At 43.8% G+C, this 144,179-nt stretch overlaps 1 protein-coding gene across 1 annotated transcript; it reads right to left on the minus strand.

Annotated features, from left to right (window-relative positions):
* Window positions 1–57,750: 57,750 nt before the first annotated feature.
* On the minus strand, window positions 57,751–119,234 carry FOXO1 (forkhead box O1). The gene is made up of 2 exons (XM_086481913.1): window positions 118,608–119,234; window positions 57,751–59,094 (listed from the first exon to the last, which is right to left on the minus strand). The coding sequence occupies exons 1-2, from the start codon at window positions 119,217–119,219 to the stop codon at window positions 57,751–57,753; spliced, it is 1,956 nt and encodes a 651-aa protein (XP_086338039.1). The 5' UTR covers window positions 119,220–119,234.
* Between the last annotated feature and the right edge of the window lie 24,945 nt (window positions 119,235–144,179).

A 144,179-nucleotide genomic window follows, 5' to 3' on the forward strand; every position in this document is an offset into this window, starting at 1 on the left:
GAATACATCATCCTTGAAAGATACAGAAATGCTTTTGAGTCACTCCCAAGACAACTGATAGCAACAGATTCAGATTCAATTAGCTATTGGCTCCTTAGAGGCAATAAATATCTCAGTGGCTGCTCCTGGGTATCTTCCACACAGAGTAGGAATTAACTGGGATCAACACTTCTCCAAAATACTTAATTCTTAAATAATAACAATTAAGGGGGGATGGAGGAGTGCCTGGATCAAATACTGCAAATATCCAGCCCCTGATGAGATCCAGATGGCATTGTGAAACAGATCAGATTAGACTGGATTAGGCCAAATATATATTCCAAGTTCTTTTGCCAATGAGCAAAAAAAAAGAAGCTTCCAAGAAGGCCTACCGAGTCTGCAGTTTAAACTGGCACTCCCTGCAACATAATCAAATCACTTTAGTGACAGGCAGCCTTGTGAATGCATGCTTATTTTGTGCACGGATGTTCTAATGCAAAAAAAATAGAGCAGTTTTTAATGGCACAAGAGAAGAGGCATTTCCAATGGTGTTCTGACCAGTAGCTCTTATTTGGTGTGCACATTTTAAGAAGGAAAATAGAGGCCAGGAGAAACCTATCACTCAATCCATTTTTGCTAATTCAATTTTCCATGCCTGAGATTCCTGACTTTAAAAGAGATAGAGATGCATCTTATTTCTTCATTAACTTTTGTAAGAAAAATATTGAAGCTGTTCTCTTACTCTATTGAAAAAGCTTTCCATGGAAACCAGATGATGAAATTCAAAAGAAAAAAAAAAAAAAAAAAACCAAAAAACCAAACAAACAGAAACTCTAAGTCTCAATCACAAGCCCTCCATTAAAATTTTATTCTATTCAGATCCTAGCACTCAGTTGGTCCTCATCCAAATGATGGCTGAGAGATACCACTGAGCCACCTACTTTTTTGCTTCTATTATCTAGCAAGAAAATCAGTGTCTCTGTGCTTGTGTGAAGGCTCGAACACGTGCAGGGAGGTTACGATGCGCAGCAAAATCCTACAACCCCAAGAATGAACCAGATGGCACACAAAAGAAGCCAGATATGAGAGTAGATTAACACTGTAGTGGTTTTCAGTGGTCCCACACTGGACTTCCTGGGGACTTGTGTCTGAATTCACACCCTCTAACTCAGCTACATAACTGAAGTGCCTGTTCACCCTTGATGATCTCCTTAGTCAGCAGAGGAAGACACATTTCCAGCCCACCTAGGACCTGCATTGCTCTCAGAGGTCTCACTCTTCCACCACTGTTGACAGAAGTTTGGAGTATCCAGGCTTATTAGGAAATTAGATGTTTCCTTTAAGTGTCCAAAATTAGATAGAATGCAATCAGGGCTTACTGCACAGTGGAATGCAAACAGGGCCTCTTAGCAAGAGTGGGGAGGCCTGTAAGCTGTTCTAAGAAAGTTCAGAGCTTGAGTCGAGAGTGCAGAAAAGGATTTTCACCCCTTTGAGATTCTTCAGGACTTGGACTATATGGCAATCCTGTCTCCTCAAGACACAGGGGGAGAAAGGCAATGGAAGAGCCCCCTGACCACATACTACTCCCTGTGGGTATAAGAACCCCTGGGCAAGCCCTCCTCCTGCCTGAGGGTATTTCAGACCACTTCTCCTACAAGACAGCTCTAACCACAAAGCCATGGAGCATTCAGAGGTTTTGTCCATATAGTCCCCCTCTTGGCAGGCCAGGTTCATTTCTGTAGCTGTGATCAGAATATGTCAATAGGGTAGGTCCTAGAGCAAAACTGGACTAATACCTAGCTAAGGGTCTGCTTTCTGGCTCCCTGTGTGTTTGCGCACATAAGCGCGCCCGCATGTGACTTTCCCCATGGATTCCTCACAAAGGACCTAAAAAACTGAAGTCAAGCCTGTCCCCAAATAATGCATCCCAGGTTTTAGATCAAACCTCTTGTTTTCTGGCAGTAGGAACTTTGTCAGCATTTTAGTAGTGTTCACACATTGCAGACATGATCATTAAAAAAGGTTTACAGTTGGCTGCAGCCAAGACTCCCTGTTAGACCCCTTCATTTTGCAGCCCTGAGGCTGTGTCCTGGAGAGGCTGTGGCAGCATCCCCTAATCCTTTAAAGTCAACCTTTCCAGGCTACTGAGGACAAGCAGTCACAGGATCAGTATGGTTCAGCCTGTGGTTTTTCAGTTGCATGTTAGACTACCTCTTTTTTGCTGTCCCCAGCACGAGGCTGATATTTCAGGCTGCAGCAGCTCTGGTGGTTACCTCGCAGAAGGCTGCCAAGAGGGCGGCTGCCAGAGTGCCCCAGGGCAGTGTGGCCTGGGAGGATGCACAGCCCAGGGTGCAGGAGAGCCGCTCTCTGGGTGCTTGGGCTCTGCTGCCTCCTTCAAGCAGCCTGGCATTGAAGTGGCCCCTGCCCGGCTAGCAAGTGAGCACATAGCTGAGCCAAAGGGCTTTCCCCCTCAGGCACCGGGGCAGCCCTGGCCCTGTAGGTCTGGAGCACCTTATCCATCATCTTCATCCTTCATCCCAGCCCAGCCACCACTTTTAAGCACAAAAAGGAATAGCAACTAGATGTGAATGTATGGAAAGCAGGGGGTCCTCACCTCTCCACAGATGTTGTTTTGCCCAAACCATTGAGCCTGTAAGAAGGAAAAAAACTAGAAAGAATTATTTCATCTTATCTTGGGCATAACTAGTAATTAAGAAAAGCTTTGCATTACCAATCCATATATTGTCATGACACCTTATTTCTCAGTGATAAACAGACCTAAAAATTATGGTTAGCCAGGGATATTTAATTTTATTGGTTGAAAATATAACTAAAGATTTTAAGCCTAGATCTGTTAACTGGTCAGTCTTTCATGTACTGAACAGCAAAAATTGCCCTGGCACTAACAGCTGGGAAAAGAAGAAAAAGAAATAACTGAAGTTGTCTCTCTTTTTCCTTCTCACCATGAAGTCATCCAGACCCAGCTCCTTATCCTAATAAGGGCTAGTTAATAACTCATTTTAGAAATAATAAGTATGCACATTTTCATCTTGCACCCTGATTACTTGCTAACGATAAAAATATATCTGTTGAGGCAGGAACTTAGGAGGGATATGGTGGCCAGAAAAGTCATGATTTCCCGAAAGGATATGCTGAACAACTGACATCACAGAATCACAGCATGTTAGGGGTTGGAAGGGACCTCAAAAGATCATCTAGTCCAACCCCCCTGCCAGAGCAGGACCACCTGGAGCAGGTCACACAGGAACGCGTCCAGATGGGTTTTGAATGTCTCCAGAGAAGGAGACTCCACCACCTCTCTGGGCAGCCTGTTCCAGGGCTCTGTCACCCTCATAGTGAAAAAGTTTTTCCTTATGTTAATGTGGAACCGCCTGTGCTCCAGCTTGCTCCCGTTGCCCCTTGTCCTGTCATTGGACATCACCGAGAATAGCCCGGCTCCATCCTCCTGACAGTTGCCTTTTATGTATTTAAAAACATTGATGAGGTCACCCCTCAGTCTTCTCTTCTCCAAGCTAAAGAGACCCAGCTCACTCAGCCTTTAATCATAAGGGAGATGTTCCACCCCCTTAATCACCTTTGTGGCTCTGCGCTGGACTCTTTCCAGCAGTTCCATGTCCTTCTTGTGCTGAGGGGCCCAGAACTGGACACAATATTCCAGATGATGAGGTCTCAGCAGGGCAGAGTAGAGGGGGAGGAGAACCTCTCGACCTACTGACCACACCCCTTCTAATACACCCCAGGATGCCATTGGCCTTCTTGGCCACGAGGGCACGTTGCTGGCTCATGGTCATCCTGCCGTCCACCAGGACCCCCAGATCCCTTTCCCCTGTGCTACTCTCTAACAGGTCAGTCCCCAACCTATACTGGTACATGGGGTTGTTCCTTCCCATATGCAAGACTCTACACTTGCCCTTGTTGTATTTCATTAAATTTCTCCCTGCCCAGCTCTCCAGCCTGTCTAGGTCTTGCTAAATTATTTTCCTAAAATCTTGGTGAAAACCAGTCCAACTGTCCATACAACACTTCAAGGTGGGTCAGAGCTCTGTGGTCCCCTGCGGGAGCTGCGTGAGGACACTGGCACGATCAATGTGATCTAACAAGTGAACCTTTATTTCTGTGTTTTTCAGTGCAATATATAACCCTCGACCACACCCAATAAATAGTGATTGGCTTCATCGCAAATAATCGGCCCATAGTCCAACCCGATTGGCCATATTGCGAGTCATGTTCAAGTCACGTTCACAGATGTTCACACCCATCTTCTTCAGGAATTAAAACTGCGTCATTAATGGCGGCTGTCTCTTCTTCTCCACCTGCAAGATGTTGATGCCCTCTGCACCAGAAGTTTTTTATGCTTTCCGCAGTTCCGGTACGTCCCAGCCCAGGCTCTCTGAAAAGGCTGGATTGTTCACATGTCCCTTATTTTGTAAATATCCTTCCACAGTCCCCTATGAGTTTAGCCACATCAAAATTATAAAAGGTACATCCAAAGGGAAGCCAGTCAAGTGGGAACTCAAAGTCTCAGCCTCCAGATTCCTCTCCTGCAGATGCCAAACCTGTGCAGAGCAAAAATCCACTTCAGTATTCCATTCTCCCTTTGCTCCTCACTGAAGGCAGGTCAGATAAGCTTGTTCCATGTGAGGCTGCTTTCCCTGTTTGATGTAAGGTGCTTATTTCAGTACCGCTGAAACGGTAATTAATATTAATCATTCATTGCCACCACAATCTTACCTTATCCACAACTGCAGGGGTAGGTTTTCTTTACAGCTCCAATTAAAAGTAGAGGTGGCTTTATCCTTCTAAAAAGGAACTGTCAGCAGTGAAATCCAAATGACAGAAACTTTGATGCCTTGGGATCTTCCACCATTCTCTGCTGTGATGTTCAAAAGGCCAGCAGGTTCCTGACAAAAATGTATTCAAACAGATACCCGCTAAGATTGGCTTTCAGCTACTATAAGAAGTTTATATATTTCTCGGTAATTAAACTGTTATGATTGGCTGGAATTTGCTTGTTTCCAAAATAAATTACTGGCTACAGGGGATGATCTAGTGGGCAGGGGCTGGTAACCAGCCGTAAAGGAGTATCCCTTTTGAAAGAAAATTTTATACTTGTAATTACATTTTATCTCTCATTTGCAACGGATCAAACCACAATAATTTCTCAACAAGAAGTTCAACTATGAACTACTGAGCCCTAAACAAGCTTGGACCGCCAAATGAATTTGTCCTGGAGGACTGAAGTCAGGAGATTACTTCTGCTAAAACATGATGCTGCGGAGTATTTCAGAATACCAGTGCTGGGACATAAGGGCTTCAGGGCAACCTGTCAAGCAGGCTTTGCTTTCAAAGCCTCACTTCCCACTCGCCAAGGCAGGGAAGATCTGATTTGGTGTAGAAGTCACAGTTTATGCAATATCAGTCAGCGGAAAACTAAAATGCGTGTGTCCCACACTGACTCAGCAGAACGGGTTAAGGGATGTGGTCTGGTTAGGAGGGATCACGCACAAGCTCAGGTCACTAGTTCCCCCTTCGTGTCATTCCTCCTCCTAGGCAAACATCCCACAAGCTGGTAGCTCCTCGGGGTGCCACATAGCCTACACCCAGGGCAGCACAGCAGATGTGCAGGCACCCAGCCACTACTGCCCCACAAATGCACTCATGGGTACGGGACCAACAGTTCAGACACTGTGGACCCTCTTTGTGAGCTCAGGGATGCTGACGCATGTGAATAGTTCTCCTTCTCTCTTTCTGGGTTATTCCTTCCCTCCCCCGAAACCACTGTCCCTCTGCCTTCCCCCTGCACCCTGCTCCCACCAGACCCATGTTATGAGTGGTTCTTCTTAATCCTTTCTAGGGTCCCCTGATTCCGAACCATGAGCTGTTACACATGAGAGCAAACTTCGGCGTTTCTTGTGCCTAATGAATTAATGCTCCTCTTCCTGAACTTGAGCTCAAAACTCAGCTGGTGGGGTCAGCTATCATCTTTCTTATTTCTTTTCCGTTGCTTGCCAAGGGACCACCCTTCACATCTGACTCACCAGCTCACAGGCAGGCCCAGAAGGAGTTAACTTCCTTCTCACCCTGCTTTGAGGTTTCCTGCTTTGATAGTGCAGAGACTCTTCATATAGCTACACAAAGGAAAAGGAGGGGGGAAGCCCTTCTGGTTGTAACACCTGGTCATGATCTACTTGCGCAAATAAAAATTACACTCCCTTTTCTCTCCAGTTGAAGACAACCAGGACTAGTTCCCTGCAACAAGGATTAAACAAGCATACAGCCAGTCTGAGTGGGGAATGGGGAACTTCACATCAGTCAGTGTCTGAGAAACAAGCCCCCTCAGCTGCTATTGGCTTCAGCAGCTCTGTCTACGCTGCTGCAGTGGAGGGATGTACACATCAGCCCACACTCATGTTGCTTTGGGACCAGCCCTTTGATGGCAGACAGGCTATGTCTGTACTACACAGCACATGACTCTGTATCTCTGTCACTGTGGTCCCTTATAACAGTATCATAGAATCACAGAATAACTCAAGTTGGAAGGGACCCATAAGAATCATCGAGTCCAACTCCCTGCTCCTCACAGGACTGCCTAAAACTAAACCATATGACTAAGAGCGTAATCCAGATGCTCCTTGGACTCTAACAAGCTTGGTGACGTGATCTTTTCCCTGAGGAACCTGTTCCAGTGACCGAGTATTATTTTTCATGCTTTTCTTAATTGAAAATGTCTGAAGCAGTGAGGACTTGGCTCCACCCCAGGGCCATCGTGTTACAGCACCAAGAGTCCATGTTGCATACTCCTGGGGTGACAAGAAGGTATGTGGGCATGTTTGAGGATACTCTCTGAGATAGCACTGGATGACTGTGTAGGGTGAAGGCACCCACTCCTGGTGTCCTTACAGTGGGCACTATGAGCTGTTACTAGGACTCTGCCAGGTGCCATGCTGTATCTTGGACACAGATGGTTGAAGAAGCTCAAATGAGAGCCAGGGAACGAGTTACGCCATAAAGTTAATCATGGCTTCAGTGCTCAAGCTTCTTTCCTGGCATTTTCTATTTAATGCTATGGACAAACCCTGTGAGGTTGAGGGTGAGGACTGTCAGGTGGACACACACCCTCTCCGGGAATGTCCACAGTGACATGCCTGCAAGGCTTTTGTCACTGGGAAAGAGGAGCTAGCAAGGATGTAGGATCCACTTAACCCAAATGAGCTGATCCATGGTGGTTATGTACGAGTCTGCTTTCTGTCTGTAGTAAATGCAAAGAGGGCCTGGCTAAACCACAGTGATAGGGGGTTAAGCTGGGTCAGATTTCCTCCCATGTGCCATAGGGTAGGAGCATGCACTCAATTACTATGCCCCATCTGATGCTCACTGTATTTATTGTGCTACAATATGCTGATCATATGTCTGCGCCTCAAGAAATGATTAACATTTCTGGTTTGATTAAGTAAAGGTCCCTTTTGAAGCTGCAAATGATGCCGCTACAATCTACCAAGCAAATATGTATTTATGAATATTTAAAAATGCTAGTTATGCAAATGTGCACTTAGGGAATTTAAAAATACACATAATTAATCTCTTTGGGGTTGCTGTGATCTGTTGAGTGAATACATATCCAAGGAGAATAATCAAGCCAATAAACCAACAGTGCCTATTGCAGATGGATACTCAGTTGTATCTCCCTTCTCCCCAGGTGATGGTAACACACAGTGGTTCTGGAGTAAACAGTTATCTTATATCTTCAGTCATTCCTCTGCTAGGCTGCAATAGCTCAGGCTGGCTAATGAAGCATTCCCTGCCACAGCCACACCTAATCAGGGCGTTAAGACTCATTACAAAATCATTGCTGCAAAAAAAAAAGAGTATGCCGCTTCTTTTCTAGATTAAATGTTTGTGTTAACATCCTTCATCCCACCATTCACTTCAGACTATGACCTTGAAGGTACTCAATGCTTATTTTTCTAATGTCTGACCCCACAGCACCCCACTCTCTGGTAGAATCCTCATCCCCAAGCACATGTTATGACCAAGGAGCATAGATTGTCTGAAGAAAGAGGTCCTGGAAACCAGCCAATTCACTTAAGTTAGCAAAGACACAGAGGAAAGAGGTGGTGCTCAAGGTATATAAGGGTTGTTTCCATTATCTGATAGCTTTGATCCCCTTGCCACCCATACTGCATATATATTACTTCACACCCAGGATCTTCTTTGTAGAAGTCAACAAGATAAAACATGAACATGGTAGTTGCAGGACAGACATAGCCTAAGAGGCTAAATGGATGAGCAGTGTATGTCTGCTGGACTGTTTGCATTCACGCACCCACTAGCTGTCCACCTGCTCTCTCATGACTTCCACCTAAAGCATATTAGTCTGTTCTTGTGCAGCAAACAAATGGTGTCCAGGCTACACAGTGTAAAGGTGCATTGAAGACATCTGATATCTTTGAGATTTCTTTCCATTTGCTGAATTTGATTGAAATTAGATGATGGATTTAAAACTTACTGGAAGCTGGCAGGGGAGAACTAGCAAAAACATACACACAGAATATATTTCCAGAAGACTTTTATATAATTTTCTCAGAAGACAGTATTTTAAAAACTGTCTTTGTATATAAATCTCCTTACTTACTTACCTGGTCATCCATAGGAGATTCTTCTACCAGAGCTAGAGCAGACCAAACACATCTCCTCTTAAGCTTTCAGACATTCTGGGGTGGACTTCTAGCTAGAGCCATTTCACTTCTACCCTTATTCCATGTCAACTGGTGACTGGCTCTACAATCTGCTCAACAGAGCTTTCATCCGAGATAGAAGAGATCAAGGATCAGATCCTCCTCATAACCCATTTGTACAGTGTTCAACAGGAAAAAATAAGAAAGCACCACCCCATAATTCTCTACAGACAATGTTCCCTTTTTACTTAGATTGAAGAGGATGCTTTTGTCTAGCAGGGTTCCATTCTTCCTGCCTGCTGGTCAAGCCTTCACCAAGACATGCTCTGAGCACACACTTAAGGTTTGACCAGAGACCATCTACCCCATGACTGGAGCCAGCTCATCACCCATCCTATATACTTGTTTTTCTGGGTTCAGTAGCCATGATTTTCAGGACAGCAAGAAAACTCTGTTGAAATATCTTTAGATTCAAGGCTCATGCATAATTGTGGCAATGGTGGGAAAGGCATCATGGCAAGTACTGTTCTCCTATCTCCATGGCTTTCATGTCATGCCTTGCCTGCTTGTTTGGTGACAGACCATTGGTCCATATAGGCCTCTTCCTTGGAATAATCTCCCATGAAAATACTGGGTTCATGTTCACAGGCTTTCTCACTCATTCTGGCATTAGGAGCACACCTTTGCCAAAAGGTTTGCAGAAGATTCAGCCTGCAGCAGGCCAGCATCGCCAGGGGTCACTGGCATCCAGTGTTGACCCATCCATGGAGCCCATCAGCCTGTACTGCCCATATGCTCCAACAGTTAAACTGCAGCACAGGAACCCAAGAAAATGAACAACTGTTTAGTCAACATTGATTTACACCCAGAAGATAATTCTAAGCCCCAAATATTACAGCTCTGTATAAGCAGCATAGCTGATTTTTTCTTTATTTCACGTATCAACTAAGACAAGAGTCAATCTTCAACTCCAGACTTGCGGGAATAAGACAGAAAGCAGAAAAGAACCAGCTACATTTTCAGTGACAAAATCGAGAATGCCAAACAGGCAATTAAAAACAATTGCTTTGAAAACATGGGAGCTGGGTCCTTTCTTTCTGGAAGTGAGAAGTATATCAGGATCCTCAAAACAGCATTTTAACAGGCTACAGACATGGGACACAGAGAGTAAGTGCAAAACTCATCCTCCTGCAGATGTCCACAGCAAGTTTGGGCTGCACTGACGCCCACAGTCTACGTAGTCCTTAGCAATCTCCATCACACATGTTGTCATGCTAGCACTCTGCAGCTGTGGTAGCCACGCCACGCAGGATCAGTGCTGGTCCCACAGCAGATTCAGGAAATGTAGGAGCAGCTGGGTACGAACATAATGCAGCAGACAATACTATGAATGGTTACATTCACTTAGCAATTCCTTTCCAAAAGCAAGTAAAGGCAGCACAGCCTTTCACAAAACAGCTGCTGAAATCTCGATGTAGGGCCACGCTTGTGCAGTGAGGTGAAGTTCAGCCTTTAGGGAACAGGCACTAACTTCATAGGTGCTTTTATTAGTCACATCTGAATCCATTATTACCACACTTGTGACCACAGGAGCAGCAAATTCACCTCTACACCATGCCTGGAAGTCCAATCTGTATGAAGGGACCAATGAACTCCAATGTATTTCAGCAGAACTGACTAAAGTTTAGGAAACAGCAGCCTGCTGCTGATTTCAGACGTCTGTGAGAAAAGGCAAAATCAGGACCATTGTTTGGCAGTGCACTGACTGACATTTCATATGTTAAGTTTCAGTCACAAAACTACTTATCTCTAGTGGAAATATTGACACAGATGTGAACAGCAACACTAAATACTTTTAGAAAAGCATTTTGTTCCTGAGCTTGAGACCTACTGTTTCAAGCGGCCACAACTAGTAGTTCTCTTAAGCAAATTAAGTCCAATTATCTGATGTCTAAGTTATAATCCTCTCCCTCCTCAGCTCCATTTGCAGCAATTTTTAGCACAAGAGCAATAACAGTTACACACACTTACCTAATTATAGATAATGATCTCTATAAAAAGCTGCTAGAATATGCTAAGCATCTTAGCATAAACATACCCATTCATTCCTACAGCAAGAGTATGGTAAAGCCTAGTGATCATGGCAAATATTACCCCCGTGGAAGCAATCTGCTCAGTACAAGACACGATATTAGCCAAAAGGCCTACCTCCTTCCTTTTCTTCAGTCCCATCAGCTGCAGGAGTTTGTTCCTAGCTCGGAGAGAAGATCTCAGTCTGTCCCTCATGTCAAGAGTTTTTAGGAAAGCATCCTTTATTGCCTCTGATGTTGATGCTTTCTCCCTTTGCTGACACGAGGCAGGCCAGTTTGAAGACACATTTTGTCCCAGACCCCACACTGCACACACTGTCAGATAAAAATAGTAATCAGATTCTTCTTCCAGGGCAGATTAAAGGCACCACTTGTTACAAAAGTGCCAGATTTCGTCAGTATGATTGGGACAGGCAATGTAACAATCTCCAGTCCTGTCCACTAATCTTCCTTCCTTTCCTTCATCTTTGTAGTCTGATTCTGGACACCGATGTCACTTAAAAATTAAATAATAGCTGAACAAATCCTTTTGGTACTCAACGATTTTGGGTGAAACTGTGCCTGCACCATATCCCATATACTGAAATTTACCCTGTGCATTATAGATTTTTCGTCACAGGAGGCTTCATTCTGCTAGGGACAGGTAAAAGGAAGAGCTCCACCTGTAAAACCAGGGGCCTGAGCCCAGATGTGGTGCTTGTGGACCTGTGGGAGGCCATGGTCACATGAAGAAAAGTCTTATGTCTGAACAGCCCTATGTCCTGACAAGGTAGAACCCAATATGCCTGTGATGTTCACGACCCCTCATCTACTGCTGCTCCGCAACCCATAGCAACTCCACACAGGCCTATATGCTTGTGATTTCCATGATGCCTCATCTACTGCTGTTCTCCAATCCGTAGCAACCCCATAGGTAAAGCAAAAGGCTCCCCAGCAGCAGTGAGCTTTCCAGGTAAATGCAGGGAGCTGGAAAGGGAGAGGATAAATGCATTGTAAATACAGATTTCCCCAGCACCTGGGCAGTGGAGCAGGAGACATCCTCACATTAAGAACACACCTTTGCTTCTCCTGACACTGCATGCTCGGAGTTCAGGAGCAAACGCTGCCAGTTGCCAGGATGGTCTGTGCCACACTTTCCAGACCTCCCTGCATGACAAAACCAGCCTCATCTCACAAAGGGCAACTACTGGAAAGACAAGCTCTCCTCTTGCTACCATGAACTCCCCTTAGCATGTCTCTGAAAACAGTTATGCTGCTAATAGGCAGCTAAAAAGAGCTGAAATACAGTCCCTGAGTGAGCAGGAGCAGCCACCAAGAGCCTGGGGAGGTCCTTTGGCAAGTTTTGAAGAACCCAACCCCTAACGTACTGTCCGGAGCACACATGGTTTTTCATGTTTGAGGACTAGGTCTGCAAGCTCCAGGGAGGCAGGATGAGCAGCAAGAGCATTTCCTCCCCTTGCTGCCAGCAGACCTGAAAAACCACAAACCACGGGGCTGGGAGGGGCTGTGGGAGCAACCTCTTCACAACAGAGTGGTCCAGCATCTGCACCTGACACAAGAGTCTCCTGAGAGAGATTGTACTGGCCAAAAAGTTTCTGCCAGAGCGGTCTGTGCTTTTGCAGCTTTGACAGCACTGGGCTCACCCTCCTGAGAGATTACTCCTGCTTTGTATCCCTGTGAAATAACAAAAGAGAGGAAGCCTAGTGCAGATCCCAGTTCCCAGTTCTGTGCTCTAGCCCATCGAATTGCTAGCGGCTGTCTCAGGATTTTAAGCAATGTGGGCATGACAGCAGCCTGCGGTAGCAAATTCTGCTACCCTGATCATCTGGTAGAAACAGAAATTCCTGCACAGGGCATTGTGAGAAACACCATGTGGGGCACTTAAAAGATGTATTTGCGTGAGTTGTTGAGGGTCTGTATCTCTTCAGCACACAAACAGGCCACTTTTGTCAGGGGAAACACACGAGGGAAGCACCTTTGCTGCTGTCACAAGCAAAAAGAGATGCAGCACTAAAAGAAAATTAGAAAACAGTCCCATTAAGGCCTCAGCTGTTTGATCATGTCAAATTAACAGATATGGTCAGAGAAAGGCATGATGCTGAAACAAAACTGTTTTGAGAGGCCAGTCCCATGCTTGCGAAAAGCCGTTGAGATGAGTCTGTTACAAAAGAATTATGCCTGGTGGAGGACCTGCTTCTACGGATGGTACACTATCTGTGTGAGCATCAGCTCGGATGAAAACTCATATGACAAGTTACTGTACAAAACCTTTCGTAATTTAGAGGTGAGGTTGCAAGACTGCTAACCTTACTGGCGTAAACCTCAACACTGAGGACAAACCCATTTCACTGCTGCTGCGTGCAGACCCTCCCCACCGTCTCCGTACAAAACAACTGTACAGTGTGGTTTTAGGAAGGTCACACTATCAGTGTGCAGAACAGATGAGTGTGTAGCTGCTGTGCTGGGTTATGAAGACTTCCTGCCTCTTACCCAGGAAGGGCATGGTCTGCAGGTGTCATCTGGGGTGAAAAATAAAGTACAGTTCCCAGTGTCTTATTCCTAGTTACCACTTTGACTTTCAAGGTTTGTCTCAGTGTATTTATATGTAAATATATATGTCTAAAGAACACAAGTGTTAGTAGGAAAAAGAAATATGGCATTATTTGGAGTAAGCAGAGTGGAATTGAAGCTACACACACACAAAACCCCACACCTTGCAGTGACAGAGGAAAGGACAGGCTGGAAACTGTTGCTGGAAACAACCCTTGAAGATGTATCTGCACTGCCTTTGCATGACGGACCTTTGCATGCCTCAGGTGAGCGGAAAGCAGAGACCCTGGGGTTGAGGGAGTTTTTCCATCTCAGCCAGCTGCTCACCATCGCAGCGCTGTGAGAATCACCCCAGAATGGCCTCAGCTGGGTGGATTTAACTGTCAAGAAAAAAAGTCATTTCCTGCTGATATAAGCAAAAACACTAACTCTCTCCTGCACAGAAATTTATTTGTCCCATTTTACAGATTAAGAAACAAAGAAACAGAAAAGGGCTCTGGTCCACCTGACCTCAGGTCAGGCCTAGCACCACCCATATGAATTCTCCAAGAACTCGCACTACCCACTCCTGTGATTCAGGACTTTCTCTTCAAGGGAATATATCAGCAGAATCAATTTTGACAGTGTCATCCAGGAGATATTCTCTGGTGAATGCGTACAGACATGCATTTTTCAGTACCTGAAACTATGCAGATTTGCTACCAGATAGGCTCTGCTAAATGATCTGAAATAAAATGTTGATTAAATGAAGGTTTCCACAAAATACTTCCTTTGCATAACTAGGAAATGTGAAGGGCATGTTCTCTTCTGCATACACAGGCCTCTTGCTGCACAGGTCCCATAGGCATTAATGATCCTATGTTGACAACTATATGCCGTAGACCTAAATTGGAACAATAACTCTTACAATGCCCCTGAATAGTTTCAGCTGATTCACCACAGAACTCATTCTTTACTTTCAATCACTAATCTTTTTTTCCCCAGTTAATATTATGCTTTGCAGAAAAGATGGGCTGTGTGATTTGTGTTATTATTAAGAATTTATGAAAATGGTGTTTTAATGAGATCAAGGCATACTGCGTATGGTCTCCATCTCTAAGGTCAGGGCTGCAAAGCACAGTAATGTCTGTTTTACTAAGCAAAATCTGAGGTAATAAGATGAGTTGGCAGCGTTGTGAATGGGCATTTTCTTCCTTTTATCCTGTCTTTTTCAAAAGAAAAGCAAACCCAGCATGCTCTTCTAACTAGCTGAAAGAATTAAGGAAGTTACTTTATACAGGGACACATCAACAGGCACTATATTTCACCCAGGGATAGCAAGGAACTCGGCTTCATTATATCATGATCAGTGGAGGAATTAAATCTTTTTCTCTACTTCCAAGCACAGTTTTCATCTGTCTTAGCCAATGGAAAGCAAAGGAGCAGCACCCAGAGTGATTTACAATCTGCTGATTATATCAAACGTGATTGCTCAGAGCAAGGAGGTATTCCTGGCTGTGCCGCACTTTCCTGGTACGAGCCCCCAGGCAGCACCCTCCGGTCCTCATTCCCTGGCCACCACCTACGTACCCAGTCTCTGGAGACTCCTCAGCCTACTAAGTGAGCATGTCCCTTGATACACCAAGTGGGAAAGTTTGCAAGAACCATTCTCTTATTTTGTGCTTTCTGGTCATCTATCCTCACACAGGCATCTCCAACAGAGAGGTAGAGCCAACAGAGACCTCGCAAAGCAGCACAGCATAGCACAGACAGTTGCATGAACATCTTGTAGCCCAGCATCCCCATGTCTTCAGGCCTGTGCAAAATATCTTTAGCACAGGCAAGACATGACCATTGTGTAGCTACATGTTGAATATTGCAGCATATTTTGGACCTTCCTTCTCAAAAAGTATACAGCAGAATTGGAAAGGGTAGAGTGAAGGACTGATATAAAAGCAAAAACACTTAGTAACTTCTGTATAAGCAATAGCCAAGGAAACAAGAACACTTCAATCCAGAAAAACAGGGACTGAGGGGGAATATGACGTCACATGTAATTAAATACATCAAATCCTGAGTGGTATGGAGAAAGCAAAGATCTTTTCTCAGTTTTTCCCCTCGTATGCAAAGCGCTAGGGAGCATTTTATGAAACTAGCAGATGGCATATTCAAAACAAACAAAGATAAATACTTCACACACACACAGAGTTCAGCTGTGTCCTCACAACTGGCTACTGTGGATGCTAAACAGTTTAAAAAGCAACCGAACAAGTTCACAAAATTTGTGAAAACTTTGAGAGCTTGGGAAAAAGAAATATAACCTATTGACAACTATTAAGTACAATGCAACTCACCTCCCTCCCAACTGAGGAAGTGCCTAGACAGATAACTGTTGGAAGTCAGGAAACCCTTCTCATTAGTGTGCACACTTGCACTGCATATCCCCAGGTAGTCCTCAGGTGCCCACTCTGAGCCTGCTGGGGAGAATTGCCTGCCTTCCTTTAGTCTTAACCCTAAAGATGCTCTTAGGGTGTTTCTCATGACACACAACTCTGGTGTCAGACCCTTAGTGAGCTGTTCAGACCATGTCAAGGCACCTATGGGAGTCACATAGCCCTGCAAGAAATCCCATACTCTTTTCTTCATCTGGAAGAGATATACATAGGATCACAGTTTTGGGAAGGCCACTTACAGCCAACGTGGTGTTGCAGAGAGATTTACCCATGTGTCACAGTGGGGTACAGAGGGAAGAGGGGACTGTGCTAGCCAAAAGGAAATGCTGAAGGACACATATTACAGGGCAAAATCCACACAGCAGACCACCACGAACAAACAGGATTCAAGCCCCTCAGCTGCATCAGCCGGTAAATAAGAGGAATTACCCTTCAAAAGCAGCATGATCCCAGATCTACCCAAGCACTCTGACAGCTCAGTAGATATCTCCAGAGGGGCTGCCGTGGAGACTCAGAAGGTCTTTCTTAGAGCCATCCAGTCCAGGAGGAAAAGGAGAGGCACTGCGGCAGCCCTTGGGAACACCTTAACCAGGGCAGTGCAATTGTGGCCATTGTTTCTCTGTTTACAGCTCAAGCACCATGACAGACTGCATCTATTCCTGAAGTTCCCTATTTATTTCCTAGCTGTCTTGGTGTGTAAACTGTACATATTACCTTACATGTAAGATTCAGTTTTGTGCCTGCTTGCAAAGCTTGTTTCCATTAGATGTTGCTTCACCATAGCTAAGCATAAGGACCTCAGAAGGAAGGTCCTGAGCTCCATCCACTTTAATTCACTTAGAAGGAGCTGACCTGTGATTCATAATAAGCTGGAGGTGATGGCAAGTGCATAAACATCAGGAAGAGTGTGGGTTTTATTCCAGCACAAATCACTTCACTTGACTAGGTCTCTGTCAGCCTCATTTACAGAGGTGAAAATATTTACCCTCTTTGGAAATCTACAAACACAAAAGCATGAGATAAGTGCTAAGTATTAGCTGAGGGATTGTAACACTTCAAAGAGACAATGCCATCACGCTGGAACTTCCTTTAGCAATGAGGAAAAGACATTGCCATGAGTTGAGGAGGAAAACATAATTCCTTCTCATTCACTCACTGAAAGCAGAATTGTGAATCACCCTTGACCAGATGACATGAAAGGAAGAAATGCTGTTTCTAAAGTTGTTTAGAAATCAGTGTCACTAGCACTAAATGCTCCAAACAGTTGTTTTTAAACTGGGGACAGTAAAATTATAGTCCTTGCCATGCACAACAGCAATGACAGATAATGTAACTAAACAGCTTCTATCACACTCCTGCAAATTAAATGGAAGTGTTCTCAAAGGGATGGGTTTGTATTCAATCAATGAACAGCCACAGGGCAATTAATTACTGAGCGTACACAGTAGAAAAATCCCCTTTCTCTGAAGGCAGATGGTTTAAACTACAGACCCTGCGCTGCTACTTGAAGGGGCATGTCCTGAGACCTGTGGTGTTCTGTTAGTTTATGACAATGGGAAGTCTATCCAATTATAATCAATGTGAATATCATCGTTCGAGTCTCCGCAAAATGCGAATGGGTATACCACAGGTTGGAGGAAATTGGAAGTGAGCCATTATAATGATTAAGTAACTGAGAAACCTTTTGATAAGTTCCAGGTAATTTAGTTTTTGATGTTGGGTCCATGCAGCGAGCAGTGCAGGCAAGACAGTGAGGGGCTGGCTGGGAGGGCAGCCATCCTGCAACTATGCTTGTGCATGCAAACCATGTTTCTGGAATATTCACGTCCTTAACCACACTTCCGCTGAGCTCACTTTTTAAAGCTGCAATTATGTTACGCACTGCTGCCAAAAAAGCAGCTGACACACGATGAAGTTTTAAAGAACTCTGGCTACAGCATGTATCCTGCCATGCATTACTTCTTTTGGCAACTCCATCGAAAGTCATTTTTTCTTTGGCCGGTTTCTCTAAAGAAGAATTCAGGGAGTGAGCACCCGGCTGCAGACCCCAGGTCTGCCAAAATTTCTTCCTTTAAAGCACTATTTTTCAAGAAACAGGGGACATCCTGCTGAGACAAAGAGCAACATTGACTGACTTCTTTGTATTAAAACTACTTCTTGGTCCTCTTTGCAGATGAAGAAACTAAGTCTTAAAGTTGGCTTGCAATTTAGCTAGGAGCAACCTTACAGGAGAGGCACATGGAAATAAGGATCCAGAAAAACCTGGATTAGCATCTGGAAGTGCCTACACTGACATGTTCCTCTGACACAGACACATAAAGTGCCAATGCCCGAGTAGCACCACTCCGTGTACACAGAAATAACTGTACAGGACGTATTAGACAATTTCAAATGTCTCTCACAACACAGAGAAGTACCCAAAAGGCTGGAAGGAAGGGAATGGGTATCCAAGCACAGGAGGAGTTCCCTTCCCAGTTGAAATTATGTCCCTGGAACTATCATGTCCAACACCCAAGTGCATGTTCAGATGCTAGATACTTCTGCAACTCTGATCCAAAAACAAGTTCAAGCCCTGGGGGTGACATCTTCACAAGTGCTGTCCACTTCTTCATCTGCAAAATAATCAGGTTCTACTCACCCTTTTTTTAAGGGTCATGTGTTCCCCTTAAAAATGTCTCCTAACTTGCAGGAATAGAGCAGCGTCCCTGTAACTTACCTCACATTACGTGCAACTGTAGCAATGAGATAGCAAAGCCTTCTGGCTTTAACCACAGCCCACCAACTCATGTTCTGTAGGCAAATGTAGTTCAGAAGCAAATGAAGTTTTAAACAAAGGTTATGAGTGCCACTGTGTCATTTTTCTAAACAGGAGAGAAGCAAACACCATAATTTGAATCTAACGTAGTTTTCCACATTTTTCAGGAAAAAACCCAAATATTTGGCTACGAAAGTAGAACTGCTCTTTCAAAAAAGACCTGAGTGGCGTTTTTTGGCCCATCACCACCAGCACTGAAGTCAAAAGCATGAGGAGACTGCAGCTAATTTCAGTAGAGCAGTGTTAACCCAGTGCTACCTGCCTTTGAAGACCCAGCCCAGAAGGTCCTCCACATGCACAGGTTGTGCAAAATCATGGCCCAAATAGCAGAACTTCAAAGTGGGAAGGAAGTAGGTGAAGAAGAGACAGCAGTGAGTTTTGACAAAAGGGGAAGTGTCAGTCCGTAGAGAAGCTACTAATAGAATTACTCGTTTAATATTTTTGCAAGAGACCTTGATATACAAAGTGAGTGTGCTGCTGATACTTGCTCATAGCATAAAGGAGACAGGTCCCATTTTTCTAGGTAATGCTTGCAAAGCCAAGAAGTGGATGAGGAAGGTGACTGGAGACACGAAAATGGTATGAAATTCAAAGCTACTCAACACAAGATCACCTATTTATGGAGTAATAGTGAGAACTGCTACCATAAACTGAGAGCCTATTAGCTGGAGATGACTGAGGAGGAGAAGAAGCAGGGAGCATTAGTTAATTATAGGATGACTTAAGCTACCAAGTGATTCAACTATGAGAAAAGCAAATGTGATCCTAGAATATGTCAGTCAAGGTACCTCCAGAGGAGACAGGTAATTAATCTCACGGCGTAAAGAAGTGGTGTGACATGGAATGGTAATAACATACAAATGGCCATACTAGTTCAGACCAAGGGTTCTCCTAACTCATTACCCTTTCTTCAACACTGGCCAGAGTGAGAACAGGAAGAATAAGAATAGGGCAAGCACGTGTAAGACTTCCCTCTGATACTCTCACAGCCTCAAAACATTTTGAGCTTGGGGGATTTCCTTTGTTAGTTGTGGTTTGACTATTAAGCAACTCACAATGGATTTTTCTTCCAAATGATTCTTAATCTACCCTTGAGCCAGTGTAAATTCCTTGAATCCACTGTGTCCTTCAGCAAGGACTTCCTCGCATTTACTGCTTGTCATATGAAGAATCACTCCCTTTTTTTGTTTTGAACTTACTTCCCCCTAATTTCATCGTGTGGACCCTAAATCTTGTGCAGGATGAAAGAAGAAACAGTCAATCCACATCAACCTTTTCCCAAATTTTGTAAATGTCTGTTATATCTTCTCAAGCAGGCTCTCTTCCAGCTGAACAGGGCCCCTGTATTCAGTCCATCCGTATCTGCAGTCATGCCTGCTGCCCTGCTTTCAGTTTCAATACACCCTTTCTAAGCTGAGGAGGGTAAGACTGCACTAAGCATTCAAGGCATGATCGAGTCACAGGTTTAAACAGTGGCATAAAGATGCTATGTTCTCTATTCCATTCCTAATAGTTCCTACATTTGATGTGAATGGGGATTTTTTTTTGCTTTCTGATGGGTAGAAAAGTGATGTTTGTATGTCTAATTCAGTCATTCATGCTCAAGAAATGTTAGCTTCACCTTGAAGAAGTACTGAAGTACAAAAAGCAGGCTAAGATAATGAGACACATGAAGAGCCCATCATATGAGTTGAGTTTAAAAGAAAAGTTACGATTCCTGTCTGTGCATATCATTGAAAGCACCAGGCAAGAAGCAGAGTTATTGAGGATAAAAGGCAGTGTTAGGACAAAGATGTAAATCGGGTCTGGATGTAAATCAGCCTTGGATATATTCAGACTGGTGATTAGAAGAAAGCCGGTGACTGACTCTAGAACAGCATCTCAGCAGAAAGTGGGTAAAATATGAAATCATTTCCAAGATGGGGCACAGTCAGTTTGTGAAAAGATGGTTGCCTGCAGTACTGGGAGATTCATAACACCAGAAGGCCCCACCTAGGTACGTACTTAATAACATGTGAGGTGCTTCACACCACCTCCCTCTGCGGCTCCATTTAGGCCTTCCCAAGGGCAACGCTGCTTCCCTTCCTTTTAGGACGGAGTATGTTTCTTTGCACATAGACATCCAGAGACCTACCAAAAGCATCCATGAAGTGAAGGCAAAGGAAGCAAGACAGGCTGTAAAGCTTGCTGCTGATTAGTGTTATGAGCCATTACCAGATGAAGAGTTAGCTTGGGCAGGTATATGGGAGTAAGAAAACTACATTAATCCTTCTACCTCAGAGCAAAGTGATGGGAGGAGCTGGTTACATAATCCGTAACCATTTAAATAATTCAATACTTATTAAATACTTAAATAATTTAAGCAATTATTTATGGACTGACTAATGCCCTCGTTTACTGCTCCTTGTGTAGACAGTCTCAGAGTAACCATTACTGCAATACCTGAGCTGGATCAGATAAAAGAAGTCTGGAACTAGGCACTGGATGGACAAAGAAACTCTTGGTTTGGGATAAGTGGCTTTTTGGTAGGGTTTTTTTTTTACTGGCCTCAGCATTTACAAAGCTCAGACTACCACCATATTAAAGAGGGAAAGGAAAGAAAAAAAAAAAAAAAAAAAAGAGAGAGCCTCCAGAAGTCTTCAGGCTCACCGTTTTCCTTATCACTTGATATATGACCAAAACACTAGAGGATAGATGCTGGAAAGCTAACTAGCCAAAGGCAGTATTGTATATACTGGCATAACACAGACACATTCTGTAGAAGTGCAAAGCAATTTTAAGACATCTCTTTTCTCTTGGGAGGTCAGAAAACTGGGAGGAGACATTATGCTCAAAGAGATCCTCTCTCACAGGCAGGAACAGCAAAAGTCTTCCTTATTAAATTGCTAGTAGAGATGGCAACCTTGATTCAAAAGAGTGAGACCGGTCCTGTAAAACTCTACCTTGGCCGTCGAACAGCTGCCAGGCTTTTTAATGTCATTGACAATCTCAGAAGATTCAGCCTAGTGACATTGGTTATAACGTTGTGCTTTAGCGCCAAAGTCATCCAGCCAAAATCCAGTGTCCAGAGGGACAAAGATTTAGAGCCGACTACAGGTAGGTCTTGTTAAATAATCTTAAAACATAAAAATATTAATTATGAAAAAGTAATGTAAGTTTTCTATAAGATGCATGGGAAAAAAAAAGCATGTAAAGATTGTTTAAATTTATTAATTTGATTACTTGCTGTATATGGGCAGTGCACATATATATTATTTTCTCAACAAAAATGTATTTTGCTTGTCACAAAAACACAAACGTGGGTTTGACAACCACTCTGTATTTTTCTTTCTAGAGTAGAGGAGGGATAGATCACAATGGCAGCTACAGAGTTTCAGAGGTCCAGTTTCACAACACCCACCTATAGACACCTCACAAAGAAGCCCCAGCTTCTACATGAACAGAGAGAGATCAGCAGAGAGCAATGTAGCCTCCCTAAAACACAGTCTCAGTAAATTAAAATTCTTGAAATCTTGTTTGGAGGAAAAAAAAAAAAAAAAAGAACAAAAAACCCCTCATGATTTCTGTTCTATTCCCATTGGAGCCATGTCATCTCATCATCAAGAATAACAATAAAATCGATTCATTATGTTCCATTGAAGGCAGCCTCAGGAGAGAGATCAAAGAATGAAAGGAAATGAAGGCTGACCGACTTTATCACCTCTGGAGTCAGTCCCAAAGATCTCAAATTAATTTAGATTGGTGGGGCAGTGCATAAAAGCTAGCAAGTCCTTTACCAGTTCAGAGCCTCTATACAAACCAGTGAAGTGCTGTTGTCTCCAGGGTTTTTCAATAAGCCAAACATTTTTACGAGTGCTAAGTACTTCTTCCTTCGGCCATTTCAAGTTTATTATCAGAGGCAGGGAGAATACTTTCACGTTTTCCTCTTGAATTCTGCAGGGAGCCGTCTTTCTCTCCTGAAAGACCCAGCGGTCACATTTCTGCATGAAAACCCTTCCCCCATGGGAGGCTGACAGCAGTCAGCCCTTTCTGCTCCCAGCACCAGCCCTTAACAGCCAGACGCCGCAGAACAGCATCCCGAGCCAGCAATGTCACCCATAGGAACTGGGGGCTCCCTGCAACAAATCTTTCTCTCTGCTCAAGAGACCAAAGCAATTTCCCGAAGCTGCAAGTCATGGGGAGTTTGCCAGGGTTGCTGCAGTGCAAAAACTCAGCAGGAAGGGGCTGCAAAGTGAGTGGGATGCTCACATGGGGAGCAGAGATCACCCTGCCACTGGCTACAGCGGGCAGCACAAAACCTGACCCCAGCCTCCCTTCCCTCATCCACACCACAGGGCCACAACAGCTCCCAGAGCTCACTCACCCTGCTGTTTATTTTTGTCTCTTTCCTAGGAATTTGATTTCAGACGTTTGAGAATAGCCCTCTGAGCACTAGTTTCCCCTCTGGTTTTTCCTCGCAATACCCTATTGTGTTTCATTTTCAAACCAGATCACCGTTTCCTTTTCAGCCTTTGTTTTAATACCCAGGCCTTGGACTTCCAGACATGAGACTGGCTCTGTGCAACTGCCTTGCCTTATCCCAGGCCAAATTTCACAGCATCCATGGTAGCACATGCCAGAGAGAGAGACAAGATCCTGACAGACACCTTCCCTTTCCTCACCTTCTTGGCAAGTGGTCGCCTCCTGGAAACACCCAGTTAGTCAGTGGATCCCATTAGCCCTGGTGATTCAAATCTGTGTCATCTGCAGCTGCAGACAGGCACTGCCTTTTTCCCCTCCACTGCATGCAACTCTTCAAATGACATGAAGGTATTAAACATCTCTGGCTTAATTTCTTAGCAGCCAGCAACATGGAATCTGAGCCTACAACTGCAGAATCTCCCTCAAAATGAGACATGCTTGATACCTTAACATCTTCTGTGTGAGCCATAGGATTCTCCGAACTGTGTATTTCAAAGAGGAGACGGGCTTTAAAGAGGCTTCCAGGCAGCCAGGTGTTCCTCACCATGTGATCAAGCCCCACCACCAAAACCAGGGCCCTATGAAAGGACTCTCTTTTCAGCTACTCATTGAACATCCAACAAAAATTGAATTCCCTCATTCAGCCCCAGTTCTACATTTAGTAGGAGGTGAAACCTCATGAAAAAATTATGTTTCATGGAACAGTTCCTGATCTTCCAACTTAATTTACCACCTGAGGACTCCCACAAGAAATCCCACACGGACTGTATGAAGTTTGCAGATCCTACTGGATCAGCCAATTTTGAAGGCTCAGCCCTGAAAGAAAGCTGCTCTGAAGAACTAAGAAAAGACACAATTATTGCCATCAAAAATCTCTACTCTTCGCAAGCAGTTTGAAAACTGCCGCTTTCTTTCGCTAGCCCCTCAGCATGTTGCCTCACTGGAGGGCAGTTAATATTTGTGGAGGGTTTTTTTGCCTGCTATTCCCAAAGCATGGTGGAAACACATAGTGAATAAACCTAGGCATGAACTGTGTGTTCCAAAAGAAGAAACTCTATCCCCAGTCCATCTCTCAATCCACAGACATTCAAATTTCTGTGCAAATAAAAAAAATTTTTAAAAGCTGAGATTTTTTGTTAACCATCTGACAGCTGTTCCTGGACTTGAATGCGAGGAGTCGTTTGTCTCAGTGTAGCTGTTGATGGATAGATCCACATGATCAAAACCACTTTCAAAAGTAAATGTAGTTAGGCTGCTGGCAAGCTCAGAGGACAGAAGGGAAGAGAGACAGAAGGACTTTTCAGCTGATTTTCCTGGTGGTCAGTTCAGCTGAGTGTCAAAGTACAGCGATAGTCTAAAGAAGAGATGCTGTCACTGGCGCATGCCAGCCTCGCCTGTAAATAAATAAAAGGCATCATTTTCCTCTGCTATGAATCTGGCACTTTTCACCAACACTAAATTGATTTAAAACCTTCCAAAGGAAAAGCCTCAATGTTTAATTTCTCTGACTAGCCTTAGATTCTTGGCCCTACTTTTATTTTCCATAACATCCAGTTTATTTCATTTAACGCTTGTTATCCTTCAAAAATGCTGTTGTAATTAGATCATGACACTCTACAACTATCTCCACACTTAAATATTCCCTTTCATTTAAGATAGTTTATGTGTAAATTTCACAAGATTTTGAACAATGTTATCTTGAAAGTACACAGTGTTCAGGGCCAGGGTGGAAGGAAAATAAACTCTTAGAAAATAAAAAGCAATTCAAACTTCTGCCCAAAAACTCAAATTCAACTCTTTTGATCCTCCAGAAAAACTTACTTGATTTTATTTATTTTCCCATTCTTCTCTGCTTCCTCTGCTCAGACCGGGAGGGAAATACTGAAATACCGCATGAAAAAAAATATTTTTACTGTATTTTCAGCTCAGCAAGGACTGGGAAATTAAAGAGAAATTAAAGAGAGTGTGACCTGAAAGTAATCTCAGTTCATTCACCTCAGGAAAGTTGTCTGATTAAGGGCCGTTATACAATATATTATCTGAAATATGGATCTGTCCATTTCAAACGGGTGCAATGCCACAGACTCACCAAGGATCACTTGCTGCTATGGCCAAATTTGTTGCTCCCCAAATTCCTTTGATTTCAGCCTTACATAGTTCACCATCAAATATTTCTTTCGCTCCTATTTTTTCCAGAGTGGCTGTAGCCTGAAACCAGAAGACTTTGATTTCTTTTCCCAATTCATTTCATCCACTGAGGAAACTTCTCCAAAAGCCAGCAAACTACATAGCAGCTGGCTTTTAAAGAGGAAAGGTTCATGCTCAACCTCTGTTCATCCCCAAGTACACATGACTGCTTGGGATTTTTGTTCGTGCCCCTAACTGCTAGCTGTCAGCCTTGAGAGCCCCTTTCCACACCGGCATCCAAAGGTGCATCCATACATTTCCCCACAAGTTTCTGTACAAGCCAGAGACAGGCCCTGGTCTTGGCTTGGCAAAGCTGTATGATCAGTCACATAAATACACCTTCAAGATGCTGAATACTGGAGCAAACGAATGCATGGGAAGGAACCTCCAAGCTGCTCTCAAGTAAGGTCACAAGAAGATGTGCCAGAAAAAAAAAAAAGAAAAAAAAAAAAAAAAAATATTGGAACCAGCCCAATAATGTTCCCACTGCCTTTGCATACTACTGGCACCAAATTTCTGCAAATCAGTGCCCCCTGCAAACTAGACAATGATGTTATGGATAGGGTTATACAGAGGTCCCAAGGCAGCAAAGCAAGCAACTGAGTCCCAGAGGTGGTTTATTTTACCACAGACTTGTGATGGGGTCCAACCACAATCACCCACAGACTATCTGATCTACCTGATCCTGCTGCTCAGCCCACTGTGCTGGACAGGACTCAGATTTTGTGTTCATGTTCTGGGTATATAATCTCTACCTGCTCAAACTGCCATCTAAATCACAGATGTGCAGTGTAGTCTTGTTTTCCTGAAGTTTCAGACTTTACACTCAGGCTCCCAACTCTCCCATCATCCCCACATGTCAACAACTCCACCCCATAACCATCCAGAGGGACCTGCAGTCATCCAGAGGGATCTGGACAAGCTTGAGAAGTGGGCCCATGTGAGACTCATGAGGTTCAACAAGGCCAAGTGCAAGGTCCTGCACCTGGGTCAGGGCAATTCCCAGTATCAATACAGGCTGGGGGATGAAGGTATTGAGAGCAGCCCTGCTGAGAAGGACTTCGGGGTACTGGTGGACAAAAAGCTGGATATGAGCCAGCAATGTGTGCTTGCAGCCCAGAAAGCCAACCATATCCTGGCCAGCAGGTCGAGGAAGGTGATTCTCTGCCTCTACTCTGCTCTGGTGAGACCCCACCTAGAGTACTGTGTCTAGCTCTGGAGTCCTCAGCACAAGAAAGATATGGGCCTGTTGGAGCGAGTCCAGAGGAGGGCCACAAAAATTATCAGAGGGCTGGAGCACCTCCCCTGTGAGGACAGGCTGAGAGAGTTGAGATTGTTCAGCCTGGAGAAAAGAAGGCTCTGGGTAGACCTTATAGCAGCCTTCCAGTACTTAAAGGGGGCCTATGTGAACAATGGAGGCAATCTTTTTAGCAGGGCCTGTTGCTATAGGACAAGAAGTAATGGTTTTAAACTAAAAGTGCATAGATTTAGACTAGATAGATATAAGGAAGACAGTTTTTACAATGAGAGTGGTGAAACACTGGCACAGGCTGCCCAGAGAGGTGGTAGAAGCCCCATCCCTGAAAACATTCAGGGCCAGGTTGGACAGGGCTCTGAGCAACATGATCTAGCTAAAGATGTCCCTGCTTACTGCAGGAGTATTGGACTAGATGACCTCTAAAGGTCCCTTCCAAGCCAAACTATTCTATGATTCATACAAGGCATCTGGAAGTGAACATTGCTAGAATATAAAACAAATCCAAGGACGTTTCTTAATGTCTCAAGGACAGAAGAGCTCTTTCTTTACCATTGGTGCACTTAACTTGTAGGAGCCCAAACCAAGCTGCTGAGACTTTTAAAACTGCAGAGTTTAAGGCACTTGGCTTTAGAGCAATCACCACAAAAATCTGTTGATTTGGTAACTTGTTTCATGTTGATTGGTAGGTTTCAAAGCAGATAAAGATAACTCTCCTTTTTGGCATATTTTGTAAGTGAAAAGCAGCATTCTTGGGCCTGCCTGTTAAATTGTCCTTCCCCCTTCAAAGCAGACTGCCTTTAACAGCCAGTCTTTGGGGTTTGTTGCCCAAACTATGAGCTGTTCCTCTGAAATCGTTGCTTCTCCCCAGGTCTCTATATTCCCTCAGTCCAACAGGCATGTTCTAGAGAGCAGCCCTGCAACGAAGAGGTAATTAAAGCCCAGGACTCCTCACAGGATCAACTTGAACTCATTTAATATCCCCACAAAAAAACTACAGTGTCCCAGTGCTGCATACAGTAATCAGCATGAAGAGCAACCAAGTCCATGCCTCATTATCAGACATACTACCTAGTGCTCATGTACTATATTTCTTAAACCCACGGGAAATGTTGATTCAGCCTGGACCTAATGGAAAACTTCTTCGAGTATAAAAAAAAAAAAGAAGTTACATCCTTAAGCATGTTATCTAAACATTAAGAAAAACAAGCAGTCCTCTTTCAGGCGATTTTGGAGTCCTTTTCTGTGAGATTTGTGTTGCCTCAGGGCCAGATGGCTTCAGAAATGAAGGATTGATTCAGGATGCTTAGGATAAAGCTGTCTCTGAAATCCACAGGTGTTTTACCTCAACGGTCAAAACCAGTGACCTTTACAAGGCTCTTCTGAAGGTCTTCCCCTTTAAGCCCTCTTTGTCTTAGTCCAGTCTAGTCTCTGTGAGCAAACACATGGTAATAGCATCAGTCCTGTTCTCTGTTGAACAGGTTTGTTTCCTTTCTCCACTGATACTCAGTACAACTCCCAACATCAGTGCACCACTACTAGAAAAGGTTGTGAATGGGCAGTAGTGCCAGTTTTCATCTCTTCTCACCTTCTAGGGCACTGGCATACTCCTTCAAACCATGGTCCCACGCCTCCCAAATTGAGTACCCATCAGAGGGAATCCTAGCTCCTCTCTTATTGTTCCTCTTCTGGGAAACCAGTTCAAACTGGGAGGAAACTTATCCAGGCTTAACTTTCCCAGTTGGCGACACTTTTGGGTGTTCTACGACCAGGTCAGAGGGACTAAATCGGTATCTTGTACAAATCAACTAGGTGCAATTCAAATTAAAAAATGCGTGAAAACAATAGAAGTGCAAAGTTCCTGGGAATGAAATTGGCCTCTTTCTTCTCCTGTTAGAGGAGTTAAAGGAGACACTCTTTTCAATTAATGATGGTAATACACCCAGTATGTCCCTGGGCCAAAATGCTCCTTTAGTTCCTGAAGTACAAGTACAAGATGGAAAGAATTCCGTGAGACATTATCAGAAAGAATTCACTGTGAGATAAACACTTACTTCTTCCATTTGTTTTCATTCAGACTTGACTTGTCACTAATAATTATGACAGAGGATGTGATAAATGTCCGCTCAACACTTGTGAGAACAATATGCTTTACCCAAACATGAGAACACCCAGAAAAAAAAGGCTAATCATAAAATAATTATTTCTTTCACTAATCATTAGTGCTCTGAGTCACCGTTTCTATGAATTGCCTCACCTTTTTTTCCTTCAGGAGTGAAGCAAAGGAGTATTTCAATCTTGTTTTGTCCCTTACCTTGCATCTTTTTCTTTTCATGTTCTTATGTATTTTATTTCTCCTTGTCGAGAGTATGTTGATGTTCCAAAACCTACATTTGAATTTTCCAGCCTTCATAAATCTATTTAATGGCTAAGAGCAGCTAAAATACCAGAATGTTAAACCTAACTATGTTTTCATTTGCGTAAAATGCAGCTCCTGTAAATTTACATTCTTTTCATGGCGTTGGATGGAGCTTGAATGACAATTTAGACCCGTGATTTCCTCCTCTTTCACCTGCCATCTTTCCAGTGGGTGGAAAAGCTCTTCTGCCACAGAGACAATACCTGTTCTTATTTTGGGCCTCTGCTTTGCTTTCATACCTCAGCAATGTATGAAACATCTTGAGCAGACCACCTTCTTACCATTTCTGAATGAAAAGTGAATACAATAGTTTCAAAGTCTTGACAGTCCTTCCAGCCAGGAGAATGAATGTCACACCAACACCCCTGGAGAGTAGGCACCACAGGTAGGAGACAAAGGTGGTGAGGAAAACAACACAGACTCTGTTGGAAGATTACAATTATTGAAACAATTTCATTTAGAAAAGTCAACATTTCACTGAGTTGAACAATTCCTTCGTAAACTATTGAGGTTCATTTGTCAACCAGACTTTGTAAAACAGCAAAACTGAAAAACACTTGGAGGCCTTGTAATTACTAAGACAGTTTCACAGAATATCTACGCTTCGTCTGAGTACATTCCGTAAAGCTACGTGGACTTTCAAACCCACCTCCAGAAATAGGACCACGTATAATGCTGGACACCTTCAGGTTTTTGTGCTGGCAAGTAGGGTTTCTGCATATCTTAGGATTTTATCTTAAAAGACAAATTCTAGATACTGCAACTAAATGTGTAACTCCTATGATATTGAGTGTCCTCGCCTTTTCTTGACTTCCTAAAAAGTGCAGGATTCTCAGTGCTTTACGGTAAGACCTCAGCAACCTGCTGGATTTAGCCCTTGATAGACATATACTGTTTCTTAGGCAGGTAACTCAGGTCTGTCATTTACTCAGCATTCAAGAGATGTGAGAAGTTCTGAATATTGCATGATCTCTGGGGAAAGGAAAAAAAAACACCAACCAGCAACAAATGAGCAGGGGCAGAATTAACAAATTGCTCTTTAGAAGCTGCACAATCTGACAGTTACATAGCAATTTGGAGTTATTGTCAACAACCCTATCTCCTTGGAGACTGGCTGACGCTGCAGAGAAATATTAGATGGGAAATTAAGGTTAACAAAGGGTTTCCTACTGTTGTTCCTAGTAATATAAGCACTTTACACATCAGTTCTAATTCTGTTGACCTGAGAAAAAGGAAATGGGAGAAGAAAATTTAAACAGGGACCCTCATTCTACAGCAGAACTAGCTAGCAGAAACCTCTGTTAAGATTAGAGGTACCCCATCCTCCATAGACTCACCTTCCCGCTGGCAAATCACTGGTGCAGCCTTACCTTACCTTGGCTGGTTTGTTCAGAGGCAATCTTTTTATTCTAATTGCTTTAAAGTTCCATGATTTTGCCATTAACCCCAGTTCCATAGCTGTTTTTCAGCAAGGTCTTCTTTTTGTTCAGGTAGAAAGACGACATGGTAATGCCCTCAAAGACAGGACAAATTGTTTATCCAAAAGCTGTCTCAGGCCCGATGCTCAGAGGCAATGGCCAAGCCCAACAAGTGGTGCCACAGATGCAATGCTTGCTCAGCCACTGCTCACCACCATGTACATCAAATGTTTCAACTTAATATGAACTCAAGTCTCGTGATAACAGCTGCTCCTCATAAGACTTGTTCTCTGGACACTTCACCAGGGTCGTCACCCTTCTCTGGACACGGAGAGAAGTGTGTGACGAACTTGCACCTCAATGTCTTTCTTGTAGTGAGGGGCCCAACACTGCACACAGTATTCAAGGTGCAGCCTCACCAGTGCCAAGTACAGGGGCACGATCACCTCCCTACTCCTGCTGGCCACACTGTTTCTGATACAAGCCAGGATGCTGCTGGTCTTCTTGGTCACCTGGGCACACTGCTGGCTCATGTTCAGCCGGCTGCTGACCAACACCCCTAGGTCCTTTTCCACCAGGCAGCTTTCCAGCCACTCATCCCCCAGCCTGTAGCGTTTCATGGGGTTGTTTTGACCCAAATGCAGGACCCAGCACTTGGTCTTAATCCTCATACAATTGGTCTCACATGCATACAACTGTTCTCACACGCTTGGAAAAAAATGTGGTTATTTTGAAGTAGAAGCAGCACAGCATGTCTGCTTAGTGGATCTTTCATCAAGACCCTCGTAAGGAGCTAACATTTCCCAGGTCAGGCTCCTGTCTGAAAAGAAAAGGCTGTCACCCCTCTTCTCATTCACACGGTGAAGAATGCATCCAACCTTGGACACCGAACTTTTATATCACACTGGGGCCAAATGGACCTCAATCATCAAGTTTTAAGTTCTGTTCTGACTCAAAGACTCATGGCCATCCTGTGAGTGCTCTTTGCTGCTTCTGTCTCTGCCTCATAGGGATAAAAAGGTTTGCAGAAACTCAGGAGGGAGAGAAAAAAAAAATGTATTTGCTTGTTTCTTTATGCTTAGAAAACAGGCTTGGCCTGCGCAAGCTCTGCCATCACCGAGTGCGTAGCCGCTGGTGCCATATACTTGCCTGATGCTTTTTACTGCATTAGCCTCTCACTTCATCTTGCTTTTGAACTGAAAGAAATTTGGAGATGGACCCATCTATATATACAGTACAGCATACGCTGGGTAGAGAATTACACACCATGAGCTTTCAGATAACAGCATTATCATTTAGAATTCAGGTCTGAAATTTGTAGAAGTTTTCTTCTTTTTGAACAGTATAAGCCTGGTTTAAAAGAACTGTGACAGAGTGGACATTTGAGCACAGAGATGACCTGCCAATAGCAAGAGAGCTGACAGAATTCAGGATTTCTGGATTTGAAGATGAGTGTGAATATATTGGCCAATACGTCTTCCAAAGCCTTCCAAAGTATCTCTGTCACTGTCTATCTTCCTTACCCCTGGCTCAGGCTCAGGTAGATCATGCTCATCTACCCAGTTCATGCCTCTGCATCCCAATTGTCCTAGTCCATATTCCAGACCATGTCCTTCCCTTCACTGTTTCAAATTTTCCTTGTTCAGTCAGTCCTAGCCTCCCCTTTTCTTCAGCCACATATCTGACCCCAGCTGCCTTCCCATCCACCTCTCTCTTTGCTAAATCCTTCATCCACCTAAACTGAATTTCCCTACATTCAACTTCCCAACACTGTTTCTCTCCACTCTTGTTACGTTTACCTGCTGAGGTCCTTATTTTACCACCACACCACCTCTCCCATTTGGCTAAGATAGCTTTCTCTTTCGTGCTACTGAGGCACCAGGAAAAGATCATGAACAGGAAAGCTGTTCTCCATCCCATTCTCACTTCCAGCAGATGCTCCCAGCTCAGCCCACAGCAGTTCAAGACAGCCACAGGAGATGCTTTCCAGCCAACCATAGGCTCAGATGCTCTGCAGGGATGAAGTGTGCATGTGAGGACATTGCCAGGGCTGGAAGAAGGCTAGTGAGGAAGATATCTTGAGGAGATTTGACTTCTAAAAATGTCTGAAGTTTCTACCTCAAATTTGTGCAAAATGCATATTTCGTGTGGCTTATAACTTGATCAAGCCTGGAGAGATTATTTTCAGAGGGATGGAAAAGAGCCATCTTTGATAGAAAACCAACCCTTTGCCACTGTATTTTGAATCTCTGCTACAAAGCAGAGTAACTGAGTCCACTGAGGAAGCATGGAAAGGAGAGCATTAAAAAAAAAAATAAATCTTAAAAAGAAAAAAAGAAAGTGATTTTTCTTTTTTTAAATTTTGACTTTATCTTCAACTCTCCTTTGGGAAGAGACAAAAAAAAAAAGCCATTCTGGCCCCATTTGCCTCTGCTAGAATCATAGAATAGTTTCGGTTGGAAGTGACTATTAAAGATCATCTAGTTCCACCCTCCCTGCCATGGGCAGGGACACGTTCCACCAGACCAGGTTGCTTAAAGCCACATCCAGCCTGGCCTTAAACACTGCCAGGGAGGGGGCAGCCACAGCTTCTCTGGGCAACCTCTTCCAGTGCCTCACCACCCTCACAATGAAGGACTTCTTCCTTACATCTAATCTAAATCTCCCCTCTTTCAGTTTAAAGCCATTACCCCTTGTCCTACCACTACATCCCTGATCAAGAGTCCATCCCCACCTTTCCTGTAGGCCCCCTTTAAGTACTGGGTGGCAACTCTAAGGTCTCCCTGGAGCCTTCTCTTCTCCAGGCTGAACAACCCCAACTCTCTCAGCCTGTCCTCATGGAGGAGATGCTCCAGCCCTATGATCATCTTTGTGGCCTTCCTCTGGACTCGCCCCAATGAGTCCATGTCCCTCTTGTGCTGAGGGCCCCAGAGCTGAATGCAGCACTCCAGGTAGGCACTCACCTTATTGCATCACACCACATTGAAAATTTCAGCCTGCATAGCTGAGCCTTGAGAACATGAGTGATAATTAAATACAGAATACTGAGCTGCCAGGTGTCACATGACTTTAATGATAATCAAAGATACCAGCCCCACCTATAATCACATCTTTAAAAGAATAGAAATGAACCAGCCATTTCCAACCTTTTCATGTTCATTATTGCTACACCTTTTTTTTCCCCCATCTGCCACTCTTTTCCAGCTTCTCCCATCCCAGGCTGAGTGCGTTGTGGAAAGACCAGCCACAGCTTGGGGGTTATGACTGTTTTCTGGGACATGTACACAGAAGATTTCACTACATCTGGCAGTTTAATGCTACAGCACGTCATTAATAACACAGTAATATTCTCGAGCAACTGTGTAATGTTCTATTCTTTCTGAATCAGTCAAGAGTTTCATTATCTAAATCCGTGTGAGAACACAGGAAGCTGTGTTTCCCCAACTCCTGAAATATCTGCCTCAGGAAGGAAGGTATATTGTCTTTTTGATGCCTCTGTTTTGCTTGTGAGGTGGTTCTGTGTGCCTGTTTTGCAACAGCACTACAAAAGCAAACCAATTCAAATGTCCTATGGAAATGCCATGTTTGCTAGACACAGTTTGCATCCTTTTAACTCAAGGGTGACTGGATCTTGAGCATATCTTTAGCATTATCAAAACCTCTATGATCTGGGGAGCTCCAAGTAAGATCTGTTTGAGCTGCAGTGGGAAATGAACAATATGAAAATGATTCCCTGCATTTCAATCACGCCATGTTTTTGTTTTCAGAAAGGGAAATATACTTAGTCTTTCACTAAGTCCAGGACAAAAAAAAAGAAAACCCACTCTAATCTTTCCTTTTAGTGTGTGAAAAATAATATCCGCAGCAAGGGATGATTTTTATGACCTCTGAAGGCATGAAAGCAGAGCTGAAATAATAATGATTACCCAGACTTCAATCTTCCTTGTTCTTTGCCTACACAAATCCTACTCCAGGCACCAGGAATTTGATCTGACTAATAAAACCTAAAGATATAGAGATTCAGCATAGTTAGGAAACTAGTACTAAGCAAGTGCAAGTCGCTGACATGATAAATCTCAACCCGCAAGTGTAAATTATCAAAATATCTCTGTGAAGTTTAACTTCTTGGACTTCAAAGGAGGCTAGTTTTATAATGCTTCAAACTAGTTTCTGAAAATTATGCCATTTTTTTTCTAGTCTCTTTTTTTCCTCCCCTACAAACAGAAGGCACTGTTCAGAGGTGCATTTACACATGCACGTACAATAAGCACATCGTCAAGTCCCGCTGGCATCAGCTGGGGAGTGAATTTCAGCTTGCACCGATCTACGCTACCCTTTTGACTGCTTCTCTCGCAGAGTCTCAGCCTTACTGACCTGCAGGAACCTCCATCTGATATGTCCGTATCTGGTCCCTAGGCCCTGACTTGTCATGCCCGTGCCTCCGTTTAGCTGCAGGAATAGACCCACTGGGTCACAGGCTTGCTACTGACTAAAGTAAGCTTTGAGTCAGACCTGGGAAGATTGCTACTGTGAATTACCACAAATGCAGGCAGACAAGCAAGCTTTGTGAAAGTTGTCAGAAAAGCCTGGCAAGTCCCCTTCTGGGCATTGCTTCGGTCACTAGGGGAACAGCCAGAGGGACAGACAAGTGCCCAAAGAGCAGGGCAGAGCAGGTAACTGAGTCCACTGAGGAGACATCTCCCATGACTTTTCTAAAGAGGGATTTGATCAGGAAAAAATCCGTAGTCAGAAACAATTTTTATGCAAGGAAAAGGAGCACTGGGAGTCCTGAGCCATGCTGCAGCCTGTCATGTAGACTGGTGTTTACTTCTGTGGTGAGAACACAAGGCAGCTGTAAGCAACAGTTCAACCTTGTGCTCACCAGTAATTCAGGAAATTTTATCCTCACTACATCTACTGTTCTCGCAAGTATTGGTCTGGGAGAGTTGGCATGTTCTAGCAAGGCTAGTGGGAAAGGATAATACTTGAAAAAGGTGACAAAAGGGGTTTTCACCTTGAGGTCGTAAATGAATGTTTTTTAGAATGGTAAGTTGTTCCTTAAGTTTATAGGATACCTTCTCTCCCTGCTACTCATTAGACTGGATAAACATTTCACAGCAACAAAATAAAGCCTAGAAATAGCCCCAGTGGCCTCTGGTAGTCCATACCACTTGTTATTCTCTCTCTCAGCTTACAAAGACAACTCAGTTTTTTAAAAAAATTTCACATATCCATCTTTATACACAGTCAACATTGGCCTACTGGTATAAAATAGAAAAAAATTCTGAAAGGTTTAACATAGTGCTTTCAGGCCATGTATATTATCAGCTCAGAAATCCTCCCCACAACAATCTATGCTAAGAAACAAAGAACAAAAAAATGCTCTTAAAAGGCTGCTGAATAAGGTAGATAGAACACCCATTCAGGACTCCTTAATGTGTTTTTTATATTCTCCCATGGATACATTTGTACTTTATAATTCAGTTTCTCCACTGTCCAATTATCTACAGACAATTTAGTCTTGGGTGGATTATAATAGCTTCTGCTTCAGTTCAGCCAAGACAGAATCATAGATGGTTGGTACAAGGCCAGCAGCAAATGAGTGGCAGATTGCTGAAGTATTTTCAGGGTCACTTCTTATTCTGAGCTTCCTACAGGGTGTCCGAGCATATTGTAATCTCAGCTTTTTGTGTTCAGCATATATCCAGGTCTGAAGTAGAAGTTTTTACTTCCCTGTCTATTTCAAATGTCTTTGAGATATAAACAATTACCAGCTCACCTCTTGTGCAGGGTCCAGAAATAGCCTATCTTCCCACTCTCCATCCTCCTAACATCGCTGTTTCTCTCATTTTTTCAAGAACAGCAGCCAAAGACAATGCTCTTTACTGACCAACTTATCTGATGTACAATCAGGCATAAGAGCTTGGTTTTGATTGTTTTATTTCAACCTTTTCACTTAGGAGGACCAGAACTTGGGGAAAAATTATCTTTAGATGTTTTTTAAATGACAAGTCTACACTCCACAGTTCAACCAGTGTGATACTGCATGAGCCTGGGAATATACTGAAAGAGGGATAAATTGAATGTGTGAGAGCTCAGCTGTTACAGTGCATTAATACCACAGACCTTAACTTCTCTGTAATTGTCACATGCAGCTTCCTGTAATATTATAAAGTCCCTATTGTCTTGTACGTAACAGAGTCTGGTACTTTCCTCCTTTTTAAAATATACTTGACATTTATAATACCATCAAAAGCTTTGAGGTTTTCTGACAAAAGCTCTCAAAGCCTTGCTTCCTGTTCTGATCTACAGGCAGACACAGAATTCACAGCAGAGCAGCATGTGTACCAGCAAGTCTTCAGTTTCCAAAGCATTTGTGTGGTTTAGGGTTTTTTTCCATTTTCCCTCTCCCAACATGAACTATTAGCTGCTACTCTGTCTGAAAATCAGCATCAAGGTGGTCTTAAACCCCTCTTTGAGTGAAGGCAGGCTTTCCAGATATTATCTGCCAGACACCAACAAGCTCTTCAAAACAGGTTCTTGGAACTCCTGAATGCCCCTTCCCATTGTGTGGTTTGCTTTTTCCACCATCTCTCCATCAGAGCTAAAATCTGCTGCTTTGGAATGTCAGTGTGGCAATCAACAGTGTGCGTCGTGAGGTGGAAGTAATCCAGGCAGTGCAAATTCTTATCCCAAACCAGTAGGCTCTCCCTGCTAGACCTCCATCTTTCTTCTGAACCATGGGAATCACAGAATCACAGAATCGCAGAATGCTAGCGGTTGGAAGGGACCTCAAAAGATCATCTAGTCCAACCCCCCTGCCAGAGCAGGACCACCTGGAGCAGGTCACACAGGAACGCGTCCAGATGGGTTTTGAATGTCTCCAGAGAAGGAGACTCCACCACCTCTCTGGGCAGCCTGTTCCAGGGCTCTGTCAACCTCACAGTGAAAAAGTTTTTCCTTATGTTAATATTGAACCTCCTACACTCCAGCTTGCTCCTGTTGCCCCTTGTCCTATCATTGGACATCACCAAGAATAGCCTGGCTCCTTCCTCCTGACACTCGCCCTCTACCTACTTATAAACATTAATGAGGCCACCCCTCAGTCTTCTCTTCTCCAAGCTAAAGAGACCCAGCTCACTCAGCCTTTCATCATAAGGGAGATGTTCCACCCCCTTAATCACCTTTGTGGCTCTGCGCTGGACTCTTTCCAGCAGTTCCCTGTCCTTCTTGAACTGAAGGGCCCAGAACTGGACACAATATTCCAGATGATGAGGTCTCAGCAGGGCAGAGTAGAGGGGGAGGAGAACCTCTCGACCTACTGACCACACCCCTTCTAATATACCCCAGGATGCCACTGGCCTTCTTGGCCACGAGGGCACATTGCTGGCTCAGGGTCATCCTGCTGCCCAGCAGGACCCCCAGGTCCCTTTCCCCTACGCTACTCTAACAGCTCAGGCCCCAGCCCATGCTGGTACATGGGGTTGTTCTTTCCCAGGCGCAAGACTCTACACTTACCCTTGTTGTATTTCATTAAATTTCTCCCTGCCCAGCTCTCCAGCCTGTCCAGGTCTCTCTGAATGGCAGCACAGCCTTCTGATGTGTCAGCCACTCCTCCCAGTTGTGTGTCATTAGCAAACTTGCTGACAGTGCACTCTGTTCCCTCGTCCAGGTCACTGATGAATATATTGAATAACCTGATTCACACACACAACACAGGTCCAACTTCAGTGGTTTCCCTCCAGACTTGGAGTACCCAGCTGGCAAGAGCACCCTGTTGTGTAGGTGTTTGGGGTGACATGAGCTTTGGATCCTGCCAGCAGAGACACGCCTGGAGCCTCCCACGGAGAGCACCCAAGCTGTTCACAAACAACTATCCTGGAGAGCAAATATTCCATTCTCTCTACAGGTTTCTCAACATTTCTGAATTTCCTATTGTTCCTAGAGAAATAACTCCTGGATTATAACCCTGCTTGGTGGAGTACCTCTCCCTAGAGCTAGGAATATGTTGATTCTGTGAATAATGGAAGGACCTTGGCAATAGCTTCCACCGGATAATATCCATTTCCTCCCACTAAACAACTCCATTTCCATCATAAAATATCCTTAGAAGGATATTTTTCATTTAGATAGTTGTGCTGCCTCCAAGATCAATGAGTCAGACAGGTCTAGAGGTTTATTCCTTTGTCTCCAAAATCTTTTTAGCCTGATAAAAACCAAAGGGACAACTAAAAAGCAAATACCCACAACACCATAAAATGCTTTCCAAAAGATTTAACTTCCAGACAATAAACTAATGTAGTCAGTGGGCTAACATAAGCTAGGTTGGCTTTCATTACCTAGCTTCTGGCAGTGATCCTGCCAACTTTATTGGGTCTGTTTACATCGTAGATGGCCCCTTAATTATGTCTCCAAAAATCTAGCAGTATTATCTTGGTCTCCACCCTTTTTTTAGAGCAAACGACAATGCCTTTCAGTGCCTCTAAGTGACCATTCTGATAATTAGGACTGTTTTGCAGAAGTCTCTGGGCTGAAAACAGCTAAGAACACTCAACTCTTCTCAAAAGCTCATCCCTGGCTCTTAGGACACCCACCAAGCAGCTCTTCCACACAAGTAGTTCCCTCAGTGTTTTTTCCCATGGACTGTTTCAGAGCCATGATGAGTGTAACCGCAGAGCTCATCATATCTGGTGGTCTGAGAGGTATGTCAGGGAAGAAAGTAGTGTGCTGTGCTCCTTTGCACGATGGCAGATTGTGCCACAGAGTGAAGGGTCAGTGTTCCAAAGGGCTGAAGAAGGTGGGCTACTCCCAGCATGCACATCAGCATCATAGCATCTTCCCTATATGTGACAAGAAATCATATTGCAGCTGGCAAAACTGGTGTGCCAGTGAAATACGAAGGGTACTTACCATGGCCTCAGGGATCATTCAGATCCACAAACTCCAATTGAGGAGCAACTAACTTAGGCTTTAATAATACTGACAGTCCATACACGGCTTAAATTTTTGTCAAAACTATTCACCTTTATGGATCTGCAGACAAACAACAACTTTTCTTGAAATCATTGCTCCCATTCTAAAACCTAGTTTCCAAGCTTCCTGCCAAACATTTTCATGTTACCAGAGGAAGAAAGCCCTTAACACTACAACTCTTAAGCAACAAGGATTGCGGAGTTTGTGGAGTGAGATAACCAAGACAGTACAAATGCTTACATTTCTGACTCCTTCATACCATAACTTCTTTGTGACTCCATTCAGAATATTAGTGCTGTACTAGGCAAGGTATTAGGCAAGCTGAAGACATAGGTGCGTCAGGACTTCAAAACCCCTCAACACTCAAGGATGGAAGAAAATTGGAAAAAGAGGAAGAGCATGGACAAATTGTAATGTCATATTAGTACCCCAGGCTAAAGGGCAAGTAAATAGGTCAACCCCATTCTTTCAGTCTGATACTGACCCCAGTAAAACAGCAAAGTGATTGACAAAAGGATTGAGAACGCTGTCGAATTATATATAGTTAATGATAATCAACATGGATTTATGGAAAATAAATCCTATCAAGTTAAATTGATGTCCTAACATGACACAATTTTTCATAGCAGTAATACGGGTGGTAGAACTGCTTAACTGTATAGAAAGTATTTTGATGGACACTAATATTTCAATGAGGAAGACAGAAGATGAAAAAATCAATAAAATGCATGATAAGTTTAATCAAAACCGGTATTGTTAAAAATGTCAATAGGAAAAATCATCAAGCAACAGTCTTAAGGGATTCTCCATAGGCAGAGAATCCCCTCAAGCATCCACGACTGTGGCAGATCATGGGTCATGATTTGACAGTAAACTTGCAGTGCTGCACTTTAGCCAAAACACAAATGCAATCTTTGGATATTTGAGCAGACCTGTACTAAATCCATAGTGGCAATCATATGACTACTGCTGGTTCAGTGTACCTAGATCTGATGTCAGGGGGGACACTGGAAATCAGAGAGGAACTCAAAGAATGACTAAAGGGTTTTAAAGATGTGCCTGATGAAGATTCCAGCCAATCACTCCAATTTGTTCCTCAAAGATTAAGAAAGAAACCCACAGCACTTTACCAGGTAACAGAAATTCATCCACTCTATCAGAAAATATGAGGACAAGATTCAAAGAGGTTAGGCAACTTGTGCAGCATCTTCAGCAAGGTTGGTTACTGCAGACTCACTTTGTAGTCAACAGACAAAAATAGGGTCTTACAGGATGCAGCTCACCTACGCCCATTTTAGACGTCTAACTTTGGATGAGATACATCATACCCCAAAAGTGCCTATATCTCTTCACTGACCAGAAAGTATCTGGGGTGGAGGAAAACATGCTTGAATCTAGATATCCCTTTTGCAGAGATCTGAAGTTGGGAGGAAGAGAACTCACCTAGCCTAACTGGGAGTCAGATTCACTTTTGACAGCACTGGGACAACGTACCAAGAGGCTGAGTAGATTTCCCTTCAGCAATGGCATCTAAATCAGAGTCAGAAAGTGCATTGCTGTTGCGAAGAGTCAAGTCCCATGGCCTGCATTACGCAGGTGGTCAGGTAGCACTGTTGCAGTGCTTCCTTCTAGCCTTCCATCAATCTATGCTTAGCTAAATTTCTTGCAAGGCAGCTTGAATTCTTCACATGAGAAATTCTGTTTATTTACACCACCAGTCTTTGTTCACTGCCTCTTGTCATGCAACAATGAGTATGCTATGCAGGCTTAAATAAACATTGTATGTGTGCTTGTGTACACGTGTGTAACTATATGTGTATAACACATGTGTATACACAAACACACACAGTTTTTACATTTATGCCTGGATCTTGATCAGCAATGAGCAAGCTAGAGATACCTGTTCACTCCAGTACAGTTGGATCTAGGCTGTTGGTGTCGCTCTTCACTGTTCTAAAGCAGCCCCTTGCTTTAGAACAGTAGCAGTTTCCACCTAGACACCTGCAGTGTTGAAGAGTTGCCAGTTTCCCAACATACAGTAGAAGATACAATTGATACTGTTTATTGATCCCCTGTGAAGCAGTGAACATCTCCCTCAACCCAGAAGGGCAGGAGCAACAGCAGAAACATGACAAAAAAGACCTTTTAAATTGTCTTGCAAGCACTGTCAGTTTAGGCTCAGTAACTAGATGCAATGTCTCGCCAGCATTTCTTTCTGTTTTGTTCGTGCTCCTGGTAAAAACTGAGATTTTTAAAGAAGATACCTACAAAGGCCAGCCTAGCATCTCTAATAACAACATTCACGCCAGTTTCTTGGTTTTCTGCTCTTCAGGTTCTGCCTTGAAGTGAAGCAGAGGCTGAATGAAAAGCAGCAGTTAGCTAGGCCAGTTCACGTCTTGTGTTGCAACATTGTGGGAGGGAACTCTTCCTCTCTCTATTGTAAATTAGAGAGAATAATTCCCTCATCTCTGGCTGGGGTGGAGCTGCCACAGAATTGCACATCTTTGCTTTCTGAAACCCAGCCAAGGGCTATTATATTTCCATGTGTGACCAAGAAGCAAACAATCAGCTTAACCTGTCCATGCTAGCTTGGGTCTGGGACTCTCACTGTCCTGACAGCCTAAAGAATAAAGATAATAAAGCAATGGGAAAAGGAATCAAAAGTGACATGGCTATTTTCAAACTATCGAGTGAAATCTGTTCTTCAACACAGCACATAGCTCAGATTTGTTGGGTCACTGTCATACCAAATAAGAACAGCTGCCTCACAGGAATCCAGTCCACTGACAAATGGTTGAGCTGCCACAGGGAGAGAGGATAGTGTTACTCAGAAATGTTGCTCAGAACAGAGGATGTCTGATTGCTTTCTGTAGTACCAGGTGACCAAAAAAAATAGTAGTTGATTGCAAGCTGAGTCTTTCAGGCACTTTTTTCCCCCTTGTGTTTTCTCTGAGCCCAAAACTCCAAGTTAGCTCAAACACCTGCTGCATTTATCGGCTCAATTCCTCAGAAATACCAGAGCCAAAGGGCTCCTTCAGTTCTTCTGTGCAAGGCTCTTGTACACACAGACCTCCTCTCTACAGTGTGCACAAAGGTGAGAGGAAAGCTCTAGCCCAAGTAAGCAGCCTCTGTAGGAACAACATATAGGCACACTTATGTACTTTCATCTGAAGGACTCGAAATATTTAGACACTCATTAACTGAGCTCCTAAAATCTCCTGTGAAATAGATAGGTAGCCCCATGGCTTTGGGGACATGGTGTAGAAGCTCTGGAGTAATTTGTTCTTCTCCTTTTTACAGCTTTTACCAGCCCGATTCAGTTGAGAGTGAGATGGCTAGAAGCTAAACAAATGCTGAAGCTGAGACCTTAAAATTGGAACACATTTGTGGATTTAGCAGCTTACCTTTTCCAACAAATGCAGTTTTATAGCATGAAGTCTCCAAAGCTGAACATCTCAGACCTAAAGACATCAGGCTTAACCTATGTTTAAAGGTCCCTCAGCACCTGATAGACTTCACAGCTGCTGAGTTTTATTGCTAGAACCAGACAGTTCAAACTGAGGACATCAGCCAGTTTAATAAAAGCACAGCAAAATATCTCAAGAGTGACCTATTCCAAGTATCATGTGTTATGGGCATGCTCATGTCTTATCACAAAGTCGTGTTTGATCAGGTCATTAGACTGGAAAGAGCAGCTTGCTACACCTGGCTGTGGAGCACTTGAGCATTGCAAGAAGGTGAACTCTGGAAGTGAAATCCACTGCACACCAGCCACATGCTCCAAAAAAAGTAAGAACATTGCACAATCTAAAGACAGGATGGAGAAGGAATAGGAGGAGGAAAAAGCCTTGGTCTTCTCCTCCAAACAGACTACTTTCTCCAAAAGTATTATGAGCAGCTGGGAGTAAATTTGAACATTGGACTACGTACAGATAGTCTTATTTGCACAGATCCATCCATGTCTAAAAGTAAAAAGCCTCCTAGAAATCCTTCTATACTGCAAAGTATGCATATATTGGTTTCTACCTGTTTCTCTAGGGGGTTAAACTGCAGGTCAGAGCCACCAGAGGGTGGGAAAGTGGGTGGAGAGGGCATGTCAATTGTCATGAATTCTCTTAAACAAATGGGAACATGGTGGCTAGCACCATAAATGGGGCTAGACTTCTCAGACCAGTATTGGAAGAACAAGCACTGGATTTCCATGCCAGGAGTAAGTTTAGACCCTAAGTCAGGCAGGGATGGCTGCATTCATTGGAAAATTTAAGCTGCTAAATCCATAACCAATTTCTAGTTTTAAGGTTTCAGCTTCAGCATTTCTTTAGCTTCCAGTCAGCTCACTCTCAACTGAAATAAGTTGGTAAAAGGATAAAAACAAAAAATCACTCCAAAGCTTTTAGATCAGGAGCACTGTTTGGAGTTCTCTTAATCAAACGGATCTGGCTTTGCAGAGTCAAAAAATGTAGTGGGCACGGTTGAAGTAATATTTAAAGTATGGTGCTTCAGGGCTTTCACAAATGTGAAAGCTTCTTTGGCCAATGCTCTCTGTCACTTATGTTCACAAGCACAGTCACTGGTGTAGGTCTCAGCACCTGCCTTTTAGGCTGGATAGTAATGCCTGGGTTTCCCTGTGCCTTGCTCTAGACGAAGTGCTGACCTAGCACAGCTCCATCTCTTATCCACAGCTACTCTTCTCCAATTCTGTAATTGCCAAGACCTCTTTTCTAGCAAGTTATTTTTTTGACTGAATCAGCTCCCTGAGCTGGTTCCCTGAGCAGCTGCCCTGCATGGTCAGCAAAACATCCAGGACAAGTAGCTGGATTCTCTTATGCTCTGCAGTCACTAACGTGTGGAGTCACGGACAGTGTTGGGTTTGGCTGGAGCTGAAAGGTGTGTCTCAGCTGTTTGTTTTTGCAGGTGAGTGCCAGTTTGCACAGACCACTAATAGCCCCATCCCAAAACACTGCACTTGGCTACATGAATCCCATTTCCAGTTTCCCTAAAGATGGACAGAAAACCAGCCCCACACACAGCCTTAACAACAGGTCTCTGAGATGTGAGTGCACCCACCATTTTCTTGAGACTATCTATGTAGACACCACAAATTCTTCTGCTTCACCCTGATCATGTGAGGAAATAGGTGACAGATTAAAGCTGATACAGCAAGCAAAGATGTATTTAGCAAAATCTGAGACCCAATTTAATGTCTTGTAAACAAACCCCAAGATATATCCCTGCTTGCAGCCCTAGGGATTCAGGCAGTGTTTTGTCTTTCAAAGACTGCTTTCAGTTCTGAATAATCTCCATTTCCATTGCCATCTGCCTCCTTTCAATTCCACTGGTACCATGCTTGCCCTGAGAATGGCTCTACCTGGTACCAGACTCTCCCAGTGACTGTCAATGTGTTCACTTTCATGGTTCACACCTGATCAATCACACAAATACCACTAATGTCTCCTCTAGGAGCTGGAAGTCCACGGTTCCCAGCAGCCTGGTGGCCTAACACTCTCCATACATAGTCCAGACTATTCATTTTATACAGGACTGTTAATACACTCCATAATATTATACAGTTATTCATTCAGCTATGAATACCTTCAATAAGCTCATTGTTTTGGGTTACTTTATCAGCTTTGGCATAAAGAGCATACACTGCCACATAGGACATACTGGCTGAGAAGCTGCTTTGCCTGGATGCGTGATCGAGATCACGATCCCGCAGTAATTCTTGCTGGCTCTCTGCACCACAGTAACTCTCAGACCAGGTACATCTTGCCCAGCCACTGGTTTGAGTGCCTGGTAACTCTCCCCAGCTCTCTTCATTCTGCACTGATCGGTGACTGACTCTGCTCCTTCCCATTTCTTTCTCCACCTGGCCCTTACCTCTCCTCCCCAGTCCCATTTCGTTACCTCCGTTCCTTTCTGCAACTCATGTCCTTTTGGTTTTCTTTCCCCATAGCTTCTCTCTTGCTAAACACATTAAAATCAAATATGAAACACTTGGACCATAACACTGTTTGTCAGCATGCTACTCAATCCATTTCTTTGTTTTCCCTTTCCCCACCCTGCTTCCCTTTTCACAACAAAGACCATAAATGTTGCAAATCAGGGATGATTTCCTGGAGTAGGTTTTTCCACCACCCAGCCCAGTGGGGCCCCATTCTGCCATATACAATGCTGATAAGCAGCAGTATAAATCTCTTCAAAGAGGGGAGGACCACGGCAACATAGATACCTAGAAGACTAGCACACCTTGATTTCTATCAAGGACTGTGCTCCACATTATGGGATTTATTTCGGACTGTGTCAACTAAAAGCAAGTCAACAATTTCTCCACACAAACCTAAAAACTAAGATGTGCCTTGTTCAAATGTATAGGTAAAATGTGTTTCAGAATTGTCTATAACGCAAAAGAGCATGAAGGAATACAGCTTACATTTTTTTAATTTAAATTCACTGATCAGAGCCGTGGTTTTCGCTTGTCTTAAGAAAAATAAGTCAAAAATACCCTCCCTTCTCATTAAACCTGTTCCTATCAATATACCAGAAATCCATTCTCATCTGAGCAATAAGCAAATAATTTTCAAACATGGTAAATGCATCTTGACCTTAAAAATAACACTTTTGAAGTTTTAAAACAGTACCCCCCTAAAAAAATAAGTTACTGGAGAAGTGGGTCATTTTTTCAACAGATAGGGAGCACCTCAAGTAAACACAGATGCTGTCTTTCCATGTTTTCAAGTGCCACTGAAGTCAGAGGCTGCTCTTGCAGCTACTGAGCATGTTTTATTATGTCTGCACCACCAAAGCCTCTCAGAACCTGAACACACAGAATAGGAGACCATAGAATCATAGACTCATAGAACAGTTTCGGTTGGAAGAGCCCTTCAAGATCATCGAGTCCAACTTTTGTCCTAGCAATATCAACACCACTAAAGCATGTCCCTAGGTACAACAACTACCCATCTCTTAAACACCTCCAGGGATGGTGACTCCACCACCTCCCTGGGCAGGCTGTTCCAATGCCTGACAACCCTTTCAGTAAAGAAATTCTTCCTAATATCCAGCCCAAATCTCCCCTACCTACTGCCTTTGATGAGTGTTTTCCAACCGGGTAAAGAAAATCCTTAAAAAGAAAACAGAAAATCAACGTCATTGTGTACCCTGCAAGGACCACTCCCTTCACGCCGCCATCAGCAGCGAGGGCTTGGGGCTCTTGGTGGGCAGCTCCTCAGCGCTTGCGTTGCAGGAGCAACTTACCTAAGCAGAGCACCCTTCGGAGCTGGGGGCAGCCAAGGGTTTGGCAGTGGGCTAGGCAAGCCTTCGTCTGCCAGAGTTCATGCTCTCCCCTCACACTGTGAGTAGGAGTCACATTCCAGCAATTAGCACGGCAGCACCAGAAACACAGAGCAAGCAGAGCTGCCTGAGTGAGACCCCGTGCCAGCAGATCTGCCAGCTGGATTTCATCCCCTTGGCTGCCAGAAACAGCTTCATATCATCACTCAGTTAACTAATACGTAAAAGGCAACTGTAACTTTGGTATGCAATTGCCTCTTAAATTAGGGAATTTTGAGGCCTTTCTCGGTTGAATTTTGAGGATGCACAGAAACGCAGTGAATAACGGAGCTGTCACGGTCAGCTGGGTTGTGACTTCCCCTTATGGGGCCAAAGGTGCAAGAAGTCATAACTTCTGCTTGATAGAAGTTACCACTTCTCCATAGACCCGCAGTAACCAACTGTGTAAATACAACCAGACCATTGCACATGAGGGAAAAAAAAAAAAAAGTTGATACAAACCACCTCCAAATTAAGTTTATTGAGAGAGAGTAGGCTCACGTGTTTCACTTTGCATTTGCAATAGCCTCAGAGTATCTGCATAGATTCCGGAGTGGGTGGCAGAGAGCTTCCTGAAGCTCTCATGACCTCAACATATCTTAACGTTGCTAATGGCTAATGCAGTCAAAACAGCGTTCAGGACAAACCAGGAAAATTTGAGGAGAGATATAGCAGCCTCCAAAACCAGTCATACAAACCCATTGCTTACGGCATATTGTCAGCTGCAAGCTTTTTCAAAAACAAGAATATTTTCATCACGTTTGGAAAGTCCTTCACACCTTGCAAACACTACTAATGAAAGCAGCAAAAGAGAAGCTGCTAAATAATAACAGATGCTAATATAAACAGAAAGGAGCTCTGGATGCCCAGTCTCTGACATTGCACCCACAATTTGGGTGTTACTAAGCCATTGTCAAACCTAGCACCAAGGAGAAGGTGGGTGAGAAAAGACAGGGAAGAGGAAATGGATCTGTTTGATAATAAAGCCTAACCAATGCTTTATAAAATGCATGATTGTCTATTATTCAATTTGAAACACGTTAAAAAGTCCGGATTTCAGTCAGTTGAAGTGAGAAACGTTAACAACTTACAGGTTGCATTTATGGAGGTTTAGATACCTCCATTTTCTTTTAATGGTGGAAATTTAGAGAAAATAACCACTCACTCTTGAAGGGGAACATACAGAGGTGACAGCTTTCTTAAAAATTCTTTTTGAATGTTTTGAGAACAGTCAGCATTGATCAGACTTCACATTTCAAAGCTTCACAGAGGAAGCAGCTTTGGACACAGATCTAAGGAAAGCAAGCTATGTTTGCAATGCATATGGTAGTCCATTAGCATTACATTTTCAGCACTTGAGTGAAGTCTGTGATTTCCTGCATGTTGACTGGTGAGCTACAGCATAAATTCACTCTCACCCAGTATTTATAGCTGCTGGCATTCAAGATTCAGTTGCGATGTCTACTCAGTGTCTCTTCACATGAAGTCCTAGAATGGGCTGTGTCAGCTACAGGCAGGATAACAAGCCCTACCTTTACTTCATCTTCAGGTCAGCATTTCTTAATCAGTTACAGTGAGTTTAACAAGCCTGGTGTCATTCTGTTAACATACAAAGGAAAGAGCTCAAATTATGGATCCAGCAAGAAAATGCTGTTCTCCGCTAGAGCTCCGTTCTACATCACTAAAATATTTAGAAAGAGATAAAACTGCATGTTTCACACACATTTCTCTTCTGGCTGACCTCAACTGTCAGCACTGGAGAAGCTGCTACCACTAACATACCACTTCTAGACCAGTTCTGCTAGGCTCACAGTCCAGTTTCAATGCTGACTGTGTTTGAAAGGCTTTCATGTGCCCATGTGAATGACTTTAACCCCTTGCCTGCCAACAAAACCAAAAAAATTAGTTCTTTAGTCATGGGTGTGGAACGGAGGCTGGGATTTGTAACACACTATCTTATCCCTGCCCTGAGTGCAGACTGCAGAGAGCTGCTTGGGAAGAACAGAGATTTTGTTTCTCCCTGCTCTGTCTTCCTTGTGCGCTTTTTTCTGCCCTAAAAATCTTACAAATCTAACCAAGTATTTTGCATTTGTTACATCGCGTCTTATTACAGTGAGAACATAATCTCGGTTAATGCTTCCCAGTGAAAGGTATCAAGAATCTGAAGACACCCTTGTAAGGTCAGATCAAAGGTCCACTTACACCAATGTCCATTCCGCTCCCTGAGAGTGGCCAGCAGCGGATGCGTAGGAGAAACAAGCATAAGGAATGGACCACAGACTGAGTAATCCCTTCCCTGGTACATGCTCCAAGCTTCCAGCAACTGGCCATTTAGAGACTTCCTGAGCTAGAGGCCGCATCCGGACCATTGTATTTAATAGCCACTGATGGACCTACCTTCTATTAATTTGTATAATCCTTTTTTATAAATCCATGTATGCTTTTGGCCTCCACAACATCCTGTGGCAATGAGTTTCAAATTTTAATTATGTAGTGTGTGAAAAAGTACCTCCTCTTGCTTGTCTTAAACCTGCTGCCTGATCATTTCATTGGGTGCCCCTAGTCGTGTCACAACAAATACTGATTAATCTTTTCCTATTAACCTCCACAGCATCCACAATTTTACAAACCTCTATCACCTCACTCATCTATACCCACCCTCATTCATCCCTTTTTCTACTTTTTCTCTGTTCCTGGCTCTTTGTAGCCCCACAGTACCCTCTTTGAAAACCAAACACCATGTAATATTTATAAGTACATTTTGCAGGTAAGCGGTAGCACAACAGAGGTTTTCCATCCTCTTCTATCTCTACTGTGTCTTTTTGTCCACAGCTAATTGTGTGCTGAGACTTGAAAGAAATCAAACAACTCCAAAGTCTTTCTCATAGTGGTAGCGCCTCATCCAGCGTTCATTATGCATCCATATGCGCTAGAATCACTTTTCCCTTCTCCCCTGCACGCTATTTCACATTTATCAAGACCTAATCTTATCTGCTGGTTTATCAGCTAGTCACGAAATATCCCGAAATCCTTCTGCAGCTCCTGGCACAGATTGACATTTCACTATCCTGTATAATGATGCCCAGGAAGGCAGGGGCAGCTTCCCCAGTTTGGAAGAGCCAAGTACTACTTGCACTCAGGTGACCAATGCTTTAAAGCAATGTAGGCACCGAGAGGACCTCAATTACATCCCAGTTGTCTCTGGAACTTGAATGAGGAAAATTTCTGAAGTCACTGAAAGTCCAAATACATTACACTGATCACTGGTGTCCCCAAGCTTGCTGACTTAGCCACATTTATGAAGCACAGCTCCCTCCAGCACGGACATGGCCACTGTTCCCCCCATCACTCCACAAGTCTGTGATAAATGTTCTGTGAAGTTATCCTGCGTGGAAGTCAAACCCAGCTCCTCCAATCATGCTAGGATCCCTTGCAAAGACCAGCATCACCTTTTTTTTTTTTTTTTTTTTTTAACTTCATTTATCTGTCACTCAGTCCTATTTAATCAATAGGTCTCCCGGGAGTTCAATTGCAGTCCAGCATATTCAGTATAATTATATTGAATATTATTATTTAATGTTATTTTTGAAGTGAATACTAGCCCCATCCATCTGGCACGCTGCTTAGTCACCAGCAGGCACTTGGCTTGCTGTACCTACCACACCAGGACCTCTGAGACGAAGACAGCCAGCTGCTCAAGGAGTCTGTAGGTGGGAGGGCCGCACTTCTTATTTTATGCTGAAAATAAACTTCCAGATGCGTGGGCTTACAGTTTGCAGTTTGCCTGCAGCAGAATATCTGGGCTGTGGAAACCCTGCTCAGAAACCCCTCCTGTGAAAGTCTTGCCTTGCAGACCAACAAAGCTCAGTGCAAGGGTTAAAGGACACCGAGGTGGGGTGGGAGACGGCCAGAGGTGGAGCAGTTGCACGGCCCCAAGGCAAGCCCCTTCCCCAGGACTTGCCCTGCCGCCTCCAGGCTATTTTCAATTTAGCAAAGAGCCACAGGCAGGAAAATTTCCCATCTCAAAGGGTTCCTGGAGTCATCCACTGAGTGAATCATCTTTGGCTTTGGGGCTGATTTGGGTGTTAATTTGAGAGGTCTGTTGATTGGGCTGAGGGAGGAGGAAGCGGCAAAGAACTTCCATATCACAGCTATCACCGTTGGGGCTGAAAGGACACGAGGCCTCGCCTAACCCAATGGCTCTGAGCAGGGTGGAAGGATTAAAAAAAAATAAACCCAAACAGCAACACTCCTCTCAAGCACTGTAAATTGATGGGGTGAAGGGGGAAGAAAGGGAGGAGCAGGAAGTGGTAACATATTTGGACTCCTGCAATGAGACTTCAGCTCTCACAGGGTTTCACAGCTCATCACTTGTTTTCACCTGGTCAAAAAGTTCCAAGCAACAAATCGGCCCAGGATGTGGCTGCTACCAGACACAACTTCAAAATCCAACAGAAAGGAAGGTCTTTTCTCGGTACATTGAGCCCTTACCCTAGAGAAATCCATCCTCCTTTGCTCTTTGAAGCAACCACTTGTCCTGCTTCATCATCCCAGAAAGAGCTCATTATGCCTGCAGAATTTCTCATCCCCTCTCCCCTTCCAATGCATATGCATGCACTTCTATAATGGGCTTTTCCGCGAACTCCTTTGACTTCAGCAAAATTGAAGTTGATTGAATATTTCAGAAACAATTTAGACATTCCTGCCAAAGCCCACAGTTCCCCGGAAACCCAGCAACACTCTTGTGCAAGCTCTGGGCAGTTGCCTAGTCAGGTAGTGTCACTCTAGGGCACTGAGAAGGAAATGCAACCACTTGAAAAGGCCTCTTCATTTAAGGATGGCAGGAGCTACTATAGATGAACAAACAGTAAGGATGTAAAATATTGAGGTTCCAAGTTACAAACAAGCTCCTTGTCAGATTGTTCACTCCTATTATACCTATCAGAAGCTTCCTGCAGTGCTCCTCCAGTTGTACTGCACGAAGCCCTCACCCCTTTTCCCATCACTTCAGTGATAAACACCCACACAAAAAGTTTACTCGCAGAAAACACATGCAAAATTTCTGAATGCCCCAGGGTCCAACAGCAAGTAGAAAAAAACATAAAATAAAACAAGATGGGGCGCTGTCCCTGCCTCCTTATTTTAGCTATCATTTTGGCACATGCCAGTACATTACCCCAGGCAAAACATCACCAGGTAATGAACAGGGATTTGCATGCAATTCCAGCAGCAGGCACTGCTCAGTGCAAGTTTTTCCTTCTTAGGATTTTCACAAAACTCATCTTTGCACACCAGCTGCACGATAAATGGCTGCAACATCTAGTGCTATTTGTACTTTTAATTGGATTAACAATGGACATGACATAATAGCTGATGTTTCTGCACAAAAACGTATTTATTACCTCGATGCAGAACTGATTCAGGGCACAAGGATGCTTTGAGGTTTCTGTGTTTCATCAGCAAATTCAAATCCCTTGTTGCCAGATTGGCATAAATTGGTAGCCGGTCCCTTCCTAAGAGACAAGATTTTACTTTCTTTCCTGACAGCATTAACTAGTCATGTACCAATTGGATGCACATTCTTTCCAACAATAGCTTTGCGAACGCCCAAAAGGAGTATCTTTGGATCTTACAACCCTCCCATTCCAGAAGCCAGGTTTTTCAAAACATCAGTGAAGATATCCTCAGCTTCCCGTAACGTGCAATAACCCTTCCAAAACGTACACTGAAGAAAAAAGGGCAAAGCTAAAATAAAGACGGAACTGCAAAGCACACAGGGAAATTATTTTTTAAATATCTTTAAATATTTCTATTTTAATGCATTTTTTCATGTTCTTTAGGTCTACCTCTGCTCACTTTAAGAACAAACTGGCATTTTTGCCAGCAATTCATTTAAAGCCTGCTCTCTGCCACCCCTCTCCCTCCCCACCTGCAGGCAAGCAGGGATCTGGGCCTCACAAGACTACTGTGGCGTGGGTGTTATTGGCTGTCTGTTTTGGCAGCCTCTCCTCCTTTCTTCCAGCTCTGTTTTGAAACACAATCTAAACTTAAAAAAAAAATAAAAATTAGGCACTCCTCTCTCTCTACTCACATCAGCACTCCTGCTGCCACACAGCATAAAGCATGGCTGTGAAGGGAGCAGCACCGTGCAGGTTGGCCTATATAGCCCAAACATTCGGCAAAGAAAAACCTCTTACTCCGAGAAAAGGTACGTACTTCAGGAAGGCAGGAGGGGCAGAGGAAGGCAAGAGGCAAAAATGAGGGAAAAGAGGGCCAAGAGGACTTTTCGAACCATCTTGTTTTAACAGGGGGAGCGGAGGGAAGAGAAAAATGTTTTTCCAGAGCCAACTCTCTCCCACATTTTACAGCATCAGGATCTAACAAGTAATTTGGAATAAAAGACTAATTCTTTCCTGCGGTTTGATGGATGTTGGCGTCCCGTTTTTTTTTTTTTTCCTTCTTTAACAATGTATTACATAACATTCTGATACACTAATTACCATCTCATGTCATAGCAATTTTATTAAGAGCTTATACTTACAAATACCCATTCTGAAAGGATTGCAGGATTTTTTGTAATGCTTTCTGAACTAGGCTTGTTGAAGCACTGGCAACACGGTCTGATGCTGTCTAATGCAGCTTCCAGTAACAAAGCGTCTCTACACAAAGATCTCTCATGAGCCCTAAGAGTCAGGCATGGATTCTTCTTGCGTTTAGTCTCAAAGACTTGTAAACAAGTTACTTTTAGCACACTATGTTGTGATAAAACACTGGTAACGCAGCCCTATTAGGTTCCTGTACCTGCTACAGTTCCAATTCCAGAAGCAATGCCAAGAGAGACAAATTCCTTTATACCAAGTAATGGAAAATTTGTTAACTATTCTGCAGTTAGTGTTTGCTCATTAATACAGTATCATCTTGCCAGGCAAGACTTGGTACCATGAGGTATTTTTCCATATAAAATTGCTAATGCCATCAGGATTGTCCAAATGGGATCATCATCATTAAAAAGATTACGCGGTAAGGAAAAGTGATTACGACAACGTCTGAGTAGAAGGATTACTAATCACAAGTAGAATCCTGGTACAAATCTCATTCTCCGTATACAAGAAAGGACACAAAACCTTTTGAACATAATTTATATACATTTATGGCTTTATACAACAAACTGTCAGGGATTGTTCTCGTGTGTCTGTAGAAGTACATCAGGCACTTTTTCTGAAAATATCCACGTATGAATTTTAATTCTGCAATGTGACTAAGTCAGAGCAGTGAAGCGTTGAAGAGCTGTCACACCACTCGCAAGTAGAACTAGCAGGATGTACATGCCAATCTCTCACGATATTGCTGGTTTGTGGAACACCCTCAAAAAGGAGGCCAGTTTTAATGCGGAGTAATTTGCTTTTTGCTTGCATAAACCATGCTGCATTTTACATTATGATTACCAAAATAATAATAATAATAATAATAATAATAATGAGAATACCTTATTTAAAATCAGTCATAAATTAAGGATCCTAGCAATTTCATAATGAAAATAGGAATTTCAAATCAGTAAAAAAATAAAAAAGTACTAACATACATCCAGTGGTTTAACAAGTGCAAATTTTATACTGTTTTATAATTGGTCCAATTTTAACTTCTTTTCTTAGGGATGCTCTGTTGACTTAAGCCAATAATAAGCAATATGACTTTTGCTTATAAGTGTAGGCAACTTGTCAGTTTATCAAAGCAGAGCTTTCCAATTAATGCATCTACTACCTAAACATATATCATATAGCTATATTATGGAAACAATACATCTTTATATTTAAAATATCTGAACAGCTCTATAATACAATAAACTTTTAATAACAGTACAAACCAGAGAAAAGTCAAAAACAAGGCTGCATAGGTAAGATCATCTGCACAATTCACAAACCAATCATTTACAACAATTCTGACAAACTAAGTTACTCCAGAAACTCGGTACTTTTACTCAAAAAGGATTTATTACTAGAGGTCACATAATGTTTGTTTTCAAGGCAGACAACATACCCCTTCACCAGACTTCACAGTATTCCAGAATTACAATTACAAAATATTAGAATGGCACCAAAAAGAGGGGAAAAAAAAAAAAAAAAAAAAAAAGAGAAAGAAAATACATTTGACCACACAGCCCAAACCTCTGATTATCTACAACCACTTTCTCACAATAAAAGGGGCTTCTTACTGACTGTTGTAATTAAAGAACGGCTACATTTATGTTACTCATAATTATAAAAAGAAATGAAGAAAATATCTGTATACAGGAATTTATACAGTAGCAGTAAATAATAAACAGGAGGTATATTGTTAAATGTAGCATGTTCAGCTGCAACCCCATGGAGTACAGAGCATTAAGTACTGCTTTCTTTGCATGAAGAGGTGAATTTTGTGTCCTCTTTGGCCTATGCATATCAGTGCCCATTTGGGAGCAAACGTGTTTGCACATGCAGCAGAAAGAAGGATCTTCAGAAACGCGTATGTGAGCCTTCCGCTTGCTCCGCTGCCAGGATTTACCATCACGTCTCAGAGACCATGAATTTGATGGTGAAGGTGCTACTAGAGAGATTTGGCTGTAAAAGCAGGCAGCTTCATTGAGGCTTCGGCACAAAGAACATTTCATTTTGCTCAACGGAATTTCAAAGACCGATTTCATGCTGGGGGAGACCCTGTATCACAGGACAGCTTAACATCAGCCTCTGGAGCTGCTGACAAGCGTAATAGGATATCTAAAAAAGTAGGACTGGCTGTAATTAGTAGTGATTGAAGCCCAACAGGGAGCTAAATGCTAGCACATCAATAAATACACTACAGAGCCTTAGGAAAGTCATAACAGGATCATTTAAATATATGGCTTGTTACTAAACTTCATTTTCTTGGCACATCCCACTTCTTTCTCCACCATACGCCATCACTACAGGGAAGATAAGTTTCAATTAGAACATTTTCCAGTTGTGGGCTACATAGACAAAAGAAAATTCAGTGGAAAAGTATTTATTTCTCCCCTTCTTCACAACAGCCAGCCCTAGCACAAAAGCCGTTCATCCCATCAGCACACAAAAAAGCTCCAAGGATTTCTGTAACACAAACGATGTGTAGCAACCAGTGAAACGACAGGTGAGGCCTGTTATCCACACACCCATGACAATGGCATCATGCGGTTACAAAAAATCAGAAATCATTTATCCAAGCCCCAATCCTGAAAATGCTCGGGTAGCTGTCAGTGTGCCTACTCCAACAAGACCAAGTTTTTCCACAGAAACAAGGCCTCTGCCATTAATGCTCTCCCCTACCTTAAAGCTCACATATTTGTATAACTTCACCACTTACTTTATCTATCTTATTTCAAAAATCAGTAATGATTTATCCTGCAATAGGGCGTCACACAAGTTCTAGCCTCCCACTCAAAAGTTGCAGTTTTGCCTCTTCAAACGTTTTGCATTACAACAGAAACACTGACAACCCTAAAACTAGTGCTAATTAAGAGAAATGACAATTTTGTCATTAATTTTACTAAAATTATGAATTTTCTCCAAAAGGTCCTGCTCTTGATTGCACAAACATTATGAGACCTCCATGAAATAAATATAAATGTGAAGCATTGTACAAGCATCTAACAATGAATACTTAACACTTTGTGGTAGTCAGAGTTAAAATGATAGTAGAAGCAGATGACGTTTCTAAAAATGCATATATAAAATGATTAAATATTTCCTAAACATAAAGTTGTCTATATTTATACATCACACAACAAAAAAAGGGACAGAAATGTTTTGTATTCAAGATCCTTATTAAGCTTTTCCTTTATTAGCACTCCCAAGTGCTAGAGAGATTTATAAAAACATGTACTTAATCCAGTTAAAATACTGTACAAAATGAAGAGGTTATGAATGCTGCCAGATCTCAGATTTTTTTTCTTTTTTAAGTTGCCTATATAACAAAAGTAGATTTAATTATAAGAAAAATAGCTTGGAAAGTATTCCAAAAATTATCTTAAGTCCAACAATAAAGTCATTAGTCTGACAATGAAATCCAGATATATTCTTGCATAAATTTACATGAATACAAGTAACTTATCAAATGGCATTTAACCTACTGTTTGCTTTGAATAGTCAGTGAGTTTAGTAGGATCATATTTAACAGGCTATTCTGTTCCCATATGAAATGTGTGGCAATTTTGAGTAAAATAATGCAGTTCATACTGCTGCAAGGCAAGTCCACAGTTAATCTCAATTCATCAAAACACAGGTAACATCAACGAAGGTTAAACTTACTTAGGGCATGAGATCATCACAGTATTCTTACAAAAGTTTATAAACTTTTCTTGGACCAAAACAGATAGTCTTAAAAAACAATTCTTCTTCTACAGATCATACTGTACAAAACCGAAAGCACAACATGATGTAAGTACAAGTCTTTGCTGTGATTATATGGTGTAGTGAATTTGGCACTTCAGAGTAATGAAATTTCCAATGGCACAGTTCTTATCTACAGCAGCACATAACCTGCAAACCTTGGGCAAACATCCTGTACAGGAAAATACTCTGTCTGCTGCCAACTCTGACGAAAGGAAGAAAAAAAAAAAAAGACCCAAAAAAAAGCTAGTGCATGTGCACAGCTTTGTCAAGAAAATTAAAAAGGAAGGTGAAGGACATCTTTGTACTGCTTTTCTCAGTTCCTGCTGTCAGACAAGTCTGGAGAATTTAACCGTAGCCTAGGAAGAAAAAAAAAAAAAAAAAAAAAAAAAAGAACAAATTAACATTCACACCAAAAGATTAAATCTATTAAAATATGCTCAAACTAGCTTAACACATCTTAAATGGGAAAAAAAAAAAATGTATTCATTGCTAGCTACCAGCAAGTTTTTTGTTTAAAACATTAATGGCAAAACGTTAGCGCTCCACACAAAGTAACAAAAGTTGATACACAGCAATCCTAATGCAGTGGTGCAAACCTGATTTTCAAACTAACAAAGGACTGGAAAGTGACTGACTGTAACAGAGGCACTTCACATGCCAACACAGAAGACCATTCAGATTTTAAGCAGTTTGACATCTCTTTTCCCTTTAGCTTTTTTTCAAATTTATTATAAAAAGCACAGCTTACCTCCTACTACATCCTAGCCTGACACCCAACTGTGTGTGGTTGTCTTTACGCTGTGCTGAAAACTTTGGTTAGGCAATACACTGTCAAAGTTAAAATCTAACGTTTCTCCATCCATAAGGTCATTACGGATAATCGACTCCATGTCACAGTCCAACCGTTCAATTAACATGTCATCTAAGTCACTAGGAAGCTTCTCCTGGTGGAGGGAAACAATTCCCACCCTTCCATAGCCATTGCAACTGTTAACAGGAGCATATGGGTTCATAGCATTCATCTGCATCGGATGACTCATAGGCACTTGTAATGAAGTCTTCACTGTCGACAAGCGATTTAGACCTGATGTATGTGACATGGTGTTCACTGTGTGTGACAAGGCACGACCATTAACTGCAGGTGTTGGCTGGTTATGTCCTTGGTGAGGGCGGGTGTTAGGGTTCATCATTTTATTGTGGGGCTGTTGACTGCCATAAGTTGGCATCACAGAGTTAGTGACCATCAGCACACTTTGGCCCAGCGCCCTGCCACCAGCCTGGGAAACACCAGTGTCTACTGATGCCAAGATATCATTGTGCGGCGGAGAATCGGAAGTCAGTAACTCCTTCAGAAGTCCTGCGGGACAGTTATATTGGCTCATCGATCCATAGCTTGATTTACTGTCTTGAAGAGTCTGCATAGGAATCTGGGGCAAAGAGTTCATGCTAGCTTGAGCATACGTAAATTTCCTGTAGTCTGGATTTTGTGAACCTATACTTGTGGTTGAGGATGCAAATGAGTAACCTGGTGTTTGTTGCATCAGGGTAGCAGATGTCGACTGCGTTGACACAGTCATTGACGTATTAGGTGACAAGAGATTAAGGTTATCCAAAAGATTTTCCATGTTCTCAGAATTACTCATCTCTGAAAGGCTGGGTAGAGTAGAAGTCATTTTGGTGGCTGATGATGGGTATACCATGGAGTGCACATCCCCATCTCCAAGATCATCTTGCTCTGGCAAAATAGGAGAAAGTCTTCCACTAATCGTACTAGCATTAGAGCTAGTTCTAGGTCGAAATGTACTCCAGTTATCAAAGTCATCATTACTATGAGAGTTGGGGCTTGCAGGCCACTTCGAGAACTGCGATCCAGGGCTGTCACCATTTCCCTCTTGACCAGACTGAAGAGATGCTTTTTTCTTGGCAGCCCTGCCTCTGCTTTTGGCAAACTTGCTGTTGTTATCCATGGATGCTGCCCGCCTCCTAGGAGATTTGCCACTCTTTCCTCCTTCAGGGTTGAGCATCCACCAGGAACTCTTCCCTGTTCCCTCATTCTGCACTCTGATGAACTTGCTGTGCAGAGACAGGTTGTGACGGATTGAATTCTGAAAAACGAAATAAGGTATAAGAAACAGAAAACGTGTCTTTAATGGCATACTAATATTTATCTTTGCAAACATACTCTCATTTTGTTAGAAACATAGAGGTAATCATGAAATGGGAAAACATGCCATTCTAGAAACATCTTTTATCAGCTCACCACTCAGAATTGGCTGAAACGAGCTTGGAAAGAGTTGCCACGTCAATTTGTCTGTCATGTGGCCCTGTCACATCTGACACCATAAAAAGTAAATAAAATACTGAAAGAGCTATTCTGAAATACAAATTCCTCATAAAGGAGACAAAATATAGTACAAGACAAAAAATAGGACTGAAGATCTCATTACCAGCTTCATGCTAATGAGTTGAATCTGATTGCATTTAAGGATTTTTATTATTTTTATTATTTTACACAAAGTTCAGGAGTGCTAGATCCTGTTCTATGGTCCTTATAATGGGTTCTCATCCTGCACATCCTTAAACCCTGCAAACATACCATGCTTGTGAGTATTGCCACTAAGCATATTACTTGTGTTATGTCAGAAAACACATACAGAAAACCAGTTGAGAATTAAGTTCTAATTTTTATAAATAAACATCACAAATTGCCTAAGAAGTCATAAGGGAGAAAGGAATGCAAGCAGCATAGAGAAAATTGCATTTAAAACCTATGTCTTAAAACCATCTTTCTCTTTCAAAATTAACATTTTAATATGCAAAATTGACTCTCCTAATACCTGAGGACACAAGATATCTTGTGCCAAGACTGACCAGAGAAGCTTTTCATTATCTCCTCAGACACGAGTAATGTTTCGTGTTTTGTTCTTAAATACAAAAAGAAAGAAGAAACCAAAAAACACCCAAAATCCAAGCCCATGGGTTGACCTGTTAACAAAAGACTACCCTTTGCATTATCGAGCTGTGGACAAACACTTTTTTCCTCATGTAATTTTCTACTGAGCACACGTAAAGAATATTATATCAACAGAAAAGCTGACCTATACTTTTACATAATTGTTAACAAAAGGCCATAAGTTCAAAGTGCGCTGAAATAGTCAGCCATAGATTTTGGTAGGAGGGTGGGACAGTAGCACAGTCTACATGGGGACCCACAGTCTACACTAGGACTGCAATTTACATAGAACAAGCAGGAGGGAACCACAAAACAACACATGAAATGGGTAAACCAGAAATTAGACATCAATACAGAAAAATCAGTGTTGCAGTAGCCATCTTGCATTCATAGTAATTTTTAGCTAGGTGTCTAAAGAAAAATTGGGGGGAGCAAAAATGGAAAGACTGTTTCTAGAAAGCAGTAGTAAGGCTGATCTTGACCAGTAGGCCAATTATCCCAAAATACTAAATGGCTGCCAGATCTACAAAAGCTCTGTTCTCTCTTTCCTGTTTTTCTACCTTTTTCCTCCCATCTACTACCTTCTCACAAGTTTTTAACTTGACCCCCAAGACCCACTACAGCACCAAACCACGAGGATGATACAGCCCATGGAGCTTTGCGTGCCTTATGAGGCAAATCAGAGGACGAAGGACACAATCACTGTTCAGGTCTCTGGCTGCTTTTGCTGTATTTTCCAACCCGCAGTACTGCCTGTGACAGCAGCATCTCCAGAAATGTCTTCCTTCACCTTCTCTACTCTACCTGTCTTCCTGTGCACACCTGCTTTCTCAAAGATGCACATCTTTTCCCATTGCCTATACATCCAGCTGACAGAAGAACAGGAGCAAAGACCACATGGAGGCGTCAGGTGAAAACAGTCATCTCATGAGGCCTCGATCAAATCAGAGACAACAGGCTCAAATTCCCTGCAAGGGCCATGACACGTTGTAGACCACGGAAAGCCAACCAGCCAAAGCAGGCTTGGCCACCTGCTGAGCTCAACAGAAATGGTTACACTAGGGTCAAAGAGGAGACTTTCAGCAGATGAGGGCAGCAAGGATGTGTTACAGTCCTGTAACACCTTACAGGCAGCCATGTCCTGAGACAACCCCCAGAGGAGCACAGTGTCACCCCAAACAGGGGCACAAGGTGTTCTCTGACAGCAGAAGATGGCAGAACATGGCCTCATGGCAGCTCATTGTTCAACCAGCACAGCAAGGTGTCAAACCACGTGCCTAACCTCAGAAGCCTTTCCAACCTCTCCTTCCCCTCCAAAGAACCACCTTTAACAAATTATCCCAGTTAACCGTACATCAGCAACAATTTGAGTGTTTCCTTATTCAATTTTGAAAAGGAGCCACTCTCATATTAACTCATAATTAACATAGGGCTGTATCTCTTCACTGCAAGTAACCCCACAATCAAAATCTCATCCTCTGTCTAGCTACAGAGTGTTAAGCAAGGCCTTGAAATTTTATTTTCACCAGGTGCAGTTAACACATCAGGAGGGTAAGCCCAAAAATTCAGCTTTGGACTTGCCCGTGGCCCCAAGGGCTGACCGAGAAGCCTCGTGAGGTCTGCTTGGCACAGCCTGTTGTTTTCACTCGAGGGCCACAGCCGAATCCCCGGCTGACACAAGTCCAGCTCTAGAAATGTCGCAATAAAGTTGTTCTGCACGTCTGTTGATTAAAAAACCTCCTGCGCCAGTTCATTTTTTTTACTGTATTTTGTAAACATACCCAGTTGGCTCAGGCCTACTGTTTACTATCAAAATAGGCATATCAAACACACAAAACATCAGGCAGAGAAAATACCATTCTAAGACTCAGTTCCCTCTTCTCTGCAACAGAAGTGTTAAATATTTAAGAAATCACTGCTATTCCTTAGTCATCAAAAATGCTATAATCTGGTATGATTGTACTGAGGACATCTGAGGTCGCTCTTTGAGTAACAGAGCTGTCTCCTAACTCTGCCAGCAATGAAAAAAAAATTTTCCTAACAGGAAAAGGTTTGCGGCCCAGAGCTTGTTACATAAATTCCTGTTTTTCATGCAGCCAGCAGGACATTAAAGAAGCTATGATTTACTAATTTGGAAAAAGTGTTGAAGAGGTAAATCTTGGGAAAATATGCACTGCTGTTAATGATGTTGTGTCTACAAATCTTTGCCAGACACAAACATGACCTGATAAAAAAAAGTATAGTTTCAGCAGTGGATGCTGGCAGCCGGAGGAGCGGCGCAGCTGTCAGTGGCCAGGGTGCTCGGTGGCACCATCGGCCCCAGCACGCCACGAGATGCCTTCAGCTGCGGCTTTCAGCAGGACTTCGAGGCAAAGTCTCCCAAAACCTGGCCTGAATGACACGAAAAGCAAGCAGACACATTTTGAGGCGGGTTTCCGCACAGCGGTGACGCATGCCAGATTGCTCTGAGAGCATCCGTGCTGGAATTTTATCAAAACCTCGTCCGGATGGCAGCAGGCCTGCTGCCACCTGTGGGGTGTTTCCTGGGATTGAGTTTCTGCCTTTGAGATAAAGCACAAGAGAGCCTCCGCTCCTGTTTCGTCTGTGAACCAACTTCATGTCATACTTCAGCACACAGACCAGGAACTGTGGATATGCTTATCGCTACTTGCTGATTTAAGAGCAAAAATATGCAAAATCAGTATCTGCTAAATGCAACGTGATGAGCACATACCAGCTAATAAAACTCACGCAGTCAAGAAAATGATTCTTTTGAATCTACACACCTATATCATTCAGCTGCATTTCCAACATTTCCTACAGCTGAACTGCACTGCTGTGAGAATGCCCTGCTTGCTGCTCTTCTAAGCAACAACAACAACAAAAAAATCAAACTGCCTTACATTTTAAAAAAACTAAAGAAATAAAGGTCTTAGCCATTTAATCCCTGGGTGCAAGCAGCTCTGCTGATATCTAATACTGCATTTAAACCCAAGATATTCATACTGAAACATGCAACTCAAGTTGAACCTAATTGCCGAAAAAAAATCATACCCCTGTTACAAGTAAAGTTGCCTTGTTAAACTTGACAACGTTGTAAGCCTGTACTTACTGACACGAGACCACACAGTCACATTGGCCATCTTCCCTCCACCCTGGCCCTTGGAGCGTGCGAGGGAGAGGGACGCAGAGCAGAGCTCCTGTTTAACCCCACTGCAAACCTCTCCAAGCAGGATCTAACTGAGGATCTGTGAGCATCCAGGTAGCTGCAAGACCCAAACTTTGTAAAAGCACCTATGAGCGACCATGGTTTCCCCCACCCTCACACACAGGCACAGGCAGCACCCATTCAGCCACAGGGCCGCGATAGCCACCAAAAAGGAGAGCAAGGAATGGATGCAACAGTCAATACATTTTACAAAAATGAGTGGATTTGCTATCAAGGTACATATGCTGATGGTACTGCAATAAAGCACGCCATGGCATTTCAGAAAAGATTCACCAGTAACTAGGAACAAAGGCAGAAGGAGTTGGCCTCTGGTGGCAGATGCAGCCATAACAAACAGGGAGTCCATAAGAGGCCATAAGAGCAAGACTGCTTCCATAATACAAGGTCAAGCATTTCTATTAAAATTAACTGTCTACTGACAGCCCGCCAATTTTTCATTCAGAAGACATCTCAGCTTCCTACACCTCATCCAAGGGGACAGCCTACACATGTTGCTAGTCAGCTTGCACTACCATCAGCTGAAATGGCTACAAATACAGATTTGGGCATAGTATCTGACTGTAGTTTTCAGATCTCTCCAAACAATCTCTGAAATGGATTTGAAAGCTGGGGAGAAATTTTAAGGGAATACAACCCTCAAGACCCTCCAAGATAAGCACAATTCAAAAAAAAAGGGAAAAAAAAAAAAAAGAGAAGGGGGGAGATTGATTATTTATTTATTTTAACTGATAGAGAATACTGCAATAGGAAGATGCTTGGCAAAAAAAGTCAGGGCTGAGGACTGATAGCAGAGAAGTTCAGAGACCCATCAGCTAACATCATCAGTGTTGAAAGTCTCTGTTGTGATCAGCGGTGGCTGGCACATGAGCCAGCTGTGTTAACCTGTCCTGATACTGACAGCTTACAGCAGGATTTGGAACCAGCAGAGTCCCTCTGCGGAGGCAACACCAAAGCAAAAGCTTTGCAGCAGAGAAGGGAAGACCCCAGGATTTCCATATGCTGTTACAGAGAACATCAGACCTGTCTCTCAAGGTCTGTGTATGGGGACTCTACAGCAGGTCCAGACGTTCAAACTACCTCCTCTTCTTGGAACCCCAGTAGCAAGGACCACTCTAAAAAGAAGGCACAAAAAAACTCCTAGGAAAGTATGCAAAGAACAGGAAGCTCACCAGCACATTTGGTTAGGGTTCCTTCAGCATTACCAGACAGACAGCAGCAGCAGGGGCTAACTGTGGCAAGTGGCACCACATAGCATCTATCCAAGGCTAAGCTAGACCATGTCTGGTAAAACAGGAAGGTCTGCTTGGAACAGTTACACTGCCTGCACCCACTTTGCTGTGGTTTCCAGCCATCCTGCCAAGTTTGCAGGAGCAGAGTGAGGAGGCTAAGGAGGAAAGAGAACACTGATAACTCCAGATGCACCAGAATTTCCTTGGTACAGCAGTCTGGTGTAAGGCAATCCTGTTTGTCTTATCTAACAACTACGAGATACAAGAAGTTCAGATGCAGATGCTGCACATGAAGCTTGGGTTTGCCTCAGAGCTAGTGTTGGATACTCAAAAGCGTTTGGTCAACAGATAGCACAATTGTTCATAAAACAGCCTTAGCCTGGTTTCTCTCAGAAAGGTTCCTGATACCACATTGTTCACCAACACAACCACACATCTGGCTGCAGTGTCACAAGCTTCAAATGCTAATGAAATAGCTATCTTTGACACCCAATTGTAACATTCTTTGATTACAGCTCAGAAACCTTCTCCATTTTCAGATAAGAGGGTGGACTGAAAGCATGTCACTCAGCCTCAGGTCAAAGAGTCATATTTAGAAGATCCTGGCAATTTGCCACCTGCAGCTGCATGAAGGTGGAAGGGCAGGATTTCCTCCCAAACAGGTCATGCTTTTTTGGGTCCTTTGTTCTTGGGGGGGTGCTTTTGTTTGACTTAATTTTTGTCCTGCACTGTTATACAGTTAAAAAGCATCAGCTGGAAGAAGTGCAGAAACACTTCAATCTTGCCAGAGGGATCCTGCACTGTTTCTCTTGTGCTCGTCATTACAGACAGTGGCATAGCAAGGGTTTTTCACAGACCACCACCCAGGAATCACCATCTCCACACATGGAGATACTTTCATAGACTGTTTCATTTGATAAGACTTCAGCAATGCACCCCTTGTTCCATGCACAAATGTACAAGAATGGGACAGACCCTGTTACCACGGTATGGTCACTATACATGTCTGTCCTGCACAGAGGGGGGACTCGTATGATGACATGTCAATGGCATTAATCCAAGTCCTGCATATTCTGCAGTTAAGTCCACAGATTTATACTCTCCTATGCTTCCTCCTCATAGCTGTAGAAGACTAAAAAACTTTGGACACCAAGGGGGCTTGGCCATCCTCCAGGTTGCATCCTGCTGCCACATGTGACACCAGGGACTAGATAGGATTTCACAACCACTGGAGCTTTCTCCTCTGGAACATGGTATGTAGTAACAGATAATATGGGCACAGCTCCAGACATTGATTTTTAAGGGACTTGGCTATCCATACTTACATGTCAGAACTGGCAGCTCTACTGACATGTATTTGAGTAATTCCCAATTGCTCTCCCCAGATACCCTGCTCTTTCTTCCAGGCAGACTCTTTTGAAGTACTTTTCCATAATGGCAGTCTGGACGTTTCTAATAAGATGATAATGCCTGTCTACTTTCCCTACATGGGCATTTAGAAAGAACAAGCACAAAAACCACAAACAAGGTAAAGCACAGTATGAGAAGTATACATTCAGGGGAAGCACAAACCTGGATACTGTTCCACATATGATGACCCCAACCAAAACTTCTTATGGCCACCCTTATGTTTTCTGTACCTCCAAGAGAGCAACAGAGCCACAACCAGGTTAACGATCACCTGCATCAGTGCCAATACTCTGTTTTACAACTATATTTATTTCTATAACCACAATACAGGCATGACATAATATCAACACAGCATACACCAAATATATAAACATTTGCTAGCATTTCAAAGCCAAGGAAACTAAGTGACACTGATTAGGAAAAACAACAGACGAAGATGCATATGAAAACTGTGAGATTTTTAAAAGGGATTTGTCAAATGGAACTTCCTCCCCTCTCTGGTAAAATCATCTGGAAAGCCAAGACAGCCAACAGGTTTGTCTAAAAATCTATTGGTTTTCACAGGTGAAAGAAAGGCAACAATAAGAAGGCAGCACAATATTATAAAAAAGAAAGAAAAAAAAGCAAAGAGCCATCAGGATAAAACAAAAGTTGTGAAGTGTAGAAAATAAGGGAAGAAATAAATATCAGATTAAAAAAAAAAAAATCAAAGCTAGCGGAGATAACTATGTATTTGGTGATCCAGACAAATGCTAACACTGCCTTTACAAAACTGATGCAGTGAGCTTTCTATTCCACCAGATTGAAAACAAGCGTTTGACAAATATAAGGATTCCATATTTGTAAATAAACATTTCTGTTTGCCACAAATAGGAACATATACATGTATGCAATATATATGTATACAGCTTATGACGAAGAAGCATTTCCCAAGTCCACTAGTAACACAGGAGGCCAACACTGGGGCCTCATCAAAGAGGAACATTTCAAAGTCAGGATGCCTTATAACTGAGGCCTCTTCTCCTCCCTCTTCAAGCACAATCAGTAATGCAAAACCAGCAAAGCAGGAGGACACATGCATAACCTGGGTGCCCTGACATCAGTTCCAGATGCTATCATAGAAAAACTGATAAAGGATTCAATTAACAAACCATCAGAGGTCAGGGATATAATTAATGTTTTTCAAAACAGTCCTACAGAATATAGGCCATCAGGCATACAAGAAAAATACAGCTTTTGCTCGAGAAAGATAAGTGAGAGAACATCTGCAGATATGCCAATGCCACACCAAATGACAGCGCAGCCAAGATTAGCACCATGCACCACTGCTAATGTATGCTCATCAAAGGGATTAAAACCATTAAAACTATCTGTAGTGCAATAAGCCATGAGGAAGGCTGCTGCGATTCATGATGGGCAGGTAGCCCTCTTACAATTATTCACTGCAGCCTCTAACGCAGCAACCAGGAATGCAACTGCATAGGGGACGCAGGCACCACAGCAGCAGTAACGGTTTGAGGCAAAGCAAACGGCTTGAATGCAGAGCACAAGCAGGTTATTGCAAGGAAAACATGAGTCACATTTTTAAGCAAAGTTTATTAGAATAAATAAAAATTTGGAGTAATAAAGTAGCAGTTCATCCATATAATGCCAGAATGACTAATAGCTTAAAATTTTATTCTGTGACTATAGTAAAGAGAGACTAAGGGATGTTTATTTTTTTTCAGCCGGTGGGAATAATTATGATCAGTAGGACAAAAAATGTTAATCACTCGTTTCCTGTTTAACAGACAGCCTGTTTCACCTCTGCCACTCTCCACGGTTACACCCAATTCATCACAAAGACTACAGCACTGTTTATAGAAAGCTTCCCCTTTTTTTTTTTCTTTCTAAAACTAAGCTGCTTTTTATTGACATTCATTAGCTCTAATTAAGAGGTACAAATGTGTATACATGCTAAATATATCAATACTTATTAGACTAGCAGATAACCTTAAAAGGAGTACTGGTAACATGTTCTCACCAATAAGAAGCAGTAAGGTGAAAAACAGGCCAAAGTCTCAGTCTAAACCACAGAGGTGAGAAACATCATAGTCCAAAAATAGTGCTCATCTTTTGCATTGGTCTTTGTGGACACACAGAGAATTTCCAAAAACTTTAAAAAAAAAGAGATAGAGATTAAAAAAAAAAAAAAAAAAAGAAAACCAGACACGATTACTCCAAAAGCTTTAATACGGTAAGTGAAATAACCCGGAAAAGATCCCTGCCTAAGAAGTCACATAAGCTTTACATAAAAAAAGCCCTGCATAATGACCAAAGCAGTCATGTGCCACTTGCCTAGGCAAAGGCACAAGCAGACCTAACCCTAAATGTTCGGCTTCAGTTGGATGCTTTACTAGGGAGCCACACATCTTCTCTTCAACTTCATGGATCAAGACTACTTGCTTTCACAAAATCACTGATAACGTAGGGGTTGGAATGATTACCACAACCTGATGGATTTACAAGCAATAGGCTACCCACAACAGTGGAAAATAAGTCAAAACTGAGGCTGGTAAAGCAAAGAAGGATGCACTGGTGACCCGGGCTAGTCCATCACATTTGCTGTGCTGCCCACGGGCTAGCAATGGCTGAAAAGGCTTGAGGACTTCATTTCACCTGCAACAACGCCCACTGCCTGGCCATAGACCTCTCCTTAGGGACACAGAGAAGGAGCAGCTGCCAGTTTGCAGCCGTGGATCCACAGATGGAGCGAAGAGCACCTGCAGCACTGCTCCTACACACAGTGCTCCTACGACACACAAACTCATCTGACAAGGCAGCAGAGAGATATTTCCTTGTTCACAGGAAGGGCACCAAGCCCGTCTGTATTTCTTACCTTGGGAAGCAACATACCAAGGGGGAGGTACGGACACCATAATATAAAAAGTTGCGTTGATGTAGATTGTGTAGATTGAAAAAATATATAAAAATCTCCTTATTACACTCGTACTAGCATAGCAGAGGGAGCCTTTGCCTTTAGCAAGCAAAGGATTCAAATTCTCCGGACATGGGTGTCACTGCACACTAGTTTTTCAGAAACAAAGAGTCAATGAAAGCTGCAAGCTTCCTTTGCAGCAGGGTTAGCTGTGCCCCACAGGAAATCCCTGGCTGAAGGAAACTGCAAGTCTTGTAAAAAGAAGGGCAAAGCCTTCCATTTACAGGCTGAACGATATCTTACACTGCATCTCACTACGCATTTGATCTTTGACTACAGCAAGTGCAAGGATAGGCTAGCAAAATTTTAGTGTAGTAGCCAAAACTACAAGAAGGAAAATAAAACAGAGTTGAGCAGGATTTTTTGTTTGTTTTAGTGCATCTTTAGAGACTCTTTACTACATCTAGTGGTAAAGATGCTGAAGGTGTTACATTTGTAAGGGGACAGTGTCAGCTTAAAAATAACAACCACCCTCTGGATTTCACCTAATGTTGTAAATATCTGATGTTGCTGTAGTAACCAAGAGAAACTGAGGAAAGAAGACAGGGACATTTCTCTTTCCTTTAGCTTCTTTTGTATGTGAGTACAGTCCAGTGTATAAAGCCCCTGTTTTTACGATTTATTTTTCCTCTAGCCACTTATCCCTTTATCTCTCCTTTAAAAGCAAATAAAATATCCTTTTCTTGTAACCAAAATATTAGCAGAAAAAAAATTCTTAAGTTTTTATTAAAATGGCTTAAACAGGATCAGATTTCAGTTCTCTTTAAACTACTGCATCATCTGCAAATACGTAGATAAAGGCTATTGCCTTATGCAGTCAATATTTGCTCATTTTTCTTTTGTGTTCTGTTTTTCGTACTTGCTCTTTACTCCAAAGTTAAAAGAAGCAAGCAGAGATTTCCAATTACTCCTCTTTGTACCTCCTAAAGAGGCAGCACATATACTAGGTATTGTGTTTCTGCTCAGCTTCTTTGAACACAGTCTGCCTTAGTACATTTTTCCCCCACCACAGAAGCATGCCAGACCACCAGCACACTCTCTTTGGGAGAGCTCTTTCCAATTCAAGCTTGCTCCCATAGCCTAGTAGATTTTATATAATATGATTTACTACCACAATGCCCACAAAAAACCCTCATCCAAATTCCATTATAGCCTAGAGCCATATTCCAGTGTGCACTCCACTGTCTGGCCAGTTGCAGCCACCCTCTTTCACATAAGGTGTGATTTATACTTGAAGGAATTTTAGTTTATTTTCTTGCAAGAGGGTCTCAGGACGCTGAGGACTCCTGATGGGTGGTTGCACTGTTCATGCCAGTGTCTTCCTCTTGAACACTGCTTTCCATGACGTTCTCCCGGCTGCAGTTTCAAGAAACGCTGGCACTCATCACTGGTTTTTATGACATCTGTTGAGCATTACAAAGCCACAGTCACCCAATCTTGCAAATGTGTAGCACCAACTCTGAACCAAGTTACCCCCAGACACACTCGCAACTTTCAGTAAGCTACAGGAGGCAGAGTACTATTTCTCAAAGCAAGCTGGACATATAGAGGACGGAAATCTAAAGGGCAATTTCTTCCCTCACACTGATTTTGGAAGCATTCCTATTCCCTCACTACTGTAGGCTGTGCTCTGTACTTAACAGACCCTTATTAAATCAAAGGACTATTTACAATCTACATACTGGCAAGTCCACATTCCCATAGAACGTCATCTGGCAACAGTGACTTAAACCATCAGCTCTGTATTTACTTGCTCTCCTCCTTCCCAAACAAGAAAGTAAAAAGGACAAGAAAAAGCCAAGTTTTTAATGATGAAAATGGAACTGACAGAGTAAAGCCCAAGAGCTCTGGTGCATCGGCATTCATCACAATACCCAAACACCCATTTTTGTTAAGAACAGTAAAATATTACAATAAGGACAATAAAAAGGACTTGGGACCTTTTACATACATACGTGATGCTACAGAGGTGCAGGACCACGCTGGACACAAGATAAGACAGCTCCCACAGCAGGGTGCTGTTATGCAAAAACAAGGCTTGTGAGGCCTTTTGGCTGCTCTTTTCCTCCTGCTAACAAGGTCTAATTAATCTCCTCTCATTACTATTTCTCTCCATTTGATATATGCAAGGAGACTGGCATCACCAGCACACCTCACTTCTTCCATTCCCCTGGACAGAGTCTGCTCTGGGTACACTGGGGACTGCCAGGTGCAACAGGAGGCATCCCAGGAAGGACACTGCCATCACACTCATCAGTTCAGAGAAGAAAACACTGTTTTTTAAAAGCCTCCCATCCCCCTTCACTAATCTCACAAACTCAAAAAATTCTTACCAACTTTTGGATTAGGCTCCCTCCTCCTGGAGGTCACAGTCTTCGCTTGGTGCAAACTTCACCACCATCGCTCCCACCCCCCCTTCAATGAGAAGCTCATGGGTAACTGGGCAGCCTGAGCCTGCCTGGCTAGTTATTCAGATTTAAGGACTGCAACATCCAACTTCGCACTCACAAAGGCTGCCATGGGCCTCCCATCCCTCCCGAGCCTTTGCCTGAAGATGAGGAAGGCAAAGGAGCTCTCCTCAGACAGGCACTAAAGCACTATGGCAAAACCACAGCCAAGACAGGGATCTAAAATGCCCTAACCAATTCAAAGGGCTGAAATAAGGAAATCTTAAGACACCTTACAAGGACTTGCTCAGTATTTGTCTCCTTCTGACAGCTTTTGCTTCTTTTAAGTACCACAGTTTAGTTTTCCTTCTTGCAGAATTTCAGAGAGAGAAGCAACACAGCCCTCTGTGCAGCTCTGAAGACACACAAGCTCTTTTCTTGAGCAAATTGACTTATTAGGTCAGAATAGGGCATTCGTTTCAAAAACTAAATTTAAAAAAAAAAAATTTACAGGACACCAACTTACATCAGATTAAAAATAGCAGGAATGTCAGCAGTAGGAGCTGTCATTTGCAACAGCTATCAAGACACAGGAAGTTACTTACTCTGTGGATCACATAACGGCCTCTTTAAAAGCAAGGATGAAATGGGAAAAAAAGCAAGCATGTTTACTGAGGCATGTTTTCCAATATTATGTCTCAACCCAAGTTTGTTTATGGAGTTTTATAATAATTTGTCATTGATACATCTATGGATTTATGTCCACAGATTCATTAAACTGCTGGCAAACCAGCAGACACTGCAGCCCTTGCTGCTCTTGTTCAATTTTTGGATTATTTTCAGTTTCCACATCTTCTTTTTTTTAAAAAAAAAAGAAATTAAAGTCTTCCCCTGGAAAGTCAGGTGTTTTCAAGTATTTTGTTTGTTGATTATTCATGTAGTCATAAATTACACAGAGTATTTGGCAGACCATGCCTTTCTCTGTTAAAACATTTGTTTTTACTTTTTAAGTTATTGTTTAGATCCTGGTCATAACATGCTTCAGGTTGTTTTGAACAGCGAAAAGGAAATAAGCAATATTTTAACTTATATCACACTGTAACAACATCAAGTGCCTACGCAGCAATACGCTGCCTTTTCAACTTTCTTCCTGTCCACTGCTGACTTACAATGGCAAGAAGATAATTCATAATTTTACACAGCTTTGCAACCTGCAAACACAGCTATGATTTGTCTCACAAGCATGACCAGAGCAAAACACAAATGAACAGGAGCAAGAAACAGGATGTAAAGGAAAAGCTGAATATAAAGTAACCATATTTGCTGAAGGTTGGTTTTGAAATCATAGGAAAACCAACAAAGCTCTTCTGGAGTCAGCTCAGATGCAGCCAGGCATTGCAGGTAACACAGTTGGAAGAGGCAGAGCCCCAGCAAGGCACTGTTTGCCTACGTTCACCCTGACACTAAGGCAGAGAGTTAGAAAAGAGCCTTTGAACTACGTGCCATCCCCGCTGCTCATCAGGATCATGGTCTGCTGGGGACATGATTACTAACCCATCGTGACTCCTAAGAGTACGCCCTCTGGATTAGAAAAGAGAGACATCGTTCCAAAAGTCACACAATTCATTCAAAACAGTCTCTGCACCAAAGCAGAAATTATGGAACTCCATTTCAGGAATTTCTCAAGGATTTTTTTCTATAGGGCTAAGTTGGACTTTATTTTTCAAGCATTCAATTCTCAGTCATGCAGCAGGATTTCTGCCTCTCTGCCATTAGAGAAGTCTTAGAAATCCCAATAAATAAGAGGTATGAAACATGACTGTTTCACTACATGTTTTCCTGTGGCCATCTTTATGAAAAATATATCTTGAAAATTTAAGTTTGCATTTTGACATAACATCATATTCATGCCTCAAGTCCTCCAAGCACACAGGCTCAAAAAACCAGCACTCTGTTTTCAAACAGCAGAGTGAATGACCCCACCTAATAATACCTTATTTTGGATCCCCCTAACATGAACTTTGAAAGATCTCATTTTCTAGGAAAACACAGACTTCTGATTCAAAAATAAAGGTGCTTGGCAAGATAACTCGCTCTCCCCACAAACATCTACAGACTACCCCAGCACATCTCAGTGCACCACAGCCATTCAAAAAGATCGTTTTTTTGGAGGTGGAACACATTTACCAACTTACCTGCAGAACATTTCTGGCAAACCAGCAATGACAGAAGAACTCCTTCCCCCATCCTCAAATTTCAAGTGTGTAACTAAATGAAAGTAAAAGGAGACATGCAAGAAAGCGCAGATCTGCTTGTCTGTAAATCGGAATAGCCCATGGACATTTTCGAGCTGCCAACTTCCAAAGTTGCTATGTCAGCCCCTGAAACATAGCAACTGGGGATGGGGCTGAGCCAAGTTATTGCCAACTGGGCAATAATAGTTGGGACAAAGATAGTTTTCACAAAGATAAAATCATGTGCCTCAATTATTTTTTCTTCCCTTTCTCTCCCACCACCAGTTGTCTATATGCCAGGCTTGACACCTGGCATCACCGTTCTCTACTTCTACTTTAAATTAAATTTAACTATGCCAGCTTGACCAAGATACAAAGGAGCCTCTCCAATAGAGCAATATTGTACTGGAGCCTCTGTCTGACAAAGATGGTATCTGAAGTTCCAAAAAAAGCAGCGGTAGAAGGTGAGAGTAAACCTAGGTAATAGCAGTTTACCTGCTTTTACACTTGAGCAATATTGAATGTATCTACTTCACAGTGCTTGGTCTTTAATAATAGGAAAGCTCACCTACCCTACCCATTCTCCAACCTTTCCTCTTCCCTTACTCCCTACTTGCCCCCTGGAATAAAAGTAATAAAATCAGACAAGATAACAGAATACTTATCTGCTCACAGGGCAGAGTCTTGATCTCAACATTTACAATCTAGCTGATGTTTGCCACAAGATCAAGTTTCTATCTCTTAAAAGGACTACAATTAGCAACTGCTGATTTAACTACAGGTTCCTCATTTACCTGGGAAGGAGAGGGAGCTGAAGGAAAGAATGTTTCTTCCAAGACTGGCTTTGTAAAAAAGGTACTTCCAAAACTCAGCTTTGGAGCAGTGACCAAAGGATCTGGACCTAGTACCTTGAAGATATCTAGGCATCAATTACTATTTTAACAAAGCCTAGCGCCCCCTTAGACATTCCTTTTAATGAAATGCTCAAGGCATGAGCTGAGTTCAGGACCTATCACTTAAAAACAAATTGCACACGTCAGGCTCAAATAATGGAAACCGGCAAAATGTCCATGGGCTCAATCCTCCTTTTTCCTCCTCCGTCAATTATTCAAAGACCCCCCATTCACTCCTCCTCTGCTGTCTGCTTCCTTCAACACGAGGTATCTCTGGCGCATCTGATAAGGAAGCTCAGAGTTATCCTGCTCAATGTTTGCCTAACAACAGCAGCCACCCCACACACACATATACATTCAACACATTTGACTGATTTTCCAACGAGAATAGTAGCTGCGTAATTTTTACAACAAAAATACAAATCTCTGTGCTCTACAGCTCTTTAAAAAAAAAAAGTGATACCTTAAACAGAAAAGATTACTCTTTTTTTTAGCAGTTCTCACCTATTTCCATCTATTTTTGTGTTAAGTATTCAAAAGTGAAAACATTCAAGATTGAGCATGATCAACAAAAGCATTAAGACACACATCCACCCCTAAGGAGAATTGTAGAGAAGTCTGTGATTTGTACAAAGCCCCCAGCTGCAGCGACTTCTGTGCAGTATGGCTGGCTAACACATTTAAAGCAGGCTTAAAGGCCTTTTAACCCTAAGAAATAACTTGCCAGAGAGCAGCAGAGACAAGGCTCTTGCTTCCTAGCACAGCTAAGGCCACACCGCAACCTTTGCATCAGCTTGCATGCCTCCTCTGCATTGCCACAGAGGCTGACCACTTCTCAAATAGCCTTAACCATACAGATTTTTAATTTTTTTAATCAAGTCTGTTGGCAAACTCACATCCTTTCTACTGTAGCTGTTCTCAGCTTGAAGCCCACAGACTCTTACAGCCTCCAAAATACTTTTAAAATCCTTCAGAAGGCAACTAGGGGAGGTAGCGGCAGTCAAATGTCTTCTCTCTGATTGCACTGGCTTTCCCGTAATTCCGACTTAAATACACCTGTACCACAGGAAGAAAACAGACAATTTTAAGTTGCTGACTCTAGAAAAAGAGCAAGAACCACGTAAGATTAAACCCAGTCCCCAGACTTTGTCAAAAGGCCAATTTAAAGGATAAGGCCAAAGGAGATTAACGCAAGTACGATGTCAAAGTACACTCAAACAGCAACAGCTTCTGGACAAACACTGAGGGGTCGTAAAAACCAGAACATTTAAGAAATCAATACTGTGGAGGAGAATTCATAACCCTGCAGTCTGTGCATGAAGGAAAGTCGTCCTGGACCAGGTTCTGGCACCTGGTAAACTCCAGCAAATAGTTTTGGTTGTAGTGATGCACAACTCACTGAGCCCATAACCAGAAATGCAGACAACCCTGATGACTTCTGAGTAAGAAAATCCTTCAAGAGATGTATTGTCCAATGGAGAAGGTGACATTGCCGTTCTTCCACGCACTTTGGGACCTGGTGGTTCTCCTTTCAGCTGCCAGGAGCCAGGGAGAGATGCAGTACGGGAGAAGCGCACAGTTTAGAAGGGTACATCCACAAACCCATCAGCAATGTTAGCAACTGACAGGGAAAGAGGTGGACTCGTCAGCTGCCTCCTCTCATTCCTGCTGTGAGGGGCAAGAGGCTTTTGGGATCATTTCTACAGAAAGACCTGTCGGCCCCTCACATGCAGGGAATAAACAAGAGCAGGTCCCAGGTTAGGAAGCTCTGCCAGTTTGTGGTCATCTTCCCACAAGAGTGAAAAGACATGTGGGGAATAACCCCCACTACCAGCATTAATAGGGAAGGATTTAAAGACCATGACTCATATTGTACATCAATTTCATCATAGCTGCTTGATGAGCCACAGTAGATACTAGTCAGTCGGCGACACCAAGGGAAGGAGTGTCAGCCACTGAACCAGGCAACACTTCCCTGAACGCTTCGGGTTGTCTGTTTCCTCCGAGGCAGTTGTGGACTTACGGCGTTGTAGGAGCAGAGGCTGCCACTCAAGTTAAGCTGTTTCTACTTCAAATGAAATCAAGAACCTGCAGCCTCAGAAGCAGCTTCAAAATAGAAGGGCTGCTTCTTCAAATAGACACCCAGAGAGCATCCCCATGAGAGCTTCAGCCGAACACAACCCTGATTCCCAAGCACTGCTCACTAAGAAATGTGGCCAATGCATGAGACTTTCCCCATACAGAACATACTCCTCCATACCTCAGCTGCCATCCCCTGAATCTGCATGTTACCGGACTCAAGCCCGTCACTGACCAAAATCTTCCTCCTCCTCTTTTTCCTCCTGCCCACACCAAGTTTACTTTATTTCTACCGGAATGATGACATCTCCAACACCACAGCTGAACACTGGCACTTTCCCCAACGAAGAAACCAATTCCCACACAGCAATTCCCAGAGGCAAAAGCTGCCAGCAAACAGGTTTCAACGATTCAATATACAGACAAAACTTACGCTACTCGAGTCAACAGAAACCTACCATTTATTTCTCTATATACAGCAGTCATTGTTTATTGAGGGCTTTAAAATACTACAATTAACATTGCTAGTTCTACCATATGAAGATCTGCTCTGCTTTAGTGCTATTTTCCCTTTGCCTACAGTTCGATACAATATGCTTGAAACTTTTTGTTTCCTATTTTTTGGAAGATTAGTTTATTATCCATCCTACAAGCCTCAAGATAAGAGAAAAGGTGCAAAGGCATTATAAAGAGTACCTGTGAAAATTAAAGACCATAATGATGATCACAGGTCACATACAGAGGAGGTCGACACCCTCACTGGTACTTTGGTTGTTGACTGTCTTAACCACTTGTCAAAGTCTAACAGAGTAATAACAAACAGCCACAAAGAGTAACTTTGTCTCCTCAATGAGTCCAGACACAAAAACCTGTAACACGCAGTAAGCTGCCCTCCCTTATCTACAGCACCAATGCTAACAGGCACTCCCGCCAGCCCGGTGCCTACTCGTGCATGGAAAGGTGGAAGCAGTAGAGGAGGGAGATGAAAGGTGCCTGGCACCTTTGTCAGATGTTTGGAAAACACCATTTTCTCCAGCACAGAGAAAGAAGCAAACAGCAAGTGCTGCAAGCGCCATCCCTCAGCCATGGCAGCACGCACGCAGATGCACACGCATTTCCTCCGGCTTCACGAAAACAATGAAGTGTGGGGAGGACGGCTCTTATATAAAGTACGTACAAGCTATATATAAAATTAGGAAAGCAGCTGCTTCAAAAGCACAGTCACCCTTTTATCATCAACAGGGCTTTAATTAGTACCCATCTGCTTCCTGTTTTATACTACAGAACTAACTTTCACCTGTTTCAGCAAAACACTCCCTCCCCCAAATGCAAGTGTGTGCATACACACAAACACACACAAAAAGTTAACAAACACTGTTACATTTAAGTAATTAATGTCAGAAATACCTGTTCTGAGTATCTGGGTTATTTATTTACTTTTTAAAAACACCTAAGCTTTGCCAGAGTTACCAAATTTCACAGCCTACACCTCTAAATCACGCACATTATATGCTTCACCATTAATATTAATTCATTGCCACTTGGGGACCCCAAAGGAGGACTGGAGCCCTGCTGTACTGGCACTGTACTACAGGGAGCCTGCCCAGTGGACTCACAATGGAAGTGTGGGTTTTTCCTGAGGTCCGTCACACACATGAAAGGATTTATGAATAAACAATGGCAAGGCTGATAGTTAAGAATGGATTCAAACTCACCCCATTGTTTCAAGAGAAGAAAAACACGCAGAAGAAAAATATTACTGAGGGAGGAAATAGCTTCACCTTTGAATTTCCTGACATTTTTCCTCCCACGCTTTTCCCCTTCACGCGTCAATTATTTATTTATTTTGCAGGGAGAAGACAAGTGAAAGTTAAGTACACCAGTAAAGCTACGTGCTGTCAGACCTGCCCAACTCTCCTGCACAGAGGAACTACCAGCGCTTGAAAGATTGCCAGGCGTGTAGTATCCAAAGAGTAGAACAAAAGCAAGCAAGCATCAGGAGAAAGAATTGCTTGGTAGTGGCTAAGCAAGAAGCACCGCTTGCCTGCTCCTAGGCCCAGCTATAGGAATGGGAAGAGGGGCAAAAGCCAAAAGGAACAGCATTCATAAGGACTCTACATGAATTTTGTGAGTATGTGAAGCTTTCTCAAACTTAAAACCACTCATTGAAGAAAGGAGATTTTCTTAGCATACCTTTAGCATCAGCCACCACCTCCAATGCTTCTTCTGCCAAAATAAACCTAGCAACCACTCGACTCATGCTCCAGTTTTGGAGAAGCAGGAGATCATTCTCTCTTTACAGTTAGAAACCCCATCTACAACAGCTTTCCCACATGCACAAAGCTGACCTAACTCTTAATTAGAGTTTTCTCCCACAGCATCTTGGAGCTGCTTCCCGAGGTTTTGGACCTGCCTGTCTGCAGATTCCATGAGATTCACCTCCAGAAGGCTATTTTGGAAGACTGAGAATTTTTTTCCATTCATTTGAAATCTTAAACCCTTTGCTAGGTTGGAAATTTAACTTTTCAGAGGCTGCCAGTTAAATAGGAGTGCCATAAGAACAGGTAAACATATACACTCCGGTACCAACCATGGCAAGTGCATTTATTCCCCTTTATTTCCCACTCGGTGACAAAAAAAAAAACAGTTCTCCTGCCATCCTCCTTACTAGAGGACTTTTCCATTTCATTCTTTGGGGTGGGAAGAAAAATAGAAGGATAACACAAACATCTGAAGACTGAAAAGTAAAAAGAAAAAAAAAATCCCAGTAAACAGATTCAGCAGTTACCCCTTGATGTAGTTACTTACGGTGTTACCATGAGCAATCAGCCTACACTATCTTCCTGTGTCCCCTACATGATCACCCAAGGGGAGATCAGGTTGTTGGCAACACCAGAAGGGTCAACACTAACAACCCAACACTGCCGGTTGTAAGACTGAGAGTATTCAAACTAGGTTCCCTAAGAAATTTATTTGGAGCATACTGCCATTTGTTATTTAAACAGCACACCAAAGTATCTTCTATCTCTGTACACATATATACAGGGGAAATGGAGAGATTTGTCCAGCATCACACAAGTCTGATAAAGAACAAGAATTATCATTCAAAAGTAAAGATTGAGCCTTGGTTTTAAACCTCCAACTTCTAATAGTTCTCAGCAACTCTTCTGCTATATCATTGCCTAGCACAAGCAGGATTTTGTACATACACTAAGGGAGGTACTAGTGAAGGGAATGAGCTCTGTCTCTAGAGGAAAAAAATACATGAAAACAAACGGGCTACCAGACACAATGAATACTCTGAGCATGTGAAATCGATAAGAAAGGATGGAGCAAAATAAGTACCAAATGTGAGAACTCCAAATATTCCTTGGAAAAGAAAAGGTAGCTCACTTCAAGCTCGACTGCTGCAATCAGATATGGAAAGAATAGGTGCACTAGAGTCTTAGGGTTTTTTTAAAAAAAAAAAGATTTTATAGATTTTTTTCATTGATAAAAGCAAATAATCTATTTTCTACTAAAAAAAAATTTATAACTTTGTGTTTTCACCTAGAAGATTACACCACCGCTTAGATATTTTTCCATGATATCTCAAGCAACATATTACAAAACTTCATCCAGGTCTGAAACAACAGATTGTCTGAAGAGCAAATGACAAAATATTTGTACCAGAAATCCTGGCAACATTGCGTGCAGACGGGTTTCTGAAAAACGGGGTTCCAAGAATAAGTCACCCGTGGTTCCAAAAATAAGAGTTAAATTCAAACAAAAACTGGATGTTCACTTAGTAGGGCACTGCAAGTCCCTCCCCAGGGTCCCACCCTTGCCACACACACGAGACACTTGCTAACCACAAGCCTCTGAAGTCTGAGCTTCAGCTAAATACACGAGACTGGGGAAATGCAACCAAGTCCAACGTCCTGGCCGCATAACCCTGAAAACTGCACACTACGGTGTGGCCAGCCATTTTATTGCAAATGGACTTGAACCTGAGCATCAGGGCAGCCCCAAAATTGCACGGCCACCATCTACAGGGGCTCTGAGCTGCAGCAGGAGAGAGGTCATCCTATCAAGCAAGGCCAGGAACATCTCTGCCTGTGGCTGGAGATGTGGGGATGCTGGCTGCGTCTGTCAGCCCACTGAGGCACAGCTGGAACCACCTCCAAAACGCTCACCCTCCCCAAAGCACCAGGGCAGGCACCGTGTGAACTGAGGCACAGAGACATGTCACGCTTCAGTGGGGGGAGCACTGGAGCATGACTGCACCACAGCAGAAACAGATGTCTGAGACTACTCTTACAAACAGGGATGGAGAAATTTAAAACCTGCAGGTTATTTCTCCTCCTCCCCTTTTTTAAGGGGAATCAGAAGCAAAGTTCATTGGATGGTACTAACCTTATTTAATTAAACGATTCCTGGGTTTCAGGACACACTGCTTTTAAGGCTCTGTTTGGTTTTGAGAACCTTACTCAGCTAGACAACCATGTTTACTGTATTTTTTTTGTTTTTACTGTCAATAGCTACTGACCTAATAGGGAATTCCAGGATATTTTGAAACAAGAGTAAGAAAATGGATCCTTGTTTTAAAAGACATTTAGTCAAGATATTCCAGATCCCTAGAATCTAGAGCCTTCAACAAACTTTTCACTGTTAGCTTGTCTTCCTTGGCCAGCTTCGTATATATAAGTACTGTTCATAAAGGCTATGCAAAGCTAGTGATGTTTGGTAGGAGACAGGCATACATCAACAGTTCTAGCCTGAGATGAAAAAGCTAATACAAATTTTTTGAAATTCAGCACTCAACTGAGACCAAACTTTTCAGTTAAGTTGATTCAATATCTGGCTTGACATACTTTGCATAAAAGACTTTAAAATGTAATATGGATATGGGGGAAGGAGAAGTGAAACAAGAATGGGATAATGACATTTCATGATAACAGAGAGTATTACAGTCTGGTGCACGTATGCAAACAGTGCCCTCCCTTTCCCCTCTTCCCTCCACATTTCCTTCTATATATTAAGTTAATGAAACTTCTTTTTTTTTTTAAGCTTAAGAGATGACATGAAAATTGGGTTTTAAACTAAAGCTTGGTCATACTCAATAGAGCCCAAAGGAATGTGATAAGAGGAACAGAAAACAAACTCAGCACCTCATAACATCAGCAGACACAGTATGTGCCTGTATTTTGGTTATAATTACAAAGCCACACACTGAAGTTTATTCATTCTCTGACACAATGTAAGCTTCCAACTTACGATCCTGGTTTTCAAGAAAAACCAAAGCTGTTGGTGTTACCACAGCTGCCATCTAGAGTATACCCTATTCTCAACATATAATTAGTTCAAATGACAATTAGACCAAAACTTAGTTACTGCCCCCAAAAAAGTCAACAGTAACGCATCAAGCTGATGACTTTAGAAACTCAGTCACTTTCCAGCATTTTACTGGCTCTCCATCATATTCACCTTACTTTGACCAAATACATTTATTTGCATTGGATAGTTATGTGCAATTCTGTTGCTTCAACACGTTTATGGATTATTTAAGCTGCACTGCAAATGTCTCTTTTAAGAGACAGACACACACACACAAAAGAAGGTTTGAATTAATGCTCATCCAGTATAACTTTGTTTTGAGCAGGTCAAATCACTGCACAGAATCTGCAGATGACCGTACAGATTACTGATGCCAAGAGATATGCCTGAATTCACAGGCAAGGCTCTCTGCCACAAATACTTACTGTATCTAAATAAGTGTTCATTGGAGGTATTAAACAGTCTGCCTACACAGGACAAGCACTATTACATGCCAATTCAAATTTTTTTTCAAACAAAAGTAGTCAAAACTTTCTACCACAGTTAAAAAAAAAAAAATTTTCTTTAAAGATCTTATCTTTTCTTTCTTGAAAAATTAGGCTAAATAAGAAAAACAAAGCATGCAGCTTTGCACAGTTCAAATAAGGAATAAAGGAACTACCTACACGAGCACAAGAAAACCTGCAGGGATACAAAGGGGTGATAAACAGCCCAGCTCCACCTGATTTTTTTTTCCTTAGAAGAAAAGCATGGGAAGGGCCATTCAGTGACAAACCAAAATCAAATGACAAGTCTGCAGTCCTGCTGGAGCCCATGTAAATGCAAATTGTCTCAGAAGCTCCAGATTTCAAAGGAAGGGGGAAGAAGGTTCCCTGCTAAGAGAAGAGATGGCAACATGATCAAGACCTTATTGCGTACTGCTCCCTTCCTATCTCACCTGGGGCCGAAATTCAGCAAAACTGAAGAGGTTAAAAACTGGTAAAACTGGTAAACTGAAGATGACTTCCTTTGGCACATGGAAAGGCAGAAGACAGACCCCTGAAGCATGCATGTGCAGCTGTAGGAGAACACCAGCAGCTTCATGCTCATCCTGAAACCTCCTGTCCATAGAGCAGCTGAAGACAAGCCGGTGACCTCCTATATGCTTAAATTCTAGCAGCAAAAGAATCACTTTCCACCGCCTTTCTTAATTTTGCATCTGAGCATTGCAATAAGAGTAAAAAAACAAATATATTTCTTAGAAATTCCAACCTTTTAAAAATACTAAGTACATTAAAGCTAGCATTTTAGAGCCATCAGTGTAACAGTAATCTTAATGATAAAGCACTACTAACCCTCAGTTCAGTCCAAAGTTATTTCATTATGGAGAGAAATCCTTAAAAAGGAGCTCAGATATTCAAAGCCAACATTTAACTGTCACTATGTTAGTAGTATGCCTACTAACATATCCCAAAGTTTGATTTACTGATAGTAAAACTCTTAAGTACAGCTGTGATGAGACATCTTTCTGCATCCAAAGATAAAGGTGACTTTACTTTTAAATTGATTCATTTAACTTCAGAGGCATTTACTTCTGTATTATCTCAATCATGGCAAGAACACACTTCTGCTTTAGACCACAGATAGATGATTCGTTATAAGAAGGAAGAAAGAAAAATTCATTTTCTGTATTAATGCAATAAGACTGCTCACTTCATATAGTGATGTTACCTATATTACACCTCTTGAAAGGGGAAAAAAACCCTATCTTCTAGAAACTTTATTACAGCAGTCACTGGACTCACAGCCATGTAATCTTGCCAACTGGTGGGTGCTTTGCATTACAAACACAACCACAGACAAGACAGGGTAACACCAAATGGTCCCCAAATTCAGCTGGTCATGACACCAAGGTCAACACCACCGCGTCAATCCATCAGTAACTTCATTATCTTTCCCTGCCTCCAGCCTAACCATGGGCAGATTCTTGCCATCACAAACACAAGGATGATTTGGGCAGTATATTGCCCAAAAGCCAGGGATGGAGTACACCAGAGTACAGACACATAGAGGTACGCCAAAATCCCCAGCAAACAACCTTGCTCTATTTTATTTTCTGTGGGCTTCATCTGGCTGATCTTCCTCGATAATGCTTCACAAACTGATGTAGAGCAGCTTTGCAGAGATCAAATCACTCCACAACTCTTCCCACCCAAACCAAGGCCAGGCTGTAGCATTTTTAAGAGTTCAGACCTCTTCATCTGACAGAGGTCACCTTACAACGCCACTTAAGATTCTTCTGTTGTCCCCTTTTATATGTTTTCACTTTAATCCTTAAAATAAACCTAGCTGTACCCTTTGGACCACAGGCCTCTCTACACAAGGGATCTGTTCAGCCAAGTTCACCTAGATAACAAATCAGGTCTCTACATCATAGATCTACCATCATTTTCTTGTGTTATGGATTATCTCATCAACATAGGGACTGCTTTCTATCCTACCGAGCCTTCTGCACAGGAAGAAAAAACAGCCTTTCAGGCAGGGGGTACAACCTAAGATAGGAGAATATAGCAACAGATAACCAGTGATATGGGAGCCGCACAAAGTTGAATCGATGCGGGAACATGCATCTGCAAGGGAGTAGTAGGAGCACACCAGCAACCCAGCCTGCTACCAAGGTCTTTAAAACACTACAAAGTCTTGAAACAGGCTGTTGATGAGGATAACAAAGCAGTTTTGTAGAAGGTTTCTCTCCAACGAGAGACCGCCAAAATAAGTTTTGTACAGATGCATCAAGTAGGCAATGGAGACAGATACTGCAGGCAAAATAGAGGCTGGCGTGAACATCACATGAATGAGTAAGAGTGGAAGGGAAAATAACAGTAGGTTAAATGAGGCCCTGAAAGTGAAGATGAGACACTCAGATCTGATGCAATAGACATACAGGAGGGGGATGTGGTTAGGCAGGATGTGACACGGTCCAGTAAAGGATATGGGGTGCCATGTTTGCAGCCACCCTGTGAGTGGACACAAACATGGCAAAGGTGCTTTTCTCCTGGTTAGAGATACAAGCGCAAACACAGAGCAGCTTCTGGCTTCTGAACAGTGATCTCAAGTTTGTTTGAAACGTGCTTCTGCAAAACTGAAAGTCATCATTTGCTTTCATAACACCACCTCATCAGGTCCCGGGCACTACCTCCCCTTTTTCCTAGGGGACCACTATTTCCCTGTTTTAAGAAAAAACACCTTTACTGTGACAGTTGTCAGGCACTGGCAAAAGTTGCCTAGAGAGGCTGCAGAGTCCCTGCCCTTGGAGATATTTAAACCCCAACCAGATCTGGTGCTGAGCACAGCCCTAACAGACCCAGCTGTGAGCAAGGGGCTGGACTAGACAATCTCTCAGAGGTACCTTCCTTCCTCAACTACCCTGTGATTCTGTGATCTCTCCCTTAGCCTATATATCCATTGATGGTCGTCTTATATACCCTGGAGACTCCGGCACTGCCACGGGAGGGATGACCACGTACCCTGTCCTAAACAGCACTTTGATCCATGCTGCCTCTGTGCTCTTTTGACAACTTGGCCCACAGCAATTCCAAAGGAATTGCTCTCTCCGTATTTTATGAAAAGCATAAAAGACTTTCAAGTACTTAAATGGAAAATTACAAGGGCCTCATGTTCCCAAACCATCTTGGACACTGACTCATCACTGTCCGAGCCTTCCAAAACCATGTCACTGTGGTTCCAACACACTCTACCCACCCCTGGAAACAGAGCTGGCCCAGCACAGCTTCGGTTTACACATTTTGGTGAGATGATGGGCTTCTCCTGCAGAATAGTCATCAAATGACAACTTCTCCATATAGCACAAGATAGACTGAAGAGCAGACGGGTTGAAGAGATGTGACCATCTCTCTACTTAGGAAAACAGCATTCAGACCCAGTCACTGTAAGCTGTATTTCAGCCACTGTATGGATTAATGTTTAAATTACCCTTAATAGGCCCAGACAGCTATGAGCATGCATCTGGGGAGCTCTGCTCAAGCATCTCCTTGCTCCCTCTTACTCCTCCAGGGACATCCATCAGCCGTAAGGCTCCTCTGAGAGGATCCAGGGTGCGTTGTCAATGGGGGTGTCCAGCTTTTCTAGTTTCAACCTGCAAGGAAGGTGTTAGGAGGCATCTCGGGGTTGGGTGACATTTTTCCTGGTACTTTGGAGCTGCAGGACAGCTTTACGGTCACAGGCCCTTATTCCAGCAAAAGAAAGACTGCAGAGAAAGTAATACACAGGTCAAAAAGATAATGAAGACATTGGCAAAGCAATTAGTGCTTCAAGTAAGGGAAGTTCACCTAAAACAGTGTCAAAGACTGCAAGTATTCATGTTCTTGATATTTATACTTAGAAACTTTTTTTTGGCATGTGAACTTCTCTCTTCCAAAGAAATTACACAGGCAGAAAAAGTAGAATTATTATAAAGTAATATCAGCAGACAGATCAGCAACTTCCTTCAAATTAACTTGCATTAAGCATTCTGAAAGCATTTCTTTTTCTGAAGAAAAAGTTAGGTATAAAATCTAATTCATTTTCAGCTCATTACCTCCCGATGCATTCAAATGCCATCAACAACTAAAGACAAGAAAGAAGAAATATCATGTCCCTCTTCCCTCGTTTATCATTGCGTAATTTTGGTACAAAGTCTATCCTAAAAACAAAATAAAAAGGAAGGGGAATCAAATCCCACAAGCTGTAGCAGGGCCCCAGAACAGAATACGATCCTTAATAAAAGGAATGCAAATAGCTGTCATAGTAGATAGTTTTCACAATGGACTAATTTATTTTTAAAGCAAGACCATAGGAGAGAAAAAAAATCTTCAACACTGAAATGAATCAAAACATGATTTTGATTAACCACAGCTAACACTGTGCAGTATTACTACAGATTTCTGAAAGAAAATTCCAAGCATGTTCACAAAAATCAGACTATTCTGATTTTTTGCCAGACAGGCTACCTTCCAAGAATAAAAGTGTGGGAAAAAATGCTAGTACAGTGACAGAACAACATCCCCACTTCGCACTCCTAAAAAAAGAGACAAACTGAAGATAAAATGAAAGAGTTGACAATTACTTGGTGGATCTTAAAGCTCATTTATTCCAAGAACCAAGGTGCAATAATAAGTGATGTCACCTGGAGAAACCGGATGAAAAGACAGAAGAGTGTCTAAAAAAAAATCAAGATTTTCCTGATCATTTATCAGTGGCAAATACTACATATAATGAAATTTATGGCTGAAGGTATTTTTTTCTATTAATTACTCTGAAAGAAAAACATACTATTAAACTTTAAAGCATATTTTCATTGCCAAGGGTGGTTTTTTTGTGGGGAGGATCTGATAAATCTTCTTCTCCCATTTCTTTTTCATGGGCAATGCAGACATCTTTAATATGTGAACTATGTAGGTTCCACCAACCTACACTTAATGTTTCAAGTGTAATCAAATTACCATTGTCTCAAGCATATCAAGTCCATAAATTTTTAAGCTGCTATAAAGCAAGAGTCACTTAATGCAACTTTTTGTTTGTAAGGAACCAGGCAGTACTCGATGGTGTAAACATGGCCACCTGTCTCTCTCCAAGTCTTCACGTGTTGTGTGAGAGCCAGCGTGAACATTTGTTCGCCTAAAATGCTCGGCATATGGTTGAACTGACAATTTAATAATATCTTGATAAGGATGTTGCCAGATTTTTGGCAGGAGATAAGCATGTTTTATCATTAAATATTTGTACTGCAGTAGCACCCACAGACCTTGAGCAGAAAGGGCCTCGTTGTACCAGGCACAGAGTCTTACCAAGTCAGTGACCCAAAGAGCTGACAGCCCAGGACAGCCAGGCTACGAAAAGAGACTGAGGGGGTATGTACTACTTGTACTACACTGGAAACAAGTCTTGCTCCCAAAAACACCTACACCTACCCATTAAGACTTCTCCTACAAGTCATAATTGATCTGGAGACAGAAATTGGAAGGATCTACTCTGCACCAATCTCCCACCATGCTGAGAAATGACAGTGACTTTTATGGGGGAGAGGACTGGTTTATCTTCAAGACATTTTCTTTAAATGAAACAGAAAACACACTTCAAAGGCAAAATCAAAGTGGGCATTCATTTTCTGGACAGCTAGTGGCTTCAATAACAGCACCACACACTGAAGCTTTGTTTCCTACAAAGGTTCCTTTAAAATGTTGCACGTGAGCATTGTTCTGGCATTGCAGATCATTTTACCTGCAAAATTTAGAGCGTACTCTTATTTATGGCCCATGATCCAGCAAAAATGCCTCTTCCTCTCTCCAATTCCATGAATATGCATTTTTCGTTTCCAGAATATCTTCCATCCTTAACAACCAAGTGAAAAGTGAATAGAGGAAATGGATTATACAAGAAATCGTGTCTTTTGATACCTTTGTTTCATTCACACTGCTAAAGCCAAGTTAGTTATGTAGACATTACTGAAAGTATTTCTTCCAGGCTGTGCATAAATCTAGTGGCAACCCCACAAGAACAGAACACAACCTCCTGTATAGCACAGCTAAGTCTTACCCTTCAGTCTTTCCTACTCAGTGACTTCCTATGAAAACGGGCTTTATTAAACCATGTGGCAGGAGATTGACAATAACTATGACCTGTGGTACAGAGAAAAGATGAGAGCAACAAAAGTTTCTATTCAAAAAGAAACTGTATGTGTGGAAATTTAACAGCAGCACTACAAAAATGAAAGACCTCAACACCAGTAGAAGTGTCTCAAGTCTGAATCACCTTAATCTTTAGACAATGACACAATGCATTTGCTCCACTTTTACATCCACGATGTGAAAATAACTGCTGCAGAAGCAGGATTTTAGCACATAGATGTTACACGTCTCCTAAAGGCTACATGCAATTAAAGCATCGGCCTTTGCAGCAGCGCTATTATTTGTTTATTGGCCATTCTACATGGGTTTGGTTTGGCTTTTTTAAATATAAACACATCATACACACTAGCAACAAAACACTATTATTTTTATATCTACATAAATATTATCTAGAGATATATATAATATTAATATATATATATGTGTGTGTGTATATATATCCTTAGATGCTTACATGAGACATCCTGCAGACTTGCACAACAGCTGGTAACACTTCCTTTTCCCCTTCTCCACTCCCAAAGGAATAGGCAGGCTCAGATAACTTACTTTCATCTAAGGTTCATACCAACACACAAATTCTAGAACATTTTTGCCTGCCATGTGTTTTCAATTGCCTTTTGTGTATTACATTTGCTCCAACTACATATTTAACCAAAGGTTTAACTTATGTAACCCACAGTATTTTAATTTGCCTTTATAAGCCCCGTTCACAGCTGACAAGTGAACTCTGTCCTTATAGCTATTCGCAGACATGTCTGCACATGCAAGTCAGCCTTATTCTGCCTTCTTGCTTCTAGGACTTGAGGTAGTATACACAAGACATCATTTCCAGAAAGTTACAATGGTTTTAGTGAAAGTTATTTTAAAAGACCAGAGACTCTTACTGCCTTTTTTTTTTTTTTCCAAGGTAGCCAACATGATACAATTTTTTATTTAATATTTTTGTGATTTCTTCCTCTTAACAAGAAATATGACTGAAAGCTTCAACAGAAGCAAGTACCTTCTTGACAAAGATTCTCAGCTTGTAAAATTTAACAAGCATTTTATGCACACCAAAGACAGTAATACTACATAGTATTTTAGGAGCCCAATGTGACACCATAAGCATTATTTGCTATTCATCAAATCTAACATGACAAATTAAAAAAATGAAAATACAATATTTATGAAGATACATATGTAACTTGAAAATTCAGTGTCTTCCAGCTATCCATGTACTTTAACTTATAATTACATGCTTTCCACAAAATAAATTCAAAGCCTTTGCTTGAATGTGAAGGTGTTTCACTGGATAGATGCATGCCTTGGTCTTGAACTCTAAATACAATAGGTCCCAGGCAGAGAAAAGACTCGAGCAGAAGGATCTTAGGTCTAATTCACTAAAGGCCATTTTTATATTCTGATATTTAATTTTAAAACCTCATTTGGCTGCGGTCAGGCAGCAAACAGACCCTGCAGGCAGACAGTGATAAGTGCACTCAGATGAATTGGTTTTAATCCTGGTATTAGGTCTGGTGGGTCAAACATCTCCCATTTTCACCAGCTCCATCCCATGGAATCCCTGCCTCCTCCCTGTACCTCAGTCCTTCCCCCAGGGGGTGAGAAAGCCAGGCACAGCTTTCCCTGGAAAGACAGCAATACCAGGGAGGAGAAATCCTTTTACAATTGGAGCTCCTCCCTGCTGCTCCTTCCTCCCTGCTTTTGCTATCACTGTGCTGTAAAACAAACTGGAGGGAAGATGTCGGGATAACAATCGCAGGAAGAGAGCTTGTGACAGCCTGGCTGCAGAGTTATGGTGCCCCGAGACAGGAGGGCAGAGGTTCATGCAGGAAACGATGCTGAGACCAGAACTCTGCCCTGGCTGCCATCGGGCCTCTCAGGACTACAAGTTTCAGGGGGCAGAGGGAAGAAGAGGAGGAAATGCATTTTGCTCTTTACCGTTTTAAAGGAATCTAAGTACGCAGTGGCATAGAGCCACTGTACAGCACAGGCCGCAGGACGTTTACATTTACAAAAGATCTCAAGTCTTCGCACGTAGAAAAGTCCACTCTGCTCGGCTGTGCACTGCTGCAAAGCTCGCAGCAGGCTCTGCTCCGCAGTGTCTTAGCACCACGTGAGGAATTCAAGTGTCCGTCTCGCTCAAGTTGGGAAAAATTTCAGCACCACCTCCCTTAGCGGAAGGACTTCTCTGGCTCCCAAGATAACTTCCAACAGTGGCAACCATTAGTCCTTTAAAGAAAAGCATCTGCCAAACCAAAACACAGACATGCAGCTTCCACATGACTAGGGTGCATTTGAGAGCTCCTGCAGTCTCCAACACTGCTAAACATGGACTACAACAGAAATCATGCAATAAGGAATGAACTAAAAAGGATCTTAGAAAAATAAATACATTTATTTTAGATGATTCAGTGTATTGTGTGCTCCAAATTAAAAAAATATCCTTGTGGAAGTATTTCAGATTACACCAAACCAAGTTATGCTCGCTCCTTTCTGGTGACCATGCTCTCTTTCTCCTCACCTTCTGCTGGAGGAGAAACAACAACATCACATGCTGCACTGCAGGTCTGGGATGGGACAGATGTTCATAAACACTCGGTCATGTGTCTATCCTGTTTTCCACATTTCTAACTTCTTGCCATTTATTTATACATTTTGAAATTCCAATATAAACATGAGTTTAAAATCCTCTAAAAGCTGCCCATTCTGGCAATAGCAGAGTTTCTGATTTGTTTACCTATACATACTGGAATAAAAAACCACAACTTTCACTTGTGTTTCTCTAGCTCATTTCAGTCAAAACTCCCGTTTGCCCAGGTCATTCGCAGCAGAAACACTGGGTTTTGGCGGTGCATATTCTCATACTTCTGGTAACAGCTTCCCTTATATTTTACAGCCCCTCTAGTGTGTTACTGCAGCCAGTGACTCCAAGGGTGGTTTTGAACTTGGCCTCCCCACATAAACGCCTCTTTGAGAAGCTCTAGCCTGGCACCACTTTCATGCTGATGCATGTGATAGAGGCCAAAGTCTCAAAGCTATAAAACCCGGCAAGTTCAATCACCCGCGGGAGCAGGAGGCACAGCATTCTGCCCACACATTGCTGTAGAAAAAAGCATACCCAGACTTCCTGATCCGATTAGCAATTCTGGCATCAAACCCTCACCCAGACAAAGTATGTGTGACTGATACTTGCCTAGGACTCGCTCACGGTTTCTCAACAGCACTGGCAAAGCTGAATCTGGTAGCATTACCAGGCTGGTAAGTGGGAAGCTGAGAGCAGCCCCAAAAAGGTGTATTCCATTCCCTGCAGCATGACATCCATCCTCCACCCATCTACCTCACATGCATTCCCACTGCAGCAAGGCCATCCTCTGTCTTCTCAAATGCAGTCAACTGACTACATCTGTCCAAGCTTCATTCCTTCTGCAAAAGCTGTTCATCCTCCACCTTGCCCCACTGCAATCCTTAAACACGGTCAGGCGACTTTCAGGCTGCTGCAGCAGGGAAAGAAGCACCAGGCTGGGGGTTTCTCTGCCTTGGGGAAAGGAGGCAGTGGGATGGGGCAAAAGCACCAGGACTGAGAATCAGGCTTTCTTCTTTTACTGCAGTCTTACAAAGCTGGATTGATGACTGATGCTGCTGAAAAGGGCTTTCCTCTCACAAAAATGCAGGACGCTCCTCCCAGTGCAGCAAAGGGCTGGGTGGAGAAGAAGTAAAATGAGCCATCTGGGCACCAGGTCAGTCCTCACAGCCTTTGGTTCAAACAATGCTGGCAGTCATCACCCTGCCAGCTTCACACATGCCATAGAGTGCCCCGACCTCCCCATATGACTTGCACAAGGGCTGGTTCAAGGATGCTGGGAGGTGTTCTCACCCCAGCTTTATAGAAATCATCATTAGGAGGTCCACTTCCCAATAGGTGTAAAGAAAAAGCTGCTAGCTGCAATGCAGAACCTCTTTCTGTGAGCAGCTTTTTCAGGGTGCATATTTTATAAAAGAGGGAAGGTAACAGGAATGTTGTAGCAAGGAAGAACAAGCCATTTTAAAATTTTTTTTAAAAAAAAAAAAGGGATGGGGCACGGTTGCACAAAGCAATGGAGTTCTCCATCCCAAGAAAAGCACTGTGTGGAGGCAATACACTTCAAAAAAAGGGTTGTTTCTATGTGCCAGAAAGAAAGCTCAAAAACACACCTAAATACTTCCTACAACACAACCACTTAAAATTTCTTTGCTGCCTTCTCTGATTTTCCATGGATAACACCTTGGGGGACCAGAGGCTTCTTAGCTGGATATTTACTGATGGGTTCACAGAGCAAGCAATGGCTCAAAGAAATAAGGTGAGTGGAGACCCAGGGGCAATAAGGATCACACCATAGTTTCTGACACGTTATGGTTTGGACTTTCTCTGCACTGTGAGCTCAGTGTCCTCACTGTAGTGTTTTTAATGAAATAACATGCTTCCTAGAAAGACCTTTCCTATCAAATATTTGAGATAAGTACCAGAAATAGGCTCTAGTAAAATACTGCTCACAGAGTTTTTTCATTCTCTATGTAGGACAAATCCAGAAGCAGCTTAATTAGAAATACTTGTTCTTAGAGGAAAAAATCAGATTTTTATTAATGATAGCTCCCAAGTTTTCCCCAGGAATATATCGTAAAATATACATATATATTCAGCTACAGTTTCTCAACAAAAATTCTTATTGTAAAGCAAGTGGCTTGAGAGAGGCCCACATACTACAGTTTAAAATGAATCTAGCTTGATAAATTGATAAGAATATGGGGTTGGTAGGATTTAATTCATTCTTAGCCTTAAACCAGTCTTTCATTGTAAGTGTGAAGCTAATATCAAACAATTGTAGCAGAAAGATGCTTGGCACGTGTAAAGTACAGTTAATCATCAGTACATTTCTGCTTTACAACTATAAAGCTGCTCTTTACCCAGCACTGTGCATCTAAGAGAAGATGTCACCCCTATATATTTCTTTACTAACCTGGATTTAAGTACCTAGATTTTAGTCCTGCAACTCTCATTTTCATCTCAACACTTCTCCCAAAACATGCGCAATAACATCTTTTTTATTTCATAACTAATTATTTGCATCAGCCTTTTGAAGTTGAAAGGAAAGTATCAAGCATAAAACTCTCTTAGCTGGTTATGTGGCTTGCCTAGAAAAGGACTTGTGGTAACAAATATGCAATGCAGTGCTACAGCCAGGCTAAGTAACAACAGCAGAGAAAATACAAAGTATTTTGACAACACAACAATCTTACTAAAAAAAAAACCACTTTGTAACTCCCAAGGAACACCCACTTATACATTCTTTGTTGATACACATACAGGTTAATTTCTTACTCCAAATCAGACAGCTCGTTCTACTTACACATTCACATGACCTCAAAGAAAGCACCTTCCAACTACAACGCTATCTCCAAACCTGCTGCCCGTGTCTCACACAGGAGCTCCAGTGCCACTCACGTGCTAATCCTGTTCTGGGAGAAGCCCTCTGGTTCTGCAAACAACACAGTCAAAGTCCGTTCAAAACCTGTGCCTTCCAGTTTTCCCTTCAACAAGACTTCAGGCCAAAAAAAAAAAAAAAATTAAAAATCATTCATTAAAGTAAATGACAGATTACCAACATGCTTCATATGATAAATAAAGGGTTCATAATACAAATTCTCCCTTGGGCCAACATTGCCTTTCAACTTGCATATTTTGTATAACCTCTTCCCATACTCTGATTTTTCAGATTAGACAAGCCAGTATTTTAGCCTAGAATCAAGTGTTTCTCCTTCATCTTGGAAAATTCGTGCAGACCCATGGCACCGGCAGCTAACAAGCCTACAGAAAACCAGATAGGATTTTGGATCCTTGGACAATTTAAGAACTACACTGTTTGCATACTTCAGTTTCTTCTGCATGCAAATATGCAGAGATCATGCATTTATGAAGAAGCAGCTTAAAAGACAGACTTCATGCAAAGAGCTGCCCTGCTTCCAAAAAAAAAAATGAAAAGAAGGAAAGCAAGGAGACTAGTAACTTTGTTTGCCTCTTCTATCATACAATAAGTTATGAAGCCTGGCATTAACATTTACTTATTAAGAAAACTGCATGTTCACAATCGGACTTTTTTCTCAGAAAGTCTATGCCTTCAGCTATCATACATTCTTACACACACTACAGCTTCAACAAAGCTAGTGAAAGTTCCTGGGCCACTATGATGAACTGCTTGTATGTCCCATTTTGCCATTTCCAAGGAGCCCGAAGCTATCAGACTCCCTCTGCTAAGTTTTAATCCATATGCTTTCTTGCATCCCGATTATGACAACACATTAAGTACCACCTACTCCCTAAAGATGATATAAAAGCAATCCGCCAAGCAGATTTTGCTATGGAAACCTACCAAGCAGTCTTTTTGACACCTTGCTCAAATTACCCCGCACAGCTAAGTGGGCAACCTGCATTGGTTTAGCAACCAATTATTTTGACTCCCATCAAACATCTGATACTGCATATATCCAATATTGCAAGACAGAAAAGATGCAATGCTGGTGTACTTTCTGGGCATCCAGGGAGCAAAGAGACAAATAGTAAAATATGTGTTGAATAGAGGATTTGATGGTTAACTACAGAATGCTGTTAAGTAGCAGGCTTCAAGAAGACATGAGTAGTGTCCTCATCAAGGAGAGACGGGATGAAGCAATTAAAGGGCAGTTTAAGAGCTGATCATGCAAAGCCTAATTTCTTCAGGAGAATAAATGGCAAAAAGGTAGCTCCTATATGCATAGGAAGTCTCATTGAATCTTGATTTAGTATTTGTACTCAAACATGTACTCAGCATCTGGCAAGCAAAAGATTATACAGTCACTGTCAGATTAACTCAACAGGAAGTCTCAGCATAAGCTTAACTCTGAGGTTAACTTCTTCATCTTCCTCACAAGAATGCAATTCAAGCTTTTGTGCATATGAGCCCCCACATAAAATCAAGGGACCAAGATCTTCAGCCATGTCAACCAGTTCTTGTACCTGCAGTTTCTATCTTGCAAGTAACTTTTGCATGTGTTAGATGTGTAAGGGCACATCTGAATCACACTCCATTTGTCACTCGCTGACAAAAATCAAGCTGACACGAGAGTTTTTCAGCTTTGCAGCTCAGGGAACACGTTAGCCAGATTAAACCAACTGACCAGCAAAAACCAACTTATTAAATCACAGCCCACCTCCTCTCTCAGGAGCACCAGATATCAAGCACCTGCTGTTAGAAGAAAGACTAACGAAAAATTGGCAGAGCCCCCGTATGTGTAAGAGGGTGCAGTACCCACCTGCATGCACAACTGGCCCCTCTCATCGAGCAAGCTGGCCTTCCTCCCAGCATGGTAGGATAAGGTTGTCTGACCACCGAGGCCCAGAGCAGAGCACTCGCTATGCTCTTATTTTTGAAGACACTCTCAAAGTAGCCATGACTTTCTGACCTACTTTCCTATTTCTCTGATTCACTACATAGGTGGAGCTGTTGGTTTGAGTAGACTAGACACATCCAGACACAGGTGGACCACTGTGACGCTTATCAAAGAGCAAGAGACCACCCACTATGCTTAAGTAGCTATGTGGGAAAAGTCTTAGCTCATCCTTTCCCAGTCATCTTTCAACATTTAGCTATCAAAAGTCATGAATTTCACGGATGCCCTCATTTATCAGTAAATGCAATTGTATTCACAGGCTGCTACTGAAAAAGTAGAGTACAAGATGATGCCACACATGTCACAGTAAAAGGAGCATTTTAGGAGTTGGCTTGGCCAAACACTCAAATTCTGGTTATTTTTATTGCCAGGCTATATATTTTGAAGTTATTTATACGAGCACCAAACATGATGGGACAGAAGTTTCACGAATGCAAAGAATGAAAGCCAGGACTTACAATCCAAAGATGCACCAGAGCATTTCTCGGGCTATACACAAGTGCGAGGATAAAGTCACTCACCCGACATCAAAACACAGTTACCTCCAAAGTGCGATGAAGCAGCCACTCCGCTTGAACAATACAGGACTGTTTATAAGAAGGGAAATGAAGCTCAACTTCTCCAGCTGAAGCTGCAGAGGAATTGGAGGCAGGCAGAACATAATTATTCAGCTGGAGGTTGGCCAGGACACTGGAGTTAGCACCGCTTCTCTTGCAAACGGTGTCGGGGGACTATGCAATGACCACCAGCGCTGCCTACTGAGTTATCAGCGCCGCTTCCCGCAGAACCCAGGTTCTCCTTGGAAATTTCCCATTTCTGGATTAAGCAAGCTCAACCCCAGTCAGTTTGGGAACAACATAGGACAAGGAGGAAGGGCGAGAAGTATAACTATTAGTGTCACTTTCAGAAGCAGTAAAATTTACATGGATTAAAGGGATGAAATCTTTATATATAGTAAAAAGGATAATTATAATGAAGGCATCTGTCTAGCTGGCACCACCTACAGCAAGACCTGCAAGCAGTAATTGTACAATAACAACATGGTGTTTAGTGTGAGGTTTAGGACATTCTGCCAGAAAACCTAAAGCATCCAGGTTGTAAAACACTGTAATAAGTAGGTAATCCCCAGCCTGGCGTCCAAGTTACTGCCCTAACCTGTTCCTTATGATTATAAAATGTCTCAGTGTCAGCAGGTTCACTGTGAGTCAGAGCTGAAATAATAAATGGCTTATTTTCCATCCTGATGGAGGAAATACATCACGGCTCATTGTGGCTCACTTACTGAGGCTTTTTTTTTTTTTTCTTTTTAAACAGGAAAATGTAAAAATAACCAAGTCATTCTGCCTTATTGCACTTATTTTTGATTAACAAAGACCTTATTACAATCAAATTAGAAAAGAAAAAGAAGCATGTTTTCAATACGGTCTGCAAAAACAATACCTTAGGAAAAAATACAGAAGAAAAAATACTGCACAATCAGCCAAAGACTATGAAATTTGTGACAAATAGTCTCTTTGCCAAAGTGATTCCACCACTTTGCCCCTGTAAACAACAGGTTGCCTGAGCTAAGGTAAAGGTCTAGGGCTCTAACCTCGCTTGCACTTTTGCTCCCAAGAAGCTGTCTTTAATCAGGTTCCAGTGCTCACAACCGCTCAGTCTTGCGTTCGCCCACTCAGAACCTCTGGCTGTAAACTCCAGAGGAAAGGTGCTCTCTCTTGCCTCATGCATTGCTAGCAAGCAAATAGAACCCTACTCCTGCAGGTCTGCCCAAACACTTCATACAAACCACACAAATTGTCACAATGAAAACCAGCATCCCAAGAACACTCATCCTTTACCTAGCACAGAAATACATAATATTAGGAGTATTGCAAGCAAGGTGCAATGAGTCCTTACACCATTTGCAAACTAGAAGAACTGTAACAAGTAGAAGAAAATAGGCACCATAATTTTATGGACTTAAGACTAAAAGCACAACCATACTAAGACAGCTATTTCAAGCTCAAATTTGGAGCACATCTATTTTTATACATGCACACAGAGTGGTCTACATACACAGAACACTTAAAACAACAGAATAATATAGAAAAAATAGAAAAATATAGAAAAATCAATAGGCAAATTATATATAGAAGTCTTAAGTAGCATACATTTTTTAAAAAAGAAAAATACCTAAACCAGCAGAAAACACAAAGAGACTAGTATTTGCACAAACTGTAAAAGGAAAAACTCTGGGCTGAATATCACAAAGACAAAGAATTGTAAGCTCTATGACTCTGCATATTTGAAATATAGAGTAACTGACATTAGATACACAAAGAATGCAACATTATTTGAAATAAAATAATATAAAATTTCTCCAATATTTCATTGTAAGGAAAAAACCTGACATTTTTCTGCATTATATGTAGAATAACAAACTATAAACTGATGCTTTAGACTGGAATATGAAAAGCAAATGTTAATTCCTGAATTACTACTGCTAATAAACTGGTAATCAATAACTGCTGAGTCATTTACGACCAAAAGCCTAATACTGTACCAAAAATACAGATAAAACTACAAAGTTGCTTTTAAAGTGGTGGCTCTTGACTGCACTTTTTTTAAATGCACAGTTTAAATGTAGAAAAGAACAATTTCTACTTCTCGCATATCCTTTCTGCAGCTTCTTATGCATGCTTCGGTAACTCAAATTTATCATGACCTTTAAAACCTTTGGGTAACAGTGGTCAGGACTCAGAGCTACAATTGCAGCAGTCCAGACCTTTTCTTCCAATGCATGTTTTACAGTGCCAGAGTTTGCCTGGGAGACACACTGCAGTGTTGGTTTCCACCCCATGCTGCTCGCTAGCTGAAAACCCGGAATAATTCAAGTTCTGTTCTGGTGCTACCCATCAGCCCCAATTCTTGGCAGCCCTTAAGGCAGCTACTTAAAAGGACTAATGGTCTTGCAATAGAGTCATGGGACTTTGACTCACGGTCCCAGATTCAGCTCCAGGTTCCACCACCAGCCCCCACGCAGCTCCAGCCTTCTTCTTTGCCCTGTGCTCCTCCTCAGCTGCCCCACCACTGCCAGCAAGGATGCCAAAACCCCTCTCCTCTTGGGCCTCGCTAGGCTCTAGACTATTTTGTGGGGATTTCTGATACATTCAAGGTTGCCTTTGCTTGCAACTGCTCCTCTCAGCTGTCCTCAATACAAAAACATATCAAAATAACCGAAAATATTGGCATGTGAAAAGTTGATACACTAAATCTATGCAAGCACAACAAGCCATGCCACGGTTTACTGCAGATTTAACTGCCTCCCCAACAGCTTCCCAGGGGCATAACCTCAACCCCACAATCTGCACCCCCTTTCCAATTTAGCTGCTTTCACCCCTTCATCTTTTGCAGCCCCCAAATACTGCAAGCCCCCAGTATGTGGCCCCCAAACTCCACAGGACGCTTTGGCCCCTCCTAAACAAAGTCCCTTGGGGGCTCCACCAGGTCCACGACAGGTTGGACTGGCCAGCAAGTTGCTAGGCATCAGGAGCAAAACAGGAGATCCCAAGCAAGGCTACTTAACTCTTGAAGTGAACATTTTTTTTTTTTGGTGATGTTTTATGACAGTTAGCCATAATAATGAGTATTACAGTGATGAGCACAGAAGCTGGATTCATTACTGCTTTGTGACTCATTAAAGGTTTTTTCTAAACTGAGTAAAGTTTCCATAATTCCTGAGCCACATTTCACACCAGAGCTACACTTCAAAAAGCGTTACAAATCAAAACAATTTCAATGACAACACTAAAAGGAAGCACAAGCATCCAGCATTTGGAATGGCTAGAAATTAGGATTTATAAACATCCCACAGATACATTTAGAATTTTTTAATCCTTTTCACACTTTGGATTTCCACCCTTAAAAATGCAGGAAGAATGGTTCATTTTAAGCTTCTGGATTTTATTTTAATTTATTTCCGTTTTGGCTTGTGATGTGAACAGATCTGTTCAATGACATTACACAGCACTGCTTCTGAAAGCAAAAGTCTGCTCTTTTCTATCCTACACCAGTAAGAGCAAAAAAAATCTCTTCCTTCTGACCCAAAGATCATGGAAAAGAACACATATGTCTGAAGACAAGACTTGCAGACAGACAGACATCATACCTTGTACTGGACAAGAAAGTTGGAAAAAGCACACAAGCTTTGAATTACACAAGCCCTTCCTTTAACTCTTTTATTATTTTAATTTTATGCATGGGAATAGCCATTTTCTTAGATACAATGTACAGCAAGTTACCTTCCTTATTAATTGCAACTTGTTTATAATATTCATTTAATTCTGTATCTTTTTCTTTTATTCTCATCTGCATTTACAATGTTATTGAAGAGTTCATGCTTCCAGGTAAAGATTGGTTTTTTGAACTAATAGGAAATCCTTTAAGGTCTTACTGTTGCAGATCTTTTCCATAACAAACCTTCCACTACATAGCAGATTACATACCTTTAAGATGTTCCTTTTCTTTGTGGCGCACATTGTCTTCTCTTTAGAAAGTAAAACTTTCCTTACTAAGCCTCAACAAGAGAAAGCGGGATTTTACAAAGAAAAAAACAAAACAAGAAAAACACAGCTCATGGCACTCACGATTTAACTCACATTTCAAAGTCTTCTTACTTCCTCCCTCTCCTTTTCTTATAAACACCACAACCAAAGCACACTTGTTTGCTTTGATTTTCAAAACTCTGCTACTCCCAAATATGAGGAAATTTCTCTGCAACCCACTGAGGTTACCAGCACATTATAGCCTTTGTCCCCATATCGAAACCATCCAGCCTCTGCAGACTTTCTAGGAAGCACAAAACAACTTGTAGTTCAGATATTTCTTATGTCTGTCCTGGGAGCAGGCAAGCCCGAGACTGACGGACGTCATGGCCATCTCTGGCGCAAAGAGCGTATTTCACCATACTTAACCAGGAGGCACAGCATACTGCTCTGTATCCCTGGTCTTGTTTTCAAAGTGGAAATGGGGGAAAACCCTCTTGGACTGGATACGCATGGAAGTTACGCTATTTATCTGAAAAAACACACTAACGCTATGTGTGAATTGTGGGGCTATGCTCAGTCTTCAAGAGACCAGAGCTAAGACCTCCCAGTGCTGGCAAACAGGGAGTCAGGCACTGGTTAAACCCCACGTAAGAGTGTCACCTTTCCACCTCCTTGGAGGAGCAGACTGTTGTTACTGCATGTGGGACCTCTGACTTCTCTAGAGACAGGATATTCTTGCTTTTTTTAATCCTTCTTAGAGAAACTTCCGCCCAATCCTTTAGTGGCCTCTACAGTACGGACAAGAAGAGGCCCAGAGCTTGGTTTCCAAATCAGTTTGCCAAAATACAGTACATACAAAGAGAAACACAGAGATTCCTAAACTCTCAACATCTGCACAACAGGGCAAACTGGACTAATTCCTCAAGGAGCCAAAATACAAAGTCCCCACATGAGCTGGAAACAACACTGTCTGCGATACCATCTTAGTCCTGTGCACTCAGGACTGCAGGCTTGAATTTAATGAGGTTATATTGTCAACACTTGAAACTGCACCTTGGCCTTTTCCCTAAACTGACAGTGTCTCATAATATGAGCCTAAAAGGACCTCTAGGGATGCTCACAAGGGCTGCCTCCTTTCTAGGGAGTTACTCACCATGCCTGATGAAGTTTCTCCTTGTGAACAGTTAGAGGAGGAACCTATTCTCCTCCACCAACTACCAACGCCAAAGAGACCAGCCTCCTAAGCCAAAAGCAGACTAGATAACCCTCTTCGTATCTAGCCGTCTTCTTTCCCTTCTCCTGTTATCCATGGGCTTTCCTTGCAACACTGAGAGGTACTTTGAATCACAAAAGTCAACAACATATGGAAAGGAACCACTAGGCTCCTAACTAAAGGCAACTATTAGGCTTTCTAACTTCAGGCAACCTCACACAGAGTTCAGAAGAGAACTGTGGTCTACATACCAGCTAATCAGTCAGGGACAAAGAAGAAACCCCTATTTCCTACTTCTAAGCATCAGTGCTTCAGAGGAACCTCAGAACCTCACCAGACTCTCGCAGAACCAGTTCCCATCAGCAGCTACACACATGATCTTTAGGTTGCCAGTATAAGATGAAAAGTCAAATCTTAAATGGTAAGCGAGACTGACTTTTCTTACTGGTGCTATCTCTGTGAGCTTTAATGCAAGATTTACATGGCAGAGGAAAAAAGGTGTTAACAGGGCGAGGGAATATACAGGCCAGTACAGATGTTTTGCTACTCTATTTCTATTCCTCATGTAATAAAATTCAGTGTAATGGTACTTTAACAAATCAGCAGCGCAAGCAATAAACCTGATAAGAAGTTTCTGACAATAAAAGCATATTCTGCCCTCTGATTTTTTTTTTCCTTAAATTTGGAAGGAAGTTTCACATTTCAATACAATTCAGACCATGTTAAAGACATTTCTAGGAAAAGGCATGTTTCCTACAGCAAAGCTCATTTAACAGTCACTTAGCAGCAACAAACTCAAAGCCTTGGTTGGCAATTTCAATTTCTCCTCTGCATGATTCATTTATCCTTGGGATAGGCCTGAGCAAGGGATTCTCCCAGCGAAAGACAGACTAATCAAATTATTTCAAGTCAGTCAGGTATTCACTTTATGCCATCCGGCCCCTATGGCAAAATCTCTTGTAGTAGCAGATCTCCCAACGTTAAAAGAAAAAAAAATGTTCACAAGCTAAACACTGGCTTAATCAGAGCCAAGAGGCAAAGCTCCTACAGTCAGAAAGACACAAATGTTATCACTGTCTCATTCTCATTCCTAATCTTTCACGCCGTGTTGGAAAGTGGCTTATGCACATACATATGCACCCCATTTCAGACACAGACTTGACAGACCACAAAATTACCCCCATGTGCAAGGCAGCATTGCCACATTGCGTCCCAGTGGCTGGCATGGAAAGGACAGATTCTTGCAAGATGCTGAAAGATCCCAGCACAGTGGCCAGGACTGAGCAACAAATCTGGAAAGGCTTGAGGCTTTTCGCCCCTCTTTCTAAGCAGACGGGCCATCCACGTGTATCTAAACATACAGTCCAGAAGAGCAAAATTCTCCATTCCAGTTTCCTTGACCTCCAACGAGGAAGGGAGACAGGACTCAAGTCAGTCACCTCAAAAGTTTACAGAGGGCAGCACAGCAAAGTCCCCCATCATGCCCACGTCCCCAGCCTTGGGTGCTGCCATTGCACAGGGACACCAACGGCTGGGCCACCGCAGGGATGCTGCCCCAAGAGCTGGCTCGCAAAAACAAAACGCTGCCCTGGACCACACCTGCAAATTCAGCTGGTGTGTTTCTAACCCTGTTGTTTCCAAACTGCTCCAGTTGTTCTGCTGAACTTCCACCTCAGAAGAAGTCTCCAGAGCCACGGCACTGCCCTGGGTCCCAGATGGGCTCATGTAAGACCGTGGCGTGAGTTGTACTTTATGCATATGTTGTTTGCCGCTACTCTTACACAACATGCCTAGCTAAAGACAGCTAACCCGGTAAGCGATTTTTGGTGTAAATATTTCTTACCTCTGTCTTAACCTGGATCGTAACTTGGTAATTAAGACGTTTGGTGCACTTCTGATTTAGCCTGGTTTCCAAAGGACAGGCTGCTGAAGCATCAGTTCATCTGATGGGCATCTGCACTGCATGGCACAGCAGTGGGCTGATGGTGAAAAAAAACAGCAAATACCAGCTCTTGCCCCAGGAGTAGATAGGAAACATGAGGAAAAGATCAAGCAATGATGCCAATAACTACGGTGGGTTATTCTCTTCCTCTCCTCCCACTGAACTCTCTGAGCTCCAACGGCTTCCATCTCTCTCTCCCTTACGAAAGCCACTCAACCCTCCACCTCCTCTGGTGCCCCTTCTCTACACCTGCCAAAGGTGCTCTTGCTCTTATCATCTTTGAAAATGAGAATATTTCTTCTCGGCTATATAGTTTTGAAGTTGACAGATTTTACTTCACACATGAAGAATGTCCTGCACACCTGAAAGCTTGCCAGCCTTTCCCCCACAGTACCCTTAGCTCTAAGAAAAGGCACTGCCTCCTTTAAGAGCATCATGACGCCACCAGCACCACCGCTATTTCCTACATTCTCAAATCCAATGCAGAGGGCAGTCACATGCTCCTGTTTATACATCCCATAATACAAGGCCCCTATTTATCAATAAATGCCTTGAGGTGCAGAGCAAAGCCAAAGCTAATAAAAATCTGCTAGGATTATCTGCTGGTGTTTCACATCAGCAACAGCAGTGGCCAGGGAAAAGTGAAGGGAAATGAGGATGCAGCAGAGAGAGTCCCAAGAGCAAAGAACAAAAGGAAGGGGCTGCTACAGGTATTTGAAGAGCTGGGGAATGAAGAGGGAGGAGAGGGCAACAGAAGTAGAGGCTCAACTTTTTTTTTTCCTTTTCTTTTCTTTTTTTTTTTTTAACTCTAATCCAAGGCATTAAAGAATGACTTAAAAATATACAGACAAACAGACAAATGCTATGTTTTGCTCAGAAAATAACTAACCGCTGGAACCCATGGCTGCAGGATAACTACTGGAAAATAACTTGCAGTGATTAAAAAGGGATTAAATGGGTTTTATAAACAACAGTATCTGTTGTTAAACATGCTAAAATAAAATTACAAGAGTTAATAACCCATTTGCTTCAGGGCATAAACTAATCCTCATCTAAGGGTAGCAGAGATCTGCCTGCATGTCAGCTCAATATCTGGTGCAACAATTCCTCTCCATAGGCAAGCAATCTTTGCTTTTAATTCCTGGCATTTAAAAATTGTCTTTCTTGGCTGAAAAAGAGAGCACGCTATTGTTCAGGCCTTCAACTGACCTCACGTAATTAATTCTGGAGTTTACCAGATATATCATTCCCTTGAGGGGCAGGGGTGAAATACATGAAAAGGGAGGAAAACAGTTTAATTGCATCGCTCTTCAATATTCTGCTCTTAATTTCTTCAAATACAGTTTGTCAGGGCACTAAAACCAAGTACATGAGATAAAATTCTTGTAAAAAGCTTAAAGACATGAACAAAGCACAAAATCTGCTAGTATTTTTCAGTGCAACAGTTCACCAGCCAAAACAGTTTATGAGAAAATTAGATCTTTAGGACAGGCATCAAGGGAAGATTTTTAATATATTAGAACGGAAGAATTTATTCTGCCTGGTAATAATTAAAACATTATCTAATATCATAGCCTGTTCTCAAAGATGGGATAGGATTGAAGTACAAACTCCTTGAGATTATGATTCCAGCCCTCTCCAAACCCAAATCCAAACCCATGAACCTTACTAACTGATTGGCTAGTCTTCCAAATAACTGCTCCTGGACAAAACACGAGATGGGACACAACACGTCCAATGCTCCACTGTGGTTAAGAATTTTCAGTTTCAAATGCCAGCTTGCTCTTTCCCACAGGTAAGACAGCTGTGTGCTGGGGATGCTCCTCTCCTGGCTCAGGAGAGCTCCTGGAAGAATAAGTCATGAACATCAGCCCTACAGACCTCATTCCACAAGTGCCCTTTCCTTCTACACTGCTAGGCTACCTGTTCCCATTTCATTTGTCTATATTTTTATTATTATTATTTATTATTTTTAGAGGGGTGCAAATTACAGCTGGCTCAGTTTGGCAGTCCCAAAGGTCAACATTTGAACTGTGTTTTCAAAAAAGGACTTTGCAATGGTCCACTTCAACTCATTAGCAGGCCAGATCAAGCATGCCCTGTGCCTGCGAGTCTCTGCAAAGTTTGGCACTGATCACTCAACAGAACAATATCAGTGCTGGATCTTCGTGTTAAACTGATAACCAAAGCAAGAAATAGAAAATGCCTGCTAGGAAAAAATAAAAAGTTCTGAAACTAGTTTTATGGTGAATGCAAACATACTGTTCAAACCGCTGTATGTATATATTCCCTCTCCTCCCCTACTGCTGAAACAGCAAAGCATGCATGGCAGATGGCATGATTCATCTGAAAATTACTCTAGCAGCACTCCATTAGCCTCTAAGGAGTAAAGTAGGATAAAAATATTCTGAATGTTAACTTAAACAAGGCAATTGTCATGAGGAGTCGTCAGGTCAGTCTATTTGCTTAGTTTGCAGAATTTTTCTTTCAATCAGCAATAAGCATTATGTATGAAGATACCATCATTTATTTGTTCTACCTATCAGGATTTATTACAGAAGCAAGAAGGGAAGCAACTGAGGGACAAAAAGGTTTATTTTCCCACAATTAAGTTAAAAAGTAGCCCCCAAAGTCAGACTAAGAGCCCCAGCACATCACATTAACGACGGCACCAGCCACTTCTGGCAAGATGGGATAGATTCAGTTTCCAAAGACTGCACATCTTAGCTGGGAGAACAACTTCCCATAGGCCCAGCAGCTGAGTGTAAATCTGCTCCATTGAAGATACATAAGGGACCTCAGGAAGTCTATCCCCAGCCCAAGGCATCAGCAATTATGCCCAAGACATTTGCAAGCAGCTGCTTAGTAATAACACGCACCGAGGGAGCCACCTCCAGCCCCAGCTCACTCACAGGTCCATAGAGGACACAGGTAGCCAGCAGACACCCCCGAGGAGGTGAGTGAACACCGTGAGGGGCATCACATCTCTGCTCAGCTGCGGTCCTGCTGTGAGCTCCCAGGGCAGCACTACCCACCAGCCCATGTGACACACAAGGGTACCTTGCCATGGAAATGACAAAACAAACGCCTGCGTCACATTCAGCGTCAAGGCAGCCTTACCAATCAGCCTGGCCCAAAAATGCAGTTAGAGCACCATGCCATCAGTCCTGCTCCTTCACACAAAAGACAGGAGTCAGTGGGGCTGCATGTCTTCTTCCAGAGAAATTAAAAACCATAGGAAGTAAGGAATTGGTTTCCCAGATGCAAGGAACGCTGAGCACTCACTTATGGACCTGTTGGACTAGCATACAGTGCCTCCAACTGAAACTCCATCATTCATTTGGAAAAGGAAACAAAATACACACTTAGATGGTTCAGATTATGCTGACAATACAAAAACTCATTACAGTACAGGACACTGCCCCAGGACTGACTACTGTAACATTAATTGCCTGGACTCTGGGCCCCAAGCTAAAAAACTCCTTCCCAAATAAACAGTCCATAAGAACCCATTTATTTTTTTGTTCCATCAACAATAATCCTCAGTCAACAGAAGCTGCATATTTGGTGTGCTTTAATACGCAGGTTAACCAACCAGGGGCTGAAGCCAGTAACGCAGTTGCCCTCATCTTCGGGGAGAAGGTGGTGAAACTGTGCTTAATGTCATCTCTTCAAAAAGGCATTTTCTACACATGTATACGCTACCACGTCAGCCTTGTTGCATAACTGGGTTGTGCAATCATTGCAAATTCATTTACATCTTCATTTTTGCTCTAGAAGGGGGAAGGAGGGATCACTGTCAAAGGACGGGGTGGAGTTTGCAGAACTGGTCTCCAGCCACAGGAGGATGGTCTGAAGAGGGGTCGGAGGCAGCGGGAGGGCACCAGGACTCCTTCACTAATGCCACTACCTCTCACCCACAGCAGACGTTTGGAGCAAAGCTTTAGTTAAAAACCTCAAAGCAAACAATGACTTCATAGCATCAGGCAATGACTAGCGTTGGCTTGGACTGCAAGCAGAGAAGATTATGGTTTCTCCTTTTAATACTTATTACTATGTCATTGCCACAGAACTGTAAAGGAGAAATAGGCAAGAGTGCAGTATCAGGTTTTCATAGACTGAACAAACTGGATTATTCAAGAGTGACTCAAGTTTCCTAACAAGCACGGAAAAGTCTGCATTAAGATAGCATCTCTTTATTTTCCCAAAACCAATTGCAACAGCCTGCATTTTAAAATACTGCTTTAAAATCCAATCCTCGTTTTTATTTCAAAAAGGCATTTACTGGATTTACTACACTTGTGGATAAGAGCGCAACTCACCAATGGCACCGGGGACCAGACCCTAGACCAACATCAATACTCCACTGGCTAGAATATACGCTCACACATTAGGAGAGACGCTTAGCTCTCACAACAAAGGCAAACCCTCAGCCATAAAGATCTGACACCGTAGTTTTACTCAGAGGCAGTGTATATTCATCAAGGAAGAAGGGGAAGGGCAAAAAAAATTAATCCCCCAACTTGAGCTGAAAGAGAAAGCTCCTGGTTCAGCCCCCTCCATCCCTCTCCAAGGTTTCCAAACATTGTGTCACCTGCATTCTTAAAACACTGAAGTGCCTTCCAGCTCTGCCTTAATGCCGTCATAAGGATGGCAGGGACGAGATACCATAACAACTACAAAAAAGTGAAGCTGCTCCTGAGTTAAACATGCAGACACACTCTGGGTTTTTGCATTTAAAAAAATAATCACACTTTTTTTAGTATTGCTTCCTTCACTATAGATTTCTAGATATTAATCAAGACCTAAATATATCTAGCTAGATAAAAATATGTAGTGCATTTTATGTTTGAATTATATAACACAATTTGATCAGATCACACGTGAGGCTGTATCCTCACCCTGAATTTCAAATAGCTGCTGGTTTGAGCTGCAGATCCGTCAGCTGAGAAGAGCTCAGCTCAAAGAGGCAAGGCTGAAGTAGGACAAGCGTAGCAGCAGCAACAGACAAACAGCAACTGCAAATACCTGAGCCAGATCTGGCTCTGGCAACTTAACCTCCCTTAACACCACCACAAAGCTCATTTAAAAAAAAATAAAAAATTAGTAGTAATACTAATGAATCTAATCAATAAACATTTATCTTGGAACAACACTTCCATCATGAATCTTTCACTTTAGCACAAGCATTGCTTTCCTCACCTAAACCCACAGAGACACGGAAACACCTTACTGAGGAATAAAGGCAGCAGCACGGTATCCTCCAGAGAGGGCAAGGGATGTACCTTAACTGCTTTAAGTAGCAAGGAACCTATATGGTAAATCGCTACAAATTTCTCCCTGTAACCAGTAACAGCAAATGTGATTCCTTTCCCTGAGCTCCCCCTCAGTAAACCAGGTAACCATGAACGGGCTGAGGGACAGCAGCATTTCAGCAGGACCCCGCCAGCGGGCTCAGCTCCCACTCAGAGAAGCTGCACAGCAGCACCGGCGCAGAAGCCAGGCTCCAGGCTTTCCCAAAAAGCCTTCTGCTCACACCTTCCCACCTCTTCACACATTCCAACGCTTGCACCTGAGAGGACTGCTGCTAAGGGCAGCTGGAAGCAGCCCTCCGAGCCGGCCCCGCAGTGCTCTGGTGCTGGAGCCTCACAGGGCAGTGCTGCAGGGGAAGGGGGCGAAGGGGGAAAGGAAAGAAGAGAGCGACTAACCAAACAGTTACAAATTACACCTGCTAATTACGCATTTCCAGAGGGGAGACAACAGCAGGAATAAGCCCTCTTCCCTCAGCGCGCCACCAGGATGCCTTCAGAGCCAGGTTTTCTGGGAGAATGGGTTGTGGGGGTTGCAAATAATTACATTCAATTTGAAGGTTCACACTTGAAGAGAATATTTTTGGAAAGAGAAATCAACACGTTAACAGTGAGCAGGAGCACAGAGCACATAATCCTCTCACATCCTGACAGGGGAGAACTGCGGAGGCCTGCTATGAAGCATCTCTGAATAACAGCATCTTCATTTTTTGAATATCTAATTAGGAGTTTCTATATATTGCTAAGCATCACTATAGGATATAATTTAGTTGGCAAACACTAAAGATCTCTCAGTCTGTAAGTATGCTTTTGGCAATCAAAATTTAAATCTGGATATAAATCCAAGATATTTATGAGATATGTATGGCACGGGTACTTTTTTATTGTTATTATTATTATTACATTCATATTAGCAGAATCACTCAAATCAGTTTTAAGTAAATGCAAGCTACAAGCAAACTAGCCTCCATCACCACCACAAGAGTATATTTTTGGACTATTAGTATCCTTATTCCTGTTAGCAGCTTCAAATATATTTAACATATATTACAGGGCAGCAGACAAAGTGAAACAAGTTTAGTCTAAATCTAAGAAAGCTATAGATGCTAGAACTTAGCACCAACTCAGACTTGAAACTCACATATGCCTAAAAAACATTTGCAATGGCATTCATTCCCACTGTGGGAACTGAAAGGCAGTTTCATATAACACAACGGGCAACAAATCCATTCCTTTAATTTCAGTCGCCAAATTTTAATTAATTTCCATCCAGGCAAACATTAAGCATTTCTGCTGATCTTGCAGGATGTAAGCTCATTTGCACAATAAATGCGGTCTAACAAGTCACCACATTTATAGCATGTTGCTTCAGTCTTATCTAACTGCGTAGTTTGAAAAGTCAGTGATGGGTAAGTGAAACTCCACCCACGTCACAGTTTCTGGAGCTAAGCATAAGAAAACTGAAAAAGTTGCTACCTTCTCATTGCAAGCAAGACTGCCAACAGTATTTTGACAATTATAGTCCATATTCCAAACTATGTGTATAGCCCTTATTCAGGAAGGGAAAAAAAGCACACACTTTGCACTTTGATTTTTCTCCTATAAAATGAATGTCCATATTCCAATGCTCCAGACATTGCCTTCCCGAAAAAAAAGCAAAGTCAAAGACCCTCTACTGCCCACTCATGGTAACCGCCAAAAAGAAAAAAAAAAGAAAAAAAAAAGGAAAACAAATAAAACTTGAATTAAATGGTATAAATGTAAATAGGTCAACATATAAACAAAACAGCCACAAGTTCTGCCTATGCCAGGAGGCACATATCTCTGCAGTATTAAATCAGAGACCATGAGCAAGAACAGGGATTCCCCAGAAGGTGGATCTGCCAGCAGAAAGGGCAACAGGGCAGCCAAGGACTCAGCCTGCACCTAGTGGCTGCTACCCATGGCCAGCTGTAGCCCGGAGATTTAAGAACAGCTCCAGGTGAACAGCAGCGGTGTAGGGCCCTCCCAGATACAGCACTTTCACTGACTTGCTGCCCTCCTCCACTCCAACACCAACAGCAGAGCAAGAGAGTGGTGCCCCGGCTGCTCAGGTACCGAGCTGCAGGTCAGCCTCACCAGCAAGCGGCTGCCCTCTGCACCTCCTGTCTTGATGAACCTTCAACTTTCCCCAAAACTACAGTTTCCATGGAGAGCACAAAGGCTGCTTACATGTGTAACTCCTTCATGTATGCACACCGCTCATCTCATTAAAAACAGGTTTTAATTTCCTGATTTCTGCGCACGATGAAAATGTCTTTCTGGTACTAATGACATTGGGGGCAGGGGGAGGGTGTCTCTGACATTTTTAGAAGGAGACGCCAACACCCAAGAAGCAGAGAGCAGCCCACTTCACCCTTTCACATCCTGACGCAGAAGAAGCACGGAGGACCGGCATCAAGTGGCCTTTGAACAATAGATATTTAAAAAAAAAAATGAAGATACTAATTAAAGAAGAGCTGTTACATATTACAAAGCATAGCTAGGAGATATAATTCAGTTGGCAAATACTATAGGTTAGGGGCACCTCTGCTTGCAAGCCCTCTTTTGGCAATCAATCCAAATTTAAATCTGAATATGTACTATTTTAGAGACCATGTCCCACACATATATGGTACATTCTCTCAAGTACGCACATGCCAGGCCCCAGAACTTACACACCCCTTGGATATATGCAACAAAAACAGACCTGACGAAACGAAAAAGGAGCCCCACAGGCTCACACCAACATGAGGCTGGGCTGCAGCTAACAGACCAGCAAAACACTCAAGGAAACACGGGCTGCTTAGAAATGCAATAGCAGCCATCCCTGGCACGCTGGCTTGAAGCGGCAACGGGACTGAATGCACTTCCAGCTGCGTGGATTCCTAGCATTCCCAAAAATTAGGTTTCTAAGGCTAGAACAAGAGAAGACTTGTACCTTTAAGTTTAATTAACTCTAGAATAAGACGTATTTTCAAATAGAACTATAACATCATTGATACTGTGCAGTGATGCAAGATGCCTTTAACAACAGTAAGTTGTCTGAGCAAATCGAGTGCTGCCCTCCGCTCCTCCAGCAAATTTCTATTCTCTGATGCAGCAGCTGTCAGAGTCCCAGGAGGTTTTCAGTGACTACATTTTTAAACCTAGACACTTCTGGCCCCACATATCACAAAGCAAAGCACTCCTAAACCTTTACCATTTTCTGCAGAAGTGCTTCAAAACTAAATACATTTGCATCCTGAGGTACCCACTATCGAAATCTAGCACAAGCATGAGGCCTAATGAAGTTCTTAGCAGATAATCATCAATCCAGCAAAAGCAGCTGACTTTGTTCTTTTTATTCCTCCACCTCCTCTGTTAGGAATGGAGACCTACCAAGAAACTTCATGATACAGCTGCTGCACTGCTAACTTAAGACACCTGCATATCACTAACTACCGTACAGGAATGAAGCACTTTTTTTGATGAACACATGTGAATAACATTTGCTAAGTATATTTAGAAATAATACTTAAATGTGAATAGCACTTGTCCTCAGAGATGAATTTAATTCATGCTGAAGCTCTCTATGGAGCAGCAGAGATGTTGTTCTTCAAAATACGACTCTTAGCACTGCACTTCATTTCTGAAGTACAGCCTGCCATCACAAAGAGCAGTGTTTCCCCAATATTTAAAACCCATTTTGGCAGCCAGACTTACAAACAAAATGCTACAAAATTCATTGGTATGCACTACCCTATGCTTAACTATGACTAGCTGCAGTCAGCATCAGTGAATTTGAAGTTCCTTCTTCATAGGAGGTGACAATAAAGTAAATATATCTATCTTTTATGTATTTCTGAAAGAGGAAAAGAATAAACTATTCACCAGGTATCTTCACTATGTCTTACTTCAGTATTCCTTACTAAACATTATAAAATCATTCCATTAGAAATCCTTATTTCATACATGAACATTCTCCCAAAACAGAAGGGGGCTGAAGGTTGAGCCTCTGTAGCCACAGCCCTACATATTTCACAAATCTGTGGCTGAAAAACATATCAGCATTTTTGTTCCAAAAGCCAAGCACTCACTTTACAAAACATTCACCAGTTGTGAAAACAGAGGAGCATATATTTAGGTAGTATTATGCTTTAGAAACTGAAAAGAGTCTGAACAGGCATCTCAAGAGTACATCATTTCTGGAGTGTTATAAAAAACCTAAAACACAAAAAATATTGCCTATTTTATTGTTGATCATTGTATTATTAAAAAACCCCTCACATACCTTACCTAAACATCTTTATCCCCTTCTACCACACTGCTTCCCCTTTCCATCCCAGGCAGCAAAAGCCTCAGTTCCCTAAGCCACCAACTTCACTGACAACCTGTGAAACCACATAAGCAACAAAAAAATAATGATAGGAAGGAAGCAGCTGAGCACGTCGTAAGGAATATGGTAGCAAAGAGAGCAGTTACCTCGTTTTCACATTGAAGATCTTTAAAGTCAGGCACCTGAGGAAAATTTAATTCATTATGCCAGTATACAAAGCCACTCAGGCATTTTGTTTTGGTGCTTAATCTTACCTATAATCATACAAGTAACTGAACAGCCATAGAGAAAATGGGCAAAGAAAATGAAGAGTATTTCCAACACATACTCCGGGGCCCTGATGGGAAGCTCAAAACCACCGATGAATGCTGGGACACATCGCACCAGACAGCACAAGCCGCTGGCAGCAGGCACGTCTTGAGCAGCCCGGCTGGTGAGAGGCGGCTTGACCCCTCCCGGCCACAACCTGCCTGCGGGAAGGGAAGCTCACACACCACCCCAAAAACAGGGCAGCAACATACAGGTTTGAGGTCAGAATGGGCTTTTTCCTTCAAGCAAGGGCTGAGGTCAAAAGGGCAAATACAAAAGGAGAAATAAAATTAAGTTTAAAAGGAACAAACAATCAAGGGCCAGCACCACACTAACAGCTTTGCCATAAGTTATTCGGGCGCAGGCGAGGAGCGCACCATGCACCTGCAAAGATTAAGCTGAACCTTCATACCCAAAACTAAGCGAAATGCAAGCCGGTGACTCACAGACAGACAGACAACGAAGGCTGCTACGACGGGACTTTTTAGTGGCAGTGAGCAGGTATGCGAGCCACTAAATGGTAAAACTCACAACGGGGTGGGCAGAGGCTGGAACTGGTCTGGCCATTTCTCTGAGTGTGCTCCAGCTGAGATCAGGCATCACGGGAGAGCAGATGCAACTACAGCTTCCAGCAACTGAGGCTATTACCAGTGCCACGTGCAAAAAGATACAACTGTAATTGCATTTAACTTGGCAAAATCCAAAAATAGAAAACCAAACATAAATATTTATATATGCACATGCATGTGTGTGCGCTGTACATATGAATAATGCAATGCATGATGCTAGGGGGTCCACAAATCACCTAGGGAAGTATCTACAGGGATGGACAGAGGTAAATGCCTACAGGTATGTAACCAGCATTGAGGGAATACACAGCAATTCTTCAAGGCAATCTTCAATCATGATATTTCTACACAGAAAAAGAAATGTGTGAAAAACCTCACAGAGACGTATTCATTTCCCTTTTAATAAATTATATAAATTTCCGCCATTTAAATTGTTCACTGATCCAGAATCAAAAGCTTTGGACAATTTCTGTGAAGATTATTCTTGATTTCTCAAAGTCTTTCAAACCCCTCATGTGGCTTTCAAATCAAATACACCACAACCCAGAATTGATTTTGCACAGAGACTGATTCACTACAGAATAGAGTCGTGACCACAGAGTATTCCTCTGGTAAGGCCACCCAAAACATTTGTCCCATGTCTGTTTTGTCTTCAAGCTTTCAGGTTCACATCCATTCATCCTTCTCCTGCTAGATATCATCTGTTCCCATTCCTTCTGCAACGGCAACAAATAAATTTAGGTGATCAAGTTCCCTTGGGACTAGAAGTTGAGGAGGTGTAAATACCCATGGGACCTTAACACCTGCCACCATGAAAAAGAAACAACACATCCACCTCGAGATGAGTGCCATCAAAACTCTGTGTTTTCTGTTTGAGAAAAATTACAGGTTTTGATTTGAACCCATTTTCAAAATCAGGCTAAAAGTATGAGACCATTCAAGGAAGCTTAACTGTGATAGCTCCTTCATGATAAATCACAACCATCTTGCCATAAAGAATAAACATCATGAAATGTGCACATCACAGAGATGTTTTATATTTTATATATGATAATTAGCAAAAAGCTATCAGATTTGAGTAAAGGAAGAGTTATCTACAGCTGCAGTGAAGTTCTTCAAGGACTACAGACTGTCTAAAGCCCTACGTCTCCCACAAGCACAGGTAAAGGAAAACATTGCTTTCACTTGACTACTACTAGGAGGAAAGTTTCGTTCTTCCATGCAACTTTCACAACAATTTCTTTGTTATCTCTGAAACAGATCTTGTTCTTGCTTCAGCTTTCTCTGAGCAACGCCGGCTGCTGTCGGCACTCGTTCACAATCAACAATACAGCAGGTCTGGCAGAGGACATCTCAAGTGCTTCGTTCAAGGTAGCTGCTGCACGGGGGGTCATGCGGGCTTTGCTCCCCTAGACTTCAACGGGGGCATTGTTCATAAAGCAGAGTTTGTGCTAAGAAAGTCTGGAATAAACTACTCAGTGCATATAACAGAGAACAATTTTACTTACTTTAATAAGGTACTACTGATAATTTTATGTTAATACCTTTGACTTCTACCCTTATTTAAAAAGCCATTTCTATTTGAATGTTTTTATTTGGAAGAACATGGATGCTATTTTAAGCTCCTAACAGATAATGTTGACACTGTTGAACTTCTTTATCCAGTGAGAAATGAAAAGGCAGCTCAGCATCAGATATTAAATCAGGGCAGTACATATTCACAAGCATTGGAGCAGTTAGCCCTCATCTTCTGGGTGAAAAACACAGCCTTGCCACTAAGCAGAAAGTGCACATTCTTTTTAAGTTCTTGTGTATTTCATAGATTTTGTGCATAATTTGAAAGGTGCCTTGTTGCACTTACAAACATGCCAACTCCCAACAAGGTGAAGTGTCTTAAAGCTTTATTAAAGGGGGTGAGGGGAACCCACCCTCTCTTTCTCAGACTGCAAAACACCTGCACACGATGCAGTCCTTGCCCTAAGTCGGTGCCAGGCTCTAACGCAAACCTGTGCTCCCTCTGTCAGCAGAAAAGTCCGCTGCTAATCTGTGCTCATCGCTGGAGCGATGCTCCTCCTCTGCCGGGGCCCTCGGCTGACTCAGGCTTCGCTCCCAGCCCTGCACCCGCACCTACGGCAGGTCCCCAGCCCCCAGAGCACGAACAAACCAACAGCTCCCGAATTGGAAAATAAAAATAATCCTTACTCAAGCTGAGCCCTGGATAAACAGTGATAAATGAGGCAAACGGGCTGCACGCCTCAACCAGATCAGTTATAGCATTGACACCCAGTGGCTGCCAGTGACTAAACCCAAAAAGGTGTTTAAGAAACATTGCATTTATCTAGCTAAAGTGGTAAAACCTGCAAGCATGTAAGTTACTGAGCAGCCTGGCAGTGACACAGCCAAGGGAAGGGATTAGGGCAACATGTGTCCAACACAGAACACAGTAACTACTTAATTATGGTAGGAGAGTGCCTGTGAAATTTACCCGCTAGCAGTGGCAGGGTACCTACTGCACACTACCAGAGGGTACCACAGCCAAAAAAACACTCCGGTGACAGCTCTCCCTGTCCTACTGGAGGTATGCGGGCATAGGAAGAGCTCACTCTGTCAGCAAGAGGAGTGCAAGACTTCTTATTTGCTGAAGCACCACAGGAAGAGCAACAATAAAATAGGAAGCACCTAATAAGTTACACAGTTTGCAGAGTTTATTTGCATGCTTGAATTTGGGAGTTCTTTGCTTTGATTTTATTCCGGCTTGTTTGGTTTTCAGTTCTCTTCTACTCATTCTGAAATTGATGTATCTTGCTTTTTTTCAAGGAGACTGAAATATGACTGGAAAAAACCCCAGCATTTTCAAGTGACAAGTTACCTTATTTAAAAGTTGTCAGCTATCAATCATTTCATGAAAGATGTCTTCAGACAATTATCCTGTAAATTTTTTAGTCAAACACATCGATAGAAACTAACAAATTACTTCTAAAAGCTTTAAAAGCCTTCAGCTAAAAATGAGTTTAAGATTAATCTGCATTTCCTTAGCACGATGTTGCTTACCTCTAAAAAAAAAATTAATTTACAAAAATCTGATGTAAGAAACATTCCTAGCTGTGCAATTAAAAATACATAATGTAGGATCTGAGTCGGCACTTTTAAAAAAAAAAAAAGTCAAATAATACAGATACTAGAAAGTGAAGCAAAGAGTTGGCTGGCCCCAACTGGACCGAAGTCCCAAACACACCGGGACACACCGATAACCGCACTAGGTGCGTGCACCTCACACATTTATTGCCATCGCTCAACCCCTCGCAGGGCGGAGGAGGCTCTGCCTTTATGCAGAGGGCTGAAGCTTATTCTGACAACGCTCTCACGCCAGCAGTGCCACGGAACTATTCACTCTGCCTCGGCCACGAGCAGGGCACCGGTGGGTGACACTTGCTCAGCAGAGGCCTGGGAGGAAGAGGATTTATTCGCCGCAGCGAACAACCCACAGGGGTGCAGAGCTGGAGGGTACGACGGGCCTCGCTCAGCCACCACCACAGTGGGTGAGGGCCAGCGTGGCCACACAGCCGCACGCGAAGCCATACCAGGCTCAGGGCCATCTGCCTGGGAGGGCAGCCGGTGCCCACGGGTCCCCCCGGGACCTGGCGAGCGGGTTCCCCCAGGACCTGGCGGGGGGAGGCAGTGGTCCCACAGCTGGCCCTACGGCCACCACCGGCCGCTCGGCTCCAGCCTGCGCGCAAATCCCCACCGCCAACAGGTGACCGCTGCCAGCCTGCCACGGCTGCGGAGCCCGGGCTGCAGGAGGAAACTCCGTCCCACTATTTAACAGGAGAAAGACTTTCCCGCAACCCACGTTTAACAAAGCCATCAAGACAAATACAGCGGCTTACTCATTAAACACACGGTATTTTTGCAACCCTTGTCCTGCCTCCGCTCTTTCCCCATCCCTGTTTGCTTCTGCTCCCTCTCCGTCGCCCGACGGCAAACCCCGCCGCGCCGGGGCGGCTGCTGGCACGGCCACCCCCCCACCCCTACCCCCCCCGTCCCGCCCCCCGGGCAGCCGCAGGGGGACGCGGCGGTGCCTCCGCAGCACCCGACGGCCACCGCCACAACACGGGTGTTGAACCCCGGCCCCGGCCGCCCCGAGGGAGTGGGAGGCGGCGGCGCTCCCGCCGGGTTTGCCCGGGGACGGCGCCGTGACACGGCGTGAACTTTTGCTTTCGGCGGGGCAGGGCGGGGGCGCGGAGAGCGGGGGGGGGAGCGGCCCCGGCCCCTCCCGCGCTCCACCGAGGGCAGGGCAAAAACGCTTTTTTTTTTTTTTCCTTTAGGAAGGGTGAAAAAAGTAAAATTTTAAAGGGGGGGAGGGGGTGGAAAAAGCAAGCATGGACCCGGAGCGCTGCAAACTGCGCGGCGGCAGCGAGCAGCCCCGGGGGAGGGCAGCGCGCCCAGCCGCTTGCAGCGGTCGCGGCTCCCTGCCCGGGCGGCAGCGCGTGCAGGGCCGAGCACAGCGCCCGCAGCCCCGCGGCGGAGCCCCCCGGGACCCGCCAACCGACGGCGGGGGTTCCCCCACCACCCGCTCCTCACCTTCCAGCCGGCCGAGCTGTTGCTGTCACCCTTATCCTTGAAGTAAGGGACGCTCTTGACCATCCACTCGTAGATCTGGGAGAGGGTGAGCCGCTTCTCGGGGGAGCTCTCGATGGCCTTGGTGATGAGGTCCGCGTAGGACAGGTTGCCCCAGGCGTTGCGGCGCGACGAGCTGCTCTTGCGGGGCTGCCCGGCCACGGGGCCCGGCGAGAGACCGGCCACGGACGGCGGCACCGGCGGCACCGGCGGCGGTCCCGGCGGGTGGAGGCGGCAGCCGGCCTCGGGCGCCGGGAAGTCCCCGCAGCGGCAGGCGGCCGCCTCCGGGGGGGCGGCGGTGGGGGGCAGCGGCGCGAAGTCCTCGCTCTCCTCTAGCAGGCTGAGGTTGCTGATGAAGTCGGCGCTGAGCCCTCCTGAGGCGGCGGCCCCGGCCCCGGCCCCGGCCGCAGCCCCGGCCGCCCCCTCGGGCTGCCCGCCGCACGACGGCGCCGGGCTGGAGGTGGCCGAGCTGGGGGGGTTAAACTCCGGCCGCGGCAGGGGCCAGGTGCAGGAGCGGGGCCGCGGCAGCGGCTCGAAGTCGGGGTCGATGTCCACCAGCTGCGGTGCCTCGGCCATGGCGGGGCCGGGGCGGGAGCACGGCGGCAGCAGCGGCGGCGGCGGCAGCAGCAGCAGCAGCGGGGCGGCTGGGCTCAGCACTGCCGCCGCCCCCCCATGCAGGCTCCGGCCGCGGACCGGCGCGGCCCCGACGGCGCGACCGCCAACTCCCCTCACGGCTCCGGCTCCGGCCCCGCCGCCCTGCCCCTGCCCGGCTCCCTGCCCTCCGCGGCGGCAGCAACAGCAGCAGCAACCCGGCCGCCCGGCGCGCACCGACTGGAGCGACCGCCCCACGCGGGCCCGCCTCCAGCCTTCCTCCTCCTCCTCCTCCCGGCGGGGAGGGACGGCCCGCGCCGCGCCAATGGCAGCGCCGCGTCGCCCGCCCGCCTCCCGCCGCGGGGCCGGTTTGGCAGGAGGGTGCCGGTGCCCCCGTGCTGTTTCTGGGTGGTTTTTGTTTTCCAGCGGCGGAGGAAGGGGGGGGGGGGGGGGGGGGGGGAGAAGGGGCGGGTGGGCGGCCGTGCCCCCCGCAGCCCCGGGCTTGGCGCGGCGGAGGGGCTGCGCGGGCGGTGCCGGGGCTCCCTCGCCCCGCCGGGGAGCTGAGCGCCCGTCGGCCGCGGGGTGCGGAGGAAGTAGCTGCTCGCACGGCGAGCTGCGGGGTGGGGGGACACGGGACGGAGATGGCGGCGGTAAGTGCCCCGGCGAGTGTTTCTGCCTTGGTCGCTGCCGGCGGCGTCCTGCCGCCCGCACCGACGGCCCCGCTGGGTCGGCGGGGACCTGGGGGCATCCCCCGGGGAGTGGGGGGGGGTGTCCGTGCGGAGCGCCGCTGCTGCCCCTCTGCCCGCCCCGTGGGGGCCCTGGCTGTCCCTGCGCCAGGGGGGACGGGACCGGGGGCTGCGGCAGCTGCCCTGCCTCCCTCCCTTCCTGGCCGGCTCCTCGCCAGAAAGTGCCTGCGCCTCCCGGAGCGATAAACCTCCCCTTCGGCTGAGCGTGTTTTCACACCGTCAGCTGGTGTTTTATTCCGTGGGCAGGCACGGGAGCTCGGGATAATTTCGTTTCAAGTCAACTGTTGAACGTACTTCATATTTTCTCCGGCAAACCCCAAGGCCACGCGATTAGTAAGGCTCGTATTCCCCCTTCCAAACAGGGAGCAGTTACAGGACGTGCCGCCTCTGCCTCCCCAGCCCATAAAGATACGGAGAGATACATGTTCGAGAAGTTGTTCTGTTTAAAATTCAGAGGAGAAGGTTTGCTTCAGCTGGGGAAACGATCCCAGGGATGAGGCATGGCTCAAAACCTTGTTCAGGCTGGCAAACCCTTTTTTTTTTTAGAAAATGTGATTTGTTTTCAGTAGCAAGAGCACTTTTAAAAACGGTGTTTCGGACACGAGTTACTAAGTCACAAAATTCACAACCAACCATGGTGTTTGATGTTGCCTGTCAAAGAACCGCTGAAGCAGGGTAACTGTCACCATCGAGCCAGCAAACCCGTTTCTCCTCCCTCCTGTCTGCATCAAGGCAGAGAGCGTTAATGTTATTCAAATGCGGTTCATTGTTCCTGTAAAAATATTTTCTGAAAATTAGTAACAATAATGAAGGAGAGAGTATAAGACTGGATTTAGGCCCACAGCATATAATTTAGTGACAGATCATACATCTACATATACATGCTGCCTATTATGAAAACACGTATTAAGACATGCAATGACACCTAGCTATATAGTTAGTGCAACATACACATAAGTGCACAGTAACTGATCAAATTTTCAAGCTCTGTTTTTGTCATATTTATTTTCCTGAATGCCAAAGGTCATCTTTAGGTTGGTTACTTGTCAAATTTCAGAGTTGCTTGCCTTTAAGTCATTTCTATGTTTTCCAAACCCTTTAAAGGATTCAACCCACAAATTTATATTTAGCCCACGGATTTTAGAAACTCCCCGGGTTTTTTTCATTTTAAAAAAAAAAAAAGGCAAAATAGTCCCAGTTCAACCTAATGACTTGCATGCCACGTTTCAGCTTGGAACAGTTTTATCCAGCAGCGTTACACAACTCTGCTACAGTAGTTGCCCTGCAATAAGGGAGAGCACCCTGCCTTGGAGAAGCAGAGGTTATATAATGGTGAGAAGCAGCCAGGGACGCGCGGCGAATGGACATGTTTAAATGGGAGCCAAAACAAAAGAAGTGCCCAAGAACACTGAACATTTTCTTTTTCTTTCCTTGGTGTCTGAAAAAGGAAAATCTAAGAGCCAGATTGGCACCCATCCTGCTAAAGGAAATGGATTTACTACCCAGGCTTTCTTCTAAGGATTTTTTTTTAAAGATCTTGCACTCCTTGCTTTTTTATTTTGTCCAAAGTAGAGATGTTATTCTCTGACCTCTATTGGTATATGCAGATGTTGAAAAAAAATCGTTTTCCTTTGTCATATGCCAACTGTGAAAACTGGGAAGAAAGCTGCTGCTGGGGGATTTTAGGAAGCCCTGGTATGTTCGTAGTTCAGCCCGGCTCGTTCTGCAGGGTAAGGGTTGTATTGCCCTTTCTTGGCTCTACATGGTGCTGCCGTTGCTCCCCTCACCTTCTTGGTGGGGCTTTGCCACATTTGTGCCCCATGTCGCTGACGTTCTTGCAGCTCAAAACTTAGCAGCGAATACAGACAGCAGCTTGCAGCGAGCAGTGAGGGACATGAAGGTAGAGAGCGATAAAACCAGAGCCCTCAAAATGCTGCATTTGCTCAGCAAGTGGGGCCCCGTGACTCACCGTGCAACAGGCAGAGCTTAGCTCTGCCGTGAGGATTTTGACTATTGCGTGCTACCAGCTGGGCCCAGGTCTGCTGAGGGTTGGAGGAAGGACAAAGGCCAATGAGACGATGCTGTGCGCTTTCCTGGGATGAGTAATCCAGGCAGCCTGCTCTGACTTCAGCGGAACCGCCTGGGTGAGCAAGGCCCTGGTCCACGCGTACATGATCCTCTGCTTTCCTCATAGAATTTCTCCTCTCCATACTTACTCCATAAGTATTTGGGGGTTGTATCCTTTCGTGTCAACCAATGTTAGAATCAAAACAAGAAAGTGGCACCCATGCCATGCACAATATGAGCATCATGCGAGCTGTGTGCTCTAAGCCCGTCAGCAGCGCTCTCCCAGTGTACCCAAACACCATTGACCACCCTTAGGACACGCTGCCGTGAATAAAACCACCCATTCAGCTGCTGAAGAGGGGCTTCCTTCTCCTAAAAGAGCTCAGCACAGCAATGGCTCAGTACAAGAAATTTTACCGCATCTACAAATGACAGCGTTAAGTTTATCTCATCTCCCACAATGCCGAAATGCTGATGGATGCACCACAATTCATTTTCTACTCCCACGGTCCTCCTCCTACACTCCACCTTTGCATTTCTCTACTCCTACTCCTGCTCCCATTTTCCACTCCTCTACAAGACAATATCTCCTATCATCCTTAGCATCAACGTGTACTTTTTTTCAAATTAAAGACCTGAAGATTGCCTTTTATCATCACTTGAATAAAGCGGAGCCCTCTATTCATATTCTGGGTTCGAGGCAGCCAAAATAAAGGATCTCTACTGTCTTTTTACTACTGTCTGTATAATTCACTTTCTGAGGTTTTGATCAAATTCAGCAGGAGATTACATGAAGTTGAAAGCACTCATACTCTATGTATAGCTTTTTCTTTTACATGTATGTGTACAGTGAGAGAGTACAAACGTTTTAACAGAACAAAAAGCAACAATGAAATACCTGTTTGCACTTGGTATCATAAGAACTGGGAGAAAGCTTATTTCTGAGGAAGGATGGGAAAGTTCAGCACCTCCACTTTCCTTCCACGTCTCTCAGAAGGGATTGACTTTGGTTTGTGGTCCACGTTTCCAAGGAGCCTGGGTATTGGAAGGGTGGCATAGCACCTCAGTCACATCCCCTCCCAGCCCAGGGTGACTGAGGGCCTCCCCACACAGCAGAGTTTAAACATGTCCTGGGTGGACAGGGCATTCGCACTGACCAGCTAAGGGAGCTCACGGTGTCTGAAGCTCTCCCAACCAGTCTGAGGCTTCTTACACAGCTGCTGGAGAAAGGCAGTCCCTCCGCAGCGTGCTCTGGAGCAGGAGCTTAACTTCACTGCTGGGAGTTACCTCCCGGGAGTGCGCATCTCTCCCCGCCAGCCACACAAACCACAGAGGGAATTTAAGAATCTGCTAATCTGTTGCCACAATTTGGTGGTGCTAACGCCCCTACTCCTTTTCCATCCTGCCCTTTGCCTCCTACCTCACACAGCAGCACCCACAGGCAGGTCAGGGTCCAGCTGGCCCAGGAAGAGGTCGATGTTACATTTAGGGTCACTCCGTGGTTGACGGGGGAAACACATTCCCCCCCCTGGGTGATTCACCACCCCAGATGGCAGAGCTGACCAGCCACGGGGATGCCAGGCTCTCACTCCGAGTCGTTCACGCTCACTTTCAGCCAACTGCCTTCAGGCCAGCCAATCCCACCCATCCCATTTTATAACAGGTGGAAAACACATAATCTCCGATTCCCTTGCCATCACATCCCCAGGATTTTTGGGGCTCCAGAAGCGTCCAGTGGCTTGATGCAAACCAGAAGTAATGGGCAGGACGATGCTGATCTCAAGGGACCACTTGCTCGAGCAAAAGAAGTGGCACTCAGCCTTGCCTGACACAAACTTTTACATTATTTCTTGTTACCCAATGTACGCTACCACCTATACACCCCAGAAGGGCTGCAGCCCTCCTGAGCACAGCAGTAAGAAAAAGGCCGTGCTGCACAGCATCGGGCTGACATGCTAACCAGGCACTGCAGAGAGACAGCAAAAGAAAGGCAAAACAATTAGTCCTACTTTGCAGGGGGAAATGGGGCCACCATGAACTCACATAATGTGCAGAGGCCCTCGCAGAGGACCTCACAGAGGACACATGATCAGGGACAGGCTTTGAAGCCAGGTCTACCAAGACCCAGTCCTTAGGCTTAAAAAAATTCATGTCACCAAAGAGCTGTCAAGGGGGTGCCTGCTGGTGAGGTGTTTGAAGTGTCTTGTCTCAGGTCCATCTCATGCCACACACAGGGGAAAATCCTGCATTCTTCCCCCAGATGCAGCAAGGCCTTTCTGGATTTACATCTGTATGGCTAAAATTAGGGCCACATGCTGGCTGCACTGGCTGCGCTTCTCACTGGACATATTTTGGAGTTGAGAACTGCCAGATCCTCACACTGTGGTGCAGCTGCAGCCTCCAGAAAGCCTCCAGGGAGCCCACCCCTTCTTCTCAGAGAAGATGGGCAACCATGGTTGATGATGGGAGAGCTGCCCAAACAGCCAAACATCATCTCCTTCACCTCCTCACTGCCTGCTGCAGGGAGCTGGGCTGCTGTGGCCAGAGCTCTCGCAGCAGCTGCTGCACTCTCCTCCTCTTCCTCCTCTTCTTCACTGCCAGCAAACCACAGTGAGTCTTCAAACTGGATGGCAACAACCTGCAGCCAACCCTCTCCTTCTTCCCCAGTTTCTCTGGAGCAGTTTCGGGTGCAGAGAGCAGCTGGAGGGCTCTGCGGGCACTGCTGCCATGAGGAAGGGCGAAAGGGAGCTGTCAAGAGGGACGAAGGTAGGGTTGTGCTCCCTGCACTAGGAGATGGAGCTGCTGGGGAGTGGGCTACCAAAATCTTGGTGCAGACCTAGTGGCTGCTAAAGTTGGACTGTCCTGGCTTAAAAGAAATGGCACAATAAATATTTAGTCATATAAATTAAAAAATAATTTAGTATTTTAATTTTTTTTTATTAAAAATAGCTAGTAAAAATATTTACTATGTATTTTTGGACAATTTCCTTTGATGTTGTTCATACCTCATTTGTTCTTAGCATCTGCAAAAATGTAAACAATTAAGATTTGTGGGCAAGTTTTCATGGAAACTATTTTTAAGTTGCACTATTTTAAGGAATCAGAATTTAATTTTTAATTTCTTGTGCAAGAGCTTATGTCAGAAGCAGCCATATGTTTTTCCAGTTGAAGAAAAGAAATAATAATACAACTTTACTGGCTGGTGTGATTAATGTGGCTCAAATTCCTAAGAATGGCTCTTAGCATTTGGACAACACCACATTCACCGAACAAGCTCAAATGAGGCATTCGCTACTGGCAACCACCATCTGCTGATGCATTTCGTAAACAGAAGAAGGTAAACTGAAGAAGATATTTGACACAAACTCATCTCTCTACCCTCTCACAATCTAGGCTCAAGACCTCCCATTTAAACATATATCCTCTCACACCCACCTGCACACATCCATAAGTGAAAGACTAAAGTACAATATGCCCGAGAAATGATCCTTACCAGGATCTACATGATAAATACCAAAGGTAGCGTCTACGTAGCACGTAGAGATATCTGTTTTTAATGTGTCATGTGCAATCACTGGCTGTGATGTAAAAACAGAAGGCAAGGGTTTATCAGGTTTCAGATTCAGCTGAATCACCCAGCCCACCCCTATGCAAAGGCCAATGTGCCTGGAAGTAAACACAGTTCAAGTGGTGTGTATGTTTTCCAGGGTGTTGGGTTTCTGTTTTGTCGTAAATATGATCTATTACAATACTCTCCCACATCCTATGGTCAATGTTTCAACATTTTCAGGTGCATTTCTCATTTCTTGTTTTCCTTGATATATTGCTGGAGGAAAAACTGACTGGCTTCGCATGATGGCTTTTGTATATTAAATAATTTTATTGTGTTTGAGCAACAAACTAAAAACAGGACGCTTGACAGTTACGGTATAATTCAGTGGTTTATCTTCAGCCTGTAGAAAGGAAAATTCATGGCATGGTACAATGCAATGCTTGACAACTATTTCATCTTCTTTTCCTTTGTTTCACTGGAAAACTGATAGCTACCTGTCATCAATGAGAAAAATAATTTATAGCCAGAATCAGCACGGAGGCTGTGGCATAATAAAGGCTTACTTTTAAAAACAAGTATTTTTTTCCATTGTTGAATTTGTGCTTGAAAAGCGTATTTATATATGTATACAACTGTATTTGCATACAAATGAGTGCATTATGTATATGCTACACAAATGCATATGCATGGTATCATTATATACATTTTACGCTAGATTTATATAGATGCAAACATGGTTAGACAATAATACTAAGACAGTATTTTGACATATAGGCATGTATTCCTACGCTGCTGGTGACTCACACGTTACAGAAGGCAGTGTTTGGGCAGGATGCTCAATAGGTAAGTTTTGTAATGTATGGACACTTTCCACAGCATAAACGTCCACAGCAGAGGAACGACCACCCCAGGCAGCTACACTCTCTTTCGTCTTGTGAAACACAGTAACTCTGTGTTTTCCTTGCATCTGGGCCAGGGCAAGCACAGATACAGGCTGGGCGATGCGTGGATCAAGAGCAGCCCTGCAGAAAAGGACTTGGAGGTGCTGGTGGATGAAAAGCTGAATACGAGCCAGCAATGTGTGCTCACAGGCCAGAAAGCCAATCGCATCCTGGGCCGCATGAAAAGAAGTGTGGGCAGCAGGTCGAGGGAGGTGGTTCTCCCCCTCTGCTCTGCTCTGGTGAGACCCCCCCCTGCAGTACTGCATCCAGCTCTGGGGCCCCCAGCATAAGAAAGACATGGACTTGCTCAAGCAGGTCCAGGGATGGGCCACAAAGATGGTCATGAGCCTGGCGTGCCTCCCTTGTGAGGACAGGCTGAGAGAGTTGGGGTTGTTCAGCCTGGAGAAGAGAAGGCTCCAGGGAGACCTTATAGCGGCCTTCCAGTACTTAAAGGGGGCCTGCAGGGAAGGTGGGGAGGGACTCTTGATCAGGGAGTGCAGTGATAGGATGAGGGGTGACTGTTTCAAACTGAAAGAGGGGAGATTTAGATTAGATATTAGGAAGAATTTCTTTACTGTGAGGGTGGTGAGATAGTGGCACAGGTTGCCCAGAGAAGCTGTGGCTGCCCCCTCCCTGGCAGTGTTCAAGGCCAGGCTGGATGGGGCTTTGAGAAACCTGGTCTGGTGGAAGGTGTCCCTGCCACGGCAAGGGGGTTGGAACTGTATGATCTTCAATGTCCCTTCCAACCCAAACCAATCTATGATTCTATGATAAAAAATGTCAGCCCATTGAAACCCTGCTAGTTAACAGTTTAAGTATTTTGAGGTGCTGCAAATGCAAACCTTGCTTATGCCTGGCATATGAGAAGACTATACTGATGAAATTGAAACCAGCAAGGTCCCAGCAGCAGGTTCTGCCTAAAGGCAGAGGCACACCATGTATCGGCCTGAAAACAGATAAGAGCAACCAGTAGTTTCAATTTTACATTTGCATCTCCCAAGCCCCGAGTAGTGAACCTCGACCAGGATCAGACGAGCTCATGCCACGTGATCAGTAATAGGAAGGCACATGGCGGGTGGCAGCTTGGTGGCTTCTCATTTTATCCAAGAAGGAGATGGGGATCTCCAATGAGATTTAGGAGAGGGCTTAAGGCAGAGAAAAGCATCAAGTGCAAAAGGGTAAATGGTGGGGCTGTTCAGATCCATCCACCCACATGTTACAGAAATGCTGCTGCATCTGCAAAGAAATCAGCAGTGGCTCCCTGAAAGCCACCCACTTTCACTCTTTGCTCCAGTTGTGGCTGCCAACCTTGATGGCTGATGAAGCAGCTTGCAACAAAAAAAACTGCCAAAACCCTCAAGCAAGCAAAAACCTAACTAGAGTCTCAGACAGCAACTGGGCTCTCTGGTATCTCCTCTTTGCTGGGGTGGGGATTGGTTCATTGAAGCACAGACTCATAGGAACGCCTTGTCCTCTCCTGATGGGTGCCAGAGCCGCTGGAGAATGGGAAACACAACGAAGGGGCAGAAGGGAAAGAGTGAGCAGAGAGAAAAAAGAGGAGGAAAGGGTGGGGGAATGTAAGGAAATCACAAAAAGAAGTCACAACAAGGGAAAAACCATCAAGAAAGGAAAGCAAGAAAAAAATAGAAAGGAGGAAAACGAGCACAAAACAAGGAGAGAAATGAGACTTGGACAGTGCATGAAGAAAGAGGACATATATTAAGTAGCTCAAATTGCAGCTTTTGCAACACAAAGAACCCACAAGAATACTTAAAAGGCACTGAAGGACTGTAATCCCAGAGCTGTGCCTCCAAGGGACAACAGGCAACATCCGCAGGTGTCGAGGGCAGGTCTGCATGGGTGTCTCCCCGAGGGCTCACCCTGGCCACATTCACATCCCCACCACAGTGTGCCTTGCAGAGATTCAAAGGGTGAATGGGTCCAGAGCTCTTGCCCCAATGCAGTCAGCAGTAATTTCATTTCCAAAATTTATGCTGAAGTGAAGTTCACCTGGTCGAGTGCGCGCTGCAAAGCTCGCCCTGCGCCTCACTTTCTGTCATGCATCAGCCAGTCAGCATTTTCTTTCCCTTTAATCCTGGGGCACGGCTGATGTTGCCCTGCAGCACCCACAAGTCTAGAGTAAGCATCCCCGGGCTGTGCTTCCCTGTGGTGTTTCCAGCAAAGCCTTGCTGCAAAAAGACACAAGATTTGGAATTGGCAATGGAGCCCTCACCCAGGGGTCCTCAATCCCAAACAGCCGGGCACAACACATCAACAGACAGGCTCAAGGATGTCAGGGACTGACAGCTCCCAATGAAGTGGTGTATCAGGCAGCCAGATGCTCTCTTCTTGACCCACCTGAATAAATGCCAAGACACCCTCAGCATTTCTTGCTAGCATTCTGCCCAGGGAGATCCAGCAGTGATGGCCTCTGAGTGTTTGGATACACACTTGAAGAAGGACTCAGGAGTCAAAACTAAACGGACAAAAGACAAAAATTAATTTTAAAAAATACCTTAATGTGTTGGTTTGCTGAAAACTTGACCCTTGTATAGTTTTGTTGCAAAACTGCATTTTTATGTTACAGGAAATTTGGTGCAGAAAAGCAGGTCTGCTTGTTAATTTTCCAGATCTGCCAGAGGTGTCTTCCTTTCAATTGATATCTTCTTACAATTTTTTTTAATGAAACCTTTTCTTACAGCTTTTTTTTTTCTTTTCTACATATACACCTAATCCTACTCTTTGTAAAATCACTGTGGTGTGGTTGAAAAGTGAAGTTGAAATGAGCAAAGAGCACACTTTTCTCACTAGACTCAAAAAGCATTAGCCTCTCCGCACATGAAACTTCCTGCAACATATCAAAAGACCTATCATGAAAGACAAGAAATGCAATTCTAAATGCTGAAAGTGTTGTGTTAGGGCTTTAACACAGCCTGGCAGAGCTGCCGTCTCCGTTGCTCCTGAACAAGCCTTTCCAGCCACTCGTGATGTCAGGAGGTGCCATTCAGACAAATAACAGCAACCCACATCTCTGTGGATTCTCCTCAGCCTCCACAAATAGGCATTTTCTTTGCTGCTCCATCATGTGAATCTAATGAAGGTTTTTTTAATATTGGAACTAAATCAGGAGTACAAATACAGGCACCAATCTGACCCTCCCTCCTCAACCCCATGGTAGCAGAGAGACATCTAGGGTGTGAAGCAGATGTACAGCCTCCTCCAGAGCAACATTTTAAATCCTGCACAGCAGCATGTAACCCATTCAGAGTCCGTTCCCCAAACCAGGCAGGCTCCATGCCTCAGCCTGCCAAAAAGTACAGAGGCGAGGAAAGGACTTACCCTCCCCAGAGCCCCAAGGCTGTGGAGATGGTTTGGTTTGTCACCATCAGTCTCCAGCTTTGTCACCCGGAGACTGACCAATGGACAATAACTTCATTTTACTCTTGTTATCTTACAGTGTTGGCATCTACATCATTCAGACCCCTTCAGGGCACCAGCTGTAACCGGTGCTGAACATCCGTCAGCTTGAAGAGAGGGAGAAAGAGTAAAGAAGGTCATGTTCAGTCATCTTATGGAGGTTTCTGTGAAGCGTGGGAAGGTAGCTCAAGAATGGGCCTAACTGCTGAGATAAGAAAAGGAGAAGACAACAGAGAGGACAAGAGCAAAGAAGCCCAAACAGATGTCATCACGTTCTTAAAAAGCTATCAATACCTGGTAGCTGAGAGGGGAGATGATCGCAAAAATCACCGCTGAGTACATCGAATTTCCCAGTAGCTTACTGATTATCAAAGGTTGTAGTTCGCAGACAGTGATGGCCAAATATTTCTGGCTTACCAGAAGAGCTTTCATTTTTGTTTGCTTTTCTGACAGATCTTCAGGAATATGTCTTTGCCCTACTGCAGTTTTGCAGCATTATGGGTTTGCATTATACTCTTTCCCCTCAATTCTTGTTTCTCCAGGGACAAGACAGTACTCTGTGGCCTAACACAGTGAGAGGAAAGTCCCTGCAGAAGCAGTAACCAGATCACCTTGGCCCACTCCTTGTTTTTCAGCTTGATCCAGCCACAGGTAAGAAAGGAGACCCAGTGGCTGTTGGTGCTGTGAAATCAGCAGCCAGAGTAGCTCAGCAGCCAGATGGGCTGTGGAGCTGTGGAGCACTGGCACATCGATTGCACAACACTTCATCCCAAGCACTGCTGTTATAGCATTGGTAGCAACTCCTCCTCCATCATGAAACCCAAGATTTTCTTATGGTGATCAGAAAAACCATCTATTTGAGTAACATCTGTGAAGTCGTGCAAACGGGTCTTCAAAAACACCTACGTCAATGAATTCTTTCTTTGATATTTTAATCAAATTCGTGTGCCAATATCAGATGAAATCAGCGCTTCTTTTCCTCAGTGGGGTTACTGTCTAGCTGACAGATTGCTGCATGTGCAGTGACGTGAGAGCCAGCCAATGAGATCTGCAGCTGAGCAAGGAAGTGGGTAAGTGCCATGGAGGTAAATGCAAGGTCAAGAAAATGGCTGTAGCAAGTGCAAAGGTAAATGCTAAGCAGAGCAGTGACAGGCATCCAGAAGGGATTTTTCACAAGCATGCTGGCATGTGGTGTTGCACAGCTTGCTCTGCTCCTGTAGATTTTGAGCAAAAGCAGGCTGTGACAAATATTTTCAGAGTGCTTCATAGGAATCAAAGCTGCAAGATGTTGAATCTGCACTGGTAGAGCCAAGCACAAAAAGCAGCAAGTGAACTTCTTCCTATACTGAGTGTACCACAGAATAAGTTTCCTGATCTGCAGAGGCTTTTTATGCTTCTTGTCACAGGCAACCATGCTACAAAGAAGTATCTGGAAACCTCTTTTGCAAAACCTTGGTGACATATCTTGTTTGGATCAACTGCGGGGAAAAAAAAAGGGCAAAAATTTTGAGTTGTGTGAACAGCGCACGAAAGCTGTTGAATGCCCATGTTGGGCATCATCTTGCAGCAGACAAGGAGAGCAGTCTGGCAGCTGCTGCGCTCAGCACGGTAGCGGCGCCGTGTTGTTCCCTCATGGATGATTCACAAGGGCTTGGTGAGGAAGCAGGCAATTCGCGATGGGGATTTCTTCTAATGCAGCGAGTTTAGTCAGAAACCAAAAGAGCAACCCAGGCCGTTGGAAACAATTCAGAAGTATGATTTTCCTCTTGAGAAGACAACAGCTTTTGTTAGCCATATCACTGTGAGCACAGCAAGAACGAGGGAGAAAAGCCCTGTTTCTCAATGTAGTGCATGCAGCTTGCACAAAAACTTTGCTCAGCTTAGTTGGGAGAAAATGGAATTAATTAACTTGCTACGGTGGTAAAACGGGCCTCTGCTGCCTTCTAACAATATCTCCAGGCAAAGGGGAAAGTACTTGCAATATTCCCAGTCATAAGGTGTAAGAGTGGCTTTCAAGTCATTTTTGTGCTGGCCGAGGCTTCTGGGGAGATGGGCATTTAAGAGCCTGCATGAGGCTTCGCTTAGCAGTTCAACATGTGGGTAAGATTCACCTGCCATGACTCAGACATCTAAAACTTAATGTTTAGGTCCTTGCCAACCACCTTCAGCTCCATTTGCAGTTGAGGAAGAAAAACAGGCAGAGAAAATTCAGTTATCCAAAGCCTGGCCTGAAAGTCAGGAGAGCTGAGTGGTCCTCTGTTTTGACCTGATGGGAACCATGTAGAGGAGCTAGTGCTGGCCTGGACACAAGTTACCTTCACACCTCTACAGCTGAGTGCAAAGCCCACCCTTCCTGCAGACTGCTAGAGATATGTGCAGCTGCTTCAATAGCCCATGCTCATTCTCCAAGGGTAATCCCAACCCTCACAAAATCAGACATCAGAGCACGTCAACAAGCAAGAGTTGGTAAATTTGACTCTGGCTCAACATTTACAGTGACACCACTGACAGGACATTGACCAAGAAAGCTCTCCCTCAAAGCACTATTAAAAAAAAGGAATCTGCCTTCACAATTGTCAATCAACTGCCTTTTTTTTTAAGTCCTGACAAATGCTCGATCCAATCTATGTCAAATATCAGCTGATACTTTTGAGGCAATCTCTGTATTTGAAGACAACGTGTTGGCTAGCACTGTCGCTTCAATTCTGGATGGAAAATCTTCACATGTTGCTAAGTTTTGAGATGACTTACAAGTGGCCAGGGGCAGTAAAGACTGAGAGAGTGCGTATTTTCTTTATACAAAGGTGAATTGCATCTTTCTACACAAGAAATCGAAGGCAGCAGCCATGCTATACACAACACCACTTTTAACCAAGAGGGTCTTCAGCTTCAACCATCTTCTTTTCTGTAAAATAAATTCGCAGCTAAATGTAAAATTGTATGTTTGATAGTACCATGTAATAACAGTATTGGTGGTATTAATGAAAGATTATTTAAAGGCGTCTTTGTACTTTGCTTTGATAAAAGCTACATAAATTAGTAATCTGTGAGCATTGTTCAACTTCTGCTACCTAATTTACTTTGAAATGCCATGCCAATGTTGTAGACTTATTAGCAACTTAAAAATTAATACGTTGACCTGAAGATGGGCTGGTGTCAGTGGAAAGGGAGAGAAGATTGACAAGGACTTTGAAGTCTGATCCCCCTGCATGGATTATAGTCTGAATTACCAGTGGTCTCTGAGAAACCAGAATATTCTTGTTTGGAAGAGCTTCAGATGGAGTCAGCTTGTACTGGTACTACAGGGTAAGGTAGATTTCCCCCTCCCAGATTGCTCCCTTCACCTGTTATTATAACAAAGATTTGTCTGCCTTATCCGCTCTGCCGCAGGGCTTACCTTATCTGTCGGCAGAGAACACTGATTTCATATCAGAAGTGGAGGCAGGGCAAAGAGCGACGGGGAGACAGGGTGACCAGCTGAGCGGGAACCTCACGGCAGCAACCAGGAATTCCAGGGTGCCAAAGCATCCCAGGAATGCACTGACCACAGTGAGAGGACTTTTTTGTCCTTTCGTGAAGGTAGGAAGAACTACTTTAAAGCAATGTGCACAGAAAGGAGATACAAACTGCGGGTCCAGGGAGACACCAGCAAGAAGCACTGAGAATGCATGGAAAACATAGTGGAAGACTATCTAAAGCATGGAAAGCAACATACACAGGCAGTGTCTGGCTCTGCAAAGATCTGTTTCACTTAAAAGAAATAAAATGTTTTTGCAAGAGCCTTCAGACAAGGGCTCCTAATACCTACCAAGAAATGGAGCATGCACAGCCCACACAGTCAAAAAGGAAAGACTAAAGAGGAGTGAGAGACATTTTTCAGAAGACAGCTATGTTCAGTGCCAGAAACATTATCTTGACTATGAATGGGACTCTTTACCGTTGGAAGTGATCACCAATTCACAAAGCGATGCTGCACCAAGAGGCATCAGGACAGGTTTTGAAGAGTGAACCTGGTTTTGCTGAACACAACTTCTCGTGGTCGACTCAGAGCTAGAGGGCCATTTCAGTGCAAAGTATTTGTGAACTGGATAAATAGAAAAGCAGAACACAGCCCCAAACACGCAAACCATAAAACTGGTCACAGGAATGGAGGAGCAATGCTAGAGTCAGATGCCAGGTTTCTCTGAGAGAGATGGGAGATACTGTGGGACAAGGGCTCATGAAGGTAAGAACAAACATAAAGGCTCTAGGCAGCCATCCAGGTAATCTGGGATGAATGCCAGGGATATATATCCTCTGCAAGTGCATCCCTTTGACTCGGTAAATAACAGCTGAGGGTAAAAATAGGGAATTGTTACAAAGACTATGAAAAATAATGAAGCAGAAAATGTTCTGTGATACCCCATGAGCTGAAACTGGCACATGCAGAACCGTGTGCATGTTTGTAGGGACAAACTGTAGGTTCACAGAAGCATCAGGTGCTTGTGGAGGCACTCCTGATTCCTTTCAGGTGAGTGTTAACTCGAAGTAGACCTACTGGGGAGATAGCATTTTGACTTTTACAAAAGGAGGAAGATGATCAGCCTCCAGGACCAGATGACCCTTTTGCCCTGTTCAAACATTCTAGCCTGAAACAGCCTCTGCTCACATCAGCCTGTTAGCCAAGCATTAGTACCCTGATACTGTGAGAAATACAGGTTCTTCTCCTTCCCTCACTAGTTTCTTCCTCCTCAAATGTTTGCTTTATCTATTGTTCTGCCAAAGACACAATTATCAGTCCAGCTCATCACCTCCTTCACCAACAGCAGCACCACTAGCAGGGAGAGATTTCAAGTGACTTTTGGCCAGAGCCAGAGGGGCAATCTTGCAGTGCCTGAGGCCAGCGGCTGTGCAGAGGAGCAGGGTGAACCCACCCACAGACCAACAGCAGAGCAATCCTCTCATACGGGGACTCGTGGTGAAGCTAAAGACACTCTTCATTAAAACACACCTACCTCATCCCTGCCACTAAGAAGTAACTGCGTCAAGAAGCAGCACCCTTTGGGGAGATATGATGCACTGGGTCTGGGTCATGTCTCCCAGCCTTTGAGGGACATCTGTGCTGTGATATGGGAGCATCCTAAAGCAGGTGTTGACATCTCTTCCCAGCACTGCCTCTTCCAGTGGCTGCCAAACCCCACTGAGCTGGAGGTGCTCTCAGTGCTGCGGACACAGTGTGGACACGGTTTATTGCTGCGCAGCAGCTGGAGGAGATGGCCTCAAAAGGGCACTCAGCAGCAGAGCAGCCTGGAGGACAGGTCCTGTGGTGCACAAGTTTCCTTACTTTGGGTGTCCTCACCATTACCTCTACCACACGGAGGATCGCTGCACAAAGCTATCTCACTACAGGGGTGTTTATGGGCTGAGATAATCTCCCCTCTAAACAGGAGAGAAGCATATAAAGCGGGTGTACATGGGGAAGGATCCCAGAACTGGATAAACTGTTATTCACCGCTCAGCAATGATCCTGTATCTCTCCCAGGAGCACGCACCGATGTCTGGAGGCACATTTTCTGCCTCCCAGCTGGAGCAGGCAGTGGGAGTTCACGTCTGTCTCCCAGGAGGGGCTGAACAGGAGGGCATTGGGTAATCTGGGATATTTTTTCTAATTTTGGTTGGTTTGGATGAGGATAAAACACAGGGACATTATAAAAGGTGCCTGTTGTGCAGGCCAAGTTCATGCCAGTTCAGTAGGCACAGAGGAACTGTTGTCCTATTCTGTCTTTGAAGGGCTCAAATTCATGCACATCTCACCAACTGCATCAGCCTTTCTGGGCTCACAAGGAGATGGAGTAAGGATTACACTTCATGGGGCCTTCCTCAGATGCTGTTATCCATGAACACACCCAGGAGCATCCATCACCCTCAGCTCCCAACCAGTGCTGGCAACAGTAGGCTTCTGGCACCGACACATCTTGTTGCCCTGCTCTGCAGCCTCAGGAGAGCAGACTCCGTCCTCTGTCCAGAAAGCATCTTCTAGGCTGTGATTCCTCATTTTCTCCCAGCAAAGAGTGCAAGCGGCCCCTGGAAATAATGCATTTCAGTGCCATGATTTTATGGCCCTTATAATCAGCATGAAGCAAACATTGAGTTGGAGGAATAAGTAAATCATCGCAGACCAGAAAGAAGAATAATCCTTTGCGAGCATTTTCACAGGAGGTTATTGAAACACCGAACAAACATAATCCAAGAGACTTCTTAAGCTTCAAAATATTTATGTGAAGTATGCAAAAAGAGATAAATATATGCTGGAGCTCTCTGTTCATGTCTGGGGTGTGAAAGCGTAGCTTCTTGGACATGTGTAGCAACCATAGAACCAGCAGTTAGGCACAGGAAGTTAAGAAGAATACCACAGACATTTTACATGTGAAGAGATAAGTTAGCTAGTTTGAAAATATTTTACCTGAGTAAGGCTGTGACTAGTCTATAGGGGTTAACATCTTTTTAGGGTGTAACAAGCTACAGTGTTCCTTCTTTCTCTGGGATGTATGTCCCCACTCCTCCTGTGGAAATTCCACCTGGGATGGAAAAGCAATTTTTTGGGATATCGGCTTGAGGGAAAACCTTCCAACTCATTGGGTAAGAGGGGGGATGAGAGGCACAATGTCTGGCTGGGGCCGAGAACCGTGGTGTGATTTGCATGCAATTTCTCATTCATTAATGCAACTTCGGGAGCGATTTCAGAGCTTTAATCACTCCAATTGATTGTGATTAGTAACGATCTGTTGCAGTAGTTTGCAGTGTATTTCCTTATAATCCAGTTTAAGTCTGCCTTGACAGTTTCTGGATAATTCAGATAGCCAGTATGAATTGTTCCTGTGAGAGCAAAAACATGGATATTGTAACACCAATTTCCATGATAAGATGCTTTTTAAATAAATCAAAACAGTTGTTTTCACTCAGGACTTCTCACTGAAGCGGGAAATGTTTCTTGCCCAGCTGCTGCAAAACTCTGACCCTATTTTTTAGAAAGCCTGTTGTGACAATAAAATTGCTACATAAGCTTTAAAGGAATGAGTGTCAACCAGCTTGTCATACCACAACATTCATAACACCTTCAGGGAGCAGAACAAACGGTTAAAAGGAAAGTTAGCTGACTCATTTCATGAGTAGCTGGTGTTAGTCGCAGCAGCTTGGAAGTTAACAGATAAAAATGTTATCACAGCCAGCAGCAATACAGCCCTAACGAAGACAGACAGACTTATGTGTAAAATAAGTCCAATTAACTGTCTTAAACATGGGTGCGATTTGGATTTGGTATTAATATTCCAGTAGTATACTGGAGACCGATTGACTGCAGTAGTACACTTTAGAGGAAAAGTCTTGCATTTCCGCATATTCTGCTGGAGAATAATTTTATTTAAAGACATACAGGGACTTCAAAGTGCTGCTTCTTTTGGGTAACTAGGCCAAATTTTGTATTCAGTCACACTGGTATTACTTGAGTTTACAGTAACTTCATTGACTTCATCAGCATAATTAACTGCTGCAACAACTTACCCAGCGGTGCTGTGGACTCTCCATTGCTGGTATTAAGTTGCAAATGTTTGGCTTGTTTGCTTTTTTTTTCTGAAAAAAAAAAAAAAAAGATGCACTAGTTGAAATGAATGAGCCACCTGGCTTGCGTGGTACATGATACCAGATTAGAGTGTTGTGCGTCTTCGCTTTGACCTCATGATCCATGAACGACAGGTCTTATTCACACAGGGGACTCAGGAGCTCTAGGGCTGCATGGGATGCTGTGGACAGCCTTACCCCCCAGCAAACGCACCTGGGCTCAGCATAGCTATCTCCATGTAGGACCATTTTTAATGGGCAGTGAAGCACATTCCTCCCAGAGACAAACCCTTCTCAGGGACCTTTGAACTGACTTAACCCTAGATGTCCTGGACTCAAATCTTTATCTCCATTCCTGCAAAAAGCCAAAGCACGCAACCTGATACTCACAGTTCATTTGTCACCATAAAAACCCCCAGCATTCGAGCGTCTTCCTGTAAGTTTCTAGGCAATTATTCACCTACGTCACCTGGATTATCAGATACCACAAGTTATTTGTTGATTTGTTATGTTTGGCCTCTGTGCAGTAAAATCATGTGTCACCATTTGTGGGGGTGAGCGTGTCTAGCAAATGGTTCAGGAAAAGGGTAATGTCTTTCCATAGCCCAATTAAAATCAGGAACTGCTGCTGCAAAGGCTGTCTGAAGGGAGACACAGAAACTATTCAAATTAGTAGCTGCTCTATCTGACCTAATTATGAGAATTGGAGTGAGGAGAGTTGTGTTAACAGCAACATTTAGTTTTTATTCTAGTTACTTGACAGCCACTGCAGTCATTTACTCCTGGGTAGGGTCACGCTGCCAGGGCAGACGAGGCACTGCTCATCCCACATGACACTGTTACACCAGACCACAGCAAAGTAGGGCATTTATGCTCAAAACAGGGTAGGTTTGGAGCCAACAGCCCAAAGTAGATGCTTGTGGAAGGCTCCAAGCCCCTTAGCTTCTCTTTTTTATGTATAGGGAGAGGAAAAAAAAGTAGGGGAAACTTGCCGTGAGATTTTAATTTCTTCGTGTTTCACATTTTATGACTGATTCTGCCTCCTCTTGCAGCAGTAACAACTCCTCCTGACTCGGGTACATGATGGTGGCAACCTCAGGCCACACACAAGCTGGACGTGCAGTATGCTCTTTCAGTGCCCGTGACCATTGCCGCACACCACAGAGGGAAGCTGCAGCCATAACCCTAGAGCTGCCTCCAGACCTGCTGCCACAAGTGACTTTCTCCAGGACCAGCATATCCTCAGTGGTGCCCAGACCCATCCCGTCTGGGCAAAAGAGCTGTTTTTCCTTCTCCAAGAAGCTCTCGCCCCCACTCCAGGCATCACACAGAAATAGGCAGGGGCAGGCAGGGGCTGTGCTCTCTCTGCCAGCTTCCCTCTAGCCCAGCTGCCTGCCTCATCCCACAGCCCCAGAACCCCCCACCCAGGCACGTAGCCCTGGTGCTTGTTGCCAAGAAATTGTTTTCATTTTTTTTATTTTATTTGGCAAGCATTAAACCAGACTCACCTCCTTTTCTCTGTACCACTTCCACCCTTCCTCGTCCTTTTAACCGCTACGCTCAGCTCTCATTCAGGTGAGGTGTGTAGGAAATCTCAGTGCCCAAAAAAGCAAAAATAGAAAAATTATGAAAAGGAAAAAAAAAACCCAACCCAAACACCACAGGAATTTCACTCTTTTTTACCAGCTTAATACCATTTTCTTTCCTGAGCAATGGCTTGAGTGACCTTCTCCAGCTAGGAAGAACTGGGACAAGTAAAAATAATAATAGCTAAATGTTATAAATAACATCCAGCAACACCCCTGGCACAACCACAGATAGGACCGATTTTTCTCTGGGTTGTCTTCCCAGTTTGCCCTGTAGCGTTACTGTATGACTCATTAAACTTTTTCTCTACAAGTCGAGGTGCCACACAGCAGACTGCTCACCTTGTGTGCCCATTTCAGGTTTTGGCAGACCCCAGCGTGGTCATCGATGGGCATCTCCATGCCCTGAGCCTCTCCTTTCTCCCTTTCCACATCCTCTTTTCTCCTCTTCCCTCCAGCTATGAGGCAGTGGAAAGTAAATTCAGCTTCTCTTTCCCATCCCTGCCAGGAGAGGAGGGGAGCAGGATTCCCTTCCCCATTTCCACATGGTGAGAGGAGGGAGAAGATCTGATTAACAGGTCTCAGTGCTTTTCCCAGGGTTGGGTGAGAGGTAAAACCACAGCGCTTGCCCCTCAGCTCCGGATGATGGCTGGAGGTGATGCTGCTGGGTCTCAAGGCACTGGAGATGCTGGAGAGGAGCAGGGACAACCCCTGCAGCCCCCTGACCAGGCACTAGCTCCAGCTTTGGCCTCCTTGGCCATGCCCAAGCCTGCTCCTGTTACCAACACGGCGCTTTGGCAGCGAAAGGACACCCTGGAACAGCTCAGGGAGGGATGCAGAATCCCCCCTGCACTGCAGTACAGTTGAAATACTTCAGCAGTGGTGATCAGACAGGTGAAAGCTGTCCACTTCCTACATTGGCATCTGATTAAATGCCTGTTTGGGGGATGTGCTGCAGAAGAAGAGACAAAGAACAAGTTATGGGCAACACCTGTGGAGAATTGGGAACAAGCCTTGTACAGCCCCTTCCAACCTCCAAGTAATGTCACTGATGAGACACAAACCCAGGTTTCTTTCAAAATTTTGTGAAATCCAGGGCTCCAGAAGCCACGGGAACTACAGCCCTGAGCCAGTGGGCGTGCAGCTGGGTATGCCATGGCTTGGGGACCAGGGGGCTGCGGGCTGGGCATCAGCCCACCCAAGCCCACCTCACTAGCTGCCCGGTGATGAACTGAAACAACCCCTTCAAAAATGCAAGGCCCACTCCCCTCCCATCTTTAACATCAGTTTTCCATGCAGAAAATGTGCAACCCAGCACAGGGTGAGGCTTTGGAAAGGCAGCCATTCCCAGCCCCTTAGCTCATAGCAGCAAAACGTCAGGGTTGGGGGTTTTAACTACAGTTTTGGTCCGTCCCATTATCATAATGCTGCAGAAAAACTGCCTCGGGTGGCAGTTATGTTCAAACCAAATTTACATATTATATGGACACACATACACACATACCCAGGGAGTCAATTCAGCCTGGAAGAAGGCACATCCCCTCCAACATCTCTCCTTGCCAGATGCAGAGCCATGAAGTCTCCTCCAGCAGGAACCCAATGGCGGGGAGCCCCAGCCTGACATTCCAAACGAGAGTACCGGTCTTTTCCCACACGGGGGTTGGTGCTGGGAGCAATGACACTGATGGCAAAGCTCCCGTGGAAGTCAATGCACAGGGTCAGGCCTCCACGGCTTCTGTGAGCGAGTGAAGCTCACAGCATTGGGCTTTGGGCAAGCAGAAGAGGCATGGGCATGGCAGGCACCTGGGAAGACTGCCAACCTTACTTCACCAAATCTTTAAAAATCATTAGATGGGAAAGGAGCCATAGGTTCATTTTTCACACTTACAAACACCCCTCACATTAGGGTCTTTTCTCTATGGAGGGTGTCACGGTTTGAGGCTGGGCTGGCCACTAACGAAGGAGGGCAGGATTGAAGCTGAGCAGCCCCCGCAGCAAGGAAGCTTGCCGGTCACTTTTAGAATGCCTGCAGAAGGCTCTTAGGAAGGAGCAGGAGACGTTTCAGGTCTGGGAGAGGGGAAAGTGGAAAATTAACAGAAAGTGGGACCGCTGGGCTCTGCAGAGCACCATGAAGCCCCTCTCCTCTCTGCTGCATCCCAGCAGGACCCACAGCAGCCCCACCAACCGTGTGGGTGCCTTTAGGCAGCCTTCATCCCTCTCCGCTGCTCTGGTTAGGAAATCATGCGGCCTGCAATGACAGAGGAACCAGATTGATTGCAGCCCTGAACTCAGACAACCAGCCTTTCAGGCACCTGGCAGCCTCTTCTGATTTTGGAGCAATCGGAAACTTGAATTTACACCCTCACGACACCGGCACAATCCGGGTCTGGATATTGCCGCTCAGTATCATTGCCAATCTGATATAGCACTGCCACACTGAGGCCTGTATATCTCGTGACTGTCCTAAAACAACCCTTTTCAAAAAAATTGCAATATTAAGTTGATTTCAGGAGAGAGGAGAAAAAAAAAAGTTGCTTCCAATAATTTCATTAGAGCCTTGTTTCCCAGGGGTTTAAATTCAATGATTACAGGGTCTTTTGGAGCAAAACACAGCCACTGATCACATTGAGAGTAATGCTACTGAAACGTTCATTTTCAGTTTAAAATCAGGCTAAACTTGAAGTATTTCTTATATTTTATTTTGTTTTCCCCCCTTTCCCTTTTATTTCCCCCGTTTTTGTCTTATAGCTTGTGGGTTTCTACATTCAGCTTTATAAAATCCAGTTTTATAAAATAATTCTGCATTTCCTGCTATGTTATGGCAATCGTATCTCATATATATATATATGTATAATGGAATAAACCCTGGTCTAAGGGACTGGGAGGTTTTTAGGAGCAGCTGTTGGTATGCACCTCCAGTTCCATTTTTCCCCTCGGAAAGCACTAAGCAAACAAGTCCTCACCAGGGAGGCTTAGAGCGAGTTCACAGTAAAGTCTTTTTGTATCCAAAATGGCAATTTGCTTGAGCAATCCCATTGATTTCAGGGCGTTATCGTTAACCTGAGGAACAAGCTCACAGCTTTGCCCTTAAATCTAGGCGGCTATTTTGTTTGCACCTTTTCCCTTATCCAATGTGACTGCAGTGTGCTGAGCATCAGGATTCATTCTATTTAAAAATCAGCTCTAAAGATAAGATTATCCCTTATCTTTGAAAACTGCCTGGCTTTGCAGAGCATCCCCTGTCCCGGGCAGCCCAGGAGCACACCCCCAGCCGCTGGCCTGCACCAGTGGCAAGCACGTGGGCAGAGTCTGGCCCTTGAACAGGCAAAACCCCTTTGCCAGCAGAAAAATAAGAATAACTCTCCAGTGCAGCTGCCAGTCAAGTGAAGCCTGGCAGCTGCTGTGGCATGCGGGGCAGGAAAATACAAGTGCCCCCTCGGGAACGTCTTGACCCCAGAAAGCCATCTTGGCCGTCTCCAGGGTGAGCTGGGTATATAACCGACCGAAGGGAGAGGGAGTTTGCATCCCTGTCTCTAGCTGATCTGCGCAATGCAAATGCTGGGGAGCGGCTGGGATTCTCTCAGGCAAATTTAGGTGGGCAAATGCTTGCCCATAAGGAAAACGGGGTGCTGCTTTCCCCTCCCAGCTGAGAGGCAGGCCTGGGAACGGGGCTGAGCACCACATTGGTCTTGATCTCCCTCCCTGCCTCCCCACTTCCCCAGTGAAATCTGAAACGTGGCTATTTCTGCCACCGCTGACAAATACCGTCACCTTTCGCTCCCTCCCCTCCCTCGCGGGTGACAGGGTGCAGCGCCGGGGACCAGAAATGAATCATCTCTTGGCGGCTCCCGCAGCTTTCGAGCACAGCGGTGGGAGCGGGGCCACCCACGCCAGGCCAACACCGCAGGGCGAGGGGACCGCAGCCCCAGCTGCAAGGAGAGGCAGGGCGGGGGGTCTGCATTGTATTTGGTTTTATTAGGAAAATCGGAATAAATACCAGGGGCTGCAAGGGAGAAGGGAGGGAAGCTGGCTCTCAAACACCCCTACGGCTGCTGGCCACGCTGTCTCTTTTCCTTTCCATGGCCACAGCAGCCGGGCACTGGCAGCCCAGGGGAACCTCAGCTGGGCCAGCGATGCCCAGGGCAGGGTAGTTCCAGGAGAGGCTGGGCAGGGCAGGGGCATGCAGAAGCCCAGTCTGGCTGGGGAAGCTCCCTCCTGCATGAGGTCAGACCTGGGCTTGGATGAGAATCTCCACCACCACTGCCCACTGCCAGCACTTTGGAGAATCTTCTTCCATGGAAAAACGCCTCTGTTGCTGACATCCATCTGAATTCATCTCGACAGGCATTAAAAAGTTTCTCTGACAGGCAGGGACTGCTATGCAAAAGAGCTAAAAGGTGAAGGGGAACTCCCTTGGGTTGGATGCTATGTCCTGGTTTCTTTGCAGGGTCACAGCTCATTGCTCAATGTTGCAAGATCACTTCTTGTATGTAAAGAAACAAAGCAAGCTTTGGATACCACAGGCCAGCAGTTCAGCTTCTCCAGTACATGACTTGACTCAATCACCCCCAGATCCTTCCTGCCACCCAGGCTCATCCTTCTAGTTTTTCTTTAGGCTTCCAGCTTTTCTTTGAGTAAAATATAGAGCACCATATAGCACCAGTGCAATATTGCATACTGTGCATATGCAACTTGTCCCCAAGGGAGTAAAGGCATGTTGATACGAGTAAAGCATTGCCCTTGTTTGCCAGGAGCTCTGCTCCCGTTTCGAGGTGCCACTCGCACCCCTCCCTGGACGCCAGAGCTTGGCATGTCACTCCATGGGTGACACATTCCAGAGCACAATCAAACCTATTGTGCAGCTCTAAAACAGTTTTTGCTTTAATCTGGGGGGGGGGGGGGGGGCGGGCAGGAACAGCACGAGGATTTTATATCTAATCCAATAAATCTACACTGACATCTTGTGGAGATCATGAGACCCGAATGCCGCAGCCATTCAGCAGGGTGGGATTTACACCCTCGCTGTGTCCTACTGGACA

This window comes from Leptosomus discolor, chromosome 1 (assembly GCF_034619465.1).
Source record: "Leptosomus discolor isolate bLepDis1 chromosome 1, bLepDis1.hap2, whole genome shotgun sequence".
NCBI lineage: Eukaryota > Metazoa > Chordata > Aves > Leptosomiformes > Leptosomidae > Leptosomus > Leptosomus discolor.

Coding starts and splice junctions, on each gene's coding strand:
- FOXO1 (XM_086481913.1), bottom strand. CDS start 119,219: ATGGCCGAGGCACCGCAGCTGGTGGACATCGACCCCGACTTCGAGCCG. Junction 59,095..118,607: donor ACAGCTCGGCCGGCTGGAAG/GTGAGGAGCGGG, acceptor TTCGTTTTTCAG/AATTCAATCCGTCACAACCT.